At 35.6% G+C, this 144,179-nt stretch overlaps 3 protein-coding genes across 3 annotated transcripts in view; all 3 read right to left on the bottom strand.

Annotated features, from left to right (window-relative positions):
* Nucleotides 1–34,554: 34,554 nt before the first annotated feature.
* Nucleotides 34,555–52,156, bottom strand: LOC145666806 (transmembrane 6 superfamily member 1-like). The gene is made up of 6 exons (XM_081734368.1): nt 52,002–52,156; nt 44,523–44,749; nt 42,996–43,197; nt 40,081–40,372; nt 36,972–37,190; nt 34,555–34,796 (listed from the first exon to the last, which is right to left on the bottom strand). Exons 2-6 carry the CDS (start codon nt 44,722–44,724, stop codon nt 34,608–34,610), a joined length of 1,104 nt encoding a protein of 367 aa, XP_081590494.1. The 5' UTR covers nt 44,725–44,749; nt 52,002–52,156; the 3' UTR covers nt 34,555–34,607.
* A 25,012-nt stretch (nt 52,157–77,168) lies between these two features.
* On the bottom strand, nt 77,169–121,970 carry LOC145665809 (transmembrane 6 superfamily member 1-like). Its single transcript, XM_081732922.1, has 6 exons — nt 121,918–121,970; nt 109,984–110,200; nt 108,443–108,644; nt 100,810–101,098; nt 93,143–93,361; nt 77,169–78,801 (listed from the first exon to the last, which is right to left on the bottom strand). Exons 2-6 carry the CDS (start codon nt 110,183–110,185, stop codon nt 78,598–78,600), a joined length of 1,116 nt encoding a protein of 371 aa, XP_081589048.1. The 5' UTR covers nt 110,186–110,200; nt 121,918–121,970; the 3' UTR covers nt 77,169–78,597.
* Nucleotides 121,971–136,863: 14,893 nt separating this feature from the next.
* LOC145666805 (transmembrane 6 superfamily member 1-like) overlaps nt 136,864–144,179 on the bottom strand; it is a 132,846-nt gene continuing 125,530 nt past the window's right edge. Inside the window, exons 5-6 of the mRNA XM_081734367.1 lie at nt 142,597–142,815; nt 136,864–137,201 (exon numbers count right to left, since the gene is read on the bottom strand). Coding sequence (XP_081590493.1) covers nt 137,013–137,201; nt 142,597–142,815 — 408 coding nt within the window. The 3' untranslated portion in view covers nt 136,864–137,012. The remainder of the gene's footprint in view (nt 137,202–142,596; nt 142,816–144,179) is intronic.

The raw sequence follows: 144,179 nt of genomic DNA, 5'->3' as shown, positions 1-144,179 counted from the left end.
CTTAATTTGAATAAAATCAGGTCAGTATATATATCTCCTACTGGATCGATGAAACTCATCCGATGTTGACCAAACCTGGAATGGTGGTAGAACTTCACGAGCTTAGTGTACAGCCACGAACATAAATAAGTAGAGGCTGGAGCCATAAGAAATAAACTTTTTTACCTCTACTTATTTTGTTTGTGACTGTACATATAAAATATTACGGTGTACAGGTGTTTGGTTTCTAAATTATCGGATATCAAAGTTATGGTTGGACTTAGTGAAATGGCATTATAGGTAATGGTATGCTATCGACGATACTATCCGATGATAATCAAATTTTGCATGACTCGTAGGAATGCTAAGACTCGCATAACTTTAGTATCTACGCGGAATATCATAGAATGCAGACCATTGGTTCTCTAGTTATTGACCAAATTTGAGTTTGGCCTTAGAGAAATAAAGAAATTTCACGAAATAGTGATCGATGAAACCTATCCGATCTTTTGGAACAGATCGGTTTTTTGAGCCGAGGTTTTGTCCAGGCGAGGTTTTGGCCAGACGAGAGTTTGTCCCGCGAGGTTCTGGCCAGGCGAGGTTTTCGCGCAGGCGAGATTTTGGGCCTCGAGATTTTGATCCGCAAGGTTCTGGCCGCGAGATTTTATACCCAAACCTTGTATACGGTCGAGCATAGTGTGAAATAGTATGTTGTATAGATCTTTAGTTTTTAAGTCATTGCTCATCAAGGTTGGGGAACTCTGTGAAATCAAGAAATTTCACTAAGAGCGATTGATGGAATTCATCCGATCTTAATCAAATTTAGTTATGGTGGTAGATCTTTATGAGCTTACAATGCATACGAAATATTATGTTGTGCAGATCTTTAGTCTTCGAGTTATTTGCCATCGAAATTGAGATTTGCAGTTACTTGAATCCAAACTCCATGCTTGATAGCCAATAACTCAAGAACCAAATCTTTGCATACTATAGTATTTCACGTGCATATTAAGCTGGTTAAGAATTGCCAACATTTTAAATTTGTGTAAGTGGAGATTGGACTTAACAAACCTTTATGGGAAATAAGTGCAGTGCGTATTTAGTCAAAATTCACTAAAAAAAAAAAAAAAAAAAAAAAAAAAAAAGGCCAATTTTTCGCGCTATAAGGGAAGTTACTAGTTTCTTCATAAAATTAGATAATCCTGGAACTGAGGAAATATAGCAAAATTGGACAACTTTTGAGTATATATGCCTTTCATTTACTTAGTTTGTCTGGATGTAAAAATAGTATACAGAAATACAATTATGGCGGTTATTGCAACAAAAAATATAGGCCTAGTAATAATCGAATACACAACACTAGGGATGCGTACGAGACAATATCTGTCTCGTCTCGAAAATGTGCTGTAAAAGTGCTGTCTCGACTCGAAAAATGTATATTTCTCTATTGGAAGAGCAGTATCTCGATTCGAATTTTGTCAGGAAAATCCTGTCTCGACTCGTCTCGTGCGCATCCCTACACAACACGCCTAATCGGGATAAAAGTGTATTTAAAATGGACGCCAATTGTCAAGAATTTTTTAGATATATTAATTAATCTTTATATTGTATATAAGATAGAAAAGAAATATTGCGGCTTTGGAAATATTCGACAGTACATTAATAAAACAAAACTTACCCAAGCACCAAATATATACTGATAACACATGTTTAATAGTTTCGACAGCGTAACACAAGTATTAATTATATTTGGTACTTTGCTCAATTTTACTCTATTAATAAAAGAAACATGTTAATTAAAACATGAGGCTTATTTACAAAACAAAATTATTGTTTAATCTGTACTAAGGAGTATATACATACGTTACAGTTATCATTTCTTGAAAATCTTGGAGTTTTGCGTCCCACGGTTATGCCGGTTAGGCTAAAGAAGACGGTGATGATGAGAAATGAGTGAAATGGTGGAACGAAAAGTGCGAGGAAACGGGAGAATCCCGAGGAAACCCACGCACACGGTGTTTGTCCACCACAAAGTTTACTTGGCGCGATCTACGATCGAACCAGGGACCCGAAGCAGCAGAGGTCAACGCTCTTCCACTGAGCCACTGCGGCCCGCTTATTCTTTCTTAGATAATAATTGTGTTTGTCTAGTGGAATTATTTTTTTTAAAATAAAACTAAGTAGCAACGGATGTAATTTTCCATTTTCTGACGAACTTTCCATTCCACTTGAACTGCTGTTCGTCGGATAGAAACAAAGCGCTACCTGGAGAGTAGGGAAGCTAACTCAGTGTTATACTGGTTGCATAAATAGTGGGCTAGATCTCGCGACCGCAAAGATATGAATTTGGAGGGCAACAATTGTAATTTTTGCTATCAAATTATAAACTGTGATAATCGAACTATTACTGTATGTGTATGTAATTGAATGACATTTGTATTAATTATCATCAAACTTAATTAGCCCAGCCAGTAAAACACATATATGAATTTTAAAAAAATTATTTAAGATGACTAAGACTGAAATTGTAAAAGGACAATAGTTTGAAAACATACTAATATTTTGTAATATTAAATACACAGAATGTAAGAATTTTAAAAATTAATTTAGTACTTTAAGGAAGCCAACGGTTTCCAATCTTTTCGAGTACCAGATAATTTTTCATTACAGAAATTTGTGACTGAGCCTAATTGAAATCTTCAATTAAGTGGGTTTGGTGGCCAATAGATATTACTAACTTGAAAAATAAAACATTCATAAGAATATATGAAAATTACTCTCACATTTCTAAAATACGGAAGGACAATTAAAAAATAGTTTAGAACAATTTTCAGTGATCTATCGATGTAGAAAAGATTTAATATTACCCAAGAATGAGGGCCATCAGAAGTCTGATATTTCGGGAGATGTGTAAGAGCAGAAATTTTATTCCATTCTATCTTGCTTTACATGTGATGAGGTAAAATTAAAATGACAAATAATAAATTTAGAATGGGGTCTTGATCGGGCATCAAATACTGCACAATCTGTCAATCGAAATTGCCTTATAAGTACATGATTATTTTTACATAATATCTTGCTAAAGGGCAGGAGGTTATACCTCGAAACTCTTCCTTGTGTACGCCACTACTATCCAATAGTGAAAGTGTCGTTCAGAGACTTTCGAATCATTATTTAAAAAAAATGGCATCATTGCTTCTTTAGGTGCGCTCTCTAATGTCATGCAAATATTACAAAACCTGGAGGGGGCGCGGTGGCTCAGTGGTAGAGCGTTTACCTCCGGTGCTTGGGGTCCCTGGTTCGATCCAAGTTCGCGCCGTGTGGACTTTGTGGTCGACAAACATCGTGCTCGTGGGTTTTCTCGGGGTTCTCCCGTTTCCTCCCACTTTCTTCATTCCACCATTTCATTCATCTCACATCATCACCGTCTCCTTTAGCCTAACCGGCATAAACGTGGGACGTAAAACTGAAAGATTTCATTTCATTCTTACGAAACCTGGATCTTCTAGTTTTTCAGTGGAGTATTAATTAGATACGTTCAAACTCGATCACTTGTCAAAACTTGAACTTCTTGGATAACAAGGACGTGTGCGTTCGACATTTCCGCTTCACGAGTGAATGTAGGAGCTTTGAGTACTACAAAATGACAGAATTCTCATCCCATTTAGCCTTGTGGTTCGAGATTTTGAGTTCTTGTATTTTTCGTGCTTACACAACCCCGAAGATATGAAGAATTTGTAATGTTTTGAAGGACTTTTAGGATGTATTTTTGCAGTATTTTGTATTTATTACCTAGTTCTATATTCCTTGCATGGAGACTTCTGTTTCTGAATTTGTAAGCTATTATTATTATTATTATTATTATTATTATTATTATTATTATTATTATTATTATTATTATTATTATTATTATTATTATTATTAATAATAATAATAATAATAATAATAATAATAATAATAACAATATATCCACCGATTTTCATATCTCAAGTAATTCTATTGGTGGATGTAAACAGGATATTGAAAACAAAAATAACATAAAATTCATTCCTTATTACCCTTCTTCTGAAGGCTTTTCCTAGTTAGTTTTACAGATCACTGTCCTCCACCTTTTTCTATCTTATGTCATACCTACTATATTAATGTTAAAGTTGTAGTAACCAATCCACCTTAATTGTCATACGTAGTGATGATTTATCGGGCCTATGCAATATTCCCGGATCATTTTGGTGCATCTTCTTCTCCGAAAAATATTACTATCAGAATATGTGAGTTAAGTTTTTACACACTTTTCAGTTATAAAACATGATATAGCAAATTCAGCATTCAGTTGTTTCTAGCATAGGATAGATTTTATAGCGTTCAATGAATTCTTATCTTAAGTTGTCTTATCTTGTCTTAAACCACTTGCGAGGTATTATTATATTTATAAGCCGCAGCTCTAACAGCCTGGTCGGCTATGTCTCTAAAATTGTCTTAAATAAATATATGTACGTGCCAAGATGGCCGAAATTGCCTGTTTTACACACTGTCACTGTAAGTCAAAGGGATAAATGGTACATGTCCTCGTGGAAAATGTAACACAGTGTATGAAAATTGTAACAAACATTTAAATTGTTAAAAGTAAAAATTGTAAACAGGAAAATTTTACGAAAAATAGTGAGAGCAAAGCTCCCAAACACTTATTCACAGCGCCTTCTCTTCTCTACCTTAAGTTCTATGGAATAATTTACAGTATTTTAAGCTTGCCAATAATCATGATTTTTAACAACAAAATTTTTAAACCTGATATTACCTCGTCTTTAATGCTTTAAGCTTAGAAGTAAGTTATATATGTTCGACAGTTTGTATGTACTCCTATTTCTAATGTGGAAAATACGTTAAGTTTTACAACAAAACGGATTCAAATCAGTCTCACTATCCACAGGTTAATATTTTATAATATATCATTAAACAAATAGATGGCGTAATCTCGTATTTGTATCATACTGTTTCTTAATTCATTCTTTACTAACATCATTTTAGAATATGAACGTCCACAGCAGGGGCGTCATTTCGGACTTCGCTTGGGGGGGGGGGGGGCAAGAGCACCACCGACGTAAGACTTTCGCGTTTTGTACTAGTATATTAGTAGACAATCGATTAAAGTATATGTATTCCTCAAACTCTTGGGGGGGCAATTGCCCTCTCCTGCCCCCCCTAAATGACGCCCCTGGTCCACAGTAGGCGTTATTAATCATCATTGAAAGAAATATCCTCAAAGGGATTTGTATATTAGAAAATAAGGAAATAATACCTGAAAATATATAAGGAGTTCACTATGTATATAACTGCACATTTTTTTCAACGTAGGCATCAAATGACGTTAATGCCAACTCCATAAATGTGAGTAATTCAGAACTTAGCAAAGAAATGAAACAGGGTTCAACTGCAATTTTTGTTTAGATGGATTATTTGTTAACGAAAGTTTGAAAATGACAATAAATAAAATTTAATTAAAGTTTTTAAACATAATTCAAAGTTCAATTTTCATAGTATTTTTCATAAAGTACCTTTCATCAAGTAAAATATATTATGTAATATTTTAGTGCATGTCCAGTAACTGAAATTTTATTTGGTTTCTCTATGAAATAGGAATAATATGAGAATGGAGCCTCTTAGAGTAGCCACCTGTCCGGTTTTGAACCAGATATCAACTATTTGAGGAAATTTTCCGCTGTCCTGTTATATATTAAAATCTGAACCTTATGTTATTTTGTGTGTGTGTGTGTGTGTGTGTTCATCTCAACATTGAGTTTGACTGTGATACCATATATGAAAAGTACTGATATAGTGTTCTAAACTTAGTGCAACACTACATTGACACTCAATAGAGAAAAATGGATGATTGTCTTTCTCTGAAAGTATTAGTGCTCCAAACATGCTAAAACTATTTCAAGCTGTGTTACCAGTTCCAGTTAGTAATGCCTCTCCAGAACGTATTTTCAGTTTGATGAGTGCTTCATGAACAAAAACCGGGAACCGTACGCAAGGGCGCCGATCCGGGGGGCGGGGGGCTCGGGCCCCCCAAAGCTCATGTGGGTCCCCTATTGTATTCATGAATATACAATATTTGGCATAATTTGAGTGTAATTTCTCTTAATATCTTCATATATATACCTTCTGCATCTGAATGCCCCTCCCCCAAATTTACAGAGAAATCGGCGCCCTTGACCATACGGACACACGTTTATTTACAGCTGAACTTTGTGTGAAGGCCAACTATGTAATAACTTGTACTGAGTTCGTGTAAATATATATGTGAAAACCAAATATTACTGCTGCTCATGGAAATCAATTATAAACATAAAAGTAATCTTAATTTCAAGTGTGTGCATTAGTAATTCTCATTGTCTGTAAATTTGATGCCGTTACGTGCAAAATTAAGTATATACACCGTTATACAAAAGCAAGAGAATTTTCCATTTTTTAAATATGTCAGTTTTGAATGAAGTTTGTTTCTTGTTTGATATTTATTGTAAGGAGATCAGGTAAAAATTTACTCAGTGAGGTTACAATCCTAAGCCACGGTGCGGCCATTAGATTCGCTGTTACGTTAAAACGACTCTGCCCATATGGCATGTAGTACATAGCATATAGCGTTCAAGTATATATTAAACAAGTAAGCCATAAATCTAATTGGAAAGTGTCCCTATAGAAAATGAAGTAAATCAATAAATATTCTCAGCTCTTTATTATTATTATTTTTGAAAATACAAATCTAAACAGTCGTCTTATTTGGGTCTATCATGTCTTTGTGTTCATGTCTTTCTATCTTGTCTCCCTCCTGTTCAATTTTCATAACTAGCCACGATATTTTTGAAAAGTATAGCTTTATAATAAACAGGTAGTGCAAACCATCAACTTCTTCTTCTGCACGAAGACAAGTCCAACTTGATTCTTGTCTTGGTTCCTTTTATTCAATTCCCTCTCTTTCTGCCCATTTATTTTATTAGCCAGTCTTAGTTGGGAATGAAAGGGTGAGATTGCTGAGGATAAGTGATTCAGCCATTTCAGGGCGGCGCATCGAAATTTATGACCCTTCATACACTAACCTTATAGTAGTACATTCTTAAACTGCTTCCTTCTGTATGTAGCCTATATGCATACGAATCACCGGCAGTACTCTATAACTGGTTAAATTAAACAGCCTGTTTCTCAAACATTTGTGGTTTTGAAACAACCTTAGGGTGCAGAGTAGTATAAGGGATGACATATTGCACTACTCAGCACGGAGAAGCGTCTACTGCAAAAACTCTGAGTCGTTGTAGCAACCACTTCTTGAAATTAGCATAAAATTAATGATAATATGTTACTTTACGCTATTTATTCACATCAATCACGTAATCATGCTTTAATAATTATTATGCGTATCAGGGTCGGATTAACCTATCTTGAGGCCCGGACCTGAAAAAAAAATATATATATATATGGTCCCTGCTGACATTGCCTAATACATTTCTGTGAAAGTACAGTAGAAAAGTTGAGAGAAAACACGTGGTTCTACGACACCAATCATGCCATGTAGATTTTGATCAGAATGGAGGCCCCCGTCCACCAGAAGGCTCAGATTTACCCCTCCCCCTAAGCCCCCCTCTTTATCCAATTCTCATGCCTACGTACCTTTTTGATCATCTGTAGATAAAACTGAAAGGACCTTGTTTGTAATTGCATCACGGAAAAACAAAACAACTAATCTATTTGAAATGAATTTTTGAATACAGTTAGTACCTACATCGAACTGGAATTGTTGTTACACTTTAATTAAAATACGTTATATTCAAAATCTGAGGTAAAAAAAAAAAAAAAAAAAAATAGTCTGTCTGAAAAGCTCTTCAAGCTAGGAAGATGAAACTCCTCATTTAAAAATAAGCTGAAATCCTCTTTTGAGGTGGAGGAGATGGGACCTTACTTATTTTTGTTTCTACACATTGAAAACCTCGTTTTCTGTCTCATCATCACATGAAAAATTCTGAACCTCTTGAAATAGTATTATTATTAGAACATTGTTAGCATTATCCTGGAGCCGGATTTTTATTATTATGCCACTTTGATTTAAATGCGGATCCCAAAGAGGCTGTTTCTCACGAACCCCTCAAGTTTGAAAGATTAAACTCAGTAATTATAAACATTCATTGAAATATAAGCGGAAACGTGTCTGAGTTGAAGCGTTTTTGAAAATTACTATTTCAAAATTGAGGGGAGGAGGTGAAATTTCTATAATTTTATAGTTTCTATAATTTCATCATTCTGTAGTCATAAAATAGCGAAAGTGAGATAACGGCGAAGGAACGTTTAAAATATATTTGTGAACATAGATAGCATTTGGATCGATCTAACTTTCTGCCATTTCATTTAGATTCAAATACACATTTTAAGAGAGGAGGGAATTCAAACACGCTCTATAGTTTTTCAAATAAACATATTTTTCCCGTACAAAGAACGAGAATTTTGGCTCATATGAAAAAAAAAAAAAAATATTCATATTTAACACAGTTTAAATTTTGTACACTGATTCTAAGTTCATAGTTTATATTACGCATACTGGTGTAGTAAATAAATGAAACTAATAAATAAATGATCTCAAAATACTACAGAAAGAATAACTAAAACATTTGTACTATTCTAAATTCCGACTAAAATCGCAAGCATTTGTACAAAACAATGATTTACATCTATTGATATAAATATCAATCGCTGACGGCAAATCTGTAGTTATTAATCATCGTTGAAAGAAATATCCTCAAAGGTATTTGCATATTAGAAAATAAGGAAATAATACTGAAAATATATGAGGAGTTTATTATATGTATATAACTGTACATTTCTATTCAACATAGGCACCAAATCACGTTAATATTAACTCCATAATAACTCGCGTCGACTACTTGATGTATCTCTCGATGATTAGGAAAGCAGGCAGCTATAAATCAAATGGCGGGTCGATATACTAATAAAGAAAAGATCATTCGATTAATTTTATAGCGTATCTTTCGATTTTTTTTTTTTTTTAAAGAAAGTAATGTGAAAGAAAAACAACTAAATTTTAAATTTTTCAACTTAACTTTAAAGTGTGGAAAAATATAATTGGAGGATGTCGACTGTCTTCACCACCTTCAGCTTTCTCAGGCCTTGATTTATCTTAGACATACCATTAGGGGGAGAGAAAAATTTGGCCGCATGTTCAAGTTTGCAGGTCTTTTTTCTCAGAATGGTCTGGATTATTTTATGTTGTTCGTTTCAATGTAATGTTTCCTTTAGTTAGTTTTCACTTATCGTACCATCTATTATGTTTTATTTTTATAAAAGAAACTAATAATTTATATGGTGCGGGTCTAAGTGTAACCCATCTTTGTTTTTCTCAAAATTTCTTTTAAATCCGAAACTTACATTGTTAAAAAAAAAGTTACATCTATAAATACTAAAGCTTACAAGCGCATTTTCTAGTGTTAATGTTAGCATATTTTGTTTCTCCCTTCTTTGAATTGTTTTATTATTATTATTATTATTATTATTATTATTATTATTATTATTATTATTATTATTATTATTATTATTGTAGCTTAGTAGTAATAGTAGTAGTAGCAATACTACTATTCTCAAGGACACAATTATGTACCTAATTCGCCAAGACAACTCCGGGGCTAAGTGGTTAGCGTACGCGCCTTTGGCGTGGGAGACCCGGGTTCGATTCCCGGCGGGAGCTCATGTGGTTCGGATTCCACGTTAATCAGTAGGTCCACGTCTCATATAGCCTCGCTGCTGAAAGGGACGCTAAACTAAAATCAACTCAACTCCAGATTGTTACATAACACCTGTTCGTGATTTAATAAAGTAAGCAATTTCATATTTCTAATAAATTGCAATGGATGTGTAGGCCTACTAGAAAAAACTCCATAGGTTTCCGTTTTTAGTTATATCAAGGTTTTAAAACAAATTAACTAAATTCTGGAAAAGTCAGTAATAGGGATCACGCGAAACATAAGTGTATAGGATATGGATAGCCACCGTTATCTGTTAAGATGTTAACGGACTGACTTCATTAATGAACTCAACCTGGACAATCGCTCTTGAGTAGTGGTTCTCAATCTAATACCTATCACGGACTCCATTTTATCGCATTCTCTTGCCAGCGAGCCCCTTATCATTTCTGGTTTGTAATAAGCTTGTGAGGGATTTTTAATATATCTATTGCAGAGATCTCACAATAGTTATATCCAGTGGCGTATTTACGATTTTGTTTCGGGGAGGGCTTTGCTAACTTTCGGGGGGGGGCTTTACCTGCAAATGTGAAAATTCTGCAAGATGTTTCATATACTTTACTATAGTAAGCAAGATTTCGGGGGGGCTTAAGCCCGGAAGCCCCCCCTAAATACGCCACTGGGTATATCTATTTATTTTTATAATCCATTTCTTGTATCCATTCTAGAATCCATTTTATGTAAATAGTGGATAGAGTAACTTCCCTAAAAGCGAATGGATTAAAACCAAATATCATCAGTTCATTCATATTATAAATGAATCGGTCATTGCAGAAAGGGCACATGTTACAAAACCATGTTTTCGAGAGAAAGGGAAAAAAACGTTTAGTTAGTACGTGTGTGCTGTTACCAAAATGGCATGCCACGTGGTTTGAAAGTGAAGGTACACTATTATTTTGTGAGAAACAATAGTTCTCTATCGTTGTTCATTTTCTTAATAGACAAGTTTGAAATTTTGCACATGTGCCCTTTCTGCACCGACTGAACTGAGAATGAAGCAATAAACTGTTATTTGTTAGTGACCTACGAATATTAAATGATCTACGAAGAATATACTGTTGCGCGAATTGGTTTGAGAAATAAATAAAGACTAACTTAACAAAACCCAAGGCAATTTAGTTGAGGTTTGAAAGAAGGTACCCTAATAAATCTTTAACGTATAAACGCCTTTAAAGATCACTCTCTAATACAATGACCAATCTTATTTATTGTAAGACCGTAGGTCAAGGCCGCAGATCCTGGGGGCCGTGGGGGCCCGGGCCCCCAAACCTCATGTGGCCCCTCTTATTGTACTCATAAATATACAATATTTGGCATAATTTGAATGCAATTTGTCTTAAAATCCTCATATATGCCTTCTTTATCTGAATGCCCCTCCCCCCAAATTTATAGAGAAATCGGCGCCCTTGTAGTAGGTTATTATTGATATTAAACGCGGAGGTTTTGTTTTACATGGATTCATTACTCATGTAATTTACAATAGAAAACATTACAAGTTGACTGAGTAAACATGATAATAAAGCCACGTGAAGAACGCCAAAAGAACATACTCGAAATACAAAATGAGTAAAATAAACAAAACTCGTTTGATTCATAATATGAAAATAATAATATTATTGTGGATATCAGTATTTTTCTTTATTCCGCTTCATCCCCACAGTCGCAATTCATGCGTTGCTGTGCAGCTTCATGAGTTCTCGGCCACTGCTGCAATTGTTGATAAAATTCGGAATATCCGACTTTGGAGATAGATATCCTGGGAATCTTTGGTTTCTAATGAATATGCCAGTATACTGCATCGCTCACTTTCGGTAATTTCTGAAAAATATTTTAATCTACACCGTCAATCATCACCTGTTCTTACAGCTGGAATATACTTGCTTGATGAATTTGGCAGTCCTTTAATTTTAGCTTGTTTCATTATATTTCTCTGGTAGTTCTCAGTATGTCTAATTCCTCTTCGTTTCTTGGTCTGCGGAGAATCACTGTCACTACTTCCAAACATGGCAAAATCAGCACTCCTAATCACAACACAAGATGAACAAGTTACGTCAACACCCACGACGAACGAACGATATAACTGTTACGACGAACTGTGTCGTACTAGGTATCTAATCATAAAAACGCATTTTAGCGGAAAAAGTGTAACAAATGATTGTCTACAGTGCGTTCAATATAAGAGTTTCCCTCAGTAGTAGTATGTGTTACAAACTGCGTTCAGTGCCAAAGGGACACATGTGTTACACATGTGCCCTTTTGGCAATGAACGTCGTTTTTAATATTCAAAATAACTGCGTTCAGAAGGCGATACCTGAGATCTCTTTGTGGCAAATAATGGGCCTACCTATGTAGATAATAAATCTAATGTTATCACAATTTCGACCAAAATGTCACATGCACCCTTTCTGCAATGACCGATTGAAATATCGAATCCGATTCGTCGTACTGTTTCAAAATGGAGACCGTTTGAAAATTAACTCCCTAAATTTTGGGTTATATGATAAAAATGAAGTGATTTCTAATTTTAAAAACTGAAGTGATTTCAAATTTTCTACTATTCTAGGGTATCTATTACAAGAGAAAAATATAATTCAAAATTTTGCGAACATGTATGGAGTATGGGATACAGACGATAAATGTTAAAGTTGTTGTTACCCATTAAGATGTTAACGGATTAACGCCATTAAAGAACTCGGTCGAATTAATTGTTCTAACAATCAATTGAAAAAAAATCAAAGATATGGGATATAAATAGCCACCTTTAAATTGGCGAGTTAAGATATTAATGGATTGAATCCATTAAAAATTCATCCGACATAATTCCTCTAACTACATATTGTAAAAATTTTAATCTAAAAATTTGGTTACATGTATGAACATGGGACCAACAACAAAGTCTCCGTTACGTGTTAAGATGTTAATAGCTTTACTCTGTTAAAAACTCGGAAGCGACAATCCCTCTAGCTATCTATTACGAAAACAGAATTCATAAATTCCCTTACTTGTATAGAAAATGAAATACAGATTACCACAGTTGAAGTCCCGTTACCTGTTAAGATATTGACGGATTGCCTTCGTTGAGATAATTTTTCTAGCTATCCCTTGCAATAAATAGAGTTATAAAAATTCGTTTACATTTAATAGTTATCATGCGGAGTTATCGGACGGACTAACAACACAATTAGAAGTATTACTGTGCAATACTAATAAATATTGTATAACAATCACTTGAAAGACGTGCAGGCAAAATTTATCCCGCCCACTCTTGATAATCCGTGTAGTAGATACGGATTTGGTAACTAGAGCTTAAATGGAGAATTATTCCTCATTCTTCTTTGAAACAAACTGATATTTGTATAGTTTGATTTGACTGATTTCTTCTCCATGTCTGTTTAAAGGTCTTTTATTAAGATCATCAATGACACTTATAAGGTTGTGTTGTTAGTCTATCCCTTCCGGATCCATTTAGTTGTAATGCGACATCTTCAAATTTCAATTTTAACTACCTCAGAATTTTGTTCAAGCAAGAAAAATTTTTGTATCATCCAAATAAACGAGAAAAGGCCATTTGAAACTTTGGCCACTTCGATCACCTGTTGTAGTGCGACACTTCAAATCGAAATTTTAACTAAGTGCGAACTTTGTCCAATTTTTGTACATATTTGTAACATCAAGAGAAAATTTTGTACCATGAAAATTATCAAAGTAGAGCTATTTCAAAATTTGGGCACTTCGACCGCCTGTAGTGCGATATTTTTAAATTCAAATTTTAACTAGCTCAGAATTTTGTCCAATTTTTGTTCAATTTTGTCCAATTCAAATTTGAAGATGTAGCAGTACAGGCGATCGAAGTGTCCAAATTTTGAAATAGCTCTACTTTGTTAAATTGAATGGTAGAATTTTTTTCTTGGTAGTACAATAATGTATCAAAATTGGACAAATTTCTGAGCTGGCAAAATTTTGAATTAGAAAGTCTCGCACTACAGGTGACCGACCGAAGTGGTCAAAGTTTCAAATGGCCCTTGCTTGTTTATTTGAATGGTACAAAAATGTACATAAATTGAACAAAATTCTGAGCTAGTTAAGTTCGAATTTGAAGATGTCGCAGTTCAACTAAATGGACCCATCCGTTCGTCCATCCGCCTGTTACTCTGGGCGATGTCTCTTGAAAGAATGCGATTTTTTAAAATTCTGTTTTCTTTTTACAATAGATAGCTACATCTATTATCTCGACGTAGATCGTTAATAGAGTACCGGTAAATCTGTTAACGGATTACGGATAATGGAGACTTTAACGGTAGATATCTATATCTATATCTATATCTATATCCATGCAAGATCCTATTATTATAAGTGAATTATTTAATTCTGTTTCTTTGGAACAGATAGCTAGAGTAATTATCTCAAAACCATTTTATTAATGGTGTCACTCCTTTAATATATTAACGAATAACGACGATATTAATGGTGGTTATATATAGTTCTTATTTAATATATGGAACAATTTTACGTGGATCCTCTCTGTTGTCTTTACGGGAATTTATTATATGTAAAGTAAGTTCTATGGTATATTTATAAATATTATATATGTAATATTTGAAAATGAAATCTAATTTAAGTAATGATTCATTTAAATACAATAAAACGTCATAAAGCAAGAAACATTGAAATAGTCAACTGGGCTGAGTTGTTTGTTTTCTAACAACAGTGGTACACATACTCATTACAGCACACACATACAGATAAAGAACGTTAACATCATACCTTCTTGTACTAGAGTACATTACGACATATTGAAAATTCAATATAACACAAACAAAAACAAAGCTGCTTAACAGTGTAGTTTTTATATGTTAAGCTACATTATTTTATTTGATCCAAAAATGTACGATAATTATATTGAGGAGATTATTGATATACCTTGTCAATTTCGAATATACAGTGAGTAAGTGATATATATATTTGCCGCCCCGACCCCGACACACAAAATTTTAAAACAACAGAAAATAGAAATGTAACTTATTTTATACATAGTTTTGTTTCAACTTTTTTGTATATATTGTAATGAATTTTGGTACGGTGACAGAGTGTTGGAAGGTACACCTGCACAACAACCATACGCCTTCTCCACCGATATGCAACTATCTACTGCAAGTACAATGTTTCAACTTTAATCAATGATTGAAACTAATAGGAATTATTACCTCAAGTGCGTTCACTCCGACTTTAATCATGTTTATTATTATTATTATTATTATTATTATTATTATTATTATTATTATTATTATTATTATTATTATTATTATTATTATTATTATTATTATTATTATTTTGAGTTTAACGTCCCGTTCAGCAGCGAATCTATATGAGACGTGGATCTACTGAATAACGTGGAATCCGAACCACATGAGATCTCGCCGGGAATCGAATCCGGGTGTCCCACGCCAAAGGCGAGTACGCTAACCGCTAAGCAACGAAGGGGCTCCACTCTCGCATTTGTGTCCTGGGTAGAGAGTATAGAAGATGGTATTTCTTTAAAACAATTTTATAAACTTCTGAATCAAAGCACCTATTTTTTAAGTTTCTTAAAGCGCCAAGGAACTGCTAGAATTACAACCAATCATGTTTGTTGCTGCTATAGATTGAAATAGTGATGTCGTCTTTCCCTTTCGTTACCATGATGATCGCCATGTTTTTTTTTTTTTCTATATAAACGTGAAGCGAATGGTGTATTTTAAAGTCTAGTACAAACAAGGACAACGGCTGTAAATTTATTTATAAAATGTTTTAACGACTAATAAAGTTGATGGCAAAAAGTACAGATTTAGAATAAGGAAAAGCGTTAAGGAAACTACGAATAAAATCAAGAAAATTCATAAAGAAAGACTAATATCTAAGGAACTTATTTTAAACGCGCCTCATCTCTAAGTTATAAGGTAGAAATCAAATAATTACCGTAAACTCCATTATCATGAAATCCACCTTAAGAAGAAATTATACACAATATAACTCCCTAACATGAAGATTGACAAACTGTCAGCACAAGGAAAACTAAAAGTATACCCTTTTTAAAAAGAAAAAAATCTTATAGAACAATATTAATTCTACTGGAACATTTACTTTTCTTATGTCCACTCTTGATAATCAAAGTGCACAATATTAATGTCTACAATATTACAAAAGAAAGGGGATAAAAGCAAGCCTTTGGAAATTTTCAACCTAGGCCATCAGTGGATATAGGTTAGACCTTTTCTTATATTCCCTATCAATTTTATTTATTTTTTTTAAAAAAAGCATTTAGGAACCGTACAATAAGAAAACATCCAATTATGAATGGTTCAGCATATATTCTAAACAACTGTTAAACATTAAGCCTGTTCACGTATGCAATGCTGTGATACTTATATTAATGAATCAACATTTTTTTCAGAATTATTTAAAGTTCATATTTGATTATGAACAAGATGAGTACATTTGTTATATATATATATATATTAGTTTCATTCATTGGAAATATCTAAAAAGAAACATAAATATTTCATTCACTCTAATGTTTGCAATTCTGAAATATTTCATCACTGTTTTCGCTTTGTATTTAGGCCCTTTAGGTATTTAGGCTACTTGTTTAGAAAATGAGAATCGCCATGGCAACGAAAAGGATTTGGTGTCACACTATTTCAGTCTATTGTTACGCCGAGGAATGAATCAATGTAAAAAAAAAATCCCTCAGATAGTAAATATCCCTCATAGAGTAAGTGCAGATCAAATGGGAGTGGTCGTGACGAGAAAACCCGTTCGGCCTACATCTAAGACGAGATAAAAATAACAATGTTAATTGGTAATTAGGTCAGAAGGCAAAACGGGAATAGACCAAACGGGAAAATACCACAGAGAACCTCAGAAGCTTTGTTAATCCAGTAATGCAGCCACAAGGGAGGGACGAAGGCCCTTCAGCCAAGTAATATAAGGTACAATATTGCACTAGTCTACTTCTTAACTCAATTGTGATAGATGTATGATGCTATCTTGTTTGACCTCTTTGTGAAACAAGTTACATCAACTTGTGATCGATACAGAGACCATAGGGGCACGGTGGATCCCTGGCTTTTTATTCTCCGCCAAGTATTTTTGTGCTGGACAACATCGTGTTCGTGGGGTTTCTCGAGGTACTCCCGTTTCCTCCCATACTTTCATTCCACCAATTATTCCATTATCATTCTCTTTCCTTAATCACCCGTCTCCATTAGCCTAACAGGCATAATCGTGGGACGTTAAACTGCAAGATTTCATTTCAGAAAGAAACCGGGACTATAATCAAACGAGTTAGTGTTCTAGAATTGAACATCACCTACATCCTTTTAATATTTTTTTTACAGACATTTTGCAATTATGAACTTATTACACATATTTCAAATTATTTCGATGTTCATTTGGGATTGAGCCATTTCTTTGATAATTGAGTTATGTACAGCTGTCGCTCCTTCCCAGTGCAGACAAATAATAAACTTGGCTTATAGACTTTTAGCACTCAGAAAGATAACCTTTCCCCCAATAATTTCCTAACAGCATTTTTCTTTTTCTTCACTAACTCAAATATCTGATGTGACAACCGAATCTAATCTCTTATGCGAAGTTTCCGTGAAAGAAAACTGGGTAGAAAAAAAAAAAAAAACTCCTGGTGTGGAGCAGCGTGACGAATGTATGTTCCCATACAGAGAAGACAGCCTTACTTCCTTGTTCACCTTTACCTAGGCACAGCAGTGTAGCCAGAATTTAGTTTTGGGGAGAGAATATGCTTGTGGTGTAAAAGGACAGAAATGAATTTATTAACTATTATTTGTTTATTTATTTGTAGTGCTGAATTTCCATAGATTCTTGTTGTGGAGGGATCTGTCTAGGAATAACCTGTCTTAATTATAAATACGTAATATAACTCAATTTTCTCTCATATTTCTGTAATATTTGGTTTATAGTTGAATGTTTCAAACTATATATATATGTTCACTAGTTTCTGGTCTTTTTTAAATGAAACTACCCCAGAAAGTTAATATTAAATAAACCAGCGTTTATTCTTCTATTAAAATGTTTTACGGATTATTCTACGTTTACCCCCTTCGAACGGACATTTTATTTATCTTCCTTGTTGCTGTTTTAAGTAATGTACTTGTTTTGTTCTTTTAAGTATTAAATTTTGGCCAATTGATAGAAAAAAATTAATATAGCTTAAATATTTGAAGGCTGTCAAGAACAGTTTATAATAATACATTTATATAATAAACTGATAGAATTTTTATACTCTTAGTTAAATTGCATATTCTATACCCATGAATAGCTTTCAAGTATGAATGTAAGGTTATCAGAATTCTGTGAGAGAAAAAGGAAAATTGTATGATTTTTATGGCGACGAAAGGAATATATATATATATATATATATATATATATATATATATATATATATATATATATATATATATATATATATATATATATATATATATATATATATATATAATGTTCAGAATTTACATATGAATCACTTGGATGCCAAGTGTCCCAACTCCAAAAACTGAAAAAAAATTAACTAATGCTTTTATTTACACCTATAGATGGGCATTTATTATTATTATTATTATTATTATTATTATTATTATTATTATTATTATTATTATTATTATTATTATTATTATTATTATTATTATTATTTGTAAACAGTAAATTTTAAAACCATAAACTACGTACATAGGTATGGTTTTGGTTGCTGACTTAACAGAAAATGAATTGTTCAATAGATTTTAAACTTCAAATTTTACTCCTGTAAAATTTCAATTTTGTAGTTAGAGCACATGACACCCAAGTGGTCCATATAATAAACACGTATATGGTTTCATATTCTCTTAATTGGTTGAATAATGTTAATTGGAAAGTTTAAAAACAATTGCAGTATACATAATACACAAAAGAAATATATTACCAGTACAATTCCCAGTGGGAGCTCGTGTGGTTTCAATAAGATGTAGGTCGTCATATCATATAGTCTTTGTGCTGAAAGGGACACTAAACTCAAAACCAATCAATCAAATATATCACACAAATCTTTGTTGACTTTTAATTGTACCTATTGATGTTTAATTGACTTTTAATTGATTTTTAATTGTATGAAGGCTTTGCATCTCTTAACAGTCCCACATCCATTTTATGCGCTCAGAAACTACTTGCAGAACGAAATTCACAACCACTTGAGTTCTCTTTTCATCAGTATCTTCTGTTCCTGATATCATCAATCAAAACTGTGATATTATCAAGATCTTGTTGACAGACGAAGGCTAAAGATACTGAAATAAAAACAAATTACTCTTAAACATTAAGAACGCCACTTGTTTTATTTTCTCTCTGAATACTAAGTTATATCATTGGGTTGTGTTTTTAACAGTGTTTGAGAAATAAGTTCCTTTATTTTTTTGTTCAAGAACTTCCTAAGAGTATCCAATGGCTTCTCATATTTATCCGAGTTTATGGAAAGTGGTAGGTGTAACCCTAACTCCTAAAACTGGTGGAAAGACTATAACAGATTATAGACCAATTTCTTTACTTGATGTTATATCTAAGATTTTTGACCAACTTAATTTTGTATGCGTACTTATAAACTCTGTTCATCACCGCATTGCCTCCGAACAACACGGCTTTATAAAGGGTAAATCAACTGAAATAAATTTAAATAGATTTTTTTAACATTAATTACACCTGTTGTCTACTTTGATTTCGCTAAGATTTTTCATATGATTCTCATTATGCTCTCAAAAAAGTTTGTCTTTTTGATATTTGTAAGTCTTTATTACTTTTGTTTGCCTCTTGTCTGTTTGATCGTAAATTTGTGGTTCGGTAAATGGGTTGTAAATCATCTATGCGTAGTACTATTTCAAGGATCCAATGTTTCTAGTGCTCCACAAGGATCTGATTTGGGTCCTTTGTCATTATTATATATGTGAATGTTTTAGGTAATTCTTTGAATTGTCCTTTTCTTTTATATGCTAATCATCTTAAAGTTTCTTTTCTAAGTATTCAAAATTATCAGTATCATTTAATATTAAAGACAGATATTAACTCAATCTATGGATGGTCTAAAATAATTTATTACCTCCAAATATGAATAAAACTAAAGAAGTATTATATTCGAGGGAAACCAATTATCAGTACAAAATTAATGATCATAAAATAGAAATGGTTTCAATTATCGATAATCTTGGTATTGTTATGGATAGTAAATTAAGATTTAATGAACATGTTGATAATATTTTGCCACAGGCCAGAAGGAACTTGGATCTTATTAAATGGGTTTCAAGAGATTTTAAAGATTCTTTAACCTGTAAAGTACTATATTGTGTTTATGCTAGGTCCCACTTAAAATATACTGCTTTGATATGGAATTGAAATTTGACCTCAATGTACCAAGCTATTAAATCTATTTAAATTTCATTCTTGGCTTGGCTTTGATATAAATTTTAACCTAATATCTTAATCAATGAAATTTCCCTCGTTGAAAGAAGAAATTTACAGCAGATTAAATCTATTAACAGTATAATTCATGGTAACATTGATCTTGTTGATTTGTTGTACGTACATCAGAACTCCATCTTATAACCCCAGAAATATTCGATTTTTTCTTGTAACTATAATTTGGTTGGTATACCAATATATAAAAGTATTCAAACGGTAAATAGCGTGGGGGACCCGGTTCGATTCCCGGCGGGAGCTCATGTGGTTCGGACTCCACGTTAATCAGTAGGTCCACATCTCATATAGCCTTGCTGCTCAACGGGATGTTAAATTCAAAACCAACTCAAACGGTACTATAAAAAGTTTTCAATACTTGATATTTTTAATAAACAATTTCTTCAAATTTAATATCAATATATCAGGAGTACTTCATTATTTTCTTTAGAGTAATTCTATGTATTCATAGTATATTGTGCTGTAGATTTCTACAAAAGTTTTGTGTTGTACTAATTATTATTTAGTGTTGTTTTATGTTTTTCATGTTCTTAATTTTTGTAGAATATACGTTCTATGACCTTTTTAATTGTATATCGTTTCTTTCTTATTTTAAAATGATCAGTTAAAGGATTTAGTTGCACGTTAGTTTCCTCAATAATGAATATAGCATCAAGAGTTATTGTCATAACGAAATTTTGGAATTTGAATCAGTATGTCAAAGTATTATATAATTTTACTTCTTTCTTACTAGAGAATTTTATCTGCGCAAATACAGTATATTGTGTTCTTAACATCCACATAACTTTTGTGTTTCTTAAATTATTACTTTAATTCGCTTCTTGCATGATTTTAAATTTTGTGTAATGTACTTTTCATAACTTCTTTATTCATGTATCCCTTTCTTTTGTATGTGAACAATTCAAACCTTAATCTGTGGCGTCACTTTCATCAATAAATAAATAAATAATATTATTAGTACAAGAATTACCAGATTCTACTACATTGCAACACACGAAAAATTAAACGAACAAAGCATAGTGATACCATGGAATTTTATGAGTTCAAGAACTCTATTTGCGTATTAAATCTTTCAAGTTCAAAGACAATTTTTTTTTTAAACTTAAAATACTAGAAACTGGACTAATCCGTTCCTGGATCCCAAGAACTATAAATTTTCTGAGCGATTTTAACATTAAATACACTATATTTTAGGACAATTAACAAATAATAATAATATTTGAACGAGAATGTAAATTAATAAAGTTAAATATATATGAAAAGTTGTATTTACGTAAGATAGAAATGATGATGGTGCATAAGAAATTTGGAAGACGAGAAGATATTATTGCTTGGAATTAGTGCACGGATTTGAGTGAAAATTGCTACCAAATATTCGAGTAAACTATGTAAACGCTTTAAACAGAAGTCATTCAAAATTAATCAAAACTGTATCAAATGGAGATTTGACGAGTTGATAATTATGCTTCAATTAATACAGTGTGGTAATTACTTAAGCTTTATTATTAACTTTTAATATATTGATAATCTTGAAGAAAAGAATAAACAATTAACACACGTACAGTATATACTAGTATAACTGAATCACATAGCTAAATCAAACCAAGTATTTTTATTAAGTAAAATAGTTTATACTATAAAAATTATTGTTTGTTGAAGTTCAGCGTTCACGGAGAATATTTATCACTTTGACCTACAGTTTAAGATGGAATTCGAACCACCGTAATGTGTACAATATTCCCTCAACGGGAATCAAATTCGAGGCCAACTATCAAGAAGAGCTACGCCAAGAAAAATACGTTGATGAAATGTATTTATCATTTCCATTGACAGAGTATAAAATATTGATACTTTGTTATGTATTCTCATGAAACGTATCAACTAGTGATATGTAATTTGAAAAATTACTTGCGCATAGCTACTACTATTAAGTATTATCCAAATTTGCCCGTGTATAATGATTTAATTTAGGATTCCATAATTTATTTGAGATCTCCCAAATGAATTTATCCTGAATGAGTAAATCATCTGAATCCTTTTTTAGTTAATGATTTATGAATGGAATCAATAATGAATACCTGCCCCATCTTTTGTTAATGTTATCATCCCTAAGTCTCTTATTTAGTAAAATTAAATTTTCTCATTTATAATTTGAATTTCTAACAATGAAATTTAATTTAACAAGTTTTTTTTTTTTAATGGAAATTCATTTTGAAAAATTCATGGAACATTTAAACAGACTTCATTGAGAAATCAGTAAAATCATATAGGACTAATTATTACTCCAATGAAATGAAATGATTTTTTTTTTAAATATTTAAATTGCTAAGGTTGTTATGTCTTTCAGACTGAAGAAGACGGATTATTGATGAAATAAATGGTTGTAGAATTAAATTTTCATTGTGTTTTCCCACGTGAATAGAATCCGGATCACATGTATTAAAGCCATACAAGCTAACCACTAGACCAGCGAGAGGGCTAATTTATTTTTCCAGTTCATTTCAATGGATAACAAAGCAATCCTACAACAGTTTTATTATTAGGACCGGGTTCGATTCCCGGCTGGGGCTCATGTGGTTCGGATTCCACGTTAATCAGTAGGACCACGTCTCATATAGCCTCGCTGCTGAACGGGACGTTAAACTCAAAATCAACTCAACAGTTTTATTATTATAATTTAACCTCCAAGACATAAACATACCCAAGAAGAAGACATATACAAACTGATATATCTCATCGTCCTGAAGAAAATAACAAGTGAGAACCATCATGCATAGTTTTTCGACAAAAATTGAGAAAGTTATTTTTTAAATCTAAAAATTGGTGGCGTAGGATAACTACGTCGTCTATTAAAGACGAAACTGATCATACCTGCAACCAGAGGGGGCTAGAGGAGCCTGGCACCCCTGAACTTTTCGTTGCTCCTCCAGTCATCAATACAAAATCCTATTACTACAAAAAAACACAATTCAGATATTTGATTTTTTTTTAACTTGGCTCCCCCTAACATATCATGCCCCCCCCCAAACCTCTGTGGCTGGTTTCGGGTCTGAAGCTGATACTGAAGTCCAGTGATAGAATGGGTCACGAACTTTGTAACCCGTGACCCCGAAGACGCATAACTCAGCAGACCCAGACACCCGGGCAGATCCATAGCCCAGAGTGACCCGATTTGATCTGGTCTGACTTGGAACTGACCCAGACGCCCCCATGACCCGGAGTGACTCAGATAGATCCAACGGGACCCTGATAGACCCATGATCTAAAGTGACCTGTTGACCCAGAGACAAAACGTCGTCATATGTATATGTCAGGCCATTAATACAATTATAACAAACAAGATTCTAACCTCTGTCATTGTCTTTTCACTAAGTATAATTTTCTTCCTCGCTTGTTTTCTTACGTCTGTGGGTTTGTGTCAATCATTGCACTGAAAGATAACTACAAGCTTTATCAGAGTACTCAGAGTACTAACGTGTCATAATCACAGAAAGCTAAAATACATATTTTCTGATGTAGGATTATCAAAGTTTAATCCACCTGTAAAACTTATCGTTTAGAATATAAAAGATACTGCCAAGCCCAAACAACGTTTTGTTAACAGTGATCTCTATTCAAACCAAAAGTAGCTAAAATTAGCCATTTCCAGTTTTAACACATCCCATAGAACAAGAATGGTAATATAAAGGCAACCAAAAAAGTTATATCCCTTTTTCACCCAGCACCTTCAAACATCGATGTCACCTAAGACGTACCTGAAAAAGCAAAAATAGTCACCATCAGCATCGATGACCTTCTGCCAACATTCTGGAAGGTCATGGATTCCATCGCAGTAGTACTTGGTGGGTTGTGAAACGAAGAATGTATCAAGTGCATTTTGCACCTCTAGTAGGGATTTGAATTGGTATCCTTTAAGATGAGTGTCCAATTAATGAAACAGGTGATAATTGGACGGTACAATGTCCAGGGAGTATGGCGGATGCTATAGTGTTTCCCATCCAAGGCGTAGAATGGTGCTCCAGGTCTTCCTAGCCACGTGGGGCTTATCATTGTTCTGTAACAGGAGAACCTCTTTGCGATTCAGAAGTGCTGGCTCCAGAGTTATGAGTTTTTCTTGAATACGGCTCAACTGCTGACAGTACACAGTTGCATTGATGCTCTGACAAGCTGGTAGCAGTTTCCGATGCATGATGCTGCGAGCAGTCCACCAGATACACAGAGGATCTTCTTTTGGTGGAGTGCTTGTTTCGGCTGTTGCGGAACCGGTTCATGGGATGCTAACCAATGATGACGGCGCCGTGGAGCTTTGTACAGAACCCAATTCTCATCACATGTCAACACCCTGTCCAGAAATTTCTACTTCCTCAGACGAGACAGCAAAGAAACACAGGTGTCGTGCCGCATTGCCTTCTAGCCTGGAGGCAAATCATGTGGTACTCATCCACCCAACTTGCAGTGGTTCCCAATTTAATGTAGGTGCTGCCAAATGGTTTCTGCACTCACACTGAATATATTTAGTCCCATTTCCTCATATGTATTGCCACTGTTCGCCTCAATTGCTGCCTGAAGATCTTCATTTTGTACATGTGTTGGTCTTACGGCACGTGGTGCGTCTTGGAATGTTTCGTCGCCATCCTTAAGCTTCTTAAACCACCGCTGCACTGTCCGCGTAGTCACGACACCCTCAACAGAGGCCTGGCGTATATTCCGCTCCGCTGCAGTGGCGTTTGACTCCAGTTTGAACTCGTAAAGCATACACGATACGCCCTTATGACGCTCTTTTGAGGTCCTATGTTCACTCTGTCCTTACGCAAGTTCACGGTGTAACTGCATGCACTGCATCAACCAGGTAAGTATGTGGATATGCCCACACCAACAACTGAACTTTGTCTTATCTCCATTCTCATTCAACTCACGGTATGAGGGCCAATGGAATACAGAACTTCACAAAAAGCAACAGAACTTTCTTGGTGTTACAGAACTTTCTTGGTGTTACTTTTATAGATAGTGGCAAGCGGTTTTCTGCAACCCATTCAGTATCTTAAGAAAGGATATCGTGATAGCCGACAATACTCTACAAAAACCGGAAATGGTTGAAATTTACTACTTCTTTCAGATTCAATACTGATTTTTATAGAGTAAACACGATAAGAAATGTCGAAATGTGGATTCCTGTAATTCATTCATGGTTCCAAAAATAAATTCTATCTCGTCTGTTAATTTTAAATTATTCAAACCACAATTGCTTCAAATTAACAAGTCCCGGTTTCAACATATATCGCCTTAGAACAAAATGGGAATATATAGCGGTAAGTGGTTTTCGGCAATCGATTCAGTGTCTCGGGAGAGCGTATCGTCATAATCCACAACGCCCTACCAAAACCAGAAGTGGTTGAAATTTACTATTACTTCCGGTTTGAATACTGAAAAATGAAATTTTTGAGTTTTACGTCCCACGGTTATGCCGGTTAGGCTAAAGGAGACGATGATGAGAGATGAATAAAATGGTATAATGAAGAAAGTGGGAGGAAACGGGAGAATCCCGAGAAAACTCACGCACACGGTGTTTGTCCACCACAAAGTTCACTTGGCGGGAGCAGGGTTTGAACCAGGGACCCCAAGCACCAGAGGTGAACGCTCTACCACTGAGCCACCGCGGCCCCCGGTTTGAATACTGATTTTCATAGAGCAAAAACAATAAGAGATTTCGGGATGCAGTCTTTGCAATTGATTCAGCTTCTATGTCCTCTCTTAACCATCTACTCAATCCGGAATTGGTTTCAATCAAGTTTTCTGGTTTTACCCTTTATCGCCATAGAACAAAACAGTAATGCATTGCGAGAAAAACTTTTCGATATAGATCCAGTGTCCGAAGAACAGATTCTATCTTTGATCTTAATCTAATGCAACCAGTAGTTATAGATGTTATAGATGTACTACTTCAAGTTTGAATATTGAATTCCCATAGTTAGGAATTTGTAGCGTAGTTTCGCACTATGAAACGAAACTCACTTGTAATGAGATATAGCTCAAAATTACGACTAACTCATCACATAAAGATTTACGAAATAAAATGCACCTTGAAAATTTACAGAATGAAACTAATTTTCAAGGTACTAGAAAGTGTCGTTCGTTGCCAATAATTGATAATTTTTATTTTGTAGATAATATTAATTTATTTTTTGTAAGATATTATTTACTTATATTTCGGAAGATATTATTTATTTATTTAATGGGAAGATATTTATTTATTTTTGGGGAGACATTATTTATTTTTGGGAAGATGTTATTTACTTATTTTTGAGAAGATATTATTTACTACTTTTTTGGTAGAGATATTATTTACTTATTTTGGGGAAGATTTATTTATTTATTTTTGGAAACATATTATTTACTTACTTTTAGGAAGATATTATTTATTTATTTATTTATTTATTTATTTATTTATTATTGGGAAGATATTGTTTGCTTATTTCTGGGAAGATATTATTTGTTTACTTATTAGAGAGATACTATTTACTTATTTTGGGAAAGATATTATTCATTGATTTTTGGGCAGATACTATTTATTGATTTTTGGGAAGATATTATTTACTTACTTGTGGGGAAGATATTATTCATTGATTTTTTGGGAGAATATTGTTTATTGATTTTTGGGTAATATATTATTTATTTATTTATGTACTATATATGTAAAATACACTGATTGCATCTGTTGTTGTTAGTTTTCTCATAGCAGTGACATATAATTCTAAGTGATTCACATGACCCTAACTGTAACACACATATACTCCCAAGAATGACACACTACTAGTAAGTCTTCATATAAATCAATGGGCTAAATCTATCTATCTATCTATCTATCTATCTATCTATCTATCTATCTATCTATCTATCTATATATATATATATATATATATATATATATATATATATATATATATATATATATAATTACGAAGGAACATTAAGTTTTAGTTTAATTTTTTCTGTGTTGTATAACAATTTCATATTTCAATTTTGTGCCAGTTATATCCATATATTCCCATTGTAAGCCTTATCCGGTGGCAGTCGTTCTTACAGAAAAAATGTTCCGGGGGCGGGATATTTAGCATTCGGGAGGGCACTGCCGGTACTATTCTATTTATCATTATATTATAGACGTATTATTTTGGTCTCCTCCGGGGGGCACTGAGCTCCAGGGGGACAGTGCTTCCCAAAAAACATGTCTGGAAAAAACACTGCCTGGTGGTCTAGTGGATAGCACATTTGTCTCTCTGGTGTACATGATCCCCGGTTCGATTCCCGGTGATAGAGCACAAAAAATTATGTTGCAATCATTCACTTCCATTAATCACCCGCCTCCTTTAGCATACTCGGACATAGACTAGAAAATAGTATTTGTAAATCATACGTTACATGGCACACAAAACAATATGACCAAACATGATATGTATATTCCATGCGTTCGTGTTGTCTGATATTACTCCTGAATATTGTCTGTTATGGTCTTGGGAATGTTCAAGATATGAATATGTTGAAGTATGAAGTTGAGTAACAACATCGGCAATGTAACATGACTGTTATTAATATCGGTCGGTTAGATTTGATTAATTACTCCTCAGCGGCGAATCTAGAGGGTAAAAACTGGGGGAGGCAGTCAGAACCCAGAGTATGATATATATATATATATATATATATATATATATATATATATATATATATAATGATTTTACTATAAATTTTCAAAAATATATGAATAATAGCTTCAATTATTTCTGACACTTAAAAAAATGAAGGGGGGCTAAGCTCCCCGGCTAGATCTGCCATTGCTACTCCTGCATTTAACTTGCTGACTAATGTTGCTGTAAAAGTACGCCTGTGTATGTACAACTACAAATGTATTAAGAGAAGTTACATAGTATTTATTTTTGCTTTATCACGTGTAGCCGAGTGGTTAATGTGTGCGGACCCATAGTTCGATTCCAGGTAGAAACTGAGAATCGACCCATCATTGTTAAGTCATCAAATAAACACTTGCGAAAACAAGTACCAAAGGAAGGAAGACAGAAATAATGGCGATGGGCTTCGATATAGTGACCGCACACCACTCACCTCAAAGCCATCTGGCCAGCTTATAAATAGAGAAATTTTTTTTTTTCTGGTTTAAAAAGAACAGCCTTTACACGTACAAATTTGTTTTTGCTGCATGGGTTGAAAGTGTGAATAAGTTGACAGGCGCAAAGTATTCAAAACGTCGAGAGGGAAGGATTCGGTTCTAAATGTTACAGAAAAGCCAATGGTAACAGTTTCCCGATATTGTTCTTTTGCAATGACTTTTAAGGAGGTACCTCTTGACAGCAACGACAAAGGAAGTTGTCGCCAAAACCCTTTGATGTCCTCAAGTGTCACATATACAACTCGCTGCGAGGAACAACAACAAATATTCTTGGACAGTTTTGTTACCACTCAGCAGCATGTCTTTGCAAAAGATCCCAGTTGGTGAATACATAGGGCTGTACCCTTTCCATTTTTTTCTTAGCGAGATACACACCTTCATGTGTTCCTCCTAACCCAGTTAAAAGTACCGTCACTTTTTTTTTCCTTTCTTGGAGACTGATAGGAATAGTCACTGAAGTGGAAGAGATACCATTACCTGCAAAAGGTACAATGATACCGTGCGGGAAATGCAAACGTGCGGTAGCTGTTCTTCCAAAAAGGACAGCGGCTTATTTGTAGCAACCAAGCGGCAGCTTTGGCAACTAGCGTGGAAACAAGAATGTTCTTTGTTGAATAGTGTCAAACTTTTATACCTGTGCCGCTGTTGAAAACTCTTGTGGAGCATTACTAATGCAATTTTTCTGACCACAAATAAGATTGGCTTGCTCGGTTTCATAAGGATAGTATAAGTCAGTCAAAGAAACCTGCTGCCGTACTCTGAAGCTGAAGATCAATACAGAAAAAAGAATAAAAAGAAAAGAGTAGATACTCATGTTCCCTTTATTCCTTTAACAAATTTTTCCAACAAGAACGTTTCGCTACTTGGCCTTAATAAAGCTGTAAGACCATTTATGGTTTCCACGTTACTTCATCTTACTAATAGAGTTACCATTGCACTTTCTGCCAAGCAAGAAAAATTGTGCTCTGCTAAGAAATGTAGTGTGGGCTTCTGGGAACGTGTTTCCAATTATTTGTACTTTATTTATTGTTGATAGAAGTCACAAGTTAGTTTTCTGAAATGCTAAGAATATTTAATGCTAAGCGATTCTGCTTTCCTTGCAGCTTTTCAATTTATTTATTTATTTTTGAATATTAAGTAGTAACTAGAATCAGCCTTCTAAAATGTTGCCAAGCCTATCCAATGATCAAAAACCAAAAATTAGTTAAACGTTTCTCATAAAAGGGACTGAAACTTTCTAGGGAGGAAGAAAAGAAAGAAATATAAAGAACTTATTAACCTCAGATTACATGTTTCGAAGATACTTCCAGTTGGAATGTGACTGTCTCACCTTTGAAAACTTTGATTTTGTGCTTTATTCAGACCCATCTGTGTCGTGCCGTGGAAAATCAGCGCCAGGGGCGAGAATACGGCACCCCCGTACCTATGAGTGATTTCTACTAATTAGCCGCGAAGTTCCACCATGGTTGGAGCGAAGCATAATAAAATTTTCAAAAATAAACCCTGTTTTCTTTTGATTTTGAGCACATTTTATTACTTTTTTCCTTATGTGCACATGCATTTTCCTAGCATGAGTAACATTATAGGACCACTTTCTAAAGCAGGAAGAGGACCTAAGTACATACTAGTAATATTCCAAGTAATTTTTCCTCTCCCTTTTTCTTTCCCTCTTTCCTTTTTTGCTCCCAATTTTGCCTCCCCTTACTTCGACGCCCGGGGCCGTCGCCTCGCTCTCCCCACGCCATGACAATGAGGCTTATAGGAAGAAACCCTTAAACGTTTAGCTGTCTTATTAGCTATTCTACTGTATATTCCCGAAAAAGAAAAAAAAATCTGTCATGAAATTCTTATAATTTGCCTCGTTTCAAGTCAAATATATAGCCTATTTGATTGTGGGGCTCAACAGAGAGTTCAATTAAAATTTTAGTAAGAACATCGGGCTTTGAAAATCAGTGGTGGTACTCTAATTGAAAGTCCAAATCAGGGGGTGTCTTAGAAATTAAGTATCCTAGACTTGAGTAGGTTCTCCTCCCATATATGTTGGAAATTGACCCTCCTGAAACTGCACCTTTAGGTACTTAGGAATGAAATTGGAGGCTTATTTTTTACACAGTGGAAAATATTTTTGTATGTAGGCGTATTTAGGCATAATCAGAGAGGGCTTTAACCATCTACCTTAGTACTCGATCGCTATTAGCGTACGCGCCTTTGGCGTGGGAGACCCGGGTTCGATTCCCGTCGGGAGCTCATGTGGTTCGGATTCCACGTTAATCAGTAGGTCCACGTCTCATATAGCCTCGCTGCTGAAAGGGACGCTAAACTAAAATCAACTCAACTCAACTCGATCGCTATTCTGAAATCTAACTTTTGAATTTACAATTTATGAATTATAAATCATTTGTGAATTTGAATTTACAAATGATATTAATTAAACAGAACAACACTTAAGCATACATTATTGTATAATGAAATGTATTCAATGAAGCAAATTAAAAAAAAAAAATTAAAATCTTATGCCGGAATTTCTAATTCTCATCTCACTCATAAAGAAAAAGGTTTGATAAAAGTGTTAGCCATAGTTTCCAAGTTCATGTTATTTTTCGCTTCTAGTTAGTAAGTATTTATGATTGATTTTCAGCTTTATTTTTTCTTTTCTGTCTCTCTTTTCTGATTTCTCTCTCTTTGTTTTCCTGTGTGGGCAAGGGCGCCCATCAGGGGAAGCAAGGTGGGGCGCTCGCTCCCCTCTAGAGGAAAGTGTACTTCGGAAGATCGAAAACCCAATAGATTTTTTTAGAATAGTTACCGAAAAATTTGAGACTACATTTGAAATGTCGCTTATACTTACCCCTTCTGGAAAACACAACATTTGCGTCCTTGTGTGTGGGTACTTAGCACCTCCACAAAAATGTTTGCTCCAGAGTCTGCAATGGGCGAGCACAAGAATATGTCCAGTGCCAGCGCTCTTGAGTTTTTAAGTATTTTTTAGCCTATTGTTTCTCAGAAGGAAGATTACAAACTTTTTCATAAAATATATTTGACTCCTCATTTGCCGTGGAGGTCTCTTTCTTTATAACTTGATAACCATGCCTTACATCGCTGAAGGAGGGATGGATTTAGTTATTTCTTATTCTAAGAAACTCAAGTGCTTTTCTCGGAAATTGCATATATTTTGTTGTTCTAATGTGATTGCCTTTGTATTATTTTTTCTTTCCTTGAAAGTTCAACATAATTTTGTTCTTTGTATTCAGGTATGTTTGCTATTTAATTGATACAATTACGTAATCATTCATTTTGTAATCAACTTCCAATTTTCAGAAAATGTTAAAATCATATTAAACTATGCTAATTGTTTAATGCATTTCATATATTTTCCTTTCTACGTAGCTCATTGAGGAAAATCGTATTTTAAATAATAATACTTATATTAAGAAACTGTGAGACTGTAAGATAAGCAGGTTATCTCCCCTCTCCCTTTCTTAGTGGTCTGACTATGGGGCTGACTTAATTCGTTGTAAAATCAAGGTTTGTTGAGCAAGAAAAGCACATCTAATTCGATATTATTAATCGCAATAGGCATTTAAATTTTTCCGTTACGTAAACAATTAAACGCGATATATGCAACCCACTGCGCAGTGCTGTCTCGCTGGTTGCCTATACGAACGGCGAATGCATTCTTCTTGCGTGTTATCCCATCTTCGTGCATTGAGATGAATCTGCGTCTCTTTCGCATACGGGCAACATATACACCCAAAGCAAAAACACGTATTTTCTGTTTTCGTTTCTTCTTTCTTCCTGCTCCTTACCACCCTTTTCGCTCATTTCCGTAACACATTGCGACAATGTTGTACACGTAATTGGTCCATTTCCGGAGGTTCTTCTTTCTTTGCATTGGCGTGTTCTACTTCATTGCTTTGCGTCGACTATTGGTAGTATTTCGTACATTTAACATTTTCTGACATCTCTTCTCGTTTTCGCTATATTCCACATAATCTCATTTTGACCCCATTTTTATGCTCCTATTTGACCCTTTGAATGCGCTTGTTGGCCGATACAAAAAAAACACGTGTCGCTACATTTTCGATGTTCTCTATGTCTGTGCAATCTTATCACAATCGGCGTGTTACACCTGGGTACCCTTACTTCTACTCACCTCAGACAAGTAAATAGAAACAAATGAAAAAGGAATAAAATTGGAGACTGAAAGTAAAAGTAGATAAATTTACCACTATTCAGAAGATGCTGTCTACAATGCATTAAGTAGAATGGGTCGGTGACTCGTTGTGGAATCGTAATCAGTAGAGACCGGATGTTTAGGCACGAAAAACCTAGAAAATAGGCAGGCAAATAGGCACTAAAATTTAAAAAATAGGCAGTAAAATAGGCCCTAAAATGTAGCTCGAAATAATGAAGACTCGATACCATTAAAAAATAGATTCAAGTCATAAAGAATGCTCAAAGAATATAGAAACATAATTCTTTGTCAATATCTTCTTTTATTGTATATATAAAAACGAAGCTTGTTATGTTTCCTTATATACTGCTGAACCTGGAAGATGTGCACATACTTCGGGAGGTGATTCCTGACATCAAAAGAATACAAAAAGTCCTCTTGCATGTTGTGGAATTCCGCGTCGTATACAAGTGACAGGGGGGCCAACTTGGAATCGAAAATCGAATCCTGACAATTGGAGCGAGACATAAAAGTATGCACATACTTTGGGAGGTGATTCGTGACATTCAAGATGACTTTGTCTTCTTTTCATGTCACGAATCACCTCCCAACGTATGTGCACATCTATCTGTTCCGTTCCAATTGTCAGGATTCGATTTTCGATTCCAAGTTGGCACCCCTGTCACTTGTACACGACGCGAAATTCCACATGCAACAGGACTTTTTGTCTTCTTTTCATGTCACGAATCACCTTCCAACGTATGTGCACATCTATCTGTTCCATTCCAATTGTCAAGATTCGATTTTCGATTCCAAATTGGCATCACTATCACTCGCACACGACACTGAATTCGACGAACTACAAGAGAACTTTTGATATCATTAATCACCACGGAAGTATGTGCACATCTTTGAAGTTCACCCTGTGTATATATATTGTAACGTACCACGTGCTTGTGTTTACAAACACCTAATATACGTATATATGTATGTATTATTTATGTTATATAAATTTTATATTTTCCCAATGAAGGCTTATTTTGAAGAAAATGCATAGAATAGGCTACATTAGGCACTAAAGCAATTATTTAGGCAATAAAGGTCGAAATAGGCAAAATAGGCAAAATAAAATTGGCTTAAATAGAAACTATAACCCCATATATAAACTTTAATACGTTATTTTTGATCATATCTTTAATATTAAAGAATAGGCATTTTGCCTAACATCCGGTCTCTAATCAGTCATGGTGAGTCGGTAGGTCAAAGCAGTCATTGTGGGTGGTGGGTCGCAGTGTGTCACGTCCGGTTGACCCACAACCCATTGACCCATTCACAAATCTTGATTTACTTGATCTACTGTCCCACTCTATCTCTGACGACAGTGAAGTGTTCATTATATCAGTTCGGGAGTGGTTGCACTCTCAGGGTGCAAATTTTTACACAGAAGGTATACTGAAGCTTGTGCCACGCTACCAAAAATGTCTGGAGGCTTATGGCGACTCCGTCGAAAAATATTCAAGGTATGTAATACACAATAAATTTATTCTCCTATCATTTTCTTGTTTTTTTTTTTTTTTAAATATCAGTCCTTTTTTGACATGCGCCTCGTACTTGAAGTCAAATCTGGGATTACTATCAGTATTTATTTAGTATATGAAGATGTAATATAGAAACTATTTCAGTGCAAAAATTCAATGGGTGCTAAGCACCCATTAAGAATCTCCAATCGGTGCTTGGGATCCGGCGTACCCATGTAGTCGACGCCTATGATATCTCTACATATTTAATAAAACAGAATTTTAAACTTTTCACCTCAAAATAAACACCTAATGTTACACCATAAATAAATAAGCCTTCAAACAAACAAATAAATAAATAAAAAGAGGAAGAAACAGAAAGAACTTTGACATAAAACGTATCGAAATCAAACTTAACTTTTATTTACATTGTTTCATCTATAACAACATTATCATGTCTTCTTCGCTTTCAATTTTTCTGTACTGCCACAGCAGAGCAGCCGACCAAAGACTAGATGAGGTACTATAAGTATAACGAGGTTAACAATCCAAAAATAGATGACGTTGACATCGTCTGTTGGTATCCGGTGACGAGCTTCGGTCATCCAATGAAGTGACATTCCGATTTGACAAATTTCTGCCTGCAAGTAATAATAATATTAATTTTAAACTTATTTCTTATATAAAGCTTGTTCAAATAATTAAAAAAAAACTCCGATGAAATAAATTATAGACTTACGCATGGAAATTATAAATGTACGTACAAGGATCGTTGGAAATGTTGAGATCATTAAATTCTCAAATGTCTCAGTGTGCCATGCTAATTCCTAAAAGTAAACAATTACACCAGTAGATGTCACTACTAAACACTGGTGACTAAAATGTCTTGATTGTAAGAACATTATACAGGGTTACTGGAAAAGTTTCTGCAAAACTACTACTTAAAGTGATGCTAGTATTCCGCTATTATGAAATTCGGAAGAATGCACGTTTTTATGTTCAAATTATCTTTCTTTGTTTAAGCTGATTCGTTTATTTTTCATCGTAGTTTTGAGAGATAGTTTTGGGTGGGAAATTGAAATTTGTGGTGAATACTTTCGGACAATGATTATTGACTAAGGTGGTACTATCAACATAGACGGACTGAGAAAATGGTAGAAAAATTACAGTATCGTACTACAGAGTGCAGATATCTGGTCGACATGAAACTATAAACAGTGTTATATTATCTTCATATTACTCCTACGTATTAAGAACTTTTCATATAATTACGTAAAAAAAAAACAACAAAAAACAAAAAACAAAAACAACAACGACTCTCACTTTACTTTTAAGAACTTCCAATCTCAATTTCTTCCATTATAACAATGTTCTGACTATCATTATGTTACAACTTTTATATTATTGAAAAATTTAGAATTGGCATAACATTATCTACATAGATTACGTAGTCTACGTTGTTTACATTGTCTACGTGTTGTTTACTTGTAAACGTAGAGCATCGATTTTTATGTGCAGACATACATCACTGTGTTATACGGTTAAAAAATCCTCGCAAGACATATCCAAATTAATTATCACTTGGAATTTTGCTTTTGTTAGTTCACAGTAGCTTTTGTTCGTCACGCAAAGTGCTTATTCATATGCTGCGTATAGCTCCTCCCGAAACAAAATCCTAAATACGCCACTGACAACCAATAATCAAAACAATAGTGTTTTTCTTGCGATACAGTAAAGTTGTATATATATATTTGTTAATTTCAATTATAATTGTCATTTATAACGATTAGAGTGCTGAAAGATTTTGCTGGTTCGTGTACATTTTATAATTAATTGCTTTGAACGGGATACAAAAAACAAACTGTGCAGAGCTATCTCAGATTTTGGTATCGAGCCGCTACTGCTAAGCGGCATTTATAGTAAAACGTACTTCGTTTCGTCCATCATCCTTACACTGATCAACTGCTAACTGCCATTCCAGCTATACTCACTAGTCATCAGTATTCCATGAAGACCATCGGGATATTACCAATCACGGCCACATTGCTACGCACCACTACCAGGGGACTTGGCAGTGTACCTATCGATATCCAGGCCAACATAAAATTTTTAATCTATTTGGAACCGTCTCGTGTTGCCTTGGTGATGTTCATTGGTGTGACCCGGCAATGTAAAGGGGCGGCTACACTCCAAATGCTTTGATGAACGACAAAGTGGTTTATTTTTATGAACGTACAGTGAAACTTAGTGTCGGGCCAAAGATTTTTTTTTAAAAAAATTGATTTTTTGAGCGTGGGGTTATTTTAAGGAAAAGGAATGAGGGAAAAGTTAGACCGGAACGAGAGAACGTGTTCCTCTTATCTTCCCTACCTTAAAAATATCTCAACAAGCTCTTCTCAGTAAAAAACAATGTATTGTACAACAATGTTTTGTTGATTATTCTCCTTTCCTAATCTTCTGAGAAATGTTATAAAACACAGCGGTTCATCATTTAGGAAAAGAACGCCTGTGATTCAAAATGTTGTGAATAAAGAATGAAGCATTAAAATATTGCGAACAAGTTAACTCAGGACATTTCGCAGGACATTTTAAAAAAAGAAGAGCATTTCTCGATTTTCTAGGGGTCTTCGCAACACGCAGGACAGTTCTTTAAAATAAATAAATAAATAAATAAATAAACAGTGCTGTACTGCGAAAATCAGTACGTCTGGTTATCCTAACATAAAATGTACCAGAGAAACCTAAAACTTACTGTAAAAGTATGAGATTTGGCAACTCTAATCTGAAGACATTTTTAATAAGCCTTAATCACTTACCTGCAACGATGCCCCTGCTGTAAAAGCAGCTAAGTTCTTGGTCCATTCCTGTTTCGTAGATAAGAGACTCATTATGAGTAGCACGAACACAGGAACATAATAATAGAGATACATATGACCTTGTATGCTAGCGAAAGGAGCTGGGTCGTCCTGTTGGATGATTCTTTCAACTTTTGATCCATACCATACAGCAAGACTTTGCTTACTACCCAGAGAGGCCTACAAAGGGAATAAAAACAAAGGAAACACATAACATATGAATAATTACCACTACTTCAATAACAACAAATGATGATAATAATAATTATTATTTTTCGATAATCAAATGGTGAAATTTTAGAATTAAGAAACGATTGCCAAAACAAAATTTCTCATAAATGCACATTTTTTTTTCGTATTTACCTCCTGCTTTAATTTTTCTATGCGCTCTGCTAAACCAACCCGATCTTAGCCAAACTTGATATAGACATACCGGGTGGGTGAAAAATAAATAGGTATTCTTTAAAAAGTATTTATTAAGATTTCAAGCGTTGACCGCCGAGCGCAGCACATGAAATATAACCAAACATGGCGGACCGCTCATTTGCAATCAATTTTCGACTTTTTTTAAAGGTTAATAACATACTTTCAGTCAACCGGCTACAGTATCATCACTATTTATCGTAGGATCGTGGTTCATACTTTTTTTTTTTTTTTTTTTTTTTACAATAGAGCAATCTTTCAAATGGTACTATTCACATTTCTCTATTATGTCCCTGAGGCGGGGAATTTTCAGAGAAATCGGAATTTTTCTCTGAAAATATTTTTGAGCCTCCTTGGACCCCCTTGTGCTAACACAAAGACCTGCAAATCAACTGAAAAATACTAAAGGGTGTACTGAATGTGTGTACCAAATTTGAAGCTTCTACCTTGAATAGTCAGGGCGTGAAAAATGTTTATCAATAATTCCCACAATGCCCCATTTTACCGCAAAAGACCCTGATCTCAGGTATAAAAGAATCCTGAGACATCCATATTCATCTTAGGATCATGGTTCGCCAATCATTCTCTTCAGAATAGAACTGCCTTTCAAACCGTACCATTCACATGTCTCCATCATGTATCTGAGGCGAGAAAATAGCGAAGAAATGGATTTTTTGGTTAAAATATCTTTTTTCTTACCTTTTTGCCCCTCTTGACCCCCCTGTGTTAACGCAGAAGTCTGAAGAATCTGATAAATACTGCTCGGTGGACTGAATGTTTGTGCAAAATTTCAATTTTCTAGGTGCAAAAGTAAGCCCAACAAAAAATAATAAAAATAGATCTAACAAACATTTTTTTTTAAAGTTATGGCGTCATCACCTCCTAGTATGTCTCGGCGCAGAAAGTCGTGAAACTACAGTAACGTATTCTACAATGCCTCTAGACTTGAAAAAAAAAAAACGAAGTAAAAAGCTTTATTGATTCTTTTTTTAATCGAATAATGAAGACACTACTTTAGTACCTAAAAATGGGCACTAGAACTCCAAAGGGTTAAGTGTTCCAAGAATGATTTCATCTCCATTTGTAATTCTCATCTAAGGTAGAAATGATAATACACTATAACTTCAGGTTTCAATATTGATCCACATACAGCAAAAACAATAAGAGCGAGAAGTGGCTTTTAGGAATGGATTTAGCTTTTTTCTTAACCCTCTATTCAAACCAAAAGTGATAAAAATGAACCATTTTCGGTTTGAACATCGACTGCCATAGAATGAAAACGGCAATAGATAGTGAGAAAGCTTTTTTTTTTTAAACAGTCAATTAAGTGTTTCAGGACTGTATTCTATTTCCACTCTAATCCTTGCACTAAAACCAGAAATAACAAACATCTACAACCATTTCCGGTTTTAATAATAATTGAGGAAATATCATGTGATACAAAAGCGAACATCTCTACGTGGAGTGCATGTAACACTGGTACTGAAATACTACCTTTTCTTCCCAAGTGGAAAACTCATTATTAGTTTTTAAGTTTCGATTACTGATTTTTCATTCTATGTTACGTAAATAATGCTTAGGTTAGTGTGTTAATTAATTTATATTTAGCTTAATATTGATTGATAATTGTTTAATATTCCTTTTCTCAACCAGGGATATGTGAGATGGAACTCACTGATTAAAGTGGAATCCCTGCCAGAAACGTCCGCAGGATTTTTTTTGGGGGGGCGGGACGCCCCAAGCAAAGTTGCGAATGCGCACTTTGATGCACTTCACGTAAAATCATTATTATTGATGGAAATATGATTACTTACAGTAAGTGTATTAAATATTGTAGCACTGAGTATTGAATATTGAATGTATTAAATATTGTATGATTTGAAAAATGAAATGAATTTTTGGAGTTTTACGTCCCACACTTATGCCGGCTAGGCTAAAGGAGACGGTGATGATGAGAAATGAATGAAACGGTGGAATGAAGAAAATGGGAGAATCCTAAGGAAACCCATGCACAGGTGTTTGTCCACCACAAGGTTCACTTGGCAGGGAGCTGGAATCGAACCCGGGACCCCAAGCACCAGAGGTGAACGCTCTACCACTGAGCCAATAGAAACAGATACACGTCCCGATTTTCAGACACCCTTCCTGCACGAAGTATCCTTAATCCTTGTCTTGTGGGTAATATTACAGACTAGTTATTTTGGCCCACTCTGGATAATAAAAATCCATTTTAATAAAGCGACGGATATTTAAATTGCTTTCAAAGAAATGATACAAAAGAATTAGTCTTTGTTAATTCTCATGCTCGTGCCGTGCCGTGCCACTACTGTTTTCTGCTCCATTTCCCTTCGTTCTGGTCAACTTCGTGTCCCTTCGTGTGCTACGAAGTAAGCCGAAGGATCGCGGCCGACGACCGGGCTGGTTTCTCATCAAGGCGGCCTGTCGGGGTATGGCACGTCATATGTGAATTAAACAAGGTCACAGTCTGAAAGGAAACTTTGTGGACCACAGCACGTCTAGGGCAAGGCACATTATGTATAAATTAACCTTAATTTTTAACGAAACAACCAATAAAAATAAAGGAAAAAAATGAAGTGAAATAATTGTAATGGAAAATAGTGAAATTATAAGATCCTTAATAACTTACCAATCCACGTAAGAGAGCTATTGCTGAAGTGACAAGCAACAGAATAATAAGAGCTAAATCCGAAATACTCGTAAATGCTCCGTTTCTTTTGTCTGCTTTCTTTCCAGGGTCCTGAGAACGTTGTTCCGTACAGCATTTAATAGCAACATACATAGGGAACAGCACATATGGAGTATTAAGCAAAGTACACCATTGGAGACCAGATTTGCTTAAGCATCCTCCTATAAGTAATACCACCATACTATTTAAAATGCTTCCACTCCAATACAAGCCCAGCCAACGATAACTCCATCTGTGGAAGAGAAAAGAAATATATTAATCTTACACAGACACATTTAATGTGAATCACAGTAGAAGATTTGTTCGTTGATTACTCAAAGTACTGTGACAAATTGGCTATCTTAGTGAGCTTGTATTCCGAAGGAATACGGAAATATTCTGAAGGTGTAGAGCTCGCAGTGGACAATGTCTATACAGGCCGGCAACGTCCGGTCATGAACTGTTGTTAAATTACACGATAGCGTAGTACTACACAATAGCACAGACTGTAGTCTCAACATTAATAAACGGTATTCTACCCAATATTGAGCCTATGTTGCAATTTACCGCTTTTTTAAGTATTTGCAAATCTGGGATAATATAGTATCCAGGGGTGGGGTTTTCAATGATTGCACACATGCAACATATATATCAATCAATTCGTCTTGAGGAAAGAAAACTATTGGTGCTGGAATTGGTCAGTTCCGGCCAGGTTCTTCCGGTACATGGTACCTAATACAGTTTCCGGGGGTTTCCAGTAATTGTACACATGTAACATATAGCTTATATATATCAATCAAGTAGTGGTGACGAAAAAAGCGATCGTGGGAGGGAAACACGGCACCTCAGGAAATTGTACCAGGTATCATGTACTGGAAGTGACCAATTCCGGTACTGACCGCTTTCATTCGTCAAGACGAGTTGATATATATATATATATATATATATATATATATATATATATATATATATATATATATATATATATATATATATATATATATATATATATGTTGCTTATGTGCAATCACTGGAAATACCCTATCCCAGGAAACTATTATTCCCTGCAAATCGCCTCAATTAGTAACATAGCCTCTATGAAGGAGTAAACTTGCAGTTGAAAGTACTGTTGAACAAATGATGACAAATTGTGTTGGAAGACCAGTATACATTTTAAATACGTTGAAGTTAAAGTATTCTTTAACTTTATTTTAAAGAAGATTGACTTACAAAGACTCCTTTATACTGTATGTGCATTCTGTTTAGCCGTGCATCCAACCTGGAGACAAGAAAGTCTTCGTCCGTCCGGGTATTAAGAATTCTCAAGAACTACTGTTGATGAATCAGCAGCATACTCAAGAACTGCTTGAAGAATTACCAGCATTCTCAAGAACTACTTGAATTACCAGCTCTCTCAAGAACTACTTGATGAATTACAGCATTCTCATGAACTACTTGAATCACCAGCTTTGTCAAGAACTGCTTGAATCACCAACTTTCTCAAGAACTTCTTGATGAATCACCAGCATTCTCAAGAACTACTTGATGAATCATCAGCATTCTTAACAACTACTTGATGAATCACCAGCATTCTTAGAACTACTTGAATCACCAGCTTTCTCAAGAAGTATTTGAAGAATTATCAGCATTCTCAAGAACTACTTGATAAATCACCAGCATTCTCAGCAAGTACTTGATGAATCACCAACATCAAATATCGGAAATTTGCATTCCATTATCCAAATAATCATTATACATCAGCATTGTCTGTGGTATAGCAAGCTTTTAATTTTGCGAGAGAACATCTGAGTCATTTTATTTTAAGTAATGAAATTAGTGAGTTAGTTTGCTTAATTGTACAATATTAGTAGTGCTTAACAGGACAAAATCCAAAGACTTAGCATATATCAACTGATAGATTGCATCCACCTGAAGAAAATGAGATGCTTGAGGACAAATTCTCATGCGTAGTTTTTGAGGAAATGGATTGTTGTGGCGCCAAATTGTGATTATTGATAATTTTTATTCTTGTAAGTTATATTGTTTACTTATTTATGTACTATATGCAGCATGTTCCAGGAATCAACCGGTAAACAATGCATACTTGTTCAGGTCCTCAATACAAGAAAAATGTATCTGCTACTTTGGTCGGGAATGCTTAATTACAGAGATAGGGCCAATTTTAGGGAAACCATATGACCAATTCCACTGGTTACGTAAAATTAGGCGTCTTCGTCTTAAGTAATTAGGCATTCCAGACCAAAAGTCGAAGGTAATCGTTTTCGCTTGTATTGATGTTTAGAATGGAAGTTTGTCGTTTACTTCATTCCGTGTAGCCACCCTACGAGCAATTCCATCAATTATCTTAATTCCGCATGATCTCCGTAATTAGACATTTCCGACCAAAGTCGCACATAAACCTTTTTTTCTTTGTATTGAGGTCCTCAACACATATTTAAAGTTCGTCTGTTTATTCCTGTAACACCCTGTATATAAAAAGTAGGGATGACCAATTCCGGAATTTTTACTTTCCAGAATCCGAAAGTAAAATCGGAAAATTCCGGAATTCGGAAGAATCCGATTTCGGAAAAATTCCGAGTTTCGGAAAAATCCGGAATTCGGAAAAATTCTGATCTCAGAAAAAATCCGGAATTCGGAGAAAATCCGGAATTTAGAAGTCTTTGATTTCGGAAAAATTCCAGGACTCTCTAAATTCCGGGTTCCGTAAAGCTTTGGACATTCCTAATAAAAAGTACACTATTTAATAATAGATTATATCTGTAACTGTTTGTATTCTCCTAAGGATTACACATAAACATGTTTCATTGTATCCAGGGTCTTACACTAAAATAAGTTTAGCATGCTATCTACCTTACCCGTTGCTGGTGTAGAAGGTCATTGCCACATGCATGAAGAAGAAAATACAGCCATCTATGTATGCAGCCAATATTCCCCATGGAGAGTGAAGATAAGGTTCCCCATTTGCCATATACCACGACATGAATCCCGAAATTTTACCATCTTCTTCCAAACCAATTATTAAATCAATTACCGACGTGAATGAAAACAGAGCAAATCCTAAAAGGAGAACATAAATTAGATGTAAATTGTCACTGTTAACAAAGAGGCATGTGACGGTTAAAATCTAGTATAAAGAAGATTTTCAAAGGAATTGAACTACCTCCAAGCTTTCTTTGATGTCAAATGGCCAACTCCAAATTGTAAATTTCTATTATAGCAAACACAAGGAAAGACCTAAAGAAAGTTCAAAGAAGTGGCGGTTTTTGAGGCAAGTCACACCGGTAAAAATTAACATTTTATCAGTACAAGTATACATTAAGATAATTAGAACACATTTCATCTCTAGAAGCTGTGTTCAAGTACAGTAGGCCTAAATATTACAAGTTTTCTTCCCTTGGCTTGTTTGTGGCGAAACTTGACTTTTTAAGCAATCTTCTTTATCAACACTCTTTTATTTATTTACCCTGTCCGTCGGTCAAAAATCTCAATAACTGAACGTTGATAGAGCCAATATTAAACAGGAAGTGGTAGAAATCGACAATTTGCGGTTTTTATGTTGATTACTATGTAACAAAAATGGTAATAGGTAGCGAGATTTTTTTTTTTTTTTTGCATCGATTAAACACACCAAGAATAACATTGCATCTCCACCCGTAAGTCTGTACTGGAAACTAGAAACGGTAACAATAGAAATGCACTACAATTTCCGGTTTCAATGTTGATCTACATAGAGCAGAACCGATAAGATAGCTAAAATGGTTTTCGGTTTTTTTTTTTTTTTTTTTTGGTAATGATTTAACGTTTTAAGATACCATCCTTTCTCTTAACACCATATTTACACCAAAAAGGATAGTACTCGGACAGCAGGGTGACGGATTGGAAGAAGTGGACAATAAGATGATGTTTATCACCTAGATCTTCTAGGTCTCCAGATCTAAATCCTGCGATTTTTATCTATGGACACACATTAAAGAAAGAGTGCATGTTTCACTTGTGCCTACCAATCTTCAAGATTTGCAAAATCGAACTGTGGAAGTCGTGAATTGAGTAACCAGGGCTCATAGCTAAGAAATGAACTACCGTTTTGCGTTTGCTGCGCTACAAGAAATGCTCAAATTGAGGTATTGAATCTAACAAACCATAGATCAAAAGTTAGACTTTGTGTATCCGGTGATTGTGGAACGTGCTTCTATTTTATACTGTTTGTATGGAGGGGGGGAATCTTGAAAGTTGCTCTTCGTTTTTGGAACACTCGGTAGTTTAGTATATTTTAAAACATGATTTTGGGAACTATAACATACAGGATTTTCTCATTGTTAATAAACGCAGTTCAAAGCATCTTATAATTATTAATTTTAGTATGATCTTTTTAAAAGACTCACCGTAATAAGTTTTGTCCTTAACATTTTTAGATACCAAAGAGAATAGTGTCACAATGGTCAATAATATGGCCACGGCAATTCCAAAAGCCACAAAAACTGAAAGACTATCACCAAACGAATTGAAAACAAAGCAGATTGGGAAGGAAAGCAAGGAGACAAACAAAGCTACGATGGTGTTTGTCCATTTCACATGCTTCGCCATTTTACTGGAAGTATTCTTTGGTGCACTGTAAATAGAAGAAACAAAGAAATAATTTTAAAAAAAGATTAAAAATGTCATGTATCGAACAAAGAAGTTGAATTGATAATTACGAGGTGTGTTCAAAAAGTATCGAACCCTACTTTTCGCGCGTAAACCAATGAAGCGCGGGAGATATTCTTCATTGTGATTGCAGAGAGGACATTGATGCACAGTTGTTTATTTTTTCCCACCCGCAGAAAGTGTCACTAGCTGGCAGTCGGCGAACGGCTGAAGACGTATAGTGAGCAGTCGTCAGATTTCAGTTTTTTGTAAAATGACAGAAAAATTTAAGCAGCTATATTGCATCAAATTTACCCAAGCGGAAAGAAACCATTCAATCGGATCGGTACATTCAACTTTAAACGAGAATTTGATCATGAGGAGAATGTCCATAAAATTTGACTCATGTTTTCACCGCCAAACATAACATTCCTGTGTCGTCAGGCTCCTTACTCACCTGATATGGCTCTGTGTGACTTTTGGTTTTTTCCCCAAGATGAAAATACCACTAAATGGATCCGATTTCACTCAAGAGGAGACATCATGCGGAATGTGACGCCACGGTTACTCACCATTCCGAAAATTGCGTTTCAGAAGTGTTTCTAACAATGACGGGAGCACAGGAAGAAATGTGTGCATTACCAAGGGGACTACTTTGAAGAGGATTAGTGTTTCGGGTTTCCAAATCAATAAATGTGTTTTTGTCAACGAAAGGCTCGATACTTTTTGAATACACCTCATATGTTTTTGTATTAACTAGGGATGGGCAAAATAGTTTTTTAAATAAAAACCGGAAACCGGTTTCTAGAAAAACCGAAACCCGAAAACCGACACTTCGTTTTTCTCTAAAACCGGTTCGGTTTTTTTTTACCGAAACCGGTTTCGGTTTTCTCCAAAAACCGGTTCGGTTTTCACCGAAACTAGTTTCGGTGAAAACGTTTGGAAAACGCATATAACTATTTCTGTGGAAACGGAATCGGTTTTCGGAGAACAACGAAATACTATTCTTGTCAAAAATAGAAGATATTTAAAAAACGAAAATTTTCAAAAACCGGTTTCGGTTTTTCTAAAATTTGAAAACCGAAAAACCGGTTTCTGTGCTCACCACTAGTATTAACATTAGAAAGTGTTCAGCCCTATATCACGTTATGCGTGTGGTTTTCGGTTGATTCCTCCGTGTGCTTACTTTATTCGGACAAAAAAAAAAGTTTCCTGTAATTTGGTAAAACCTACTATGAAAAAGTGGTTCAGATTTCTATTGTTTCGCACTGAAAACGGTGTTAAACTTTACTTAATCAATCAATCAATCAATCAAGGCAGAGTGATGTATAAACCTGAGGAAGCCGTAAAGCAAAGAGAATTTCGTTTCACATTTCGAAACTACAGTAGACTTCCAAACTTTGTGAGTTCTACACTGAAACTAAACGTAGTGGATCTATGACTTTCAGTTGCAACAGACAAATAAAGTCAGAGCTAGAACCTGTTCTGCTCATTTTTTTTTTTCTATTTCAAATCATACACATTGTAGAAAATGGTACCAGGTGACCATCACTAATTTTGGTCGGCTTAACATATATAAGTCATCTAAGTTATATATAAGTAATTCAGTATTATTTTGGAAAAGTAGGCACCAGAAAGGGAGATAGTCACCCTTGACAGGTATGTAACATCGAATAGATTTTTTTTTCATTAATATAAACAACAATAGCAGAGAAAAAGTGGAAGAAGTTCTAGTGGAAAGGCATTATTTATTTTAGTAAACTCTTTGAACATCTACGTTAAAAAGAAAAGTGTCTATCTAACGTTTTGAAATAAAAGCAACCGTCATTTTTAAATTTCTTTTCACGGCAAAACCCCAGTTTTATCTATGTTTATCTTTTCAGAATATGCATTTCGAGAGATCTTCTTTCAAAGCAAATTATAAAAATTGGTAATATTTTGATTATTTAGTACTATAGCTCTTTGGTAATATGGCATAATATTAAATTTCGTTTGACCTGTGGTAGCATGAACACTGAGCAGGTGTAAAAAATTTGTGTAGTCAAACGTGCTGAAAGTTTCTATATTAAAGGAAATTGAGAGTGCGTTTAATTCAAGCTTTAAGTTCGCTACATGACTAACATATTTTAGTTTTCATTTACAAAGTTAGTCAGAAGAAATTTACATTAAAGCTTACGTTTTAATAGCGAAAGAACAGTTTCCAAACACCTTATTATTGCCTGTTTTCTGTGTATACAGCAATGTAACCAGTTCGACATCTGATTTTATATTGTTACGAACTGTCTCAGGATAAAAGAGTGGTGCTAATACAGCTATTTGATAAAGAACATTGTGCAAAGCAACATTACTGATATCTACTTTATCTGGCCACCTAAATCCATTGCAAGGTCCGTGCGGATACATAGAACTAACAAGACAGTTCTGGTTTTATAATAAAGAACTAGAGCTTGCACAGCCCATCACTTCAAGTCAAATGGAATAAGATCACCAAATGCCAAGACCGAAACATTTGCGTGCAGTTCAGCTCCTTCAATCTTCCCATCAATACACATGATAGCGATGATATACAAGTCATGTCTCACAGTCTGCTTATTGCAAGCTTTGGTCGATTGCTGTTCACACGTAGTAAGACTGATTTTCAAGCATGGATCTAAAATTATTTCATTCTACAATTTCTTTTTCTTTCTTTCTTTCTTTCTTTTTTTTTTTTTTTTTTTTGTTCGTACATCATTTGAGAGATCAGAGCAGCAAGGTACACAACTGAATATGAGACTGCGTTTTGCTAGCAATACTTATAAATAAAGCACAATCCTTAATGGGGTCAGTAGGAATTTGATAGTAGCCTTTAATTGCACAGTTCTTAACTAGGTCCCCTAAAGCACAACATGGATCTTTGCCATAACCACTGGCAGTAAAAGTTCATTTACAATGAACATTCTTTCTAGTTCATATAATTTGTACTACTTTTTTTTTTTTTTTTTTATGGAGCGCAGTTCCATCTGAGATATATATCACATAAGTAGATATAATATTAGTATGAGAAATCAATCTAATTTACAATTTTATCAACGGCTAGCAATGCACGAACGGAGTCATGACGGAGGTCTTTCTAGCCTAACAGCACAACTGAATATTACCATAGATATAGGCCTGACATGTAAAAATGGATTGGATTTGGATTTCGAGTTTAACGTCCCTTTCAGCAGCGAGGCTATATGAGACGGGACTTACTGATTAACGTGGAATCCGAATCACTTGAGCTCCCACCGGGAATTAAAGCCGGCTCTCACACGCTAAAGGCGCATACGCTAACCGCTTAGCCAGGAAGGAGCTCATGTGAAAATGGAAGTTTGGTAGTTAAGCTAATACTATGATTTTCTCATTGGATATCATTTTGAATCTCAAATGACCAATCATGTTGTCAATTGATACGCATAAACAGCTGAAATTCAAAATGTACTACTAATAAAGGTTTCATGGGCTAGTGTACAAACAAACGCAACAAAAATAAAAGAAGTGCCGAACTTTCTTAAAATTTTGTACTACATCAATAACATAGCAAGGAAGTTATCATACGTACAGGTTGGAAGATGGGAACAAATTTCTTATGTCCACAAAATGTTCTTGCTGCTGTCTCAGGCCAAAATTCAAATTAATGGCATAGTTCTGATTATTTTCGTAATAAAATAACCAAAATAGATAATTTTTTATAATTTGCTATGAAAGAAGACTTCTTAAAATACATATCCTGAAAACTTGGACATAAATAAAGCTGGCGTTTTGCCGTAATAAATTGTCAAAATGGCGGTTGCTTTTATTTAAAATTCTTACATAGACACAGTGGCGTAACTACATTTTATGGACTCCCCGTAAGAGAATATCTAGGTCCCCCGCCTTAACAACATTTTTTTCTGGAATGAAAGATAACATAATAAATAACCATACGTCCCTGTATCTGTGAATACAGAAGTAATGAGTTAAATGCATGCAACTACTAGGCCGAAATATTCATCAATGGAATCATTTTGTTATAATTTATTCAATAAGCTAAAGAATGGAAGATGGACTTACCTCTTTGCAGTCAGTGACATCAGTGTTAATGAAGAGTAGCAGGAATTAGTTGAATGCTTTCCTTCTTGCTTTCATGTCAGCAAAATTCTTTACTAACTCCCGTACATACGTTTTTTTCAGCTTCGTCCGCATTAATTGAGAGCAGTGCTAGAATACTTAATCTATTTTGGCCTTTTATGCTTCTCACATAGTGTTTTGTTAACTTCAATTTTGAGAACGAACTCTCCGCAGAACTGACAGACAGGGAGCGTCAAAAACAATAAATACGCGGTAATAAGTTCTGAAAAGCTAGACGCCAATAACTTACATTTCACAATTAAAAGTGCTGTTAGATCAAACACAATTCTGAACACTTATTCAGATTTCAGGGTGATGGGCCAACTTGGAAGTGTCAGGCCCCCACGGCATTGCGGGGTTTCGCGCCCTAGTAGTTACGTCTCTGCATAAACAGTTTTCCTTTTAATATAGATAAACAGAGAGTTCTCCAAAAACATGCATGATCATAATGCTTTCCACAGAACTTGTTCCACTTTTCCATCTCTTCTATTGTTGTTTATTGGGGGCACGGTGGCTTAGTGGTAGAGCGTTTACCTCTGGTGCATGGGGTCCCTGGTTCGATCCCTAGCCACGTAAGTTTGTGGTGGACAACATCGTGTCCGTGGGTTTTCTCGGGGTACTCCAGTTTCCTCCCACATTATCATTCCACCAACACTTCCATCGTCATTCACTTGCCTTCATCATCGTTTCCCTGAACCTAAAGGGGATAACGGGACATTAAACTGAAATATATTATTTCATTTTTATATTGTTTTTCTATATTAACAAAACAATTCTATGAGAGGTTGCATACCCGTCAGTGGCTGACTCCTTCCCTCCTTGTATCCAGTGGTGCTATTCAGCCGGTTCGCACCGGTTTGGGCGTACCGGTACAGACAACAACTAAAGTGATTACTCCATATCTCACTATTTTTTTTAGTAACTTTGGAACAAATTGATCTATTTTATTTTATTTTGTTTTATTTTATTTATATTACACAATTTTCCTCTTTTTCCACTTTTCGTAACTTCACTCATAACGGAGCTCGGTTATGACCCAAGACTTTTGATGCACCCGGTATATGTGAAACCATGTAAATGAAATTACCGGTATTAGCCTATTATTATTCTATAAAGTGGACGGTTGTTGGCTGTAAACAATTTTGTACGGTGTCGAAGGTGTTGGAATTAGACGCGTTTTACTGTATAAGTATCAGTGGCGGCATTTGAGGGATGTTACATGTGTAAAAATTGAATTTATCACTTGAAACGAAGGGAAAGGAACTTACTTAATGTATTAATTATACATAATTAGGGCTTTAGATAAATGTTCTTCTCTCAGTTAGAAACTATAACAGTTAATTTTTTTCCCAACCGATGATGCTATATGCAAGAACTGCCACTAATAAGGATAAACCAAAGGTGCAGTGACGTCAGAGGAGTGCAAAGGGGGCGGACGTCTCCGGTGGTCAACACTGATTCCCGACTGTTCCCAAATACCAAATCCTTTACGGTGCACAAAAAATAGCTGCCCCCCCAAAATATTCTGCCTCTCCATCAGTTCCTCCCTAAAGTAAAGCCGACATTGTCACTGGAACGGTGTAAATATAGACACAGTAAACAAAGACAGTAATTGAATTAACATCCTTGATACCGTAAGACTGGGTTACTTTGCACAAAATATGAAAAGTGTTTCAGAGTCCTCTGTCGGTAAAGCCATGAACAGTAAAGAAGAAGTTTCAACTGCCACCGTAAGATAGAACATCTAACTGTATTTTGGCTCTAAGTACCGGGAGGGTTCGTTGTTGTAGAGGTATGGAAACCACTCACTGTAAAGGCCGCCAAAATTTGAAAGATATCACGTACAAGAATTTCCGTCAAAGTTAAGTCAGTTTCGTAGAATACTACTGTGTATAATAGTTGAAATTGAAATGTGAAACGTTTTAAAGTCATAAAAAAGGTAAATCTGGGAGAAAAGTTTCAGGCTCTACACGGGGTTACTTTGCACCGGTCTAAAATACCCCTTAGGTATGAAATTATTACCTCTGGTGCGTGAGGTTCCTGGTTCGATTCCTAGGCATTCTAAATTTAGGTAAATTTCCTATTTAGGTAGATGCTGAAAGGAATTTTTTGTTGGAAAATAAATTACGAGCAGTGGCGGATCCAGAAAAGTAGTTTGAGAGGGGCATCACTCACAAAGGCTTCGTTTTATATATATATATAAATCACTCGACTTTTGGAGGGGCTTGTAGCTTACGCATAGGAATGACTAACATTAGATTTTTTAAAAAAGAAAAAGCAATCATGCAACTTGGGCGAGCTTCAGCCTGAAAGTCCCAAACCTCGTAAATCTTCCAGTGATTATGGTTGAGATAATATTCTTGGACATAAGGAATAACCAAGGCAAATCAGTTCACGGGGATTTTTTTTCTGTTCCTGAGTTGGCATTTTTGTGGGACATACGCTAAACTATTAAAATGTGGTTCCTGTGCCGGCACCACAAAATAAATAATTTTCTTTACAAATATTGATAATTCAAACTAAGTTCTGATACTGGTACCATCATTCTAATATCAATATTTGTAGACTGCATGCAGTTTTGTGTAGAAAGTAAAATGTATAAATACTGGAAAGAAAACATTTCACAGAAACGTTATGTTCGTATGTTGAACATACTTTTTTGTATATTGTGTAAAGTAACCCCAACTATGGGGTTACTTTGCACCGAACTTAATATTTCAATAACTATGGTCATACTGAATGTTTACTAATGAACTTACATTAATGTTTTCCTTATATATCTAGCTATTATATGTTTAAAATACAGTTTTCTAAATCATTACATTTGTAAGTTACATGCGATTTTCTTTAAAATTGCTTAAATCTTGTGCAAAGTAACCCCGTCTTACGGTATTTTAATTTTCACTGGAAACAAAATGTTACGCGTAACGTATGCTAATTAAATGGCTTTAAAGAAAAAGATAATGAAACAGTAAAGGAAAAGGGAAAAATGTTTCACATGGTTTAAAGCACACTGAATATTAAATGAGTTTGAAAAAAATTAAACAAAGTTAGTAACTACGGAAGTTGTCAGCTGTTATCACTAGAAAACTAAAAAAGATGTTACTAACCTTTCTAAACGATCAGCATTCTGTTAGATGAGAATATGTCACGTTTTAGATTTCGGCTAGTTCGGAAGATAGAATTATCAAATGTTACATTATCAGCATGATATATTCTTTTTTCATTGTGGTCACATTTTTTTTAAACGAAAGCCAAGGCCGTTCACATAACACGTTCTCGCATGAACAGATACTTCAGCGCCATCTGTTAGCATTTGATGCTAACTATTAACTCAACAACACGAAAGCAAGAATTTAATATTTTTTTTCTGTAAATAACAACCAACCAGTGGCATAAGTAACTCGAACGCAGGGCCCGCAACACTGGGGGCCTAGAGCAAAAGAAGGGCCCATTTAAATTTTCGAAGATTATGGTGTTAAAATTTTGTGATGTAACTATATCTCATCTTTTGCTTCTGGAGACAGCAACGCTTGAGCAGTGACGATGCTAGAGCGCCCATCTGGTGGCTACTCCTGCCCCCCTGACTGCCCCCCCCCAGACTCTCACAATCTTAAAACATTTTAAATATGGTATGTTATACGTCAGTATCATAGCTAATCTGACTGTCAGATTCTATTATCCATGAACTTATTATGCGGCGGATTGCTGCTCAAGTTTTCTTCTTTGAGCTGCTGGGTATGCGCGTATACTTCTGTTTTCTAATTTAGCGCTTTTCCGGTAAATTTTAGTTATAGTTCTTTCTTATGAATTTTAATTTCCAACAGTGGGAAATTTCCAACACCCTACTCCCAATTCAACTGAAAACAGAGCTTTCATTGTTCCTAGCGAATAATAATAATAGTAGAATTGGTCGACTTGTTTCCTTCGCATTGGATAAACTTCAATTAGAAACAAAAGAAAGGTAAAACCATTAATTATTTTATATATATTAAATAACTTGTGTATATTTATTCAGATTTGAAGTTTTCAGTTGCACGGTTTGTTTAAAGATTCTGTATTCTAAAACATTATTCTCGACAATCAGTATTCATAGGATGGACTTACATCAGCTTAATTTGTGAGTGCCAGGGTTTAATTTTTGGAGATGAAAAGTGTTGTCCTTTTCCTTATTGCAAATAACAATAATAAATGTATGGGATTAAACTGCATAGCTTCCAATTAAACTGAACAGCTATTTTGTCAGAGTGTTGATCTTTATTTAGTAATTGGTATGTACTAGTGCTCCCTTTTGCTTCAAAGCACTGACATGACATCTACCATACTGTCTACCATATTGAGCAGAAATTTACGAGGAGCTGCTGAGAAATTTACGAGGACCTAGAAGGAGTGAACATGTAATGATGAAATTTAAGTTATTTTACATTCTTCCGTCAAAGTGCAATGCTTGCTTGTATGGTGCTCCAGTTTTTTTTAAGACCAGTTTAAAAATCTGGAGACTGTTCCTCGCATCACTGTTTGTAGCACTACTCTTATCAGATACAAAATGGCATCCTTTCAAGTGTTATTTAAGTTTGGGGAATAAGTAATAGTCAGAAGGAACCAAAACTGGGAAATAAGGTGGATGATCTAGACATTGAAACCCTAGATCATGCAATGTCAGTTGTGTTTCCAGTGTTTGATATAGATACAGGTGCATTCTCCTGAAGGATTTTTTTTTCAGTTTTTCGTGGCATTGAACTTTCAATTTGTCTTTCAAATATTCAATAATGCAGATATTCTCCATTCACTATTTGATCCTTGGGCAGGTAGTCCTTGAGTATGACTCTATCCTTATTCCAGAAGAATAACTCCAGGGGAAAAATAGTGCTGCTACTCCATTGACTGTTGTTTCGTTTCAGGATCATAATGGTACAATCATGTTTCGTCCATGTTATTATTCATGACAGAAATTGATCGGCATTGCACTAAAAATGGGAGAAGACTTCCCTTAATGTCATCACTCTTTCACTCTTTTGTTTTCCTGACATATTTTTGGAATGACAAGGAATATTAACCGAAAATATGCATTTGTTTAAACTGAAATTCGTTAGTGCATACATGCATCAACAAAGAAATATGAGTGTATTGTTGGTTCCACCAAGGGATAGGATTCTAGATACAGTCTCAAATAATAATTCAACTCTTACGTTTTTACAAATTGACGAGTAGGCAGGAAATGAGGGGAGGTTTTCTGTCAAATCTACCAGTTCAGCGGCAATTTTATTATTTTATTTTTCCTAATACTTGGCATTTTCATAGGAAAATAGCAATTATAATTATATATATTCATCCCTCGATTTTACGAATTTCGAAAGCAAGCACAAAATGGAGGAGATGATACAGTCTGAAAGTTCTGATTTAAAACGAAAAATGTTGAAATTACTATCTTATAATGTATATCTGGCATTTTACATGGCCAGGTTGAATATTAATGGTTGATTAGAAGTACATCGTTCTGAATTATTCAACTTCCTTTCGCAATGCAATTGTAGATATTAGCCAATGCAGTGTATATAATCCACTGCTGGAACTTACTGACAATCGGAAAATTTGGCCGCACATACTTTCTTTTTAAACGACTTAAAAATGGATGAGGTACATTAAAACGAGGGATGAGAGTGTATATATATAGAGAGATTGAATTGTGTTATTTCATACTGCAAAATATCTTGAGAAACAAGCATCGGACGAAAAAATATGCAGAATAAAAACTTAATATTTTGCAAGGAGAATTTTACCTATGCTAAAGGTAGCCTCCCGCCCCTCCTCCCCCAGGGGATCGGACTGGGAAACTGAAAAATGACATGCGAATCCCGTCCTTTTCATTGCAGATTCGAGTTCTTGGGAAAAAATACATAAATTCTATTCCAAACATTTCTTTGAACCCTAACAGGTTGTGGTGTAATCCGTTAAGTCTAGGTTCACTAAAATATCTTCAATTAGGTTGGTTAGATAGACAACGTGGAATACGAACCACTGTAATGGGTTCAAATGTGAATATTCTCCCACCACGAATCGAATATTTCATGCGCAGACGTTACCTTATTTGTTAGTTGCAAACTTTACGTGAAATAAGTTCAATTATAATTACATAATATGAAAACAACGTAATATACGTTGTACTGTAATGTAAGTCAAACATTATAAAACTATCATTTTTGGTATGCAAAAATGGTCACCCCAAAAAACATCTCTGCCCTTCCTTTGCCTCCCTAAGAAATTAATGCTGGTGTCGTCACTGCGCTTGAGCAATTATTCAATAAACTAAAAGCAACAAAACATAGGCTACACTGACCATAGAAACCATTATCACCACTCGCTACTTTTTGAACAATATCATTGGTCTGGCGTAAGAGCTGCAGGACACAGCATAACTGCTCGCTGTCATTTTGGAAATAGCGCGACTTGTCGGTCCTTCGTGATCTATCGTGCTTTAAGAAGCCAGTTTTAAGAAGAAAAACGAGTGCCAGTAATTACATTGTACCGTACATTTTATTTTGTTTTGTATATTGAAAACTTTGGCACACCAATCACAAACATGCTCATATTTCGAACATCCATCATGTAACCATCGTTCACACATAATGCACTGTATACAGTCATCTTATCTTCTTTTTTCATTATAATTTTCGCCGCATCTCACACACTCGTTTTCATCATACTTGTCCATATCATCACTGTCAGCATATATTATCGATTAATCATCAACGTTGGATGAAGATATGATCGGAATTCTCTTCTTTTTGTTTCTTGTTTCTTGTCTCTTGTTTCTTATGATCGATTTGGTGCTCTTAACATTTCCCTTCCTGTTTTTCTGTAAGCTGACGTAGTCCATATCTCCCACCGTGGTTCGTCTATCCCCAGAAGGAGAGGTAAAAAGAATAGTGAAAGGATATGTTGTAGTTTTTGAATGTGGGAAACTTCATTATTTTCATTAACACATTCTCTTATGATGAAATCTACATTAAGAACGTTTAATATTGCTTTCAATGAAATGTGGCAGAAAAGTTTTGACCTACCTGAAATCAAGAACCTCGTCTACTGAAGAAATGTGTGGACTTTTGCTTCAGAAAAACACAGTGTCTGGCATACATCCGTCATGACACTACGCTAATTATATTCACGCTGCATTCTGGTGGATAATTTACGAAATATGGCCTTGGTTCGTCTCACCAAAGGGGGCCATCTTTACTAGACTCATGGTGTCTGACATCTAACAGTTTTCCGTATATCACATGCATATACTTATGTTACTTTCGTCAGCTATATGTTATGTACGTCCATTTGTATGTGAGATTCTGACCGCCTACATTGTTTCATACGGAAAGGACGTATAGATGGAACACTTATACAGAAAGTATTATAAAACATGCGTTTTCAGTTATACGTCTGCTGTACGTTAAGTCCAAAACTACAGGAATTACGCATGTAACCTATCTTTTTAAGTACGCCATCTACAATTTTTTTCTCAGTGCAGGTGAACCATGATACTGCCTTCATGATGTCGATGGCCAGGTCAGAATCCGTAGTCTTCCAGGGAAACAGCTGCTTGAGGTGTGTGCTTAGAGCAGGATGATGACAGGCCACTGGTGGCTCCATTATGATTTGGGGAACCTTCACATTTTTATCCATGGGCTCAGAAGTGGGTGCGGAGAGCACCACGATGGCTCCTAGATATCGGGGCAGATCACTGCTGATCACGTACTCCTTTTCATGTCGGACATATTTCCAACTGAGAACGGTGTCTTTCAGCAGGACAACGCTCCTTGTCACAAGGCCAACGTCATGCTGCAGTGATTCAAGGAACAGAGTGATGAATTTCAATTGATGCAATGGCACCCAAACTCACCTTATATTAACCCAGTCGAACACCTTTGGGACGTAATTGAAAGTAAGATCCGAGCTTATCGACCCCCTCAGTGGAATTTACGGTAACTAAGTGTCTTTGTGTGCAGATGTGGTGTGCCATGCTTCCAGCTAACTACTAAGGTTTCGTTGTTTCCAGCCAAATTGCATTCCTGCTGTCCTGCGAGCCAAAGATAGACATAAATGATATTAAGTGGATAGTATTAATGTTTTGGCTGGTAGTATGTCACAGATGGTTGAGTTGTTTCTCAATCTTGAGCATTGAAAGCCAAGGAAGTCAATGTGTTGAAATTGCCAAAGTAGTCAACAAATTTCTCTTCCAAAAGGTTCATCGGTGTGGAAAGTTGTAAGCAGGCCCCGGAAGTTCTGATGGGTTTTGATACTTTAGTTGTGAACATTTTATGTTTTAATTTATTTAGGAAGAAGCTGTTTCGATTAAGATTTCTTTTTAGTTCAATACAATTGCCTTCTAATAATAATAATAATAATAATAATAATAATAATAATAATAATAATAATAATAATAATAATAATAATGTTATGTGCAATATTTTTTTCTATAATACGAGTAAGTAATGAATTACTAGATGGAACATTCAAAGTCAAAAATACATTCTCTATAAATTTTATTTGCGTTCATGAACGTGGAAAAAGGGGGCCCTTTTTAATATTTTTGCGAGAAGGCTCATGTACCCTTAGTTACACTACTGCGAACCACTGAGTTTTTGTTTAATGGAGGCTGGCCGCGTTGGATCAGTGGTAGAGCGTTCACCTGTGGTGCTTGGGGTCCTTGGTTCGATCCCAGGTCGCGCCAAGTGAGCTTTATAGTGGTCAAACATCGTGTGCGTGAGTTTTCTCGGGTTCCCCCGATTCCTCCCACTTTCTTCATTAACTCCTTTCATTCAAAAATGAAGTGAAATCTTTAAGTTTTACGTCCCACGATTAGGCAGGTTACGCTAAAGGAGACGGTGATGATGAGTAATGAATGAAATGGTGGAATGAAGAAAGTGGGCGGAAACGGGAGAACCCCGAGAAAACCCACGAGCACGGTGTTGGTCCACCACAAAGTCCACAAGGCGCGAGCTAGGATCGAACCAGGGACCCCAAGCACCGAAGGTGACCGCTCTACCATTGAGCCCTCGCGCTCCGCCCCCATTGCATTCATTTCTCATCATCACCGTCTCCTTTAGCATAGTTGACATAGGCGTGGAACGTAAATATTAATTATTTTATTTCATTTTTGTTGAATTGGGATCCAATGTGGAAACGCGAAGTCATTAAATTTACCGTTTTTAATTTCAACTGAATATAAGGGTAGAGATGAAATTAGTTGCCCACAATGCGTCTCGTCTCGTCTTGAAAACAAAACAAAATATACGAGAAATATCTTTTCAAATTCGAGTCGAGACGAAAAACGTGATAATTCTCGTCTCGTTTTGAAACAAGTCTCGAGGCAACACTACATCATCCAAATCTTATATCTTAAACACTATTTCAGTGTTATATAATAATTCATAGCATAAAAACTATGATAAACTAATTGTACGAACACAACAAGGGGCATTTTTTTCTATATTTAAAGGTATATAAGTCGTTATACAATATACTTCAAGCATAAATAAGGTTTGAATTTTGTTGTACGTATCAAGCGTTCGTGGTCTTCTTGCGACGCAGAAGTATTCTGATAACTTCTGGATGTAAGAGAAAATAAATCAGGGCATAGATTTTGTACTCAAATTCACGAGACGAAACGAGAAAATCTTCGAAACAAATGAGGAAAGCCTTTCAAGAATCGAGAGGAGACAAAGAGAATTCGAAATAAGACAAGATTTTCTACAAACATTTACGAGTCGAAAGGGAACACTTATTTTTTTGTCTCGTCCCGTCTCATGGACAACATTATATGGAATAATGTATTCTTAAGAGGGAGAAGGAGTGCGCCACAGCGGCCGGAATATTGCTGTTCAATTTAACATGGGATCTCAACCATTTTTTAGGCAAATCATGGTTTCATTTCGTTCTTTCGCAAAAATGTCTCAATAGCTCACTCAATATGATGCATCTCATTTTAAAGGTGCAATTTGAACGCTGTGCGTGATATTTTCTTCTTATAAATACAGATAATTATAATCCAAATTCCCATAAGAAAATGATCAAAATTAGAGGGAAAAGTCTTCTGTTTTTTTACAGTAAGGAAAAGAGCTAAAAACTTCGGACTTTTTTGAAAATGGAGTACTATCTTTGTACTTGTGCGCTACTGTACTATTTTTCGCTGTTTCCAAAGACATTCATTACACAATCGATGAGAAATTATATCCTTCATTATTGAATCTACAGAAATCAGAAATCAGATTTTTTCGTGTTCACGTACTTGGCCGTCTAACTGATAGATGGCACTATAGTCATTCCTCATCCCACTTTCCTTCTCAGCGGGAGCCAGTCCTTTTGAAAACCTACTTTGAACTTCTTAACAGGGGCGGGAGGAAGGAAGTCGTTGTGAAGAACGGGAATTTCAAACACGAGGAATGGCAAAATTTATGACCTCTTTAGTTGATGGTTTCTGTTTCAGCAGTACAGTGTATTTGTAGATGGTTCCTATGAGAAGAAGTAATTTGTGTTTGTAGCGATAAAGTCAACCTTTCGACAGAGATTTGTGAAGGAGAAGCCGAACCAAAGTCTTCGTTTATCTATTCCAAGAAAGAAATGAAAACTTCCTGCAGGACTGAGAATATACATACAAGAGAAAAGATAAAATACAATATTATAATCTTATTATAATAATCGAGTAGATTAATCCCCGAAATATTCTTTGTTTACCTGTCAAAAAATCAAGAATAATATAAAACTCTTTCATCAGCTTCCATCGTACAACATACTAAACACAAACATTATATATATATAATATATATAGTGGCGGATCCAGGATATGATCAAGGGAGGAGCTAAACCATAGTTTGTCTCTTTATCCAGAGTAAACAGGATTGAAGCCCATTTTATCCAGTGTATACCTGAACGTCAAGGGGGGGGGGGCTATAGCCTCTATAGCCACCCTTGGATCCGCGCCTGTATATGTATACTGTTTACAGTGCCGGATTTACGTATAAGCTAAACAAGCTATAGCTTAGGGCCCTGCTCTCTTGGGGCCCAAAAATCTAAAGAAAAACTGGATATACATTTCTAAAATATAAGAAAATTAAAAAAATAAAATAAAATGTATATATACGTAGCAACAATGCTTCCTGCTGTGTAGCCTACGTTCATGTAATTAATGGGGCTCTTTCTGCTAGTCTGCTTCCTAAATTATCTCTAGTTTGTTCATTTCTGTATGTAGGGTGCCTATGTTCATCTGGACACATAAAGGACCCCATTACCTTAAACAGCTTGGGGCCCCACTAAACCTAAACCCGACTCTGACTATCTAGTTATGCATGTTTGCTCCCTCTCTTTTCGAAGCAGTGTTTCTTTGATATTGCTTCCAATTCCGGCAGGTTTTACCAAGGGGGGAAGAGTCCTTACTCATTCCAGACATTCAAACTAGTGACTGGACTACTTGCTTCCAACATTCTGTCCCCCATGTATCCCGGTCTGAATCAATTGCCTAAAGCCCATAAAACATTCAATTCAAATGTAGATGTTGTTCATCAGTGTCGACACCGAAATATTTCTCAATCAACGGTAGGGGTGTTTGGTATCCTCAATCTGTCTCCCTCTTATTAGCGGAGAAATACTCTATATTCGGTAGTAATTTTTATATATATAAAAAGTACTGTTTAATGTATCGCATAGGAAACTAAATTTTAATATACCCTAGTAGTATAGAAACGCACCATACGGTACCTTACCAAAATAAACATCCTATGCCAAGGATGCAAACATTAACAATAATAATAGGAAAACATACTAATAAACATTTTAAAGACATTCTTTCATTAATCAAGTCGCACTTAAAAGTAAAAAAACAATTTTGGTTATGCGTGACTTAAAAAAAAAAATGGGATGCGCTCTAATATAGGCTTACATACAGTTACTTTATAAATTCTTAAAATGACGCGCCCCATTCTTTTTATTTAGGCTTGCATAAATAAAATTATTTTTACCTTTTTAGTGCGAATTGATTAACAAAAGAATGTCTTTAAAAGGTGTTTTATCATTTTTTTATTCGTTGGACATATTTTCCAAATCCTAAAGTGATATGCAACCAGGGAAATAAGGGCTGGTTAAAGGCTAGTATTTATTTTAGGATAAAATAGTTGAAAATAAAAACATATTAAAATTTGCTTTTAAAATAAATAGATATATTGCAAAGTATGAAAGTAAAAATGAAATATTGTATTGTCGCCGGACTTACGTCGCTCTGTGACAGTTCTTAGTTCTATGACGTCAGGAAATAAGTTCAATGTATACGAACACTTATTCAATGTTTGAAACAAACACCTGTTACGTCCTTGTACACTCATCTCCAAAATGATTGTCGCATATCTATAACTGTCTTCATATAAGAATATAATGTAATACTGATTTTGCTGGGTACTTTTAATACTGATACTATGTGTATAATCGGGAAATGTATATATGGTAAATTTCATAGGAAAATATTTATAAATACGAAAATTAGAATGAGTAAATCATAATGTTGCTAAATGGACACGAAAGTTTTATTTTCGTTTTATTGTTCTTATTTACTCCTCTTTTGACATGAAATTTGCAATTTGCATACATGTCTCTGCCGATTGTACACATACCAACATTATAAGAAATACCGGGTGAATTCGTTATCAAATTATATTCCTACAACAACATATTTATAGACATGCGACAATAATTTTGGACATGAGTGTACCTTCCTGAAGAAGGTGACACATCTTTTAATTCTATTGTTAATGAAGTGGTCTATTTCCCCAAATAAAAACCAATTCCAAGCAGGGCACATGCTCCCTCCTCTCCTTCTAAACCGGTACCCAAGGCTAAATGTAACATTGCGCCCCTTTCCTGTTGTAATAGGAAAAAATCAGGATGGTCAGCTACTGGTATCGATCCCAGGACCATTCGAATGTGAAGGAGAGACAGAGGGTAAATCTGGTTATCATATTTTGAAAAAAAAAATAAAGAAATGGATTCCACTGAAAAAGAGTCACATTGCCAATACATTTCAGATCTTTGTCTGAGTTTTCTGCCTTTCAATTCCAAGTTTTTTTTTTTTTTTAACCACGAAGGCCCAAAATAAATTAGAATATCGACTCTCCCGTTTATATATATATATATATATATATATATATATATATATATATATATATATATATATATATATATCGGGTGTTGCAAGATAAGTGTTACAACTCTTGGGAGGTGATTCCTGCCACTGAGACAAGAAAAAAAGTTCTCTTGAACTTTCGGCTATCGGACATAGTTTCGGATCTACAAGGTGCCGAAAGCGTGGGAAAATGACTTTCGGACGCCAATAGTTCAGAAACTATCCAACGTAAAGAGGGCGGGTAAAAAATTCACTGAAGAAGTCATACCTGCTGTATTGAATTTTGCATGTTTCACAATCCTACCATGCACGCGCAAGGGATTCCCCAAAGGAAAGTAGGGAGTCCCGGATAATCTGCCAAATGAAAATTGGTCTAAATGGATATGAATTGGTAGGGTTTCTACTAGGTAACAATAATTCGTTTGTATTAAGTCGATATCTGGAACAAATACAAAATGGCGGACACCTTCATGCCCGTTGTGTGTGGTTGCATAATCGCCAGGTAAGGATGCTGCCCAACAGTGAGGTTCTGAGTATTAAGTGTAGCGAATTTGTACTCAAATGCTCTAGAAAGACATCTGGAGTGTTGGTAGAGCACAACAGAGAAGTAGGGTGATTCACATGTGTGAAAACACTTAAGGAAAAATACCCAGAAAAAAGGAAATTACTAAGTAAACGTGAGTTCAAAGCATCGGAAATGTAAGGAATAGCATCAAGAACATGAAAGCCATTGCCAATTTACCAATAATATTCCATCAATCCGATGCAATATGGTGTGCACGGTTGCATACCAATAAGGATGCAACAACTGAGGCCAAGTTGAAATTGTGCAAGGGGACTCACTAAGAAACTGGGTAAACTAAAGGAATGTCACTAATGGGATCGCATGATCGATATTGAAATGTGGCCAATGTGTGTGTTGACATCAACATGTAGCTAATGGACAAATGTCAACATGTCTCACTACTGCTGGGACACCGTCTTACGTGGTGACTCAGTGGCAGAGCGTTCACCTCTGGTGCTTGGGGTCCCGGGTTTAATCCCAGCCCCCGCCAAGCTAACTTTGTGGTAGACAAACACCGTGTTCGTGTGTTTTCTCGGGGTTCTCCCGTTTCCTCCCACATTCTTCATTCCACCCTTTCATTCATTTCTCATAATCACCGTCTCCTTTAACCTAGTCGGCATAACCGTGGGACGTAAAACTTAAAGATTTCATTTCATTTTTTTTTTCACCGTCTCAGTGCGAAAACTAGGAAAGTAACGTTGTACATTCTGCTATTACATCTGGTGCAGTTTTCGGTAGAACGTAACTAGAACACGATTGTATCAATGTCCCTCTTTGTTTGGGACAGTGTCCCACAGTCGACACATATGAAAAGAAATCTCTCAATCCATGGTTCAAATTCTGATATAGCGTGAAAATAACAAACTTGTATCATGTCTCACGTCTTCTGGGGCATATGGCGTACTCGAAATACAGGAAAATACCTCCAGAAATTCGTATCATACACACAGTGGACATGCCAAAACATATACGAAAATTAACCAATTTTGCACATGTAACACTACAGATGGAACACCATACATATGGAAAATAAAACGACATGAGAAATAGGAAGACACGTCTTAAAGTTCTGACTGTTTACAACTGTGCAGTAGGAGTAACAAAATGAAACACACAAGCATGTCGGGAGGCTGTACAAGAGCGCTTGCCAAACAAAGTGGGTACTTCATAAAGAAATGATTACAGAGAAAGTGAGGCTCCCTTGAGCCTCAGGGCTTGAGCGCTTGCTTTCGCTCGAGTGGTCGCAGTTTTCAATTCTACTGGGAGCCCACGGCCTCAGATTCAAGACCCGAGTAGTTATTTCCTATTTTTCGCACTTGGGACAGTGTCCCAGCAGTAGTGGGACATGTTGACATTTGACCATTAGCTACATGTCGATAGCAACACACACATTGGCCACATTTCAATATCGACCATGCGATCCCACTAGTGACATTCCTTTAGTTTACCCAGTTTCTTAGTGAGTCCCCTTGCACAATTTCAACTTGGCCTCAGTTGTTGCATCCTTATTGGTTTGCAACCGTGCACACCATATTGCATCGGATTGATGGAATATTATTGGTGAATTGGCAATGGCTTTCATGTTCTTGATGCTATTCCTTACATTTCCGATGCTTTGAACTCACGTTTACTGAGTATGAGTGCATTTCTGGTCATTTTTCGTTAAGTGTTTCCACACATGTGAATCACCCTACTTCATCTGTTGTGCTCTACCAACACTTTAGATGTCTTTCTAGAACATTTAAGTGCAAATTCGCTACACTTAATACTCAGAACATCACTGTTGGCCAGCATCCGTGCCTGGCGTAATGCAACCACACACAACGGGCATGAAGGTGTTCGCCATTTTGTATTTGTTCCAGATATCGACTTAATACAAACGAATTATTGTTACCTAGTAGAAACCCTACCAATTCATATCCATTTAGACCAATTTTCATTTGGCAGATTATCCGGGACTCCCTACTTTCCTTTGGGGAATCCCTTGCGCGTGCATGGTAGGATTATGAAACATGCAAAATTCAATACAGCAGGTATGACTTCTTCAGTGAATTTTTTACCCGCCCTCTTTACGTTGGATAGTTTCCGAACTATTGGCGTCCGAAAGTCATTTTCCCACGCTTTCGGCACCTTGTAGATCCGAAACTATGTCCGATAGCCGAAAGTTCAAGAGAACTTTTTTTCTTGTCTCAGTGGCAGGAGTCTCCTCCCAAGAGTTGTAACACTTATTTTGCAACACCCGATATATGCAGGGTTCATTTTATATCAGACTCTTCCTGCACTATTCCCGCGTTATTTACCATAGGTAGAATCCTTTGAGAAAGAGACAGGCGATAAGTGCTTTAGTTCTCTATGGTATGTTTGTGACCGTTGTAGATATTTGAGTGGCTGACGGCTGATATCATGTTGGTCCCTCTTAGAATATCTCTGTATTTATTTTTTCTTCAGTTCTGTTTCTCTTTTAGCCAAAAGAAAGGAATTTCACTCCTCTGTCCCATTTACATCCGTAACCATCTCCTGCGCTGTCCAACTTTGACCACATGCAGGGGAAAACGAAGGAAAAGGAGGGATGCCATTTGCTTTGACGGCATTTCAGCAACAACCCCATCTGTTGCCAAAATAGGGAAACACTTTGCACTGCGATATCTTCGATTTGTCAAGGTCACTTGACTCCCGCCGGCTCTTAAGAGTCTTCATCCCGGCGAAATTAAAATACAGCTAATTTTACATTAATTATGTGGTATCTTCAAATAGATAAAAGATAATCGAAATGTGGAACAAGAACACCCTAGACAATATCATTTTACATGAGAATCCGTTATCACGACTTACTTATAGTAGTAGTGGCCCCCGTATATTGCGCCGACTCAGCAAAATTTTTTGTGACGTCATAGGTCAAAGGTCAATGACCTTGGCCACGGGTCAATGACCTAGGGGTACCTAGGACCTCCCCCTATAAATTTTGGCAGGGGTACCATGCCCCACCCCCTAAATTTTGGCAGGGGTACATAGGACCACCCCCCTTAAATTTTGGAAATTGCCAAATCTAAAAATTTGGTATGGTAGCCTAGGACCATAGTATGTACCTCTATCGGTATTGGGTGTCTATGTCGTTCCCTTTTATGGGTAAAAAATTGCCAAAAATTCAAATTTCGGGGGTTTTTGACCTAATTTATCCCCTTGGATGAGGTGTTATTACCCTATATAGTTATATGGGCGTATACAGGGGTTCATTACCTTTCATAACATATGGGTATATTAATGCACCCCTTGAAAAATTTGGGAGGGGTACCATGGCCCACCCCTTAAATTTTGGAAATTGACCAATTTCAACATTGGGTATTATAGTACAGGACCCTAATATGTATCATGATAAATTTGGGTGGTCCACCTCATTCCCTTCTAGGGGTACAAAATTGCCAAAATATAAACGTAAGCAATACGTTGTACCACGTGTTTGGTTTTCGACCTAATTTATCTCCTTGGATGAGGTCCTATTACCTTATATGATTATATGGTCATGTATAGGGGTCCATTCCTTTCATAAGACATAGGTACATTTGTGCACCCCTTTAAATTTTTGGATGGCCCACCCCCTAAATTTTGGCAGGGGTACATAGGACCACCCCCCTTAAATCTTGGAAATTGCCCAATTTAAACATTTGGTATTATAGTATAGGACCATAGTATGTACCTCTATCAGTATTGGGTGTCTATGTCGTTCCCTTTTAGGGGTAAAAAATTGCCAAAAATTCAAATTTCGGGGTTTTTTGACCTAATTTATCCCCTTGGATGAGGTGTTATTACCTTATATAGTTATATGGGCGTATACAGGGGTCCATTACCTTTCATAAGATATGGGTATATTTGTGCACTCCTTTAAAAATTTGGGAGGGGTACCTTGGCCCACCCTTAAATTTTGGAAATTGACCAATTTAAACATTGGGTATTATAGCACAGGACCCTAATATGTATCGTGATAAATTTGGGCGGTCCCCATCATTCCCTTCTAGGGGTACATAATTGCCAAAACTATAAGCGTAAGCAATACGTTATACCACGTGTTTGGTTTTTGGCCCAATTTATCCTCTTGGATGAGGTGTTATTATCCTATATAGTTATATGGTCATGTATAGGGGTCCATTACCTTTCATAAGATATGGGTATATTTGTGGACTCCTTTAAAAATTTGGGAGGGGTACTTTGGCCCACCCCTTAAATTTTGGAAATTGACCAATTTAAACATTGGGTATTATAGCACAGGACCCTAATATGTATCTTGATAAATTTGGGCGGTCCACCTCATTCCCTTCTAGGGGTACAAAATTGTCAAAATATAAACGTAAGCAATACGTTATACCACGTGTTTGGTTTTTGGTCGATTTTATTCCCTTTGATGATGTGTTATTATCCTATATAGTTATATGGTCATGTATAGGGGTCCATTACCTTTCATAAGATATGGGTATATTTGTGCACTCCTTTAAAAATTTGGGAGGGGTACTTTGGCCCACCCCTTAAATTTTGGAAATTGCCCAATTTAAACATTTGGTATTATAGTACCGGATCCTAACATGTATTATGATAAATTTGGGCGGTCCACCTCGTTTCCTTCTAGGGGTACAAAATTGTCAAAATATAAACGTAAGCAATACGTTGTACCACGTGTTTGGTCTTTTGGCCCAATTTATCCTCTTGGATGTGGTTCTATTACCTTATATGGTTATATGGTTATGTATAGGGGTCTATTCCCTATCATAAGACATAGGTACATTTGTGCACTCCTTTAAAAATTTGGGAGGGGTACTTTGGCCCACCCCTTAAATTTTAGAAATTGCTCATTTTATATATTTGGTATTATAGTACTGGACCCTAACATGTATTATGATAAATTTGGGTGGTCCACCTCGTTCCCTTTTAGGGGTACAAATTGCCAAAATATAAACGTAAGCAATACGTTGTACCACGTGTTTGGTTTGACCTAAGTTATCCCCTTGGATGAGGTTCTATTACCTTATATGGTTATATGGTTATGTATAGGGGTCTATTCCCTATCATAAGACATAGGTACATTTGTGCACTCCTTTAAAAATTTGGGAGGGGTACTTTGGCCCACCCCTTTAATTTTGGAAATTGCCCCTTTTTACATGTTTGGTATTATAGTATAGAACCCTAATATATATCACTATAAATTTGGGTGGTTCACCACGTTTCCTTTGATGGGTACGAAATTGCCAAATTTTAGTACAACCACGTGTTTGGTTTTGGCTCAATTTATCCCCTTGGATGAGGTCCTATTACCTTATATGGTTATATGATCATGTATAGGGGTCCATTCCATATCCCCTTAAATTTTGGAAATTTTCCAATTTAAGCATTCGGTATCATAGTACATGACCTCAACATGTATCATGATAAATTTGGGTGGTCCATCTTGTTCCCTTTCATGGGTAAAAATTACTAAAATATAAACATAAGCAATATGTTGTACCATGCGTTTGGTTTTTGGCCCAATTTCTTCCCTTTGATGGGGTTCTATTACCTTATATGGTTATATGGTCATGTATATGGGTTCATTTCCTATCATAAGACATGGGTACATTGACGCACCCCTTGAAAAATTTGGGAGGGGTATCTTGGCTCATCCACTCGGTTTTAGAAATTGTTTTAATATAAGCATTTGGTATCATAGTACAGGACTTCAATATGTACCACTATAAATTTGGATGGTCCACATCGTTCCCTTTCATGGGTAAAGAACTACCAAAAATCGAATTTCGGAGGTTATTGACCCCTATTTAGCACGTTATATGGGTATGTACAGAGGTTTATTACCTTTATATGTTTATGTTCCCTTTTAAATTTGGGAATTATCAAATAACAAAATTCGGTAAACGTTTTCTAGGACCCATTGTAGATGTTGATGTTCCTCTTATGGCCAAATATTCAAAGTTTAAATGTTATTGACCGGCTTTATTATTGAATAAGTACAGGATTTATTACTTTTTCATAAGACACAGGTGTATTTGTGTACCAATCTTAAATTTTGGGAGGGGATACATTTCTTATTGTCATATCAATAATTGGTAAATGTTCTTTGGGTAAATCATTGTGATCACGTGATCAGTTATTGACCTATGATGGGATTAGGAGTCCAGGACATTGGTACATTGAAACTTTGTAGGATAATTTGAGAATGCGTCATTGGTATTGATTATTACAGCCAAATATAAACGTAAGCAAGACGTTGTACCACGTGATTGACCTTGAGTTTTAGAAATCTGATAGCTAACCTTATTGAATCTTATGACTCATAGTCTTAAGGGAATACATGCTACAACACTGGCAAAGTTATTGTTGATGTAATTTGATTGGCTGATCACTATCTTTCCTGCAATCTGATTGGTTGATCACTATCTTTCGTGCAATCTGATTGGTTGATGAGTTTTAAATCTTTGCTGTATTCAGTTTTAAGTTTTGTTTTACATTTAAAAATCTTGTTTTCGTTCAACATTTTGCACTCAATGATAAATATGATCAAAACCGTTTATTTGTTAATCGAATAGTTAAAAACCGGATAAAGTTTGACGGTTAACCGTGAAACGTAAAAATTTTTTAGTTTGAATTTTTTTTTTTGCTTGAAACATTTTGTTTGAAAATTCTTGCTTTCAAATTTTTTGTTTGAATTTTTTGTTTCAGAATTTTGTTTGAAATTTTTTTTGACAACTTTTGTTTCAAAATTTTTTGTTTAAAATTTTTTTGTTCGAAATTTTTTTCGTTTCAAATTTTTGTTTAAAATTTTTGTTTGAAATTTTTCGTTTCCAAATTTTTTGTTTGAAATTTTTTGTTTCAAAATTTTGTTTGAAATTTTTTTTGTTTCAAAATTTTGTTTGAATTTCTTTCGTTTGAAATTTTTTTGTTTGAATGTTTTTCGTTTCAAAATTTTGTTTCAAAGATTTTTGTTTGAAATTTTTTGTTTCAAAGTTTGGTTTGACATTTTTAAAGTTTGTGCACTCATTAGTAAAGAACCGGAACTGTTTAGAACAAAAACCTCTGGCAACATTGTGGTGCAATAGTACACGTCAGAACCTGGGGTTGTACTTGAAATGAAAAAACACAATTCATTGAAATGGATCATTTTATTACACTCCACATACATCCATACCAGATAGTGGTTCTGGATATTGTCGATACAATGTATTTTGAACTTCTTGCACTAGTTTGTCTTTAGCATATAATTTTAATTCCAATTGAAGTCTTTTAAGGTCTAATGCGATATCAATTGGTGGAAACTCAATGTTCATTTGATCACAAATAAACTGTTTATCAATACAGGTATGCACCCACGAACGATGTTGACAACCATCACAATATCTAGATACATGTTGTACAATATGCATAACACATTTTTCAAAATAGTACTTTTTCAGGAATATACTTGTTTTGTTACACACTTCCACTGCATGTTTAACACACTGGAATACGCTGATGAATTTGTTCCATTCTGTTTCCGTTAGATACACCATGTTGCGAGGGACATGAAATGTACTCCTTTTTCGTAACAGCACCATCTTCTCTTCGAGGACTATACGCAGCACCACTTCATGATTTGAGCCTAATGATTTGACTATGGTCACATTTAGCTCATCATGAAAATAATCGTTCATTTGGTCGATTCGTGCCATTCTTCACAGGTCAGTTGTACACCAAATTGTTCTGCTTTGCCCAATCGAATCACTGGGTCAAATGTTCTAGCACTGATACCAATCATCACATGTTTTGTTTGAAATATATTTATTGGATAATAGCTTGCGAAGATGAATTCTTTATCGTTAGAAGTACACATCTTTCCTCCTGAAAAGCACTTGCTCAAATGATTTCACGGTATTGGTTGATTTATAGAACTACGGCTGACGTCATGTGCTGACGTTTGAATTCATGGTTTCATCACAGTTCCTGACGTCATGCTGACCAACCACATTCATACAACTATGTCTGATGTGCTGACGTTTGAATTCATGATTTCATCACAATTGCTGATGAATCCGGCTGTGTACTAAATTCAAACTGATGACTTCGACCCAAGAGTCTTTTATAGCATAAAGATACAGATCCAGTATTTAAGAAACGCAGCAGTTCTTCTTGTTTTGATGCTTCCATGGGTAAATATCTTGCTGGTAAAATTTTATTCTTATCATTTTCAAGCTTCACTACGATTCTTAATCCAAACTCTGTAGGGATCATTTGGCTAGCTAAGATTCTATAAGGTACATTCTGTTGTAAATCAGTAATTTTGGTAAATGATTTCATCACATCACGTGTGTTTAGAAACTGCAGACAAGTAGCCATGATGATGTTATCATGAATACTAACGCGAACGATGATGCAAAACTGATGACGTTTCATTATCATGTTCTGACGTGTACTATTGCAACATGTTCTGACGTGTACTATTGCACCACAATGTTGCCAGAGGTTTTTGTTCTAAACAGTTCCGGTTCATTACTAATGAGTGCACAAACTTTAAAAATGTCAAACCAAACTTTGAAACAAAAAATTTCAAACAAAAATCTTTGAAACAAAATTTTGAAACGAAAAACATTCAAACAAAAAAATTTCAAACGAAAGAAATTCAAACAAAATTTTGAAACAAAAAAAATTTCAAACAAAATTTTGAAACAAAAAATTTCAAACAAAAAATTTGGAAACGAAAAATTTCAAACAAAAATTTTAAACAAAAATTTGAAACGAAAAAAATTTCAAACAAAAAAATTTTAATCAAAAAATTTTGAAACAAAAGTTGTCAAAAAAAATTTCAAACAAAATTCTGAAACAAAAAATTCAAACAAAAAATTTGAAAGCAAGAATTTTCAAACAAAATGTTTCAAGCAAAAAAAAAATTCAAACTAAAAAATTTTTACGTTTCACGGTTAACCGTCAAACTTTATCCGGTTTTTAACTATTCGATTAACAAATAAACGGTTTTGATCATATTTATCATTGAGTGCAAAATGTTGAACGAAAACAAGATTTTTAAATGTAAAACAAAACTTAAAACTGAATACAGCAAAGATTTAAAACTCATCAACCAATCAGATTGCACGAAAGATAGTGATCAACCAATCAGATTGCAGGAAAGATAGTGATCAGCCAATCAAATTACATCAACAATAACTTTGCCAGTGTTGTAGCATGTATTCCCTTAAGACTATGAGTCATAAGATTCAATAAGGTTAGCTATCAGATTTCTAAAACTCAAGGTCAATCACGTGGTACAACGTCTTGCTTACGTTTATATTTGGCTGTAATAATCAATACCAATGACGCATTCTCAAATTATCCTACAAAGTTTCAATGTACCAATGTCCTGGACTCCTAATCCCATCATAGGTCAATAACTGTTCACGTGATCACAATGATTTACCCAAAGAACATTTACCAATTATTGATATGACAATAAGAAATGTATCCCCTCCCAAAATTTAAGATTGGTACACAAATACACCTGTGTCTTATGAAAAAGTAATAAATCCTGTACTTATTCAATAATAAAGCCGGTCAATAACATTTAAACTTTGAATATTTGGCCATAAGAGGAACATCAACATCTACAATGGGTCCTAGAAAACGTTTACCGAATTTTGTTATTTGATAATTCCCAAATTTAAAAGGGAACATAAACATATAAAGGTAATAAACCTCTGTACATACCCATATAACGTGCTAAATAGGGGTCAATAACCTCCGAAATTCGATTTTTGGTAGTTCTTTACCCATGAAAGGGAACGATGTGGACCATCCAAATTTATAGTGGTACATATTGAAGTCCTGTACTATGATACCAAATGCTTATATTAAAACAATTTCTAAAACCGAGTGGATGAGCCAAGATACCCCTCCCAAATTTTTCAAGGGGTGCGTCAATGTACCCATGTCTTATGATAGGAAATGAACCCATATACATGACCATATAACCATATAAGGTAATAGAACCCCATCAAAGGGAAGAAATTGGGCCAAAAACCAAACGCATGGTACAACATATTGCTTATGTTTATATTTTAGTAATTTTTACCCATGAAAGGGAACAAGATGGACCACCCAAATTTATCATGATACATGTTGAGGTCATGTACTATGATACCGAATGCTTAAATTGGAAAATTTCCAAAATTTAAGGGGATATGGAATGGACCCCTATACATGATCATATAACCATATAAGGTAATAGGACCTCATCCAAGGGGATAAATTGAGCCAAAACCAAACACGTGGTTGTACTAAAATTTGGCAATTTCGTACCCATCAAAGGAAACGTGGTGAACCACCCAAATTTATAGTGATATATATTAGGGTTCTATACTATAATACCAAACATGTAAAAAGGGGCAATTTCCAAAATTAAAGGGGTGGGCCAAAGTACCCCTCCCAAATTTTTAAAGGAGTGCACAAATGTACCTATGTCTTATGATAGGGAATAGACCCCTATACATAACCATATAACCATATAAGGTAATAGAACCTCATCCAAGGGGATAACTTAGGTCAAACCAAACACGTGGTACAACGTATTGCTTACGTTTATATTTTGGCAATTTGTACCCCTAAAAGGGAACGAGGTGGACCACCCAAATTTATCATAATACATGTTAGGGTCCAGTACTATAATACCAAATATATAAAATGAGCAATTTCTAAAATTTAAGGGGTGGGCCAAAGTACCCCTCCCAAATTTTTAAAGGAGTGCACAAATGTACCTATGTCTTATGATAGGGAATAGACCCCTATACATAACCATATAACCATATAAGGTAATAGAACCACATCCAAGAGGATAAATTGGGCCAAAAGACCAAACACGTGGTACAACGTATTGCTTACGTTTATATTTTGACAATTTTGTACCCCTAGAAGGAAACGAGGTGGACCGCCCAAATTTATCATAATACATGTTAGGATCCGGTACTATAATACCAAATGTTTAAATTGGGCAATTTCCAAAATTTAAGGGGTGGGCCAAAGTACCCCTCCCAAATTTTTAAAGGAGTGCACAAATATACCCATATCTTATGAAAGGTAATGGACCCCTATACATGACCATATAACTATATAGGATAATAACACATCATCAAAGGGAATAAAATCGACCAAAAACCAAACACGTGGTATAACGTATTGCTTACGTTTATATTTTGACAATTTTGTACCCCTAGAAGGGAATGAGGTGGACCGCCCAAATTTATCAAGATACATATTAGGGTCCTGTGCTATAATACCCAATGTTTAAATTGGTCAATTTCCAAAATTTAAGGGGTGGGCCAAAGTACCCCTCCCAAATTTTTAAAGGAGTCCACAAATATACCCATATCTTATGAAAGGTAATGGACCCCTATACATGACCATATAACTATATAGGATAATAACACCTCATCCAAGAGGATAAATTGGGCCAAAAACCAAACACGTGGTATAACGTATTGCTTACGCTTATAGTTTTGGCAATTATGTACCCCTAGAAGGGAATGATGGGGACCGCCCAAATTTATCACGATACATATTAGGGTCCTGTGCTATAATACCCAATGTTTAAATTGGTCAATTTCCAAAATTTAAGGGTGGGCCAAGGTACCCCTCCCAAATTTTTAAAGGAGTGCACAAATATACCCATATCTTATGAAAGGTAATGGACCCCTGTATACGCCCATATAACTATATAAGGTAATAACACCTCATCCAAGGGGATAAATTAGGTCAAAAAACCCCGAAATTTGAATTTTTGGCAATTTTTTACCCCTAAAAGGGAACGACATAGACACCCAATACTGATAGAGGTACATACTATGGTCCTATACTATAATACCAAATGTTTAAATTGGGCAATTTCCAAGATTTAAGGGGGGTGGTCCTATGTACCCCTGCCAAAATTTAGGGGGTGGGCCATCCAAAAATTTAAAGGGGTGCACAAATGTACCTATGTCTTATGAAAGGAATGGACCCCTATACATGACCATATAATCATATAAGGTAATAGGACCTCATCCAAGGAGATAAATTAGGTCGAAAACCAAACACGTGGTACAACGTATTGCTTACGTTTATATTTTGGCAATTTTGTACCCCTAGAAGGGAATGAGGTGGACCACCCAAATTTATCATGATACATATTAGGGTCCTGTACTATAATACCCAATGTTGAAATTGGTCAATTTCCAAAATTTAAGGGGTGGGCCATGGTACCCCTCCCAAATTTTTCAAGGGGTGCATTAATATACCCATATGTTATGAAAGGTAATGAACCCCTGTATACGCCCATATAACTATATAGGGTAATAACACCTCATCCAAGGGGATAAATTAGGTCAAAAACCCCCGAAATTTGAATTTTTGGCAATTTTTTACCCATAAAAGGGAACGACATAGACACCCAATACCGATAGAGGTACATACTATGGTCCTAGGCTACCATACCAAATTTTTAGATTTGGCAATTTCCAAAATTTAAGGGGGGTGGTCCTATGTACCCCTGCCAAAATTTAGGGGGTGGGGCATGGTACCCCTGCCAAAATTTATAGGGGGAGGTCCTAGGTACCCCTAGGTCATTGACCCGTGGCCAAGGTCATTTACCTTTGACCTATGACGTCACAAAAAATTTTGCTGAGTCGGCGCAATATACGGGGGCCACTACTACTCTTATCTGCTTTCGATTTCGAGCCATTTTGAAAATCGGCATTTATTTTCGCGTTTCTAAACAGCTGAAAACATAAAACCACTAGGTGATTTGTGATAACGGTACCTCACGCAAAATAATATTGTCTATGGTGTTCTTGTTTCACATTTCAATTATCTTTTATCTATTTGAAGATATCACATAAATACTGTAAAATTAGCGGTATTTTAATTTCGCCGGGATAAAGACTCTTAAGACGCTGAATCAGAACTAAGGAACTACTCGTATTATTCCTGAAGTCCAAGTTGACCTTACAGAGTTTTGCATTATATATGATGTAAACTGCTCACAACAGTATCAATCGGCATATCTGCATATCAATGTTGTTGTAAATTGAACAACATATACATATATAACTTCTCTGATGTCAGGGGTGCAAGTGCAGGGTTTTACTAGCAAGACCCTTCGCAAGTAGGTTTATTGTCAACCTAGCCTACATTCCCGTATCTGGATCTCTGCTGAGTACTTCATTAGGCCTCCAACTCACGACCTTGAACTTAGCAGAGAATGACTAAGGTGAATGCCGACCTGGAAGTTAAAAATACCAACTTGAAACTATATATATACAGGGTGTTTCAAAACAACACCGACAAAGTTTGGGAGGTGATTTCCGATACCAAGATAAGACAAAAAGTATAAACCAACTCGGGTGCTCAAATGCGTCCTTTCGGAGTTATAGGCTGCCGAAAACATGAAAAAATGAACTTTAAAGTCCATAGCACCAAAACTATGGGAAATACCGTAGTCGGATCAAGACTTCACTTAGGAACTAATATATGACCTATACAAATATCCATGTTTCAGAATCTAAGGTATTCATACAACAATTTTTAAAGAGGGAGTTTGTCAACTGGCATATAATTTCAAGTACTCATAAACTACCTCTATAAAAATTATTGCGGAAGTACCGCAGGATTCTGAAACTTGAATATTTGGATAGAGCACATATTAGTTCCTAAGTGAAGTCTTGACCCAATTACGGTAGGTCCCATAGTATTGAAGCTATGGACCTTTAAAGTTTATATATATATATATATATATATATATATATATATATATATATATATATATATATATATATATATATATATATATTTTCGGCAGCCTATAACTCCGAAAGGAAGCATTTGTGCATCCAGATTGGTCTATAGTTTTTGGCTTATTTTGGATTCAGGAATCACCTCCCAAACGTTGTCGGTGTTGTTTTGAAACACCCTGTATATAGTTGGAAACTAACGCATTTTCGGACAGTGGTTTCTCATCAGAAACTTCTTTTTTCTCCCATTGCCCATTATCCTGGAAAGCAGTACCTAATGAAATGATATCTTCAATGTGTTATTTATTTTCCGTTCCCGCAGTTTTATCATTTTAGCCCGTGATATTGTACGTACATGTTTCATCGTCGTACAATTACAATGATAACAGTGTTAATTTCCTAGTCGTACTTTCGTATAGGTCCAACAATTAAATAACTCCTTTAACTGAAAATTGATCCAACAATTTGTTTCTCCAGTTATGGATATCTTGATATCATTCCATTAAAATTTCGGCAGGCTATAGCTTGAAACCACCATTTTTCCCTACAGGAATTTCCTATCTCAAATTTCTTCTTTTGTCACTGTCAATCATACCTTGAAATTTTATTCAATGTCACGAAAACACCCTGTATAGTTTATCGTATAAAACACTCGTTCTCAAACTTTGTGAATTCGAGGATCTTTATTGATAAAATGAGCATTTTACAGTTCCCCTAACAATTTCTTTAATAGAAGGGAATAACATATTTTCATGTAAAAGTAACCGATTTATTTATTTTTCACTATACAAATACGAGGGCAAGTCAAGAAAGACTTGGACTGATTTTTTTCCCGGCAGTTCTGTTAACGCTGGAGCTTCATAGTTTGACATACAAGTAGGGTGGGTCTTGCTGTGCATATATATAAAATGTTGTTAAGGAATCATTGCATGTTTGGTAACCACGACTTTTTATTGCAGGTGATGTTCTGCGCCGCCTCTAGAAGTCGCCTGTAGAAGAAATGGAGTCATTACGAGATGAACAATTTGCAGCTATACGGTTCTGCTATCGCCTGGGGAAAAGTGCAACAGAAATTCTAGGAATGTTGAGAGCAGCCTACAAAGATGACGCTCTGCCACGAAGTACCGTGTTCTGGTGGTTCAAAGAGTTTAAAGAGGGCCGAATGACAATCACGAAAGCTGGTGGACCAGGTGTATCAGCGTCAGCTATTACTGAGGTGAACATTAACACGGCAGCAGTCATTGTTAGAGAAGATCGCCGCATCAGTATCGACGATCTGGCAGCCGCACTACGCATATCTCATGGCAGTGCCTTCAAAATTTTGCATGACCACCTCCACATGAGCCGAGTGTGTGCGCGATGGATTCCTTGACTCCTGACACCAGAGCAGAAGGCCGTTCGAGTGGAGACTTGCAGGGAGCTGTTGCAAAGGTTTGAGGATGGTGGAGACGCCTACCGCACCGTGCGACTTTTTTCTATTCCCTGCCCTAAAATCCAGACTGCGTGGACGCCGCTTCTCCGATAATTCCGAGGTTCTGAAGGCATCGGAGGCGGTTTTGAAGGACCTCTCAAAGAATGCCCTGCGACACGTGTTTGAGGACTGGAAGACTCGAATGAAAAAGTGCATTCAAATGGGCGGGGACTACTTTGAAAAGGATCATGTGCCTGTTGCTGAGTAATAATAAATTGCCTAGAAAAAAAATCAGTCCAAGTCTTTCTTGACTAGCCCCCGTAGTTACAAACTGACGTTTAGTCCTTACAGTACAGAGATTGGCAAAACCAGCTTCATTACTAATAGCAGAATAGCTATAACACAATTATGTTATATAACGTGATTATTATACAGTAGTTGTATTTTTTATAACAATTTTCACTTGCGGAGCCCCGATTACACACTCAAGGGTCCGTGAAGCACAGTGTAAGAATCATTGGTATACAATACTTTAGATACAAGCATGGTTTTTAAAAGTTTTGTATCTTTAAATCTTTTTAGTCTAAAATTTTGAAATACATTTTTATTTTCATGGTACAATAATAGAGGAGAAAGCATACCTAACGATAGTGGAAAAAAAATTGAATTCGAGATTGCAACGGATTTACTCGTGAGTTTTGGATATCCGTGAGTTCATCCGTTTGTTTAGTTCAGCTGGGTGCATGTATAATAAACTTTTAAAAAAAAAAGCCAGTTCATATCTTCTTCAAGATAGCTAACGGTTAACTTAAGCAGATTTCTTCGATTGTCTATAAACTTCTCCCCGAGAATCACTTGTGGTGTAAAAAGTTCTAGCAAACACAAGATTTGGAATTACGAATACAAGACTGTTGCATATCCAGAAGAACCATGCACTTGATTTGTCGCTTGGGATCCTATATTTTGGTTCTGTCATCCACAATAGACATCCTCCAACAATGTAGGTGGACATCTATGAATCAAAAAATAAGACATATATGAATTAGAACATTATGATCGATTTATAATGAAGTGCAGCGTAAAATATTGTATTTTGGTATAAATTTAGAACATACGCTACCCTACAATCTAGGTGCATTTGATTCAAAGTGATTTGATGAAAGCTCAGTTCGAGGTAGGTACTAAACTACGAGGGATGTTGGGAATGTCATGTCTAATTACCTCTATTTCCTTTTCTAGGTAAATGAAAACAACCTGGCCATAAAGGACAAACATATTTAAGAAGGGACAATTGTACCAAATTAAGCAGTTTTTATCATTCATTGGCCCGTTGGTACCACGGAAACATTTTCAGCCCCTTTTGTAAAAAAATTGGTACAATTCTACCCAATTCAGCGCCATTTAATAAATAAGAAAGAATAGGGTGCAATAAATTATATTTTAATATTTTATTATAACGTACTGATTACACACAAACTCGGTGATGATTGATTTGTTGCTCGTTTTATACAGTGCGTTCCACGAATAACACTAAGGTCCACCTCCTGAAGAAACGAAGGCAGATAGAAACATGAAACCTTTTGGAACCTTCAAGGAACTTAAAAGGCAACATTATGATGAGAAGGAGAATCCCTCACAAGGGGGGCTAAAGGGGGTTACTGGGAGTAACTCAAAAATTTTAAATAGCAACCCCCATCGTGTGGTACCTCGTTTGAAAGGTAATTACGAGTAAAGACCACTTGTGAAAATTGTAAGTCGCTAGTATGTCCGTAGCCAACATGGCGGCCATCCGTAAAGGACGGTCGAAGTGCGTGCAACGAATAAGACTAAAGCTCGTCTCCAGAAGAAACGAAGGCAGATAGAAACATGAAACCTTTTGGAACCTTCAAGGAACTTAAAAGGCAACATTATGCTGAGAAGGAGAATCCCCCACAAGGGGGGCTAGAGGGGGTTACTGGGGGTAACTCAAAAATTTCAAATAGCAACCCACATTGTGTTGTACCTCGTTTGAAAGGTAATCACGAGTAAAGACCACTTGTAAAAATTGTAAGTCGCTAGCATGTCCGTAGCCAACATGGCGGCCATCCGTAAAGGACGGTCGGAGTGCGTTCAACGAATAACACTAAAGCTCGTCTCCAGAAGAAACGAAGGCAGATAGAAACATGAAACCTTTTGGAACCTTCAAGGAACTTAAAAGGCAACATTATGCTGAGAAGGAGAATCCCCCCACAAGGGGGGCTAGAGGGGGTTACTGGGGGTAACTGAAAAATTTCAAATAGCAACCCCCATCGTGTGGTACCTCGTTTGAAAGGTAATCACGAGTAAAGACCACCTGTGAAAATTGTAAGTCGCTAGCATGTCCGTAGCCAACATGGCGGCCATCCGTAAAGGACGGTCGAAGTGCGTTCAACGAATAACACTAAAGCTCGTCTCCAGAAGAAACGAAGGCAGATAGAAACATGAAACCTTTTGGAACCTTCATTGAACTTAAAAGGCAACATTATGCTGAGAAGGAGAATCCCCCACAAGGGGGGCTAGAGGGGGTTACTGGGGGTAACTCAAAAATTTCAAATAGCAACCCCCATCGTGTGGTACCTCGTTTGAAAGGTAATCACGAGTAAAGACCACTTGTGAAAATTGTAAGTCGCTAGCATGTCCGTAGCCAACATGGCGGCCATCCTTAAAGGACGGTCGAAGTGCGTTCAACGAATAACACTAAAGCTCGTCTCCAGAAGAAACGAAGGCAGATAGAAACATGGAACCTTTTGGAACCTTCAATGAACTTAAAAGGCAACACTATGCTGAGAAGGAGAATCCCCCAGAAGAGGGGCTAAAGGGGGTTACTGGGGGTAACTCAAAAATTTTGAATAGCAACCCCTATCGTGTGGTACCTCGCTGGAAAAGTAATCGCGTATAGAGACCAGACCGTGTCCACAACAAACTCTAAAGTCTAACGTAGGTCTAGTTCGGAACGAATGCACAATACACATACCACACAACTAACACTATAATAGTATTACAAATACAAAACATGCAAATTGAACTGAAACCGATAGAAAAGAGAGTACCATACTATTATTGAAAAATCTGAACCCTCCGAGGCTCGAACCCCGGACCGCACGTGTACTGAACCAACACTTTACCATTGCCATACTGTCGAACTGCTACTCTTACGGACGAGGAGATGTAGTTCATGACGACGAGTTGCCCGTGGTGGCGCTTTGGTGTTGGACATACGTACTTTAGCAAAGCTACTCTGTTTACTCGTGCACCACTATCAGATGTGCTTTTCCGACCAACAGTGCGCTACATTACAACCCGGAACAGTAGGTTTGAAGGACGTAGACGTGTGTTTGTGCTGGTGCGTTTGACCATCCTACATTGCATACATAATGTGGTCTCTTGAACAGATAATTGAAATTGTGTTACTCTTTGGTGCTACGAATCGTTCGTACAGTGCAACAGCACGGTTGTTCAATGAACAAAATGTGCGCAACCCAATTAGTGTTTCTTCTGTACGCCATTTATTAATCAAATTCTTTACGACAGGCAGTGTGACCAATGCCCCAAAGCCTCGAAACTCTAGTGTTGCTACGGAAGAAACACAGATACAAGTGTTGGCGGAGCTGAATGTGCATCCTGAACAGTCCATAACAACTGTGGCTCAAACGTGTGGTGTGTCACGCACAACGACATACAGATAGTGTTGTAAATAGAAAAAAAACGGTTCGTATTTTTTCAGAAATGTACGTTTTTTTAGAAAAAAAAACATTGCCTCTCGTTTTTTTTCTAAATTTCGTTTTTTTTCAAATAGTCATTTGTAATGCATCTTACGTCTATTTAAGTATGAAATATTTTTATGTAGGTGTAATCACCGTAAAATGCAACATAAATTAAACGCTAGATACTGATACGCTACAAATATTTTACAATTTACATGAATACCATACCTATTAACAATTCGGGTTTCAGCAGTTTTCATCAATATCAACTAAGAAATAAAAGTAGAAATGGAATTTTGTTTTTTCGTGAATGCAGGCCTTTAATAAGTACGAAAATAATATCACGAACAGTATAAAATTCCAATAATTTGACTAAAGATAAAAACTAATACTAATTTGCCTAATAGTATTTTTCTAAATGTCATATATAAATAATTTGTCGACTAGATATATATGATACGCAGAGCCGGCTCTACCACATATGCAGTGGCGTATTTACAATTTTGTTTCGGGAGAGGCTTTGCTAACTTTCGGGGGCATTTGCCTGAAAATGTGAAAATTCTGCAAGATATTTCATATACTTTACTATAGTAAGATTTCGGGGGGGCTTAAGCCCGGAAGCCCCCCTAAATACGCCACTGTATATATGCAACACGTGCATTTGCGTGGAACGGCAAGCTTGGATGGTCCGACAAAGTCTGTTATAAGTATATTATTTAAATTAAATATTTCTTGTTGGAAACAGACTTCATGATGATGATAGTTACATTTACTAAGCTGACCTTTTATTTGAATACAATATTCATAAATTATGTTTAGGTTGCATTAGTTAAGGCCACATGGACAATGCTAAAGCAAATGGTCGAATAAATCCGAGCACAAATTGCTTGATTGTTGTCAAATGCAAGAATTCAATTCTCGAATATTAGTGAATATCTGTTCCATTTAGTAAGTTATCACAGTTTTGATATGAAAGTAATCTTGTTTTTGTCAAAAGCAAGTTCCTTATCATTGAAGATAGAAACAAGTTTTTTTAAAAAAATGTTAGAAGACGTAGAACAAAAATCAAGAAATAAAGATAAAAGAGCTAGTTGCACTGGAATTGCAAACTGATACATCGAGATTGAAGCTCGATAGTGAATTCTATAAAAAGGATTACCATCTTTCCTCTGCAGGTGTGTTTGCTTTATCTTTCACTATCATAATAGATTAACATTTAAAGAAAAAAAAAACAGACACAACGGAATTGCATTTTTAGTAAGTATTTAAGCCTTTCTGAGCGCGACTGCACTTACCCTCACCTTTGTTGTTCATGCTGGAGTAGCATACTTAAAATCATGACTTCTAAGATTTGTTCTTTCTGGAGAAAGGGGGAGGCGACAAATTATGCCATTGCACGAGGCGACAAATTGACTAGGACCTGAATATAGGATGACTCAATTTGAAGTAATGCAGGGTGTTTCAAAATTAATATTAGGGTTTTGAAACTTTGTAGTATCTATTACAATTAACTTACAATTATAAATATTATATCAAATGAAAGAGCAACTCAAACAGTTTTGTACGCACGCATGTACATGCGTTGTTTCTTCTGTCTGCCGTTAGAAAGAGCAAGTAGCAAAGATGGAGACTAGAGAGCAGAAAGCTTTTTGTTTTAATAAAGACAGAACCTGTACAGTGCAACCGTCTGTGTGAAGAATATTAAGGAGACGCTTGCAACTACGTCTTTATTGTTTGCAGTTGCTACAGGTCTAAAGCCTACAAACTACGGTTTACGTGCCAATTTTGCAAGTGAAATATTATTGCATAACAATGAAGATTTTCTGGATCGTGTCGTCTTCAGTGATAAATCGACTTTTCACCTAAGAGCTAATGTGAACACTCATAATGTTTGCATCTGACCGTCAGCAAATCCTCAGGAGATGGTACAATTGAAACGAAACTCCCCTAAATTGAATGTGTTTTGTGCCATATGGCGGAAAGTTTATGGGCCTTTCTCGCCTATCGACTAGATGTGTGCCGTGTGACGAATGAATCTCACATTGAACACTTGTAGCAAAAACTGTTTGAGGTGCTCTTTTACTTGATGCATTGCTTATAATTGTACGTAAAATGTAATAAGTACTACGAAGACTTAAAACCCCAAAATTTATTTTGAAACACCCTACATTTCTCACCAACAGTGTTGAAACTAAGATGTAAAAAGGAGAGAAAATTTTCCTTAAAAAGTTATTGTTTACAACGATATTATTATTAGTCGAGACTATAACTCCAACAACAACACGAGTTAGTAGTCAAAAAATGTAATCAAATGTATACTCGGTGGCCCACATGGCCAAAGTGGCACACACAGGTGTGTCACTTGTTTAATCCGCTCAAGTGTGGACACTAATTAAGATATCGGGATATTATTCTTGCAAAATGTGGTTGGTTCATAGTTTATCGTATTAATTTCTTTTTCTTCTGGTGTCGAATTTCTTTCTCAAATTTCACCCCAGTCAAAAATTCGAGAATTTTCTAATTTCGAATTTCCTTTACTTTTTTTCTGTAGCTTCCTTCGTTGTAGAAAGACATCCTTAAGACTTGCCAGGTAGATACCTCGGGTGGATACCTAACTGTTGACATCAATTGGACGGGCCTGCGCGCAGTGTTGCTATTTAGGAAAATTAAAATTCTCCTATATTTGGGCAAAAAATTAGAAATTTTTGTTTATAAATCCGTACCTGTACGTCCGAGTGCAAGTCAACTTATGCCAATCGAACATTTGTCCTTACTTAACAAACGAAAGTACAGATCGTTACAATGGGGTAATTAGGGGGCGCACGTAAAATTCGTATTTAGGTTCTAGCCCTTGATTTTTCTAGTTTTCCCTTACTTTTCTGTTTACCGTAATATATTTTTGGTAATTAGAAGCTTTGTTCCTTAAATATCCATAATACTTGTAGGATATATTAGTGGTATACCAATGTTTGATTTAAGATAGTTTGTGTCTGTTTGGTAGCAGTGTTGCCAGCTACAGAATATTTTAATTCCAGATTTTAGGGGGAAATTTTGGAAAAATTATATGTTTTGTCTCTATTATTTCCCTCTTGTTGGCTATATCGGAACAAACGTACCAGTGTCTGGAAGTCTCGTCTTTGCTCTACACAATGCACTATAGAATGTTTCAGTAGAATAATTAGGGGAAGTACGGTTGAGGTTTACAGTGGACCTTGTCCTCTAATTGGAAAGATAACTGTGATTTTTTTTAAAGGTAGAATGAGATATTTTTAATTGACATGCTTACTTTATTAGATATCGTCACAATACTTGTAGGATATATTAGAGGGATACCAAAGCTTATTTTAAGATAGTTTGTGTGTGTCTGATAATAGTGTTGCTAACTACAACAAATTTTAATTCCAGATTTTAGGGGCAAATTTTGGGGAAAATTCCCTTTTTTATTTCTATTATTTCCTTCTTGTTGGCTACATTCAAACAAATGTACCAGTGTGTAACAGCCTCATCCTTAGCCTACCCAGCATACCATAAAAGTTCTAGAATAATTAGGGGAAGTACAGTTGAGGTTTATAATAAAACATGTTCTGGAAATGGTAAGAAAATGGTGAATTTCTGAGGTAGAGTGAGATTTTTTTTTTAAATTTCATGCTTACTTTTTTATATATTGCCATGATACTTGTAGGATATATTCTTGGAGCACTACGGTTTATTTTCAGATAGTTTTCGTCTGTCTGATGGCAGCGTTTCCAGCCAAAACAATTAATTCCCGCTATTAGGTGAAAAATTCGGAAAATTTCCCTTTTCCCCTCTATTATTACCCTCTTACTGGCTACATTGAAACAAACGTACCACTACCTGAAAGCTTCCTCTTTGCCCTATAGAACGCACCATAAAAAGTTTCAATAGGATAATTAGAGAAGCTGTACCCCGGCATATTTGATTTTTGCTTCTGAGGCGTAAAAAGTGTCAAAATTTCATGTGTATGACATAATTTTTTCTTTCCCTCTTTGAATGGAAGCCAGCGACTTCAGGATTTCACTGTACCTTGTCAACACACCAAAGATTTGTTTAGGTGACTTGAACTCATATAGCAACAGTGGTACTAGATACAAAAAAATTTTGAAATTCGGTTAGGGATTTTTTGTAAATTTTCACCCCTACATTTCCCTCAATAATTTCCCACCCGTTGGCAACACTGTAATACAACTTACACCAAAAAATAGCCACATCAATTTTCTTAAAAACAAGGCCTTAACCATATCAATGGAATGAATAGTTTTTGAGCAATAAGTGACTAACTGGAAATGTAGGAAAACGCCAAAAATGACCTGGGGCCGAAAGGAATAATCACACAATTTTGCTCGTATAGGTTCAAAGAAACAAACGATTTGTAAGTTACGAGGGCTTCGACTCAAGTTCTGTTGATTATTTCAATAATCTGCAACATAAATCAACAAATAATAGTTGCCAGAAAAAAAAACAGACTTTTGAAAAAAACATGAAAAAGAACGATGTTTTTTATTGAAAAAAAACTTCACAGAAAAAAACGTTTTTTTACAACACTACATACAGAATCTTAAAAAAACATACCTTCCATCCATACAAACTACATATGGTCCAGGAGTTAAGTGAACATGATCCCGATAAGCGTATCGAGTTTTGTGAGCAGATGTGTGAGGCATTGGCACGTGGGACCATTGTGCTGACAAACGTGTGTTTCAGCGATGAGAGTACGTTCTACTTGAATGGCAAGGTCAACAGGCATAACTGCCGATATTGGTGTGACACATGCCCTCACGTATTTCGTGAAGGCAACACTCAACACCCAGAGTCGCTGAATGTCTGGGCGGGTATCTTAGGTAATCACATAATCGGGCCCCTCTTCATCGATGGAATATTAACGGGTGAGAAGTACCTGGTGCTGCTGCAAGACTTTATTGCACCGTTGATTGTCGAGGCAATGGAAGAGAATCCGCAAGAATTTGGAGAGATTCCGCCCGTTTTTCAGCATGACGGCTGTCCTGCCCATTTTCACCTCTTGTACGTGACTATTTAGATAGTGAGTTTACGCAACGATGGATTGGTCGTCGCGGCACCATTGAATCGCCAGCCCGTTCGCCAGACCTTGCTCCACCCGACTTTTTCTCTGGGGCTATTTGAAGACTATAGTGTTCCGCACGTAGCCGAACAGCATTGCGGAGTTGCGTCAACGCATAGTTGATGCCTGTCATTCTATACCGGTAATGACTTTTACTCGTGTTTGAGAGGAGTTCGTCCAACGTTTACATTACTGCCAGGAAGTGGGCGGTGCACACTTCGAGCATCTCCTGCATTAATGAGGTATGTTCCAAATCATACTATGTTACTTTCTGCTTACAGGTTTGCAATGTTTCTTCGATCATAGTTTACGGATGGCAGCCATGTTGGCTACGGACATGCAATCAACATGCACTTTCCAGAACAGGTCAATACACGTGATACCTTTCAAACGAGGTACCACAAGATGGGGGTTGCTATTTAAAATTTTTGAGTTACCCCCAGTAACCCCCTTTAACCCCCCTTGTGGGGGATTCTCCTTCTCAGCATAATGTTGCCTTTTAAGTTCATTGAAGGTTCCAAAAGGTTTCATGTTTCTATCTGCCTTCGTTTCTTCTGGAGACGAGCTTTAGTCTTATTCGTTGAACGCACTTCGACCGTCCTTTACGGATGGCCACCATGTTGGCTACGGACATGCTAGCGACTTACAATTTTCACAAGTGGTCTTTACTCGTGATTACTTTTCAAACGAGGTACCACATGATAGGGGTTGCTATTTAAAATTTTTGAGTTACCCCCAGTAACCCCCTTTAGCCTCCCTTGTGGGGGATTCTCCTTCTCAGCATAATGTTGCCTTTTAAGTTTTTTCTTCAGGAGGTGGACCTTAGTGTTATTCGTGGAACGCACTGTATATTCTTTCATATATGGTCATAATACTGTTTTGGTTTATTAGTCACTTTGGAATAAAGGCGCGTTTGATTTCCTTACAATACATACAGAAGTTGATAACTGTTTTCCCTTTTGATTTGCGGCCTCTGTTATACTTCCTACGTGTGAGAAAAGTTTCATCTACTTCCACGATTGTTCGGTGTCCTATTATATGGATGTTTTTAAAAAGTATTTTTTAAAGAACAGTTTCTTGATTTGGACTGTTGGAAGAGGGGTGAATGTCCTCGAACTTTAACTCTTTCAGCTTGGTGTTAGGGCTATAGAGCCAGGTATTACACTGGTATAAAATAATGAATTCAGCCCTTTTTGTTTGAATTTGGTAATATTTTTCAGCTCACCCCATAGCTAGGATTGCGGCAACACAGCCTTCACTCTACAATGTATTGTTTATACGATAAGCACACTCACTGGGCCGCTGTTTTTTGAACTTGCTCAGATATGTCTAAACTTGTCCTGCATGGGATGCGAAGGAGGCGCCCTTTTATGATCGTGAGCAATATGACATCATTCACCGCACTTTCTGGACAGAGGTTGTGTTAACAGAAATTCATTCTTGCAATGCATACCTTCTTCATTCAAGATGGTACCAGACCAGTCTTTCTTTCAGGCTAATATATATATATATATATATATATATATATATATATATATATATATATATATATATATATATATATATATATATATATATATATAGATAGATAGATAGATGGATAGATAGATAGATAGATAGATAGATAATGCACTGTTTCCATCTAGTGGCAAAAATGTAAGCAAAATAGGGTAAACAATGTTAGGCGATTTTTGTTTTGAATATGTGCTTGTATACTATATTTTTACAAATTATTACTAAATGAAATCAGAGTACATGTATGGAACCTATACACAATTACATACAATCATTTTATTACATAATTTAATTACCAATGGAACGGCGACATTTCAAAAATGATAAAAGCAGTTAATTTCCTTTGGTGGCAAATTTAACTGCTCTCAAGGATGTCCGCGATCTCCACCCATTGCTGCCACATATCTTTTGTTTTTCTTCAAAAAATCAAAACGAGTAAAAGAAAAGGTTTTAAAAGCAATATCGAGAGAGGGTAACGGAAGGAGGCAAAATATAATTTTCACGTTACTTTCCAAGAATATATGTGGTACCATTAAGTATAATTACTACGAATGACTATAGAATACTGCTTCTCACACTCCTGTTTAAAAAGTTATAGTACTTATACGAGGTTCGCTGCGCCAGCTAGGCAAACTTGATACTTACCCTTTAAAATGTGTGAAAATTCTGGTGGATCTGGTCAGTGAAATAATTTCACACCTATTATTCTACTGTGCTTTCGAAAGTAGATATGTAGTTCCAACAATAATATTGGACTCTGAACTTACTGTCGTCATTATTTCAAGTTCCTATCTCGCAAAATTAACCTCTGTTTCCTCTAACTTCTTTAGGTATCTCTGGTAACTTTATAAAATTTGCCATTTTTAGTTTCTACTTCCGAGACTGAGTTGGCAATGTTTGACTAGCTCTCGGTCATGTCATCAACCTTCGGTTGTAGATTTCTTGGCCAGTTTCCTGAATTTTAGTGAAGCTGTTTTTGGAGTTTCTGAAATATTTGCTTAGTAGATATTGGCTATATGATATTTTGTAAAATATTCTTAATAAAGTATATATATATATATATATATATATATATATATATATATATATATATATATATATATATATATGTGTGTGTGTGTGTGTGTGTGTGAACCTTAAGCCTAGTCGCCATAACCGAAGGACGTAAAACTCAAATATTTCATTTCATTTTTTCACATATATGAAAATACCTAATCTAGATTATACATATCTTATAGGTCTAAATATAATCCAATGAAAGATGCAAATTAAGTTTTAAAATATATATTTTTAAAAATACATAGGACTTTGCATATTGACTAGCTAGCGGCTCCGCTCACAGATTCCCACGTTAGCTTGATCTAGGGCTTTGTAACTCTTAAACCCACAATTCTGCTGTATTTCAAGTTTCTTTTCCTATTTCAGCTATGTAAAAGATAAGATTTTGTATCCCAAGAAAACGCCCATTTGAATAACATGGGAATTTTTTCATTCTCTCTTTAGACCCCTTAAAAACGAAATATATTCACTTTTGGCAATTTTCCTGTGGGTTAGCCCTGGAAGGCTACAATCATGCCAAATTTAATCATTGTAGCCCTACAGGAAGTGCTCAATAATTTTTGGATGTAATGGGTGTCTAATATAAATAACATAGAGAATATTTTTCAGTTTCCCACAAAATCACTCTAAACTTGGATTTTTTTTATTTTTAGTGATTTTGTTAAATAATCCTATAGCAAAGGTGCAAGCATACCGAATTTCAAGTTCATATCCCAATTCCAAGTACCTAAAACATGAGATTATAGATCCAAAGAAAAGCCTATTTCAATAACAGGGCGAATTTCTTCCCCTCTCCTTTAGACCTCTTAAAAATTAAAAATATTCACTTTTGTCAATTTTCCTGTCGGTTAATCCTGAAAAGCTACCATCATGTCAAATTTAATCATTATAGCCCTACAGGAAGTGCCCAATAATTTTGGGGTGTAATGGGTGTCTCATATAAATAACATGGGGAATATTTTTCGGTTCCCCATAAAATCACTCTAAAGTTGGAGTTTTTATTTTTAGTGATTTCATTAGGTAACGCTAACGAAAACGTACAAGCATACCGAATTTCAAGTTATTATTCCGAAGTCAAGTACCTAAAACATGAGATCATAGGTCCCAAAAAAGACCTATTTAAATTACATGCTAAGTTTCTTCATCTCCCCTTTAGACACCCTAAACATTACAAATATTCACTTTTATCAATTTCCCTGTCGGTTAGTCTTGGAAAACTACAATCATGCCAAATTTCAACTTTCCACGTCAACCGAAAGCATCCCTTTATTTTATGTCAGTTCATGTAGTTTTGTAGTTAGGAAAGGATATTCAAAGATATAAGAAATTTACATATTGGTATGCAGAATTATTGATATGCTAAAAAGCATGTTACAGAACATTATTTAGCAAATAATGTCTCAACCTATACAATTATTCTTGCTGTCCTTCTCTGAAAAAAAAAAAAAATGGAAGGAAATCTGGATGGCATTCGTCAGAAGTATTTTCGTATCACATCTCACGTGTTGTGTAACGTGATGAACCTTACCACATGTTTGCTGGTCTTTCTTGTAGAATAGAAGTACACAAGAGCATGCGGAACACGGGCAACTTTCGAGGACTTCAAACAAGATGAACGTAAATAGGCCTATCACTGAAAAAGTTGACGCCAAACACTACAACGTGTTGACCATTTTGGAGAGAGAGAGAGAGAGGTTGAGAGAGAGTTTGGTAAGTTCAAATGGTTGTCCGGGAGACCAAGCAGAAATTTCTGCGTTTGCATTACGTAAAGAATAATAGTATCCAATATCCTGTTCAAAGAACGTAGATTCCAATTCACGGTGTAAGTTTTATTTTACTCCACTAACCTCTTAACCATGTGTGTCAAATATGCTAACGCATACATTGCATTCAATGTATTAAAATCTTGTCGTTTCCAGGACATTAACACAACAAAATATATTTACAAAAGTGTTGCAAACGGAGCTTCAGTTACCTCTATCTTATCGTAGAAGTTGATAATATTTTGTATTTGCAACCTCTGATATAGGGCGTTCAAAGAAAAGTGTGTTTAACGTGGAAGATGTGAGATATGCAGATAAAATTTGCTACGCTTAAAAAAATGGACACATTATAAGTGTTATTTACAAAATCTGGACTACGTAAATTTACAATACATATATAATGACTCTTCTAAGCTCTAGAAAGATATTAAAGATAAAATATTTCCAAACTAACCTAAAAATTGACTTGATTCCCTTCTACATATGAATGCTGCGTATGTTGCTGTGTCTTTATATAGAGGATAAAGATCATACTAATATGTAAACTTCAAAACATTTAAGTGTTACGGGTTGCATAAACGTCTAGGCAAACTATATATGCTTAATCATTATAAAAGCAAGACGCCTCAGTCTGTCAGTCACTCTAATTTCCAATAGTTGACAACTAGACTAATAGTTGTCGCTAGTTGCGTTGCCATCTATCTGACGCCAAGAAATGTCTTAACGTACGGGTAATTTGCACAAGAGTCAGAGACTTGAGGGAAGCTGCTAGTACTAATTAATTTCTAGGTCATACTCTTACAAACATTTCTCAAACTTTCTTTTAACAGAGTATTATTAAATTTCTAGGTCATACTTTTACCAGCATTTCTCAAACTTTTTAAAAACAGAGTACTAATAAATTTCTAAGTTATACTCTTACCAGCATTTCTCAAACCTTTTTTAAACAGAGTAATAATAAATTTCTAGGTCATACTCTTACCAACATTTTTCAATATTTTTTTTTAACAAAGTACTAACACATTTCTAGGTTATACTCTTACCAGCATTTCTCAATCTTTTTTCAAACAGAGTACTAACAAATTTCTAGGTAATATTATTGCCAGCGTTTCTCAATATATTTTTAACGGAGTACTAATAAATTTCTAGGTCATACTCTTGCCAGCATTTCTCAAATTTTTAAGTGGGGACTGCTTTTATTAGTCAGCTTGTTCTATGAATTACCCTATGCTTGTCCTCTTCGAAAACAAACTTGTCATTTCGTAATATTTTGAACTTAAACTAGTATATTTATTTTTAAAAATTAATATTAATAGAAATTCTCTTAATTTTATATTAGTAATAATATAAGAAAGTGCATACCAGATTTTCGTTATTGAAGACTATCAACAGTATTCTAGAATTATAAATCTTTAAAAATTATTTAAAATGTTTATGATCTTACCCTATTAAATTATATAATCTATTAGTATCTGTAAAGATGTACATACAGGGTGGCCCAAAAGTATGGTATACAGTCCCATACTGATCAACTCATTGCTTTTTTATATTATTTCTTATCGTTATCCATCAGGTAGACTTAGTTTCTTTATTATTTGTTCTTAATGTCTTTTTACTTATATCTTAAACTCGTAACAGCCAAAGCAAATAAACCTATAAGCTAGAATGTTATAGTTCATCAATGCAGGGGTAGGGGTATATACCTACTTTTCGGCCACCCTGTATATCTTTATATCATATAACCATTTTTGAAAATCTTCAACTACAGTGTGTGTGATATGTAATTCACTTAAATTTTGTTTTTCTGCCTTTTATAGAGTAATGTTTAAACGAAGAGGACCACAAGGACATTCTTCGAAGACGATTTGTGCCCGTCCGCGGGCCACAGTTTAAGAAACACTGAGAAGTACGGAAAAATCTTTATAACATAAATTTAATTAGAAACTGTAATAAGGAAAGTGAGTAGATCTATATCACAGAAAAGTGTTGGGATATCACTTACACGCTTTTATATATATATATATATATATATATATATATATATATATATATATATATATATATATATATATATATATATATATATATATGGAACTGTTCTTGTCTGCGGAACAACGTAATTGGCATAATACCCCAAAAACATTAGTGATGATTCATTCTAGAGACTTGCAAGCATAATAGGAAAAGTAAACTTACGAGAGTAGATGCTCCGGCTGTAAAAGATGCTAAATTTTGAAACCACTTTCCATTAGGAATTAGGAGTCCAACCATAAGTACGATATATGCAGGGACAAGAAAGTACAATCCAAATATTCCTTGCACTTGATAAAAAGGCGCTGGCTCAGTTTGTGATAGAATTGGTTCTACTTCGGTTCTATACCACTGCAACAGTTGTTGGTTAATACCAATGCATGCCTGTTAAATACAAATCACGTTGATAATTATTAACATTACGACCATTTCTCAAACATTAAATAATACATGAAAATATATATAGTAGAACCAAACTAACCTGACTCCCCATGTCTCGACATTCCGTATAACTAGACCATTACTTTGAGAAAAAAATCGCAAAATTATTTCTGCTATTCAAGTATATCATTATCTTTCAAATAATATGGTGGTCTATTAAAACTGGACTGTGATGATTTCCAATATCATATCTACAATGCAAACAGTATAGGCCACAGTAGTACTGGGGTTACTCTGCCTAACTTTGACTTTGACCCCGACCTTTATGACGTTATAGGTCAAAGGTCAGTGACCTTGGCCCAAGGTCAATGACCTACGGGTACATAGGACCACCCCCTCTAAATTTTGGCAGGGGTACCATGGCCCACCCCTAAATTTTGGCAGGGGTACATAGGACCACCACCCTTAAATTTTGGAAATTGCCAAATCTAAAAATTTGGTGTGGTAGCCTAGGACCACAGTATGTACCTTTATTAGTATTGGGGGTCTATGTCGTTCCCTTTCATGGGTAAAAAATTGCCAAGAAATCAAATTTCGGGGATTTTTGACCTAATTTATCCCCTTTGATGAGGTGTTATTACCTTATATAGTTATATGGGCGTATACAGGGTCCTTTACCTTTCCTAAGACATGGATATATTAATGCACCCCTTTAAAAATTTGGGAGGGGTACCTTGGCCCATTAAATTTTGGAAATTGCCCAATTTAAACATTGGGTATTATAGTATAGGACCCTAATATGTATTATGATAAATTTGGACCTCATTCCCTTCCAGGGGTACAAAATTGCCAAAAATATAAACGTAAGCAATACGTTGTACCACGTGTTTGGTTTTTGGTCGATTTATCCCCTTTGATGAGGTGTTATTCTCCTATATAGTTATATGGTCATGTATAGGGGTCCATTCCCTTTCATAAGATATGGGTATATTTGTGAACCCTTTTAAAAATTTGGGAGGGGTACCTTGGCCCACCCCTCAAATTTTAGAAATTGTCCAATTTAAACATTTGGTATTATAGTACTGGACCCTAACATGTATTATAATAAATTTGGACCTCATTCCCTTCTAGGGATACAAAATTGCCAAAAATATAAACGTAAGCAATACGTTGTACCACGTTTTTGGTTTTTGGTCGATTTATCCCCTTTGATGAGGTGTTATTCTCCTATATAGTTATATGGTCATGTATAGGAGTCCATTCGCTTTCATAAGATATGGGTATATTTGTGAACCCCTTTAAAAATTTGGGAGGGGTACCTTGGCCCACCCCTTAAATTTTAGAAATTGTCCAATTTAAACATTTGGTATGATAGTACTGGACCCTAACATGTATTACTATAAATTTGGGTGGTCCACCTCGTTCCCTTTCATGGGTACGAAATTGCCAAATTTTTAGTACAACCACGTGTTTCGTTTTTGATCTAATTTATTCCCTTGGATGAGGTCCTATTACCTTATATGGTTGTATGGTCATGTATAGGAATCCATTACCTATTATAAGACATAGGTACGTTTGTGCACCCATTTAAATTTTTGGGAGGGGTACGTTGGCCCACCCCTTTAATTTTGGAAATTACCCATTTTATATATTTGGTATTATAGTATAGGACCCTAACAGAGATTACTATAAATTTGGTTGGTTCACCTCGTTCCCTGGGTACGAAATTGCCAAATTTTAATACATTCACGTGTTTGGTTTTTGGCTCAATTTATCCCTTGGATGAGGTCCTATTACCTTATATGGTTATATGGTCATGTATACTGGTCCATTTCCTATCATAAGACATAGGTACATTTGTGCACCCCTTTAAATTTTTGGGAGGGATACCTTGGCCCTCCCCGTTAATTTTGGAAATTGCCCAATTTAAACATTTGGTATAATACTATAGGACCCTAATATATATTACTATAAAATTGGGTGGTCCATCTCGTTCCCTTTCATGGGTACGAAATTGCCAAATTTTAGTACAACCACGTGTTTCGTTTTTGACCTAATTTATTCCCTTGGATGATGTCCTATTACCTTATATGATTATATGGTCATGTATAGGAGTCCATTTTCTATCATAAGACATAGGTACATTGATGCACCCCGGGAGGGGTACCATAGTAATCCCTTAAATTTTGGAAATTTTCCAATTTAAGCATTCGCTATTATAGTACATGACCTAAATATGTATCACGATAAAATTGGGTGGTCCACCTTATTCCCTTTCATGGGTAAAAAAAAATGCCAAAATATAAACATAAGCAATATGTTGTACCACGTGTTTGGTTTTTGGCCCAATTTCTCCCCTTTGATGAGGTTTTATTACCTTATATGGTTATATGGTCATGTATATAGGTTCATTTCCTATCATAAGATATGGGTACATTGATGCACCCTTTAAAAATTTGGGAGGGGTATCTTGGCTCATCCACTCAGTTTAGAAATTGTTTAACATAAGCATTTGGTATCTCCGTACAGGTCTTCAATATGTACCACTATAAATTTGGATGGTCCACCTCGTTCCCTTTCATGGGTAAAGAACTACCAAAAATCAAATTTCGGAGGTTATTGACTCCTATTTAATACGTTATATGGTTTATTACCTTTATATGTTTATGTTCCCTTTTAAATTTGGGAATTATCAAATAACATAATTCGGTAAACGTTTTCTAGGACCCATTGGTATTCCTCTTATGGCCAAATATTCAAAATTAAAAATTATTGACCTATTTTTTGATACGGCTTTATTATTGAATAACTACAGGATTTATTACTTTTTCGTAAGACACAGGTGTATTTGCGTACCAATCTTAAATTTTGGGAGGGGTACATTTCTTATTGTTATATCAGTAATTGGTAATTGTTCTTAGAATTGGGTGGTATCTCTTTCTTTGGGTAAATCATTGTCAAATATTAGTATGATCACGTGATCAGTTATTGACCTATGATGGGATTAGGAGTCCAGGACATTGGTACATTTAAACTTTCTAGGATAATTTGAGAATTGTCAAATGAAATTGCGTCATTGGTTTGGATTATTACAGCCTATGGACCAAATATAAACGTAAGCAATACGATGTACCACGTGATTGACATTGATGATGTAGTATACAGGGATACATAGCTAACCTTATTGAATCTTATGACTCATAGTCTTAAGGGAATACATGCTACAACACTGGCAAAGTTATTGTTGATGCAATTTGATTGGTTCATCACTATCTTTCGTGCAATGTGATTGGTTGCTGATTTTTAAATCTTTACTGCATTCAGTTTTGTTTTGTTTAACATTTAAAAAGTTTTGGAAATTTTTTGTTTGAAATTTTTTCGTTTGAAATTTTGTTTGAAAAATTTGTTTCGAAAGTTTTGTTTAAAAAATTTTTGTTTAAAAATTTTTTGGTTGAAAATCTTTTGTTTGAAATTTTTTGTTTTGAAATTTTTGTTTCAAAATTTTGTTTGAAATTTTTTCGTTTGAAATTTTTATTTTTTTTTCGTTTTAAAACTGAATTTTTTTCTTTGAAATTTTAGTTTAAAAAATGTTTGAATTTTTTGTTTAAAATTTTTTGTTTGAACATTTTTGTTTGGAAAATTTTGGATTCAAATTTTTAAATTTGTGCACTCATTAGTGAAGAACCGGAACTGCTTAGAAGAAAATTTGGTTTGAATTTTTTTGTTTGAAAATTTTTGTTTTCGAAATTTTTGTTTGAAATTTTTGTTTCAAAGTTTGGTTTGACATTTTTAAAAGTTTGACATTTTTACAACGATATACTGTATATTGTACCGTTCCTTTTGGAGAACTTTTGAAGCGCAACTGCAAAATTAAACCTCTAATTACTGTAAATCAAAATACAATTTTTTGTTAATTATTAAGTTTCTATAATTCGGGCTCATTGGATTATCACATGAGCTCGGGCCGGACCCGGGCCTAAATGCTAAAACATACTTCGGACTCGGGTCAGGCCTTACATTGTAAATTCACGGTCCGAGTCGGCCCCGGGCTAAAAATTCCGGCCCGTGCAGACCTCTAATCTAGCATCACGAGATCCTTTTCTATAAACAGCTAGTCATTTCTTCACTTTTCTATGATTTTTTAATCCTTTAATAAGAATTTTTAGTTGACTTTGAACTTTTATATGCCCTGTATTATACTAGGATTTTCATTAGAGTAATATCCAGTAAACATGAGTTATGAATTATCCCCCCCTTATTCCGTAAAACTCAACATTTTCGGTAACCCGTCACCCTCTGAGTCCAAATTAAGTTGAGTTAGCGAGACTCTACCAAATACACTACAGTAGTTCATTTCGATGGTGTATTATAAGTTCGTTCTGTAATATTTCTAATCATAAACCCACATTCAAACAACTTACTTTTTTTTGTCCAGTCCCGTTAATAAGAAGTCAACATAGATATTTTATGTTCAATACTAAAACATGAAAAAAATACATCTAAAACTATTGGTTGCTTGTTCCTCGGATGCTGAATCCATATCAACAAGCAATTACTCGTATGCCTTGCTAGTTTGTTATACGACGATAAAGGTTGAAACCGGAAATCATTAATTAGAACCTATTCCGGACTGAATGAATAGCTAAGGAAGGGCCTATATTTGGGCGACTGAATAGAGTGCAAAAGAACTGCATCTCGATATCTTTTACCGTTTTTGCTATACAGAAATCAGTATCAGTGAAATAGGAAGTAGTACTAAATTTTAACCATTTCGGATTTTGGTAGAGCGTTGAGGGTTCAGATAACATGTTACTCTTCAAACTTTGAATAGATTCTAGAAATCCGAATATCACTAACTATTACCATTTTAGTTCTATGGTGATAAATGTTGAAATCGGAAATGATTAATTTGAATCTCTTCCGGATTCAATAGAGGGTTAAAGAAAGAAATAGAACTACGTTCGAAAGCTGAAGCGATTACAAGGAAACTGCATCTCAGCATCTCTTACAGTGGAAATCAGTATTAAAATTGGAAGTAATATTACATTTGAACACTTCTGGCTTCAGTAGTGTTTGGAACAGTCGGGGTACGTTGCCCTGAGACGCCACTTCTCGTTACCTGTTATTGTTTCCGTTCTATGAAGATAGACGTTGAAACCGGAAATGACTAATTTGAACCACTGCCGAATTCAGTTGAGAGCTGAAGGAGGAAATGGAGCCTATTCTTAGAATGGTGAATCGATTGAAAAAAGTGCATCTGGATATCAATTACCATTTTTGCTTTTATACTTCTCGACGGATGCACAAAGGGACGCAGAAAGCCGTTCTATAAAACTCCCGATATTTATGCACAACATAGTTTGGAAGCCTAATAATAATAGTAACAAGTGAGTTTCGTTTCACTCTATATCAAAAGACCATTTGTCTTACTCGCTATTCCTGACTGTTTTTGTTCTAAGTGATAAATATTAAAACTACAAATCGCTAATTTGATTCACTTCCGGCTTGAATAGAGGGAGTATGGAACGTATTGTGTGGAAGCTTAATTGATTGCAAGATATCGCATCTAGGTATGTCTGACCGTTCTTATTCAGTATTGAAACTGAAGATAATATTAAATTTGTAACCACTTCCGATTTTGGTAAAGTGCAGTAGGTTGTGATAATATATTCTCTTGAGAACCTGAATCGATTCCTGAAAACCTCCTGTCGCTATCTATTATTATTTTTGTTCCATGGCAATAAATGTTGACACCGTAGATTGTAAATCTGAACCACTTTTATTCTGAATATAAAGACAACGGAGAAGGTGGAACCTATTCTTGAAAAGCTGAATTGATTGTAAAAAAAATGCATCTCGATATCTCTGTTTTTGCTGTATGTAAATCAGTATTGAAACCAGAAATAGTAGTAAATTTGAACCACTTCTGGTTTTTGTAGAGTGTAGTAGATAGTCATGATATTTAGTCTTAAGACACTGAATCGTTTGCAAGAAACATATCTGTTACCATTTTGATTCTATAGTGCTTAGTGCTGAAACTGGAAACGGCTAATTTGAACCACTTCTGATTTGAATAAGGAGTTAACAGAGAAGGTAGAACCATTTTTGGGACGTTGAATCGAACGCAAAACAGAGTATCAAGACATTTCTTGTAGTTTTTACTCTACGCAAACCAGTATTGAAACTGGAAATAGTAGTAAATTTTAACCACTTCGATTTGGTAGAGTGCAGCAGATTGTGATAATATATTCTCTTGAGAGAATGCACAGTAGTTTGGATGTCTAAAAACGGCAATAGATAGCTTAAACAAAGTTTTTATATGGATTTAGTGCCACAAGAATATATTCCACCTGCAACTTTCTTCCTATATTGCAGTCGGAAGTAGCAGAAATGTAGCATTTCCACTTTTATTATTATCTTCAAACAGCAAGAACAGTAAGATATAGTGATAAAAGGACTTGAACGTCCCAACTATATATTCTATCTCTAAGTTTATCCCTTTATCACAACCAGAAGTTAATTATCTACCACTTCCGGTTTATTGAATTCCGTATAACTTGGAAGTTTACCATAGTTTCAAAATGTGAAACAAAACTCACTTGTGTTTACTGGAACCAAGTTTTATTTGTCAAAACGAGTATATGATCAAATTATTAAGAAGATTTGTACAATTATTTAAGAGAATTACCTAATATATATAATAGATAACCTATTTGCCAACATTTTAAAGCTTCTGTCGCCCAGACAATTTGAAAAGCGACTGTGAAATTCTACGCGTATGTTCGTCCTTGCATTACAAAAATTGGGCGGTGTTATACAACAACCAGTAAATCCACAAAATTTAAAAAAAATAAGTTAACCCTGCTAGAGGGTTCGAACATATGTAAGGAACATACTAAAAAATCCTGGTAACGAGTTTGCGATCGGTCTGCCATCTATGAAGAGAAAAATCAACCCACACACGGTAATATCTTATGGGGTCGAGAAATCTATAACTGCGATTTCCCGAAAACTGACTCATTGTGGGTTTAATGGTTGTTGCATAACACCGCCCAATTCTCCTTTTTATTCTAAAAACAAATCTACCTATGTATATGGCTAGTTTTCCATTTCTTGGACTTAATTGTATTCCCTTTAGAAATATACTTGTAAATGACACAATTTACAAATATAGAGGTTGGATCAGATATCGATTTAACATTATATTATTGCTATTGGAAGTAATCATCCATGCAAATTTACATTAACTAGACTCTGTAGAAGTTAATAAAAAATTTGACCCAACTAGAGATCTTAATTTGAATAAATTGTGAAAGAAAAATGAAAATTTATATTTGAAGGGCCAAAGTATAATTATACTCAATGCTTTGATAAATTCACAGGAAATATGGGTTATATGAAATTACAATGATAATTACAATATGAAGATCAAAACTACAAAATGTACATACCAAGCCTCGAACCAGTGCCACCAAAATTGTGAAGAATAATAAAGTAAATAGAACGAAATCAACAACTTTCACGGAGAAAGTTCTTTCTCTTCGAATATCCAGAAAAGTTTGATTTCGATTGTCTCTAAGACATTTTAGAACAATTATTACGGGAAACAGAATGTAAGGAATGTTTAAAAGAGAAATCCATTCAAATTCCCTTTTGCTCAGGCACACTGCAACAAATAGAACGATCATATTCTGCAAAATACCGCCACTCCAATACAATCCAAGTGTTCTGTAGCTACACCTAAGAATAAAATAAAGCAATTAGTTATTTCTATTAAATATAGACTAGGCTACGTTAGATTGTTAGATTGCAGTTACTTTCGGACTCCTACCTAAAATTCAAAGTTTTGTGAAACCTTTTACGTGAAAGAGCAACCTTCTATATTTGATCCTCTCGAGGTCAAACCGTTATTTCACCAAGATTGAGATAAGACTGTTTTAAAAGTTCATAGCTTTTGCAAAATTGAGCTGAAATGAAGGTTATAGGAACAATATACATAAGTAGTAATTTATTTAGATTTTTTCTTTTTACGTAGTTAATTGCATGAACACCTTTATCTCAGTGCTTTCTGCATCGTCAATAAATCTAGAAAGGAGATAGTTTGTGCGTCACCACTTGGCTGCCAGTAAGAAAATGTGTTCCAGTGCATATTGTAAGAATAGCATAGCCTGGGAAGTTCCCATATTGGGTTCAAATTCTTGTAAACTGAAAACCAGTGATTGAGTATTTGTGAACCATCAATATTACTTTTATGTCGGTATTGGATGATTATGGCACATAACGTGAGTTTTAGAATCTAACAGACTCACGTTTAAGCTCGCGCAATTCTAATACATCCGAGAAAATTTTATTTAATTATATAATTTGTTATATTTTTATTATAAATATGTGATAATGTTTCAGTATCATTTTGTCTTCAAATGTGAATTAAGAGGGAGAGTGATTACTAACCTAAGACATTGCCGGATGTGAATTTCACTATACTTCAAAGACTCATTTCTCACCTGCCTTTGGTGTTCAGTTTTAATTCTTGTAATTATTTCTGCATTTAATTGTGGTTTAAGTAAATAAGTAAATATAGTGAACTAGCTATTTTCACGTTCTAATTCTTTCTTTCTTAAATGTGTATGTTTTCCTTTCTTCGAACCATGTACTTCAAGTTACGAATCATTAATACCATCTCAATTTTAATTTGTATTTGTGATAAAATTTCAATTTTAATTTTACTTTGTGGAACTCTAGAATCAAGTTCAGTAGCAGCTGGGAATTCGAATTTAGTTGTCATTTTCTGAAAGGTCATTGGATTCAGTCCATGCAACTACAACAGATTTTGGTTATGTCTGGTGCAAAAATTTGATTCTAGAGTTGTAGAATTTGGTCGGAAGGTCTCGTAGGACCTTAACTTCATAATTAGCACCGAAGTAGAAGGATGATGCTCAACAGTATGTGTAAGTTGGATGGTGAGTGAGGTTAAAAGAATAAATTCAGAATACTCATAAAAAATAGTGTAATCGTTTGCCTCCTAACTTTAATGTAGCCCGCGTTATTAGCAAGTGAATCTATAGAAGTTCAACGATTTCGATTGTAAGCCCAAACAGGACTCGAGGTAACTTATTAATGCAAAATGGAAGATGTCTGAGTATTGCTCGGTGATATTGTAGCAATTCTATCCAACAGCACCAATAAGTATTGCATTCACATTAAAATAGAATGTTTAAAGATTTATTCGTCATGTATTTCGCATACTTGCTTTTTTCTAATATCCATTACATATATTTTAAAATGTGTTAAACAGAAAGGTAGCTGGAATTTACTATGTAACCCCAGCAGCAAAAATGTTCAGATGCATTGATCAAAGTCCTTTAATATACAGGGTGTCTTAAAAGTTCCCTGAAATAAAGTAACTCTATTATTATCATAGTTACAACAAAATATATGAGCGAAAACCGTCTCCAAATGAGATGTTTTCAATCTAAAGTGAAAGATTTTTAAAAATCGGACGAGCCATTTGGGCTGTACACTCTTTATGCGCCCCATGTTAATGAAAATGCCCCCCTGGACCCACAACAGTAAGTGAATGAAGTTACTGTCTTTTACACAAACATGTCGATGGTCTGCCCCCATTTGCGTGTATTGTTGTTCAATTTCTCTTAACAGTAATGCACATACTACTTATAATAAAAATCCTATCATATCCGGCAAACATTTCCTCTCTTACGTCCTGCCATAAATGTTTTTCCAACTACGAAGATTCTGAAATGACGTAAGTAACGAGGTTACGCATACTGACTGGATCTTTAAGGATAAATGATTATATCTGTACAATGAGAGGACCATGGGAGCAGGAACGGATCCAGGAGACTCCTGAGGGAACGCTGTAGGAATGGAGGTGGTGAAAAACTCTCAGTTTTCTGTCTCACCAGACATTTGGAGCACTGTTGTCTGTGCCACTAGGTGGCCGAATGATCCCTTGCATACAGGGGTGCCATTTGGGGCTTAACAAGGAGGCAATTGCCTCCCTAAGTTTGACATTTGTAAACATTATATCTACGTATAAGATAATAATGTACCAATGCAAAACCTGAAAATCTACTGACATCAAGAGATTTGCCTTCTCAAGCAAAATCTGAAATGTTGCATCCCCCTTGGATACGCCCATGCATGGAAGAAGATTGTCAAACATTTGCAGCATGACCAAATGACCTCCTTCCTCTGATTTGCCATTGAAATACGGTAGACCTGTGATGTTCGAATGAGCGTAACGATTGGTTACGTATCTTGGACCTGAACACTTGGAAGTTTCTAAAAACTAAAGTTACACTCGTGTATAATAGTAAAATGGTGTTTTATCACTTACGAATACCCACCTCAAACTTCTTTATGTTCGAATAATTCCTAAAATAGGAGATCTTGTTCTCAGAAATATGAAACTATGATTTTTAGGGATAAATTGGTAAGTGAGATTGAAATAGGGCCAAATATACCCTTGAACTGGGACAAAATATCCTTCTATGCATTTAAACACCGCGTGCGCTTTTTGTACTTCTTCAATGATTTCCAAAATAACATTATTTGACATGGTTTCAAAAAGTAGTGCAAATGTTTCCTTACAAGATCTATTTCAACAAGAAACATAAAACGTAACAATATGAATTGCAACTTAAGTTCTTTTTGCGACAAAAGAAATATTGTATTCATCAATGTTTGACACTTTATAGCGCTAACAACATGTGTTTTTAACATGTGTTATTGATTAATTAGATGTACGATGTTTCACTGTTAGGAGAATACAAACGACAATAGGTACGTAAATATCTGCTGGTTAACTGTACATGGCTTTTACATATACAATACATAAACAAATATAAGCAATCTATTCCAGCAACATAAAATCTATCAGTTATTATTGGTAAGAAAAGATATCGTTTCCAGCACAAAAAGAATCATACCTTTATCAATTTTCTCAAAAAAGCACGCATGAAAATTTACCCTCAAGCATGTAATTATGTTCAGCATGATATCATCTATTGACTGATGTCTGTGGTCTCAATCTTTGGACAATCTTATAGTTAAATAAACTCTGATAAAGACAGTAGAGATTATCACGCGAAATATTTCCATACATAAGATATGGATAGACACCGTTATAGTCACCGTTACACGTTAAGATCTTAATGGATTGACACCATTAACGAACTCGGCTTTGATAACTCCTCTAGCTATATGTATTGCAAGAAATAGAATTCAAAATCTCGCTTACATGTATGGGATATAGAACATATATAGCCATTGTTAAAGTTGCCGTTAGTCGTTAAGATATTAATGAATAAATTCTATTAACGAACTCCACCGAGATAATTGTCCTATCTACAGCAAGAAACTAGCTTACAGTATGTGATATTAAATATAGATAACAACAGATTAAATATAGATTAAAGTAGCCGTTAATCGTTAAAATGTTAACAATTGACTCCATTAATGAATTCGGCCAAGATAATCGGTCTGGCTATGTACCACATAAAATAGATTTTAAAAATCCGTTCAAGAATTATGACCCGGATTGACGGAACTACCAGCAACACAATCATATAAGACATACCGCGTGATCCTAACAAAAGTTTTGTTGTGATAGCTTATCATAACTTTGAGATATATTGTTAGCTTTATATTCTACTCTGCACTGTCATTTTGCTGGTGTTAGAATGGAAAACTTGATGAAAACATACTTCAATATCAAGTTCATCTTAATTGATAGCATCGTGCATATCAATATTTATTTATTTATTTATTTATTGTCAACACAACAGGCTATAGCCCAATTACAGTGGTGTAAATTACGCAATTACATGTTCATAACTCTTGATAACATAACTTGAGTTCATAACTCTTGATAAGTCATGATAATGGCATTTCTAAATGTCTTAGGCGACATATCACATATATCAAATTCATTGTTATTTGAACATATTCTATTATACAAAGCTGTTGTCCTCCAGACTGATGATTTCATCATTATATTAGTTCTTGATTTCTTGCAGTAATAAAGACCAGTGTTTCTACGTACTTTTAATGTGGGGACATGAAAATTCAATAAAGAAACTAAATCAGGACAATCCAAAATATTTTGCGTTACTTTTTGAATGAATAATAAATCTATCATATGTCGTCTTTCTTCTAGTATTGGAAGATGAAAGTTAGCAAGTATGGTTTTATAGCTGTCATAAGTAGGATAAATGTGAGTTTCTTTTATGTTAGAAATTTAAAATTTTTTGTCTGTATTCTTTCTAATTGCTTACGATATTTTATGTGAGTCGGATTCCAAATAGTAGAGGCATACTCTAACTTTGAGCGAACATATGCATTGCACAACTTCTGTAATATTGAACAGTTCTTAAATTATTTTCCCGTTCTAATTATGAATCCTAATAGCTTGAATGCTTCACTTGTTATATTTACAATATGATTGTCAAACGTTAACTTAGAATCAAACGTTACACCAAGATCTTTAACTGAATCATGCCTATTTACTATATATTTATTAATTTCATAATTAAAGTGACGAGGTGATTTGCTCCTAGTGAATGATAATACTTTGCTCTTGCTTCCATTGACCCCAAGTTGATTCGAAGAGCACCAGTTACCAATATGATCTAGACCTTGCTGCAGCTTTATGTTGTCGTCCACAGAATTGGTTTTAGCATATATTTTTAGATCATCGGCATATAGTAATTTTTCATGGCCAGGAATACAGTCAGGTAAATTATTAATAAACAAGAGAAATAACAATGGTCCTAAATTTGAACCCTGAGGTACTCTTGAGGATGCGATATATTCTTTAGATTTGTGTGCATTAAAAAGAACGGATTGTTTACGATTAGATAGGTATGATGAGAAGAATTTAATCAGGGACGGAGAAAAGTGGAAAAGCTTTAATTTTTCTAGTAATATGTTATGATTAACTTTATCAAAAGCTTTTTTAAAGTCAATATAAATCACATCTACTTGGCTGCCTACATCTAATGAATTCGCTATAAAATCTGTACTAATTGCAAGATTTGTTATTGTGGATCTTTGTGAAATAAAGCCATGTTGTTTAATTGAGATAACCGGTTTGACGTGATTAAGGATTCGTCGATACAAGATATACTCAAATACTTTAGCTGTTTTCCATTTGTCTGGGAATGTGCTTGTTCTTAGTGATAAATTGAATTCAATTAATAGGGGATATTTAAATATACCAGCGCAACCCTTCACAATATAGGAGGGAAGTCCGTCAGAACCAATTGCCGTTTTGGACTTAAGGTTCTTAATAGCCATTTCTATTTCCTTCAAATCTATCTGGCAAATATTTAGTGCTCCTATACTACCATACCTGTTATCTCCCAGATCTATGTTGGAATAAATTATCATTTCTGAAGAGGAAACATACACTGATCTAAAATACTTCGCAAAAGTATTCCTCGTTACTGCACAGATTATGACTCTGAAACTTTAATGATTTAGACGGTAGATGTCTTTTCCTATTTTTAATAAAATTCCACAATTCACTTGAGTTCGTAATAATAATATTTTCAGTATTATGTAAGAATGTTTCATAGGCTAATTTGATGTCATTTTTAACTTCTTCTCTCAAACGAGCAAATTCCATGTAATAGGAGGTACTATTGCTAGTTTTTAGTTGAAATTTCCTACGATAACATGCTTTAGCCTTTAATTTATTAATTATATCCTTAGTGAACCAGCACGGAAATTTCGAGGCAGAGTTTTTCCTGCGAGGGGCGCAAGTATATAAGATTTCATAGATAATATCATATAGCCTACTCACTAGGTCATTAATATTATTGTATTCCCTTAGGCATTCCCAATCGACACACATTAAACTAGTATACAATTTCATAAAATTCGCCTTTCTAAAATTGTAGCCAAAAATGTTAGAATTACGACCTACTTTTGAACGACTTTCATTAGGTTTAGGTTTACAAAATAATTACTTTTCCTCTACTTTCTTGAAAACTATGCACCGGAAGTTATACTACCCACACCATATTATTCAGCCTATGAGGTCTCCTGATAGGTGTATCTATCATCTTTAAACTTTCTTTTACGCTACGCTAATATTTACACCGTTTACGTAAACATTGTTAGGTTCATTAAATCTAAGAAACTGGGGTAGAGCCTCTCTATTTCCAGTTTGCCTCTGCGGCGCTGCTGTCGATGTGTTTTCCCGTACCTGCCTCAAAAAAGGAGTGGCAAATTTCTGTGGCCGAGATCTTCCAATGGCTGAATGCTGATATGGTTGTGACATTGAATTATTTCATAGGCTTCGCTGTGCTCCGTCTTGTTAAGCATCCAAAGTAGCCTACGATCTTCATTCGCCAAACCCAAATGACTGAATGACAAATTGGCAACACAGCCCAGGTCATTCACTTCTTTCCTCAAGCAAAGGGAAGATTTCCTCCGTAAGAGAGTGGTGGGGTGGGTCTGAAGTATGTTTCACATATTTTCCGAGGACACACTTGAAATAGAAAGGGTCTAGACAGGCCATGTACCCAGAATGGAAGAAAGTAGAAACACTTTCAAAATTTTAGGTCGAAACCCAATCGAAGAAAAATACTAAAACACAAAAATATACTGAACAATGCTATGTGATATATGTAACAAAACACATAACCTGATTTTGTGTTTTGTTACATATATCACATAGCCTTGCTCAGTGTCTTATTGTGTTTTAGTACAAAATGAAAATACGGCCTGATAGAATAGTTCGAAGAAAAATACCATTAGGAATTCGTAGGAGCAGAAAGGAGGACAGTATAAAAATGGATCTCGCAGAAACAGGAATACAAAATAGAAACAGGAATAATCACATAAGTCAATAGCGCTCTTTTGCGGCATTTAACCTCAGGGTTCCGTAAGTCATAGAGTTAGATATATTTAATATTACTGTAAAACGAAAGAATATTTGCTAATTGTTACTTCAGTAATTCTTTCTCTTCCAAATATTTGGTCATGATTATAGCGCTATTGCTAATCTAATAGTAATAAGAAACAGTAATAAGAAAGCAATCAATCTAGATATCTTACCCACTGCTGCTGTAATAACTCAGAACGATATACATAAAATAAAACACTGCAATATCATAGGCAAAACTCATGTATCCCCAAGGTGAGATTAGAAAAGGTTCTCCATTTTTTAAGTACCAAGACATGAATCCAGAAAACTTGCCCTCTAATTCCAAACAGATAATTAGAGCAACCATTGAAGTAAAAGCGAACAAAGAAAACCCTAGAAAAAATAACATAATTACTTAATTAAAGGACACAAACAAAAAAGTTACGTGGGTAAATTGTTAGTTTGTTAGGTACATAGTTACTAACACTGTTAGTTTAGGTATATAGGTAGAGCATTTCACTATTTTCGCTTCCATATACAGTATGTCGAAGCATTTCCAATAACCATGTTGAAAACTTTACTATACTAAGAATAATACACTTTAAACGAACACAAGTTTACAATATATTACATAAAATATAAACATTATTAATTGCTCATAATACTTATATTATAAATTCTTAGTATTTTTAATTGCTTAAAGTTGTTTGTCTTTTAAAATAAAAATGAAATATACTTTTCCTGCTTCATCAGCACGGGGAAAAAATTCAGAAAAAATTGAATTTTTGAACATAGTATTCACAAGGGACTATATATATATATATATATATATATATATATATATATATATATATATATATCATGTAACTTTGATTAAAATGCGTATAATAACCTGAGAGGGGTTTAAAATTTCGCCGAAAATAAAAAAGAACTTCATAAACAAATATAGTCATTTTAGTGGTTGAAACAATGAAGTTCAATTTATTTTCAGGAGGCACAAAGGTAGTGTTGTAGGTAGTGTTGTGTAAAACTAAGGTTCTGTTATTAATCCTCTTGTAAAAAGTAATGCCATGCTTTGTTGTTTCATTCTAGTGCAAACTTGTCTGTCCTGAAACATATGATAATGTTTTTAGTTTTAATTCAGTAAATGATATTGAACATACGTAATTATGAAAATATATTTTATGCCTTAAAATGTACGCTATATTGTATTAAACTAGCAAAATGATATGAAATCTTTGAATTTTGCGCCCCACGATTAGAAGTATGGGCTAAAAGAGACGGTGGTGATGAGAAATGAATGAAATTATGATATGAAGAAAGGGGGGAAACGGGAGAACTCAGAGAAAACTCACGTACGAGTTTGTCCACCACAAAGGCGACTTCGCGCGAACTGGGATCGAACCAGGGACCCCACGCACCAGAGGTAAACGCTCTACCACTGAGCCACTGCGGCCCATACATTAAACTAGTGTTTAATAAGATCGACAGTACAAGTTTTGTATAGAAATAACTTTTTAACTTACGTTGATCAGTATTTATTAGGATTGAAAGTAAACAATAAGTGAATACTATTGTAATCACAAGAAGTGTAAGCTTAAATCAATAAATATGAAAATAGAGAAGAAATTTTTAAGTAACACTCATGAACAATGATAGTATTCGCGTGTTCACATAGTTTTAATACTACAACATCTGCTTTTTCAAATTACCGATTACTACTGGTACTTACCATAAAATGTCCAATCCCGTACATTCTTTGTTAACCGCTTCATAATCAGGATAACCATGATTAAAATTGCAGATGCCATGACAACTATAATACTTGGATGCAGAACTTGAACTGAGTTATTAAAAACAAATGTCACTGGGAAGGCAAGGAAACTAACAAATACCATTACGATCACATTCTTCCAGTGCTGATTGTCAGTCATCTTTTAGTGTGTCGTCTGAAATAAGAAAGGAAAACTATCAATCTTTTAATATACTTTTTCTTACTTTAAGGTGTGTTTAAAGGAGAGAGCTAATCACCAAGAGATGGCAGCACGTATCTCCTACCTTTCCAATGTATTTTGAAGGGAGTGACAAAAATCACAGTAATTCAACCAAATTCAAGAGATAAATTATTCAAATTTTCTCTAAACACAAATTGAATCAGTAATTAGAGAACAAATTGTGTACTTTTGAGTGTGCTTCTGAAGAGTTGAATTGTGTTTCGTTCGTTGTACAAAACAAAATAATCAAAAAGCGCATGGATTATTCCTTAATTATTAATTCAGCTTGTCTCTGGATGCAGTTTGATTATTCATCTCTTGGAGTTGATTAAGTTATTTGCAATATTGTCGCTCCCTACAAAATACACTAGAAATATAGATACGTGTTGCCATTTGTTTTCGATGGTTGAGATTTTACACTTACTTTTAAAAATAATTTAGCCTATTTATTTATGTTCATTTACTAAAAGTGACTATGCTTAAAATGAATTATAGGATAAATGTAAGGGTGACTATAATGCTGTCATAAAGTAATGTGCCTTCTCAATTAATATGATGAAAAATAATTTTAAAAAAATATGGACATTTATTCCTGTATACGAATGAGAGAAGACTGAAGAAAACATTTAGTTACTTTAATATGGAGTTTGCAACCCTTATTGATGTGTATGAGAGATTTGGCAACATAGTGTAAGTCACAATGCTTGGTGTTAATCTCTATTCACGTGTTCGGGCTTGGCTCTTTCCAGCGATGGCTTATCTCACAGGAAAGCGTTTTAAACGTTCTTATGTACAATGTAATCAAACCTTTTTCGTTACAGAAAAAAAGGAATCCATTTCCGTCGGTAGACAAGACCGCAAGAGAAGAGGAAATATGGCAAAACCTAAGCATGTCTGTGCTCACGCACTCAACCCGAATGAAGTGAGATGGATTTCTTCCACTTCTTGCGCGCACACAAAAGAATAACTCATTTCGAAGACGAGAAGAATCCAGAATAGAATTTCGAAACATACTTTGTTCACAACGTTCATATTCAAATGATTAAAAAAAGCTTTGGCTATATTTTCCTCAATTTCTTTGCACAAGTTGTTTATCCAGTTTTCTCTGGGCTTCTTTACTTCACTATTGATGTGATTTCTGTACCTTCTGTATTCCTCTTCTTTGTTTGTTATCTTGAACTGTCTTCTTTTCTCCATCATTTCCAATATTTCTGCTGTTATCCAGGGTTTATATTGGGTTCTCGTTAATCTTCCTATGTGCTTGTCGGCAGTTTTTGTAATCACTGCTTTCATGGCTTCCCATTTCGAGTCGATGTCATCACCTTCTAAATCTTCCTTAAACGTCTCTTTGTCTGTGTCGTATTTGCAAATTACTTTTTCATGTTTTAATCTCTTCTTAGCTTGATTGTGTTCCATCTTTTGTTTGGTGCTACCACTCGTTTCCTCATTAATCGGACTTTTCTCATCATCAAAACTAAATTATGGTCTGCTCCTGAGTAACTTTTACTGTTCTTCACTTGATTTCTAAATGCTTGTCGGGCCAGTATACAGTCTACCTGGTCTTGTCCATGTGTATCTTCTTCTTAGTGGATGCTCGAAGACAGTGTTCGTTACCGTCAGATTATGGCTTTTGTAGAACTCAACTAATCGTGCACCTCTCGCATTCCTTTCTCCTAGGCCGAAATTCCCAGTTACATTCTCTTCTTTGCCTTCGCCGACTGAAAGAAAACGTAAAAAAAAAAAAAAGTAGTAAACGAAGAAAACCAGCAATGTAGAGTAGAGGAGTCGCTACAATTAATTCTCTTTAACGAGGGCGATTACGAAACATCACCTACTAATTGAAATCCAGATTATTCTCCAATAAAGTAAATTCCAATAAACTTTCTTGTTATTGTTCGTCCCTCAATGCATACTCATCTCATTGTTAATTATCCCATATCGGACTCCCGAAGAAAACTCATCGAAACAACTTATTGACCGTGCCAATAGCGACTACTCTCAGTCATGACTTCGTTTTCTTTCATTCAGAAATAGAAAAGAAAGAGAAGAAAGTAGAAGGGTAAAAGAAGGAGGTAGGAAAAAGAAGAAAGAAAAGAAATAGGGTATTTTAATAAGAAACAGATTACTGGATAATTCCGGAAATATAGTAAAAGGTCGGGAAAGTCGTTGAAAGATGAATCATTCTAAATGTTATTAACGACTAATCAATTTTGGAATGCTTCGGAATAGACACATGTTCCCTCATACCACCCAGACCTAGCTCCAGGCACCACGATCGTGGGGTTGCCCAGACCTAGACCTGGAAACGAGGAAAGTGAAATCATTCTTTGTACTGTTATTCCAACCGGTGATTGATAACCATCCAGCATCTGAACTTTGTTCTCTAGGATCGACCACACATATGAATTAGCCAAGGAAAAAAAAAAATCAAACTTATAAACTCAATATAAATTTATGTATCGTATCAATAAGAATTTCAACTTCCTGGAAGAAAGATGTCGTATTTAGGCTTATCCTGCTATTTTTGTTTCACTCCTAGAGCCGATTTAAACCATTAGTAGCGGTCCTTCATGACCTAGGTTATTTACCTTAACACATATATTAAAACATGACACATATATTATAGATGTTAATATGACAAATGATATCACTAAAATTACTTAAATTAAATCTATCATGCCTTCACACGCTCACTCACTCAGGACAGTGTATATATGTTCAAAGGAAACCAACTAACTACAAAGATACAAATAATTTATTACATCCATAGTGAAAAGAAAAGACAAAACAAATAATTATAAAGAAAATCTTAAAAGCACAAGTTCTTGGTTATATATTAATAGGATACATAGTGTTATATTCTAGTAAAATTTTATATATCCAATCATCTTGACAAATAAAAATAATTACATATATTGTATCTTAGGCATGCTAAAGCAAAATTATGATTTGCGACATACGCAAAGGAGACACTTATTTCACTTTAAAAAAAAATTGGACAAAGAGGAAAGAAAAGAAAAAAAACTTTTAGGTGTATTAGAACTTATATGAGTCTCTACCTCACATTGAGCAATAAAATATTAATAATTCTGAGCGTTCAAATCACAAATCACGCACTACTCGTAGTGTCCAAAAACATTTCGCTCCATTTAACTTAGTTTGTGTTTATATATATATATATCCATATATATAAAACTATTAGTTTATAAAAACCATTCATCAACTATATTTGGTTTGTAACTCTTAACAGTTTATATCTGCACTCGCACACTGCGACGTTTATACCCATCTAGGGATTTCGAAAAATCACTTTCGCCAGAGGATGTTTCTCCTCTTAGACAGTCCATTCACAAATTTATTAATTGAATAATTTCAAGTTATTTATTCAACACTGGGACACGTCATGAGACCTTTCCTTTGGATCACTTTCGTATATATGTATACATGGTTCGGATTTAAAACGATCTTCCACAGGAGTAAGGAGTATGATGGTTCAAATTGAGGATAAAAAAAAAACTGGTCAAGTCACAGGATACATATGCAGGTGAGAAGGATTCAAGGTACACTTTCCACAATGGTTTTAGGTTGGTAGTTCAGAGATAATATTCGTTATGATGTGGGTTACGTTTAGACCTGCCGTTACTTTTCAATACATGCCATTAAATAATTACATAGGTTATCATTTACATCTGTTCAGAAGAAAAGGAAAATTACTTGAGTGCACGGCGGTATTCTTGACAAAATCTATATTCTTATATTCGTCGGAAAACTTACTGGTAAACTATAGCAACCAATACACGTTTGGGGGGACAGACACGAGCGCTCTTACATATATTCATATAATCCATTTAATATCATACTTTTACTTTAAAATCATATTCACATACTAAGTACATGTACATTTCGACGTATTATTTCTCTCTATATATATATTTATAATAAATGCGCACACATTTAAATTAATCACCCCAACAATAATTTTTGAAAAGGTTGCAAGTACAAGAAAACAAATGACTTCCGACGTTACATTAAAAAAAAAGAGAATTGATCTTTTACCTGATACCGCGCGTCTATAAATTTTAACTTTCATATATTCAATTAGTGCTTAAATAATTTTAAAAAAAACTTTGTGAGGCAGGCACGTAACAGAACATTCCTAAAGATATAACTAGATAACCTAAAATACAATTTCTGGGCCCAGGTTAACTACAAGGTAAACGAAAACCAAAACAGAAAGGAAAGTGACCAATGGATTAAAAAAAAACTTAAGAGGGACGACGGTGAAAGAACGTAATTGAAGTGTCGTCAACTACGAAGTCTTTGTTCATTTCGGCGATAGGTCAAAATGTGATGGAGGACCCAATCATTATCTACTCTATCCATGAATCGTGTCTTGCAACGTCTCAGCCGGTAATTTCAGATCAGAGTTGTACGTTAAATAAATCGTAAGCGACAAGTTCAAAATCGGGGGGGGGGGGAGGTTGAAAAATTAAAAAAAAACTTGAAGAAATGAAGACAGAGAGAGAGATAGAGAAGAAGGAAGACGAAGAATAGGGGCGCCAAAGACTTAAGTGAGAAATAACTAACGCTACAAAGATAGAAGTCGAATTTCGCTCTCAACAAATCCATAGAGAAAATATTCTTAATATGCCAAAAGGGTGGTCTACTAAATACGTAACCTAGGGGGCGCCCTGCTGCCAAGGATGCAAGTCTGTGTCCATCAGATCCCAATCCCACAAGAGTTTGCTTGTAAGATTGAAATCTGAGCCCCGTATCCGGCCCAAACCAGCAGGATCCAGGAATCCTCCGGAAGGTTAGAGACGGCGTTAATTTAGAATTTCAAAAGAAAAAAAAAATCATCCGACCTCTTGGAAACTAGAAGATTCCAGAATAGTAATGAAACTAGAGTAATAGCTAAGATATCCCTAATTAGTGATTTGCCAAAATGATAAAAAAAATTAAATAAACTGAATTTTGGATCGGTGATTTCTATTGCCAAACCTCACCGATAGCTCCCCTTCGCAGAATGCGCTAAATTCTGAGGCATCGAATAATTTCCATCACTATCTAGTTTAAAACTAAGAAAAGAAAACGAAAATATTCAAGGGGGGAGAGGTCGATGCCCGGGTACGGTAAAATAAATTTCAATAACTAATTGTTTTGATTCTGTAACCCTGTCAGAGCTGTCGCCTCCATGAACATTGTAAGCTAGCCCGAGTAGGTGACGTGAAGAAAAAAAATCTCACGGAGCAGGATATTCTATTTTAAAACCGACCAGAAAATATAATTCACTACAGCCCTGTTGTATAACTACTACTGTCTTTTCATAATTTATTATTCAATATGTCTAGTCAGCGATTATATGATGCTACCCATTCTATCAGATGGTATTACTATGGTTGATTATTACTATAACACATTAAACTACAAAGTATTACCATAGTCCGACTATATATCGCCCTCCGGTCTACGTGATATTATGGTGCAGGGGTCAGAACCCGAGATGTTTGTAGCTACACGTATCTATTCAATATATATATATATCCACACGTGGCGAAGTATTCACTGGGCTACTATATATTTAACTATATGGGTGTCCTATCTTCTATATTCATTTACTACAATATTCATATACTTTCATATTCATATTCATATTAATATTCATATAATATTCATATCATCATTCCTTTCATTTACTACGATGCTATATTTTACAAACACCCTGTTTCCTCTATCTACGCCCAGCCTATATACACATTTCATCATAACACTTTAAAATCTATAGTCACTACAAACATTTCCCATTCCGATCACCGCACGACAACCTCACTCGAACTCAAGACTCTTTCACCACACACACAATACTATGTAATACCTGGTAGCTTTATTAAGAATGAAAAAAAATCCTACGTATGTTCACTGAAAATAGAATTGTCTGCGATAATATTTAATGTTTATGAAATTCTGACAACAATGAAATTATTCTGCAGCCACAAAAAAAAAAAAAAAAAGAAATGAACATTTAATATAATTTCAAAGCGAAGAACTAGCATCATATCGCCCGACTTCTGTTAAAAAATTACGTATTGTTTATTTACTTACATATTTCGATTTCTAGACTAAGCAGAATGTTGTAATTTTCAGGATATATTAATTTTGGGTCCTTTAACCTAACTGTACATCCATATGGGCTGTGAATTATACCTTCTAGGTTTTATTTCGAAAAGAAAGGTCAATTTCATGGAAACTAAATCATTAAGAACATCGACATACGAATGGCGGTTAGTACTGACTTTTGACACTAGGGGCTAGCGACGATATAATCAACCCTTGAACAACTGAATGTGACCTTGTACACGGAATTATTGTACTATATTACGTTCACTTTTAAATATTGTGTATAAGTTCATTTAATGACGGAATAAAAAAAAATATCGCATAGTAAATACTACACTGTCCATATTTAATTATCTCACACACTCTTTCATCACTTAACTACCACAATTACTACTACTAGAAAATGTTTACTACATTACGAACACATACATGCCACATCCATACTACATACTACATTAATACATGTTATACTAATAAATATACACAGACAACATTCAGATTTTACGATTTTAAATCGGCTCGAAAGGAAAGGGAAAGAAAGGAACAGGGCCAACTGGCCCTTGTATTTACTAAATCACATTCTTAAAATCAACCTGTTTAATCAATGCCCCCGAGGGGACATATCAAAGTGTTGACTAACAATAGGACCCCTGCCCTGAAGGGGCAGGAACCCGGAACAAACTATATGTTCAACTCATCCCGCTGGAAGCCGTACTCCCAACTTGGGAGTCAGATAGGAGCCCTTACTGTAAATTTACACGTGCATTATGATTACTATCCTAACTATAAAGAAATTAAATACCGTCATGTATGTTAAAAAAAAAAAAGAATCACTCGCTACCTACATAAACAAATCTATATATGGACAGGTCTTATAACCCTCAATTAGCAGGAAAATTGGAAGGTGAAAATATCAGGGGAAACACTGATCTTCAGAACCGGTTTTAGGAAAAGAAAAACGGAAATCACACTACTTCTGTATCCTGTCCATAGCGATCGGTAGATGAAATCATGGCGTCACTATATTGCACTTACTATTTCAGCTTTTTAGTCCAGTTTTTACTATGAAATTTAATAGTTCATGGCTCCTCGAGACTTCCAGTGATTTTACATGTTAATAAAATCCAAATGTTACCTTTATTTGCAGCTTTTCTAGCTCATTTTCGACTTTCTGAGCTAGAAGATCCGAATCTGGCGTCTTCAGTGAAACTTCCCGGCATGGAATGGAATAATCGCGCTCTAATATCATAGCGTGGGTGAATCATCCAATCAAAACAAAGCATTTTTGGCGGTGGGGCTTTGAAACGAATAAAATTTGGTAAAATCTGGATTAAACTAGATTTTAGAAGGACCTAGGTATCTAAAAGAGAGGTGAAGGGTGGTCCTGAAAATTCTGTCGAATTTTAGATTGGTTATTTAATCTGAAAAGTTCCGTCCAATAGTGGACCTATGTTTTCAGATAGCACTGACACCGTAAGAATTGTAATAATCCATTTACACATCCATATACAAGACTTATAACTAATTTAAAATATAAATAAAGGTATTGACTCCCAAAACTATAATTCGCAATGAATTTTTTACAGTTTTCCATGTTAATTTGAAATAGAATAACAAACAATATTACGAATTATATGGACAGCCAGAAATTTTTTGTTAAACGTCAAGTACAGTCGGTGCAAAAAATTTCGGGCACCCTCCTATTAAAAACATAATCTCATTAGACTGTAATGGCATATTACACGACTACTGCGTTCCAGTCACCCATGATGATTAAATTGTCCTGGTTTTCAACTTTCATCAATACTTCTTCTATTTGCTCATAGGTTTCTTCTACTTCCTCATCTGTGTAGCTTGATGTAGGCATATATACTTGGGATATTCCTCGGATCGGTTGCTATCTTCAACATTACTATCCTTTCATTGTATCTCCAGCTGCCTATAACTTTCTGTCCTATTTTCTTATTCAAGACAAAACGGGCTCTTGCTGTACCATTTACAGCTCCTGAGTAAATCATTTTGAAGTCCCCGCTCCATGTGTCTTCTCCATCAATCCACCTAACTTCGCTAATTCCCAAGATATCTATCTTCATGTGTTCCATTTCTTTCTTCAGGCTTTCCAGTTTTCCACACTGTAGCAGCGATCGCACATTCCAGGTTCCTATCCTGCAGGGGTTTCGTTTGATGACGACGGAGGAGGCCCTGCTGTGTTTCCCTCCACTGCCATGGACGACCCTCTGTGAAACAGTAGTGTCGTATTCCCTAATATCACATTCTCTTATTTCTGTTTCCATGTTGTTTTCTAGGGATTGAGTAAAGTGGTGGTGTCCCAGGTCCTTCCACCTCGCAGTGAAACAGCCATAGAGGACATCCTCTGTCTGCCTGTTTTTGTACACATCTGAGCCTTGCCGATGTCAATCATCTTCAGCCGCAGTGTGGTAATGGTAGAGCTGCTGCTCCTCATAGGTAGGGTTACTATATTTCCTGTTTTGACTGCACGAGTTCCAGTTTGCAGGCACTTATTTTGGTGTCCCGTCGGCTTACATTAATTATGGTTTACAATCCGTGTGATCTTTTCGTCCCTTTCCTATATGTTCGTTTCTTATTGCAATATTCTAAAATAGGCATTACTCTTGTTTCAATATTAGGCTACATATTTTTACATTAACAGTAGTAATGTAATGTGAATTCTCGAAATGGGTAGACCGAAATACTTTTCGGAAAGTGATGATTCATGCAATATATTTCTTTGCAGTTGACTGTACAATGCAAGAAGACTCGTATAACAGTGCTTCTGTACAACATGCAGTAATACTGCTTCAAATAAACAAGCAAACATTGGTTTATATTAACTGTTCACCATTCAAACACAAATTGGAGTTATTCACTTCACTCAAACAACACATATCAACGTGTTAATACAAAACATTAGTATTGCAGGATACCGGATAACAAATATTACTAACAAGAGAATCCATTCCTAGCATGGGAGGAACCGAGTTTAATAAATACAAAACCGGAATTTTGAATATTGCAGAAGTTTTCATTTAGAAACCGAATTGTCGAAAACGATTAAACATTTGTTTCCTTATTTTTTATGAAAAGTTTAAATATCGAACCCAAAGAAACGGAAATGTTAATATTATTCTAAAAAAAGTCCCCTTTCCCTCTTTAGACAATGGAACCGCATATTTTCTTTTTTAAATTAAAGTTTAATATACGGATTTTCATATCCCTAACTTAAGCGAATCATCACATTAAACACTTTCTGAAGAAAGAAATACAAATTTGAATGTAGAAACTGGCCCCATTTTTCTCATACGACCGAAATTTTTTAAAACATATATTCCCTTGTTTTAAACTAAGAGTTTATAAACAGAATTTCACACCTCTAACTTAAGTAAATCCTCACAATGAGCATTTTCTGAACAAAGTATCGGAAATTTTGATATTATAGACATTGTACCGAATTCTCGAAAACACTGGAATAGTGTTACTTTGTTTCCATTGAGAAGTTTGTGTACCAAGTTTCATCTTTCTATCTTCAGGGGTTAGTGAGATATTTTATTCTTGCTGAAACAATTCAATCCTCTTTTAAAAAGTCCCTTCTAACCTTTGCTTTCGTGAAAGAGTTTTCTGTTCAAATTCCACGTTTCTATGTATGATAATACCACCTACGCGTTGATGACTAAGTCACTTTTCCTCTTTTGTGTAATAGTATAGATATGCTTTGACGGAAATAGCTTCCATGACATTGACTATGAAAGAAAGAAACGATACTTCACTTGTGTATTATTAGTAGTCTATCCATAACAACATTCTTTATTATTATTATTATTATTATTATTATTATTATTATTATTATTATTATTATTATTATTATTATTATTATTATTATTATTATTATTATTACTATGTTCCTTTTCCGTGAGTGTTTAAAAGTTACTGAATACAAGTGGTAATTTAAAAAATCGTATCTCTACTGCAAACCACAAGAGTAGTGCGAAATCTCACACTTCTTCTTTTAAACAGTAACAAGGGAAGTAGGTGAACTAGTACACAGTAGTTTGCATGTGTTATGTATCCTTGGAAAGTTCACACCAAGTATACCTCACACGTCAAATATCTCACTTGAATGGGGCCTATAGAGGACGTGGCGACCATTTGAAGATCCGAACAAGGCAAACATTGGATTCGTACTCTGCGACTATGGAAACCTCTACCTACCCACTTTCAGTTCCATAACAGTGTTTTGCATTTTGTCCGCCATCTTGGATCCTTCACTTTTAATTTTACATGTTTTTTTTATCCGATTCACACATAGCAATGTCGAATATCTCTATATACCGATCGATGCTTTTTCTGTAACCTGTGTCCACCATGTTGGATCTGCCATTTTGATTTGTAAACATTTAATGTCAGATTCGAATTAAGCTACCTTTTAAACATATATACACCAAGTCTCAAAACAATTACACCATAGCTTCCTATTTTGTCGATGGTTTCGGGCGTTTCGGAGCGAGATTTGTTCTGATCTTCAAATGGTCACCACGCCCCCATTCAAGCGAGATGTTTCACATGTGAGGTGTGCTCGGTGTGACCTTTCCAACAATGTATAACACATGCAGATCCCCTTGTACCAATTCAACTACTTCACTTGTAAGCTTTGACCGATACTGAAGTTTCTCAAAGTTTCACGAAAGATTAACCTTAGTGTCTTCGCCGTATCGCTTCGATATTTTGTATTGCACTCAACAGTTTCTTCTGGTGGGAACGATGACGAAGTGATTATGTCTTTGCCTATTCTCATGCGATAAGGAATAGACTCCCAAAGGATAGTCTTTGCAGTGTTCTTTGGGGGCCTAAACTTGAAAAGCTACTATTGCTTGCCTCGTATTTGTATGGAGCATTATAAAATAAATCGTATATAAACAAAGTGCAATGTATTAATGATTAGGAACATTATTTTGGGTTTGACGATCAATATTTTATAAGTTTAAATTTATAGCCTTAATAGACCCTACGTCTCTGATTACTATACTTAAGTTATAGTACTCTTGACTATTAGTAGAAACATGGGCGGTGATTAGGGGGGGGCAAAGGGGGGCAATTTCCCCCCACTTTTCTGAAATGGCCTATTAATGTATGTAGTTTCAACCAGGGAAATTTGTATATTAACATTGATATACAAATATTCAGATCATGTCTTGCCCCCCACTTTTAACGTCCAATCGCCGCCCCTGAGTAGAACGCTCCACATCACGGCAAACAGTTCAGATATTATCTTTGGATCTAAGAAGAGTGTTGATTTCCTTAAGACCATTAAATATATTTATAAAAATGGCTGGTTAGGTACTTTCTACCGCTGGAAGAAATGGAAGTTAACCAATTCTCTTCGCGCAATAGTGACCCGTTTTGGAATAGCATAAATATGGAGAGTATCTGTAGTTGAAGCAGTGTCATCTGTTAGATGAATCGAGAACAACGCTCCTCAGTTTACTTGTGAACCTTTGAACCACATAAAATGGTTTTGTGCTAGCAAATAACTAACTTACCTTGGTTAAATGGTATGACGGCTTACGTGCGTTTAATACCTCCAGACACTGACTATCACTATCAAATAACACTGCTAACGTGACATTGTTATTGTGAATCGATGATTCAGCACGAACAAAAGCTACATATTTTTATTAAAGAAAAACAATAATAAACAATAAGAGATAAATAAGAAATGTTTATTTAATAAAGCAATGAATAAACATTCGTTTCTCATACAAGACAAAATCCAAACATGTTTGTTAAGTAGAGTAAAAATATGTAACAAGTTGTCTACATATGAAGGTGTGTATGTGTGTACTTTTGCCTTGAGTGCTGAAGAAGACCTAGTCGTATGTCAGGTCTCTAAAGATTATTATTATTATTATTATTATTATTATTATTATTATTATTATTATTATTATTATTGTTATTATTATTATTATTATGCAGCCTCATTTTCCCATCAATCTATTCATCTATTGCTTAATAGAATGACCTGATTGCTGCATTTTCGATTTATAGCCGTGAAATCGCCAAAAAAATCAAGACATTTCAGAAACTTATGGAAATATACGTACACTTTGTGATAGTAACCAAGAAACAAATTTTTAAAGAAAACAGTCTTAATTAGTGCAATCTTACATTTTATAAACTCCTCAATTTTGGCCTAGTTGCTGCGATATATATATATATATATATATATATATATATATATATATATATATAATTATGATTTTTAGTACAATTTCTTCGTTAGTAAATGCATTTTTATGTAATATTCTGCCTTATTAACCTTATCAATTAATACATCTATAAAAAAATAGAAAAAGGCATTTTTTGACCAAAAAGTCTAGGTGGTCAATGATTTTCAAAATAAGCGTTCGTCAGATTCTCAAATTCGTAGCGTTTTTCATAATTCTTAAATGAATCTCAAATTACCGGGATTTGATTTATATTTTTAGTTCTTAGCTTTCATAAAAAAAAAAAAAATCAATGAAATTGAATGGTTCATTTTAACTTTATTTGATATAAACTTAAATTGGCTTATTTGCTATAAAATTTTGATTGGTACTCCTGATGGCTTATTTGCTATATTTTGATAGATAAGTAGCTTTTCATTGGCTTATTTCCTGTAAGTAGATAGATAAAAAAACTACAATTGTGAACAGAGTTAATAGTTACTGTATCATTTGTAGATCTGTGGGATATTAACAATTCTTGAGCAGAGTTATAATTAATCGACACTGTAAGTGATACAAGACATCAGGGTCCCCACATGCGTCATTTGAACCTCCTAATCCTTATTGCTAAACACTTAATGGGGTGCGGGTGGCTCTGTAGTAAAGCGCCCACCTCTGGTGCATGAGATATCTGATTCGTAGAGTAGCTCATGCCAAGTGGGCTTTGTGGCGACAAACACTGTATGAGTAGGCTTCCTAGGGATTCTCCCGTTTCCTCCCGCTTTATTTATTCTACAGTTATCATAAATCTCATCATTGCAGTCTTCGTTAGCCTCGGTGCATAATCGTAGTAGGGCTTCTGGTTCGATCCCAGCCAAGTAAGTTTGTGCTGAATAACGTCTTGTCCATAGGTTTTCTTTGGGGTATTTAGTTTCCTTCTACATTCTTGTCCAACATTTTTTTTTTATCATCATTCACTTGCCTTAAGCATCCGTCTTCCTTAGCCTAGAGGGCATAATCGTGGGACGTAAAACTGAGAGAGTTCATTTCGTTTTCAAATCCAATCCAAATCAAAACGAAGGGTTTGCCAATTTGATTCGATAAACCCCGCTGACGTTGATGACAGTCAGGTGTTCTGATAAAGCTGTGCTATTTACAGAAATAATTTTCTTAGGTGGACACCTATAGTTTTAGAAAGTTTAAGCACGTTTGGTTTGGAGAAGCTTTCTGGCTTCGATATTTTCGACTGAAGGTGAATCTTTTCTGAATGATATGTCACGTGTGACTAAACATCAGTGGGTTATCACTATGACTTCATGTCTTTTGCAGCCATAGAGAAAATTCGTGTTCAATTGCGCCAAGTGTGACCATTGATGATTATCTTAAATAAAATGTATAAAACAGACGTGCCATTTGCGGCAGTGTGAAACTGTTAGGTTCAATTCGATTCATTCGGTCCACCATGCTTGGCTGCACTTTTTGTAATGACAATATGGAAGTATCTTAGTACTAAAGAGTGTTAAAATATCTAATTTGAAGAAATGCTTTCTTCACGATCAACATAATATATAACGTATTGTGGTTTACTGGTTAAGTATAATTATCCAAGGGAAATCATTCGTTAAACTACTGTTCATTATAACATTATTTCTGTAGTAAAAGTAATTCTAATGAGTTGTATACTATTATGCGATAGGTATAGTGTGCTATGAACGTAAGAATAAAAAAATAAGGGGTTTTCAAATGCTATTGCATATATTGTACGTCAAATCATTTTCAGTAAGATTTTTCGTGAGACTTATTTTTTCTCATTTTATGCATTTTGTAGCCATTCATTAATAAAATGTAATAAGTATTTCCTTTATGTATATGTTATAATCAATACAAACAGTAAATTTTATTTTAAATTCAAAATAAAGTACGTGTCATTTATTAGTGGATAGACATTTAGGACGCTATATTTAATTTATAGAACAGTTTAGATTAAATAACAATGACAAATATTTGACCAACTACAAGCAAAAATTCATTGAAATTATTCAATTTTGACAAATTAAAAGCAAAGAGTTTGTTGAGTTCTTGTAAATCCGCAAAGTGCTGTAGATGAAGGAACACTATCTTCCCATAAGGAAAATCTTCAGAATATGTTATAATATTCAGTATTTCAAAGCCCAAATCAACGAGAATAATTGTAGTGTTAAACCTATTACATCCTAGACATGTTAAACCTATTGCATCAGAAAGTAATTTTTCCCCAAATTTATTGAATTTGCAAAATTTCAAATGTATACAACTACAAGAAGAATTTATTTTTCAAAAGGGATTTTCTATTCGTAATAAGTTGGGCCCGGAAGTTGAGGAAAAATCCTCTTTTTTACAAATGTCCGAAAACGAGGCTTAACATAGGGGGTCTAATATATGTTCATTTTGAGTCATTGTAGGCCAGAAAATGGTGGATCTTATTTGTCCTTTTCGCCTTTTTCGGCGCTTTTTGTTTATTGATCTCTTTTAAAGCTTTTAATAGGTCTTAACGTCTTTTTTGTCATTCACCTTTCGACAATAAATTTACTGGTCATTAGCTCGAATCACCACTACCTCTTAAATATATTTTCTTTAGTAAAGAAAATTCAAAAAAATAAGACATTCTTCAACGACTGGACTGATAGGATCAGATCTGCAACAATCATAAGTCAGATAAGGAGGCGTAACAATGTCCTCCAGCAAGAGGAGTGAGGGTGGGGAAGTTTTCTTATTTTAGTTTGTACTTCAGTTTGTGGAAGAAGGACCGTTAACCTACCAGAAGTTTGTATTTATTTAGCATTATATCCATTAAATATATAATTCTAATTAAATTGGATCTTATGTCTACGTCCTATTTTCCAGTTTTTAGGTCCTTTTTTAAAGATATTTTTAGGTTTTTTATAGGCAATTTTGAGGTCTTCAACTTCCAAGCTCTAGTAATAAGAATTAAAACCACCTTTTCAGGGATTTGATCGAAGTGGAACTATACATGGTTTTTTTTTTTTTTTTTTTTTTTTTTTTTTTTTTTTTTTTTTACCCATTTAAAATGCCACCGAATGTCCTAAGTGACAATTTATCCAGTGTAAATATAGAGCTCAAGGCGAGCTGTAGCGATTTTGTATACATATTGAAATCCTATATGTTCGAATTGGCATGTATATCCATTGACAGTATGCTGTGTTAACGGAAGTGTAATCATGGATATGAAATGCAATAAAATTGCAACTCTAAACGACAGCGAATACTTGCTTCTGATTGGCCGAAAATAGATAGCATAATGTCAGTGAATTCTTGCTTGTCAATGGCCAAATATTTATCTGTATTATTTAATCGAAACTGCTTTACGAGTTTTGATTTTCTAAATGGCTTTCCACTAATAAATGGCATAATACTTATTTCGAACAAAAAATAAAACTATTTTCTTGGTAATGTCATACATAAGTAAAAGATATACTATTATATCATTATTTGTAATTAATCAGTGACGGCTCTTGAGGGATGTCACACTAGTAAAAATGAACATTTCAACGCTATAAACTAAGAGAAGAAAACTTACCTAATGCACTATTTGTTGTTTACAAATTTAGTACAAGGTCCAGTCAATAAATAACAGCAAAAGTTGTATAAAACGTACAAAAACTTCGACAAAGTTTGTGCTTCGTTGTTAATTTCAGTGGTGTAGTAGAACTATTGTCAGATGAACCTGGCACGCCTGCCTCGCGAACAGAACGCTGGGAATCAGTGAAACAAGATGGCGGCACCTTTGCAGGTTTGCATGAATGTGGAGCAGCGGAGTGTCATTAGATTTTTGTTAGCTGAAAGGTTGAAATCAATCGAAATTCACCGTCTGATGGCAGTGCAATATTGTGTTAACTAACGTTAACATCGTTTATCATATCTTTGAAATATTAAAAAGAAAAAAATGTGCATCTTTGAAATATTAAAAACGTTTGTTCATGATTGTACTGTAATTCAAGGTACTTTTAAAACCAAGAAACAGAATTTATTTTAAAGATATAGGAACTTGCAAATAGAAAACAACTTCAAAATAGTGTACAAGAATGTATGGCGTATTAGTTGTTTATGAATTTCATGTACGTAAGTGAAAGTGTTTAAGGGTTGCATATAAATACATCTCAAAAAAGTGACAATGAGAGAGAACAATTCAGAAACGGACTGGATATAGTACTCACGTCGAGGAAGACTATTCTGAACTTTTGAGAAATGAGAATATCACAACTTCGTACTTTTTGTTCTGTAAATTTTACCTTTTGTTTTAATTGAATTTGTCTCGAAAATTAAAATGTATTTTGAACACTTCTCATGGAGATCTCTTGACAGGCCCATCTATACTCATTTCGTTTTAATCTTTGATGTTTTATAAAGTAACTCCGATAATTAAATCAATATTCACAAATAGCAGACTTTAAGTGCACTTGATACATATTCATTTTGAATATGTGTGCTAAAAATTGTAATCAATTGTTTTAACAAGATAGATTTATGATGTAATAAATACATATCAATTAGAATTTTATTCTTTGACAATTAACCTCATGTTTGCATTAACAATGAAAGGATACTACTGTTATAACTTCCACTTAAGTCAAATTAGAAATTTTGTTCTTTATTCAAATTGCTATTACTGAGTAATTGAAACATAACTCTCTCCTTTTAATTGAGATCATTATAATCTCTGTACATAACTCCTTATAACTCTCTGTATTTTACTAAGAGTCGATTCATCAACTCTCGCAATGTTTTTCGCCGTGACTGCACAAATAGAGCGTTTTGGGTGGGGCGAATCTTAAACACTTGCTACAATTCGTTTGAATTATCTGCCCACTCGTACTCAAACAACTTTCACCATATTGTACTGCCATCAGACGGTGAATTACAATTGGTTTCAACTCTTCAGTTAATAGAAATCTAATGACACTCCGCTGCTATACATTCGTGCAAACCTGCAAGTGTGCCGCCATCTAGTTTCCCCTAGTTTCACTGATTCCCGTTCGCGAGGCAGCCGTGCCAGACCTGTCTGATAATAGTTGTAGTACACCACCAAAAAATAACAAAAAAGCACAAACTTTCCCGAAGTTTCGTACTTTTTATATAACTTCAATCAAATAAGTTGATACTTGCAGTACCTAAAATAATAATAATAATAAAAAAGTGTTTCCTGACTTTTGACCTCTTGTGAGGTTAATGCAGAGCAGAGCAGAGATTTCTTGGCGGTTTTTGTGGTTGATTTAAGTACCGGGCTTGGGCCCTTGCCTTCCATTTGTGTTGTTGACTGTCGTTTGTTTTGCGTGCTTATTTGTTGTGAGAGAGGACGCAACTGTCGCGCTCCTCTTTTGCTGTTCCTATGTCAGTTTAGTGGTTGTGCGTTTTAGGGGTGCGGCATCTTGTAAGTTCGTCTTCTTGGGTTGGCCGTTCCTATGGTGGCTATGTGTTGGTGTGGCGAGGCTCTGATTGTCCTCCAGAAGTTGCCTGATCTGTGAATTCTGTAGTCATGTAGAAATGGGAGTTCCAAATCTTCATGTATTTGCTCGAGGCGAGTGTCTCTCGAGTGTCCAGTGATAGCCCTGGCTACTCTGTTCTGGATGACTTGTAGTTGGCTGAGGTGCGTTTTTGCTGCGTGTTGCCACGCAGGGTGGGCATACATCAGGATGGGACGAATGCTCATCTGATATATATGGCGTTTGGTTTTCAGGGTGAGGGATGGGGAGAGGAGTAGCGGTAGCAAGGCTTGATGGCGTTGACTGGCTTTCTTGGCGATGGAATGTATGTGGTGAGCAAATGTAAGTTTCCTGTCCAGTATTAATCCGAGGTATTTGGCATCATCTCGGTTCTGGAGGGGTGTTCCAGCCATGGTGATCCTGACGTGAACCCTTCTTCTGTTTCTTGTGAAGTTTACTACTGAGGTCTTCTGTTCGCTGACTTTGATCTTCCACTCTTCAGACCATCGGTGGAGAAGTTCGGCGTGTCGTCTGAGGTATAGTTCAGCGTATCTGATGTTTCCATGGCTGGCAAAGATTGCCGTGTCGTCTGCGAATGTTGCTACCGCTGTGTTGGGGGTTGTGGGAATGTCCGCCGTGTACATGGCGTAGAGGGTTGGGGATAGGCAGGATCCTTGGGGGACTCCTGCTAGGATAGGTCTGGAGGGTGTTAGGTGTCCTGCATGGGCAACACGAAAGGTTCTTCCTTGAAGAAAGGATTTGATGATTCTCAGAAGGTAGTGCGGAGTGCCCTGGAGCATCATCTTGTGAAAGAGGCCTTCGTGCCACACCTTGTCGAATGCTTTTTCTATGTCGAGAAAAAGCCCCAAGGTGTGGCCTCCCTCGTTGAATCTGTCACATATCTTCTCTACCACCCGTACCAGCTGCTGATCCGCGCAGTGTCCTTTCCTGAAGCCGAACTGGTGGTCCGGGATGATGTCATGATCTTCTATGAATTGCTGAAGTCTGCTCTGCAGTACTCTTTCAAACACCTTGCTGGTATGCGAGAGCAGGCTGATAGGGCGGTAGTTGGCCGGGTTTGATCTTTTCTTTCCTGGCTTGGCCAGCATTATGACTTTTGCTTCTTTCCAGGCTTCTGGGTAGTGTCCGGTTCTCATAATGGCGTTGCACAACTTACAGAGTAGGACCAGGGCCTTTCTCGGGAGGTGCTTCAGTGCTTGCGGCGTCACTCGGTCTTGACCTGGAGCCCGGTGTGCATTGATCCTCTTGATGATTGCTTGTATCTCCCGCGGTGTTGTGAGGGCTTCTGGAGGAGGTGGGTCTTCTATTCGGGAGAGGTGGTAGGATCTATGTACTGCTGCAGTGGTGGTTGCTGGCGTGTTGGTAGCGTTGGTCTGGAAGGTGGTTTCCAGGGTCTGGGCGAAAAGTTCTGCCTGTTCTTCCGGTTCGTGTATTGTTCCTTGTGGAGTTTGAAGTGTGAGTGTTCTGGAGTTTGCTTCTGGTCTTGTGATGTTTTTCACTAACTTCCAGAATTGCCTGTTGGGTGCATCTAGCTCTTGGAGGTGGAGGTTCCAGTTTCTGATTTTGATTCGAAGGAGCCTTTTCCTGACTCTGGATACTAGGTGGTTCCAAAGTGTTTTGAACTGGGGAATTCTGGTACGTTGCCACTGCTTCCGGGCCCAACGCTTCAAGTGGATCAAGGCTGAGGTGCGTCGTTCTTCTGGAGTGGTCTGGTGTGATGGATGAGTCGTTATTGAGGTGGTTGAGGCGATGGCTATGGCTAAGTTGATGGCTGCGGTCAGGGACGCAGTGGTGGCCTCTATGTCTTCCGTTGTTTCAATTATCCGGCGTGGATCTAACATGTCGCTGAGCAAGGATCTGTAGTGGTCCCAGTCTGTTGTGCGCAGAGTTGGAAGGGTTCGAGTTGTGAAGTGGTAGCTGATTGCGATCGTTTGTAGAACGGGTAGATGATCCGAGTCGAGGTTGTGGATAACCTGAGGTACACCTAGGATTGCCAGGTTCGCTGTCAGTACCATGTCCAGTACATCAGGCATCCCGCCGTTTCTTGGATAATGCGTGGGTTCCGTTGGAGCCGTGGGAGTGAAGTCTATGGTGGTGAGAGCGTGGTGGAGGATCCTTCCGTTTGCGTTTGACACATTGGAGTTCCACGCTGGATGTTTACTGTTGAGGTCTCCCCCTAGTAGAATCCGGTGTCCTAGCTGTCGCAGGGCTTGCAGATCTGTTGCGTTGAGGTTGTTGTTGTGAGGCTTGTAGGCTGCTATTATTATTATCGGTCCATTAGCTGAGTGGAGGGTGATCCCTGTGGCTCAAATTGAATTTTCGTAGGTCCTTCGTCTGCGTGTTCAATTACATCTCACTCGATTAAATTAATTTGAACAGTTAAAAGCGCTATTACTGATGACTTGCTAACGATAGAAAATAACAGTTCATTTCATTTCTATTACCATGTTACTTCTCATCAGCACTTAACGCACATTCAATTTCCTTTGTCGTTACTTGGGATTTGCAGCCACATCTACCTTACTCATCAGATTTGGCTGCATTATACTTCCATCCCTGATGGAATGGAAGTATAATCCACCATCCACAAAGGGATACTTGCTGGATTTCCATCAGACAAAGAACTTAAATTATCAATAGATGAGTATTTCGCATGCCTAGAGGAATCTGGTTACCGATATGGAATAAAGACTTTAGAACGAATGCTGTCCAGATGAAGCGAGACAAAAAACTAACGTTTTCTCTTCTCGTCTCGTGAATTTTGTAGAAGTCCTGTCTCGATTATAGAAGAATTTTTTTAGTTTCGATTCTTGAATTTTAGTTGTAATTTTCTTCGTCTCTTCTCAAAATTAAAAGTCTATTTCTTTTCGAAATAGAAAACAAACCTCGCCTTCTGAACAACACTATTTAAAATGTGGTTGAACCAAGTGTATTAGTCTCAAGAAAGATCGTCGAAAAGTTAACACAATTTGCAAGATGAATATTATTGTTTTGTAGAGAATTTTTCAAATGACTGGCATATACATATATGCCTATAGCTCAAACAATGTCCTCTGTTAGACGAATTGCAAACAGAGATCCTGAGTTTAGTTAATAATAATAATAATAATAATAATAATAATAATAATAATAATAATAATAATAATAATAATAATAAACAAAATGGTCATTTATATAACCACACAATGAATAACAATTCCTGTCCTACAAGACAAAATCAAAATATTTTCTCAAGTAGATCGAAAATATACATATTATATCTACAATAAAAAATGTGTAGTAATTCAAAAGGTATTGGAAATAGAATATAATGAAAAATATATATGTGTGAGACATTCATTTTATTAGTAAACTACAAAGATTTTATTTTGGGAATACTTGCAAATGTATATGTTTAATAGTCTCTTTGTTGACATAAAAAATTGCATCAATGATTATTGCTGTATAATGATTTTGATCAGTTGCGTAAATACGTAAAAAAAAAAAAAAAAACACCGGAATTCACTAGCACAGCAGATATATCATTTCATGGTAACACATTTCCGCAAATACGAGAAATGTATTTCTTGCTTATTATTTGAGGATATCACAGTAATTAAATCCTGGTGCCCTTTGGCACTAACACGTCTAACTGAATACTGTCCACTGAAAGAGTACTTCAATCATACGGCACTATAAGATTTCGTCATAGGTTTAGAAACACTTTCCTTTAATTCCTATTTTCGTAAATTTCCTTGTTATCCATTGAATAAAATGGCATATTTTGTGGATAAAAACAGTACGAAGGTCCTATTATACGTGGCTATGAAAAATGTGTATAATATATTGGGAGTTGCGCCATGAAAATCGCTAAAATAACATCAATTTTCCATCATTCCTGGATTTTCTTTCTATTTTCTCCTTTCTAATTTCACAGAAATAATCAATTTCGCTTTTCGTTATCATTTTCGTATTAAACCACACTAAAAAGTGCTGCTTATGTATTGAACAGTGATTTTGGCAATTTAAATAAGCTACGATTTGACGACAATTTAAGTATAAAAGTGCTTTTTATGCTAATTTCAGGATGCTCAATCTAATAAATCTATTTTAAAACATATCTGTCTCCGTAATCACGGGGAAAATGTTCTCAAAGTTGGAATACCCCTATTCCACTCTTAAAGGGAAGAGGGAAAAAAATCCAATAATATCCAATATTATATTTCTGTTGCAGAAAGACGAGCAATGTTTATAATATTCAAATTCCCTATTCTGTATTAAGAAAGTGCGTAATGTGAGGATTTATTTCAGTTCCTTAAGTGTGAAACTTGGAAGCGTGAAGTTCGGTATATTTTATAAAGTTAACCAAGAAAGTCCTGTCACTTTTTGTGGACTCTGTATTCCATTGGCCCTCCCTCACACCGTGAGTTGAATGCGAATAGAGATAAGGTGAAGGTCAGTTGTTGGTGTGGGTATATCCAACATACTACCTGGTTGTGGCAATTCAGTTACACCTTGAACTTGCGTAAGGACAGAGTGAATATGGAACCTCCACAGAGCGTCATAAGGGCGTATGCTGCACGAGTTCAAACTGAGGTCAAATGCCGCTGCAGCGAGGCGGAAGATATGCCAGGCCCTTGGTGAGGGTGTTGTTACTACGCGGATGGTACAGCGGTGGTTTAACAAGCTTAAGGACGGTGACGAAAAACTCGAAGACGCACCACATGTCGGAAGACCAACACATGTATAAAATGAAGATTTTCAGGCAGCAGTTGACATGAACAGTGGCCAGATACGTGAGGGACTGGGACTACAATTCAGTGTGAGTGAAGAAACCATTCGATAGCACCTCTAACTTTGAAAGCACTACAAGCTGGGTCGATGGGTTCCACATGATTTGACTCCGGGCCAGTAGGCAACGGGAGCAGACACCTGTGCTTCTTTGCTGTTTCGTCTGAGGAAGGAGCAATTTCTGAACAGGGTGCTGACATTGATGAGAAGTGGTTCCTGTACGATGCTCCACAGTGCCGTCATCATTGATTAGCATCCCATGAATCGGTTCCAAAACAGCCGAAACCAGCATGTATCAGAAGAAAAACCTCATGTGTGTTTGGTGGACTGCCCGGTGCATTCGAAACTGCTACCAATTGGTCAGAGCATCAATGCAACTGTGTACTGTTCAGGGGCGGATTAAAGGGGGGCGAGGGGGGCAATTGCTCCCCCCAAGAGCCCTCCAAAATACTAAAATTACACACACTGTTGCTTGTAGCTTACCGTCACACGAACGAAAGTTTGGGATCGTTCTTGCGTTATTTCGAAAGAGGGTTAATTCTTTAAATTCTATTTAAAAATTGTCTGTCCAGCATGCCGCGTTTACGCTAACGATAACTCGAGTCATAATATCAGATAAATTTCAGGAAGAAGGACGATTTTACTTGAGGCCATAACAACAGGAAAACTATCCATGGCTAGTTCTTTCCCATTAAATTTTTTTTTTGTAAATATTCCTCATTTTTTTTGCAACGGGTTTGGTTTGTGGCTATCGAATAAACATGCCTCTCCAAATTCTTGTGACTATACCTTTGAAGAAATTCGCTACTTTCTACGGTATTTTAGAAACTCACAACAAGGCATAATAGTACATTAACGCTGTTGAGGTAGGAAAAACGTTTCTGAAAAACTACTGGGAACCAGTGAAACCAGTCGAGAATCAAATCAACTCGTCAAGAAGACAAGTAATCCTAAATCGCGACAAACTGAAATTAATGTTGTAGAATGTGATATTCCTTGGAAGGCAATGCATTGCTTTTCGAGGCCACAGGGAAAATGCTTGTGCGGATAATTGGACCTGAGATGGTGACGGTGTAGAAACTAAGTTCAACGAGGGCAATTTTCGAGAATTGGGCAAATTTAGAATGACTTGTGGTAACGACGTCTTAAAGAATCACTGGAAGAAAGCATCGAAAAGGACAATTTTTGCCAATAAAACCACACAAAATGCCCTCATTGTGGGTTGTGGATGAGAAATCACGTATATAATATTGTCAATCGAGTGCGGGAGGGTCAATTTTATTCTATTATGTTTGATGAGACTACGGACGTTTCGCACACATCTCAGCTGTCTTTGATTCTAAGGTACGAACACATGGGTGAAATAAGAGAAGACTGCTTCAGTTTCATTGATCCTCGATTAGCAGAGCTGAAACGTGAGGACATTGGTTCGAGCTCGGAATCCGAAGACGCAGAACCGCCTGAACTCTCACTGACTGGAGGGAAAATTGGAAAAATTGCTCTATCTTTGCTACGAGACTTCTCCCTCGACCCGAAAAACTGCATTGGTATTGTACAGATGGTTGCGCCGTCATGACCTCTCAAAGTCGCGGGGCAGTGCAGGAGATCCAAAAGGAGGCTTCAAACGCGTTGTATTGTTCATATTGCAATCACAGCCTCAACTTGTCCATCTTCAGGTCATCGTCAATATAGTGCGTGAGGAAATGTCTGGGAACAATGAAAGAGATCAAAGTGTTTTCCACCGCATCGTCAAAACGTAATACTGTCCTTAAGCTTACGCTTGGTGGCCAATTGGAGACATTTTGTGAAACGAGATGGGTTGAACGGAACGACATGGTGTTGCAATTTCACTTGAAATTTGAAAAAAATTAGTGAGGCTCTACAGTGTGTTTCAAGTGATCCAATTTAGATACAGACAAAGCACGGGCACTTACTTCTGCCATGCACGACAGCGAGTTTATCGTAACTATTACTTGCCTTCAGGATGTTCTCACGATCACTCTCTCCTTCATCGACTTTTGCAGAAGACAGATTTAGACATGAACGCAGCTTCAGATGTCATTCAGGACACTATCCCAGCATTAAACAAGAAGCGTTCAAACAGCAAAGAAGAATTCAAGGCAATTTTCGAAGCAATATCCAGAATGGCTGCCAGTGTCGACGTGCAGATTCGAACTTTTCATCTCACCCAAAGACAAACACATCGTACTCACTTCAGGGCAGATGACACGACATCTTACTACTGAAGAACTGTCTACATTCCGTTGATAGAGTCGGTCGTAAAAGACCTCAAAATGCGCCTTGCGCCGGAAGTTTTAAACGTATACGGACTCAACATTCTATTGCCAACACTTGCAACTGACAAAATTCTGAGCAACACCTCCGCGTTCTAAAACTATCGGACTTTACAAAACTATCGGAACTGAAGAAAAAATGCTGTTTTCCCTCCTTAGTTCTGAATTTGCAATCTGTACTTCTAAATGGAAGAGAATTAAAGAGGAAGGTGAAACTCTATCACGGACTGCGTTGGAAGCCTTGGCCACCAGAGGTGAAGATCTTTGCGTGACTATTCGAAAACTGCTGTGCATAGGGGTCTACTTGTAACCCTGCATTCGAGTGTGGCCAGTGCAGAACGATCTTAATCCACATTGCACCGACTGAAAACGTGGTTGCGATCTCGTTCTGGTGAAAAGCGGCTGAATGGAAAAAATGAAAATGAAATTTTTGAGTTTTACGTCCCATGGTTATGCGCGCTAGGCTAAAGGAGACGGTGCTGATGAGCAATGAATGAAATGGTGGAATGGAGAAAGTAGGAGGACTAGCACTTTTGAATGTCACAGGAACATTGTCGTAGATCGCGACAATATTATATCGACAGATACGCATTGGGTGGTATTCACCAAAACGCGCGTTTTGCGTTGTAACTTGTCGTAAGTTCTTTTGTCCATTTGTCTAATTAATTTTACTAAAATACAGAAACATTATGAGCTTTCTAAGAAATGTTCAATTTGATATTTTTCTAGCGAAATATTTAGTAAAGCATTGCCACGACCAGGCCTGTTAACAGAATATCGTTTTGGGGGAGGGGGCATTGTGGTGAAAATTCCGTAGTAATTATATCTTTTACCCTCTTTTCCTGAATCCGTTTTACCTTCCTTTATTGGGGGGTAATTTATGGGAACATATTCCACTCCACAACAAAGAGCCCCCCCCCAAGACGTTTCGTTTTATCCGCCAGTGGTACTGTCAGCAGTTGAACCGTGTTCAAGAAAAACTCAAAACTCTGGAGGCAGCACTTCTGAATCGCAAAGTGGTCCTCCTGTTACAGGAACGCTATGCCCCATGTGGCTAGGATGACCCGGGATACCATTGTAGGGCCTACTCATTGGATGGGAAACGCTATTATATCCGCCATACTTCCCGGACATTGTCACCTGTTCCATTCCTTGGACAATCACTTTAGAGGACCAGTTCAAATCCCTAGTAGAGATGCAAAATGTACTTGATACCTTTTTCACTTCACGGCCTACCAAGTTCTACCGCGATGGAATTCACGGCCTTCCGTGGGGATTTCACGGATGCTTATGGGGACTATTTTTGATCTTCCAGATACGTCTTAGTTGACATATCGATGTTCGAAAGTGTTGGGTGAAAAAGCGACAAAACTTTCTTGGTTGTCTTTATACCTATAGTTAAAATAAGGGAATACGTCTTTCTGCGTTTTCGAAAGTTGGGCCCTTAAAGATGGAAAGAGATATATTTTTTAATAATTGTCTAATTTCCGATTTTATATTCATCAAATGTCAAATGATAGAATTCCCTTAAGTTGGAAGATATAAAAATTCAATGTATAAAACCCCGTGTTTCAGGATTTTTGAAAATTCCGCTTCTAAAGGAGAAAATTGGGTAATTTTTATAGACCAATATTCAAATTTTCAGTATTATATTCATTGAACTGTATTCTCCCTATGCAAAGAACATGTATTCCTCTTAGTAATAAAATATAGCCTAATAATGGATTAATTTTTTATTTCATTTCAAAATATATAATAAAATAAAAAAAATACAACAAGAAATCACTGTATCAAGGAACCATCTGAAAGTACTACTCAATTTGCATAGTACAGACAGTAAAGCACCTTTCGGGATATTTAACAAGGTTTATCTGCTCTTTTTGTGTCGATCATGAGAACTTTCTGTGGTGTTCAAACTTCTGGCAAATATAAGATTTGGAACTATAAGTACTAAACTATTGCATATCCAGAACCACCCATTTGATTCACCACCTGGTATTCCATACTTTGGTTCTGTCATCCACAATAGACATCCTCCAACGATGTACGCTGTCATCTGTGGGCGAAAAGAATAAAAATATTCGATTTTATTACAGTTATTGGACAGAAGGAATTTAACGTACATTCTTTAGTTAGGTAAATTACTACTAGAGCGCCTATTCTGAAGTATAAATGGCCTAAAAATGAAGATAAATACTAATTTTAAGTAATAGTTTACCGTGGCAGCACATACAGTAGACCCCACAAGTGGGAAACGTTAGATTAGCGAACTCGTTGTGATTGACCACTGTGCCGAGCATTTCGCAACCAACTCAACTGTCAACGTGGCCTCTACGAAAGAAGCATACGAGAGTATTTTCAGAAGTTTCTTGCCTGAGATTGTAATATCCCGCTACTGGTAATAAGCCGTCCATGGCACATTAGTGTCATCTATGGACGAAATAATGAATCAGTTGCAATTTTCTAGCTATGTCTATTCGTTGAAGACAGCATGTGAATCAGTCGCATTGCGGATTGAGCTCGTATACTGCACGACAATACTCCAGTCCAGGGTGCGAATAACCGGGGGGATGAGGGGGATTTTCCCCCTCAATCACATTTTGTTCCCCCCCAAAGAAGTCAGCTGAAGTATCCCCACCGGGGATGCTCGCTTTCCCCCTCAAACTATGCTTAGTATAACTCCAAATTTCACTGATTTTTGTTATTTCTTGTAAATTTAATCTTCTAGCTGTATTTCGAAATGATCGATGTAAACTCTTCAGTTTTGGTCATTTCTACTTACCACCTAATTACCCATTATTTTCAACGTTGTTTAGTAGAACTATATTATTATGACTACGGTTGTTACTTGCAACTGTACCTTCGTACCCTTCAGTTCGTCATCGTTTGTGAATTTGAATGTACTAATTGCGTATAACAAAGCCACATATAGATTTATAAATGTTCTTAGCGGTTGGCCAAGAAGAAGTAAACAAATAGCTTCTTCTACCATACTTGGCGAAGTTCGGATATGTCATATTCATCCTCTATATTTGTATCAATTATCATCTTATTTTAATTTTTGTTATAACATGTTATTTCATTTTCCAGTGTACTCTTTGTTAGCACATGGTCTTCATTCCCTAGTAGGTTGTGTGTATGCAACTCAAAAGTTGCATTTAATTTGTGATAATTAGCATAGTAATCACTGCTTTTACAGTTTACGGAAATGAACTTTTGAAACTGAACTCAAAATCTGAGATATAGGTATTCTCTCATAAGTATATGTTAACGTACACGCTGGGGGATACGCTCCTAGTGAGCAGACATGTTAATGAAGGTGATTTTTAGGTGAATAAGCGAATAATTCAAGATTTGTTTCAGCATTTGTTAATACGACTGGTTCTCCGTGTCATTGTCCGTGTCTGTATATGCATTTCAACTGGAGCGGGTTTTTATAAAGTTAACCCTTCATTTTTCCATCTTTTCGCTGTACAGTTTGCTGTCCACGCAATTAATGTTGTCTGAAAAACTTCAGTGTAATGTTTTACTTTATTTGAATAACGTAGCCCATAGTGAATCAACTCATCTTCAACCTAACAGTAAAGTAATTTTTAAGTGTTGACTTTCCGTGCCCATCACGGAATCGATATTTGGAGAAAAAAAAGTCGTGATGAGCACAGCTTCAGCGGGAAGTAGAAGCACAAGCTCGAAATTTGAATTGAGAGATTTTAAATATTTGGCCTTCGATTTGATCTTGATGTGAGAAATCGGGACCAGCAACAATCCATTTCTTATTTGATAGGCTAATATCTAGATTTTCTTTTTTTTTTAAAAAAAAAGGTCCGGTTTAACTGATAACTGAAAATGTCCGGAAGACTGAAGTAGGTTTCTTTTCGCAACCTGTATGTATTAATGCAAAGTGGAAGCTTTCAATATGAGTGGAAAAATTAACATATGCTTGTGATCATGGCTATCGCTCGAGCCGAATTATTAACTAAATAAACCTTAGAGAGCTACGGGGACAAGAGTGAGTACAACATTAAAACACGTTCAGAAAGGTTTAGTGGTGTGTGTGTATGTCACACAATATATATGTGCATAGTTATTGTCGGTAGATTTATTAAATTAATAAATCTCTTATTTATTACACATGCCACACACACACACACACACACACACACACACACACATATATATATATATATATATATATATATATATATATATATATATATATATATATATATATATATATATATATAGATGGGGGGTAAGGCATTTATTGTCGCAATTTGAAATTTGAACCTTCAGACTATGTCCTTTGGCCTAATTTTATCCCCCCCAATATAGGTTATCTAATTCGCACACTGCTCCAGTCCACTGTTGTTGCCAAGGATATAGTACTAAATCTGGGCTATAGGGTGGGTATTGAATCTTTTTGAAGCCACAGTCTTTCACTGCAGTCTTGGTAACAGCAGCCATGTGGACCTGAGCGCATGCGAGTTCAACTCACACTGCCTTCAACAAACTGGCTCAAGTAGACAGATGGAAGTAATACATTATTTCTTCCATAGATGGCAGTATATAACATGAACGGTTTATTAATTGTCAGTGGCGCGATATTTCACTTTCAAGCTGAGAACTTTTGGAAATACCTTTGTACACTTTAAATTACATTAGATCAGCGTATTTTTCCACTTTATTCTTTCAATTCCCAACCATTTTTGCAATTTATTTTTTCAGTCCTTTTGACCCTTAATCTACGTGAGGGCTACCATGTGTGCTCCTACAGTAAATGCTGTAATTTTCGCGTTAGTCAATACAATAAGTGTTTATAGTGAAGAGACTGCTCAAATTGGACATAATTAATTCTACAAACATGCTAGTCTAGTGGTTAGCGCGCGTGCCTTTGGTGCACGTTTACCTGCGTTCGATTTCCAGGGAAGAGCATTGAACGCACTGCGGTGGTTCGAATTCCATCTTAAACTGTATATCCGCATCTCATATAGGCTCAGTGTTAAAAAGGGATGCTAAACGTCAACAAACAAACAAACAAACAAAACTCATGCAACCAAATTCAGAAAGAATGAAACGTTATAGTAACAAGAATTAGAAGAATTTCCTTGGTTCCTTTTATACTGTAGAATTGGCAAGAGATCAGTTTTAAGCGAGAGCACTGTGGATCGTTTCAATTAGTTAAAGAAAATTTACTATCTAAACACATTTTACTATATAAATTTAACCACAAACAATATAAATTTAAACGCAATAATTACCGAGTAGAATTACACCATTTAAACAAACTTTAAAACAAAATAAGTAATTATTTTTCTGTATATTTTAAACTTCTCCTTCCGTCCAGTTTTCCACAACCTATATCATGATATAAAGGATATACCATCCAACAACTTCCCCTTGTTTAATGAATTAAACCTACTTCAAGCAACATATCCCCAATGCTTTGGAGGCCGACGTATTATTCACGAATTAGATACTTGTATTCTGATTTCACTACTAGCAATTCCTGATAACGTAGACTATTCCTTTATTCTTCTATCAAGACTCTTATCTACGTGTTCGTTAACTTGGTTATGCCCTAATCCTAGTCTTCTGCTTTGACCTCTTTCGTAGTCTACATTATTTCTAACGGATTCACCCTTGATGCATTCCTATTGCTGTCTATGATAAGTTTTAATCTCTCTTTGTACCTTCACCAGGCACGTAGCCAGGGGGGGAAGGGTCCGTGACATGAAGTACTGTAGTCATCACATCAGGGGCTCGATTATTCTAAAGTATTTTACTGGAACGTATATTAGTTCGTTTAGTCAGGATTTCGTAATGCGAGGGGGGAGGGGTAATATGAAATACTGAAGGCCCAGGAGCTCCATCAATCTAAACTACTTTACTGGCAATGTATATTGGTTTGTTAGGACAATAAAAATATGTTAGTAAGTATTTTAATAGCAAACTATGAAGAAATCTCGAGTAAAGGAATAAAAAAAAGTATTGAAAAAGATTTTACAATATTTACGTTCCTTTCTCCGTTCATTCCAATATAACAATTTTCCTTTCATTATAACCTTAACTATTATAAAAAGCACATATTCACCATTATAAAAAGTACATATTCAATAATGTCTTGCAAAATATTTTACAATATTTGCGTTCCCTTCTTTGCTGAATCAAATGTTAACAGAACTTTCTTTCCACATACCTTTTTTGTTCTCATTATTCCGTCAATGAGAACTACTGTCTGCTCCAAATTACAGGTTAAGGGAGCACTAGAAAACTGTTTCTGAAACAACATGTTTGATGCTGCAGAGAAGCAATGACGAAAAATTATGATTAAAAAATGTCTAAGCTGTTACAGAATGGCACTATGCTTTCGAAAGCTTGAAATTTCCCTTACTAGTAGCAGAAATTCTGAAAATTCCGTAACTTTTCTAGAAATTTCAAATTCCCTGACTTTTCCAGGATATCCTGCTCATTCGCCACCTTGTATTGCAAGTAAAACAAATCTTCTCGTAAGAAAGAGTAACCATAGAGAGAGAGAGAGCTTGATTTACCTTCTTATTTTAAACGCTGATTCTTCTTTTTCTCGTTTCTCTTTGTTTCATCCTTCCTTAATTTTTTTATTTCTGGTCTCGAAGAGGGGGGGCCGGACCCCCGAACAACCCCCCCCCCCTTGGCTACGTGCCTGCCTCCACTGAATATACTGTACATAATGTTCTACCCTTCGGATAAAAAAATTCCTTTAACGAATTTATAATTAAATTTTTTCATATTCTTTATCCAGACTTCCTATAGGCAACGTCCTTTAGTACCAGCCTCGCTAAATGTGATTAACGTGGAATCCTAACCACATGAGCTCCCGCCGAGAATCGAACCCGGGTCTCCCACGCCAAAGGCGCGTACGCTAACCACTTAGCCACGAGGGAGCTCCGAATCGAACTCGGGATCTCCCCCACCACAGGTGAGCACCCTACCACTAAGCCACCGTGTACCCCATTACGTACTTCGTAATGGCAATATTTTACCGATACATACTTGTATATAGTAGCTATAAAAGATATAAAATTGAATATTGTTTAATAATAACAATAAATATGTAATAACAATCAGGCATGCACCCAGAATTGTTTGTTAGAAGAGGTCTAAAGTTGGACGGGGCAACGCTACAAAACACTATGTTGATGTAGTATTGAACCGGTGTTATTCAGCACCCGAAAAAACGATAAGTAACTATTATATATTGTGCGCCTTATATTTTCACAAATACGATAGAATTTTATAAGAAGAGAAATATTACAGATGAAACGTAAGATCAGATCTTTAGACTACATGAATAAGTAATTATAGTTTTATTAAGAAAGTGTACAAATGTATGTAGAGTTACGAAATTAGGGGAAGGAGGAAGATTCGACTCGGTGGATCTCCCGTGTGGGTGCGCCTCTCATAACAATACTTACGAGACTAGATGCTCCTGCTCCGAAAGCTGCTACGTTTTGAAACCATCTTGACTTAGGTGTTATAAGGCCAAACATTACAGCAAGATAGGCAGGAACTATATAATATAATCCAAAATGCCCTTGTGCTTTATAGAATGGTGCTGGTTCCTTTAGTACAAGAATTCGCTCTACTGTAGTACCATACCACTGTACCATTGGCTGCCCGCTGCCCATACATACCTAAAAAAAATTAAAATACACTCATACAATTTGAATCACGGAAGGTTTTAGAAGAACCTGAAGGTGTCGTTGAAGAAAAAAAAATGCATAATCTTCAGCCTTAATATTAAAACGTTGATTACCATCATGTATATATTAACCTTTATCACCTGTGCGGCACCAGCAACAGTTCACCAATAGTAGATTGTTTTCACCTTTATTTTAGGCATACGGGTGAGCGCTTCACTCTGTGTATGGTTTTGCATATATGCGGCGTGGACATTAAATTTTGATTTTTAAGGCATGCATATGTAATTGCGTACATACCTGTAAAACAAACGCGATAGAAATGAAATATACGTTCCATATATGTCACATTGGTAGAGAGAGACGTATGTATGAAATTCCATACACATGGCAGTCAATGTGTTCCATGCAAGCCTTCTTCTTGCTGAATACTATATGTTAAAATCAGGCTTTATTTCAGTGATTAACAAACTTCAGTGAGCTACCAATCAAAAGAACTACAAACATTTTTTTTTTAATCTCACATTTGTTTATTGCCTATCAAGTGGAGAAATCAAGGTTAGCCAACCCGAGCGTTAACGCGATCTACCGAAAATATCCCCGCGAGCTACTAGGAGCTAACGATCGACGGTTTGGCGATCACTGCTTTATTCCATTTTGAAATAATTAAATTGACACAATGTAATTTTAAAGTGGCAATTCAATCTACAAAATTAGCCTACCTGTACGCCATTTATTGGTGTCTGACAAATAGGCAGCTCAGTACTATTATTATGGTCACTGTAAAGTCTTAGGAATTTACATTACACATAGGCTGAAGCGCTCTTGTAGTAAAATAAATAGAACTCGGGCTTCTATGTTCTAAACCTTCGGAAATATACATACTAAAAATTCGGAAATATACATACTACATATGCCCTAAAATGTCGAAATATGACCTAAAAACTTCTAAAAAACGCAATTTTCACACTACTAGAACTATTGACTATATCAGTAACGCTAAGTTTTTTTGAGAAAAATCAAAGAATTCAAATATCCCTCTGATTCAAAAGATGTAAGCATAAAAAAAGAAAAAAGGGTAACCATAAGATTTCCTGGATTGGCCCGAGGGGAAATTCTCTAGGTGTTAATCTCCAATCGTACTTAATGTGGATTTACCAACATTTTCACAGCACTACATAGATGAATACTTTTTTCTGTGGTACTACTTTCATTCTCCGTAGCGAAAGTCTCTCCCTAATGTAAATAGAAAAATTTCCCACCAATATGCGACAAAGAAAGTAGATTTCAGGTTTAACTGCGAGGGAAAATCGTTAATTTGATCCACTTCCGGTTTGAATAAAGGATTAAGAAAGGAG

The sequence above is a fragment of the Thermobia domestica genome, chromosome 12, assembly GCF_964235325.1.
Source record: "Thermobia domestica chromosome 12, izTheDome1.hap1.1, whole genome shotgun sequence".
Taxonomy (NCBI): Eukaryota; Metazoa; Arthropoda; class Insecta; order Zygentoma; family Lepismatidae; genus Thermobia; species Thermobia domestica.
The sequence above is the reverse complement of the archived record's forward strand: the minus strand, read 5'-3'. Positions and strand labels throughout refer to the sequence as shown.

What these genes read in the sequence shown, in the direction of transcription:
- LOC145665809 (XM_081732922.1), bottom strand. Translation starts at nt 110,185, where the DNA reads ATGACTGACAATCAGCACTGGAAGAATGTGATCGTAATGGTATTTGTT. An exon ending in ACGGGATTGGACATTTTATG is followed by an intron (nt 108,645 to 109,983) that starts GTAAGTACCAGT and finishes TATTTTTTCTAG; the next exon opens with GGTTTTCTTTGTTCGCTTTT. An exon ending in CAGCCGGAGCATCTACTCTC is followed by an intron (nt 78,802 to 93,142) that starts GTAAGTTTACTT and finishes TTTGATTCATAG; the next exon opens with ATGTCCACCTACATTGTTGG.
- LOC145666806 (XM_081734368.1), bottom strand. Translation starts at nt 44,724, where the DNA reads ATGGCGAAGCATGTGAAATGGACAAACACCATCGTAGCTTTGTTTGTC. An exon ending in ACCTTCTACACCAGCAACGG is followed by an intron (nt 40,373 to 42,995) that starts GTAAGGTAGATA and finishes TCTCTTCCACAG; the next exon opens with ATGGAGTTATCGTTGGCTGG. An exon ending in CAGCAGGGGCATCGTTGCAG is followed by an intron (nt 34,797 to 36,971) that starts GTAAGTGATTAA and finishes TATTACTTGCAG; the next exon opens with GCAGAAATTTGTCAAATCGG.